This window comes from Callithrix jacchus, chromosome 7 (genome assembly GCF_049354715.1).
Source record: "Callithrix jacchus isolate 240 chromosome 7, calJac240_pri, whole genome shotgun sequence".
Classification (NCBI taxonomy): Eukaryota; Metazoa; Chordata; class Mammalia; order Primates; family Cebidae; genus Callithrix; species Callithrix jacchus.
In genome coordinates this window covers 157,902,603-158,044,887 of record NC_133508.1, presented here as the reverse complement: position 1 = coordinate 158,044,887, position 142,285 = coordinate 157,902,603, and the positions used below count along the sequence as shown (strand labels likewise).

At 46.6% G+C, this 142,285-nt stretch overlaps 3 protein-coding genes, 1 long non-coding RNA gene and 4 pseudogenes across 7 annotated transcripts; 4 read left to right on the top strand and 4 right to left on the bottom strand.

The window, feature by feature from the left end:
- The first annotated feature begins 3,921 nt into the window (after window positions 1-3,921).
- On the top strand, window positions 3,922-6,720 carry LOC100393131 (procollagen C-endopeptidase enhancer 1-like; annotated as a pseudogene).
- A 2,078-nt stretch (window positions 6,721-8,798) lies between these two features.
- NBPF7P (Putative neuroblastoma breakpoint family member 7) lies at window positions 8,799-26,739 on the top strand. Its single transcript, XM_035252641.3, has 6 exons — window positions 8,799-8,912; window positions 12,864-13,061; window positions 16,810-16,949; window positions 17,967-18,039; window positions 18,604-18,776; window positions 23,134-26,739. The coding sequence occupies exons 2-6, from the start codon at window positions 12,946-12,948 to the stop codon at window positions 23,163-23,165; spliced, it is 534 nt and encodes a 177-aa protein (XP_035108532.3). The 5' UTR covers window positions 8,799-8,912; window positions 12,864-12,945; the 3' UTR covers window positions 23,166-26,739.
- Window positions 26,740-49,118: 22,379 nt separating this feature from the next.
- Window positions 49,119-50,202, bottom strand: LOC100392390 (BTB/POZ domain-containing protein KCTD12-like; annotated as a pseudogene).
- Window positions 50,203-66,704: 16,502 nt separating this feature from the next.
- On the top strand, window positions 66,705-96,417 carry PHGDH (phosphoglycerate dehydrogenase). Of its 2 annotated transcripts, XM_002759799.7 has the most exons (12): window positions 66,705-66,977; window positions 75,691-75,842; window positions 77,890-77,955; window positions 81,365-81,419; window positions 81,511-81,609; window positions 86,646-86,778; window positions 87,267-87,415; window positions 89,209-89,361; window positions 92,692-92,824; window positions 94,064-94,194; window positions 95,039-95,276; window positions 96,082-96,417. In XM_002759799.7, the coding sequence occupies exons 1-12, from the start codon at window positions 66,840-66,842 to the stop codon at window positions 96,234-96,236; spliced, it is 1,602 nt and encodes a 533-aa protein (XP_002759845.1). In that variant the 5' UTR covers window positions 66,705-66,839; the 3' UTR covers window positions 96,237-96,417. The 2 variants fall into 2 exon arrangements, with proteins under 2 accessions (XP_002759845.1, XP_054092683.1); XM_054236708.2 differs by lacking the exons at window positions 75,691-75,842; window positions 77,890-77,955; window positions 81,365-81,419.
- Window positions 96,418-100,645: 4,228 nt separating this feature from the next.
- On the bottom strand, window positions 100,646-125,326 carry HMGCS2 (3-hydroxy-3-methylglutaryl-CoA synthase 2). 2 transcript variants are annotated; one of them, XM_035252638.3, is made up of 10 exons: window positions 125,173-125,326; window positions 120,571-121,025; window positions 116,830-116,955; window positions 116,090-116,254; window positions 111,543-111,708; window positions 109,492-109,662; window positions 107,470-107,576; window positions 106,477-106,602; window positions 103,982-104,093; window positions 100,646-101,111 (listed from the first exon to the last, which is right to left on the bottom strand). In XM_035252638.3, exons 1-9 carry the CDS (start codon window positions 125,274-125,276, stop codon window positions 103,987-103,989), a joined length of 1,527 nt encoding a protein of 508 aa, XP_035108529.1. In that variant the 5' UTR covers window positions 125,277-125,326; the 3' UTR covers window positions 100,646-101,111; window positions 103,982-103,986. The 2 variants fall into 2 exon arrangements, with proteins under 2 accessions (XP_035108529.1, XP_035108530.1); XM_035252639.3 differs by having other exon boundaries at window positions 100,646-101,103.
- On the bottom strand, window positions 102,211-103,962 carry LOC100388416 (programmed cell death protein 7 pseudogene; annotated as a pseudogene). The gene has a single exon (XR_013520379.1). The product of XR_013520379.1 is annotated as a programmed cell death protein 7 pseudogene (transcript).
- Window positions 112,736-114,561, bottom strand: LOC103788937 (zinc finger and SCAN domain-containing protein 18 pseudogene; annotated as a pseudogene).
- Window positions 123,707-125,321, top strand: LOC128928266 (uncharacterized). The gene is made up of 2 exons (XR_008473128.2): window positions 123,707-123,937; window positions 125,143-125,321. It is a non-coding gene; the product is annotated as an uncharacterized LOC128928266 (long non-coding RNA).
- Window positions 125,327-142,285: the final 16,959 nt, after the last annotated feature.

Below are 142,285 nucleotides of genomic sequence, written 5' to 3'. Positions count from 1 at the left end.
GGAAGGTGCCTGTGGGAAGGATCCAGAAGCTGGTGTTTAGTGCTAGCTAGTGCTCACATGCTAACAGATGCAAGAATTTATACCTATGTTTTATTCAATTTCTCCATATTGCATTACACAATTGAAGAAAAAATAGTTTTGTCAGTACATATCCCAAGAACTAATATGAGCAGAGTTTGTCCCAGGAACCATACTGTGCAGGGTGTGCATTTGGGTTATTTCAGGGAGCACGGCATACTGAGCTTGGGTACTGTTACGTCTTTATGACACACAGGAAAATGATCGGAGGTAACCCCTGGTCCCAACCAGGCCGGTGATGTCACCAGGACTAGGGAGGCCTCTCTGCAGAGATGGTGCTGGCAAGCACAGGCCACACCTAATGTCCCAGAGCAAGAGCCGTGCTTCAGAGGAGCCCAGACTCTGCAGTCTAGAGCCTTGGACTGTGGTGCTAAGTCCTTTCCATGGGGGAAAGACTTGTCCTCAAAGCAAGGAGTGTGGAAACCGTGGCACAGCGGAGCATGGCCCAGTTACCCCCAGAGATTTTGTGAGCCCAGAGGACAGAGTTCCATGACTACTGGGTTATCAGAGTGTTCCAGATGTCTTAGAGGCGTTTAAAGTGGGTGTCTAACGGCAGAAGCCAGGGTCGATGGTCTGCAACGGAGTCCAGAAAATCTGGAGAGGATGGACAGCAGAGATGAGACAGCCTACAAGACGTGAGATTCCTGCATGCACTTCTTATGTGCTCCCGAAAGATTATTCCTGACAGAAACATGGAAAAACACGCTTGCATGAACGCATGCACCCACGCACACACACACACACACAGACACACCACACACACACACACACACACACACACACACACACAGCAACAACAAAATAAAAGACAGAAGCTGACAGCAACGGTACATGACCATGCTGCAGCCTTTCACTTGAGCCTGACAGCACAGGGAAATGTGCTGATGGAAAGGGCAGAGGTTTATATGCCCCGATGCGGTGATGTTCCTAGATATGCCTGGATGCCTGGATGCTCCCTTGGGAAATGAATGCAGGCCTGAGGGTTGGATAAAGATGAAGCACTTTATTAAACTGTTTTTGGCCTCAGGCCATCTCACCAGAGAATCTGTGCTCTGGTAAATACCTACATGATGAAAAAAAGGTTGTACAGACCCCAACACTTATTGGAGCAATGTCGCTTAATGGTTTGTCTACATAGATTGTTATTTGATTTTTTTTTTTTTTGAGACGGAGTTTCACTCTTGTTACCCAGGCTGGAGTGCAATGGTGCGATCTCTGCTCACCACAACCTCCGCCTCCTGGGTTCAGGCAATTCTCCTGCCTCAGCCTCCTGAGTAGCTGGGATTACAGGCACGCGCCACCATGCCCAGCTAATTTTTTGTATTTTTAGTAGAGACGGGGTTTCACCTCGTTGACCACAATGGTATCGATCTCTTGACCTCGTGATCTACCCACCTCCACCTCCCAAAGTGCTGGAATTACAGGCATGAGCCACCGGGTCCAGCCGAGATGGAGCTTTTTGATTGAGCGAGGAAACTACTTAATTACCTGGGACTGGAAAAGTATTATCATTTATATTCTGCATGGAGGAATGGGAAAATACGTCTCATATTTCAGTTTCTCTGCTGTCAGCCTGATTGTGAGGACTCTATATATAATAAGCCTGTTCTCTGACTTCTACCTCCTCACCCCAATTTTAGTTTCCTATCAGTTGGGCAGATCGCCAGAGTGCTAACCTGAAGCACCCTTGCCCCAGATGTCCCAGAGTTGATTAGTGGCGCTGTTGGTGGAAACAAGAATGAGTGGATAGTCTAGCCCTACACGCAGGAGGTCAGGCTGCAGGATCTTTCGTGCCCTGCATTCCAGGACTCAGGGTGTAGCCTTGGTTATGTTACAGGCACGATCCAGTTTAACTTCATGGCTCCCTAAGCCCCCATGGAATGGTTGTAGATGTTTACAGATATTTTTTGAACAACTACTGCACAGAGTATATTATGCTCAATACTGTAAGAGACACAAAGAAAAAAATTTCCATTTTAAGAGTGGTAGAATTGACTAGGAAGAAGTAAGAAAGTCCTCACATAACCACACTAGAATCTGGAAGAACAAGGGTAGGAATTAGGAAGCATCTAAGTACTTGGTGGGGTAAGGAAGGAGCTGACTGAGAAGAGTGAACTTCTGTTTTGAGTCTGAGTCCTGGGAGAATGTGGGAGCTCTTGACAGAGATGGAGAAATAGGGTGGAGACGATGGTAAGTTAGAGATGAGTTTTCCAATGAAAAACAGGAGCTCAGAATACAGATAGGGGTGAGAGACTCAGATTTGTAGTCTCTTACTGGTTACCATGGAATGTGTCAAGTCTGTGAGGGAAAATGGATGGAGTGATAAGAACAGAGGATTTGGACTTGAAGTATGAGAATGTAGCTGAGCACTAGCCTTTGGACCAGCACTACATTGGACCTGAAGTATGAGGCGGAGGTTGCGGTGAGCCGAGATAGCGCCATTGCACTCCAGCCTGGGTAACAAGAGCGAAACACCACTTCAGAAAAAAAAAAAAGAACTAAATTAGTAGAGGAGATAAACCTTGTCATGGATAAGAAGAGTTGTTATAGTTAAAAAGTCAGTTCTTCCCAAATTCGTGTCCAGGTTCAATGTAATTCTAATAAAAATTCCAACTGGCATTTTGGTAGAAATTTACAAGCTGACTCTACCATTTATAGGGAAATGTCGATAATCAAGAATAATAAAAGAACAATATTATAAAAGAAATATGGTGAACGAATTCACTACCTATTTCCAGAATTACTGTACAGCTATGAAAATCAGGATCATGAGTTTTGTTGAAAAAAATAAAAGAACATATATCAGTGAAAGAGAAGACAGAATCCAAAAATAGATCCTCACATATATGTCTAATTAATTAGGATATATATATATATATATATATATATATTTAACTTTTTGAAGGCTTGTATCATTATCTCCAATAGGGAACACAAAAAGAAGCCACAACATAGGAGATATTATCCTTATTGCCAACAAAGGATTTTTTAAGAGTACACATAAAATGCAGTCTGATACGACAAACAGCACAATGAAACCATTTCTCAAAAGACTTTAATAGATACTTCAGAAAAGAAAATACACCAATGGTCAATTAGCACCTAAAAAGATGTTCCGCTAGTCATCAGGGAGAGACCAATCAATACAACAATGAGCTACCAGGACATACCCTTGAGAATGGCTAAATTAAAACGGCAGAAAATACCACAGGTTGGTGCACATAAAGCACATGGACGCCTTATACTTGCGGGAATGAAAAATGGTGCGACTCTGAAAATCTAATCGTTTCTTAAAGGTGAAACATACACAGATCAGAGTGTCCTCGCCAACCGCCCCTTCAGTCCCGCCTCCCCGTCTTCTCTCCCCCCTCCCGCACCCACTCACCCCCTCTTCCAGGGCCCCTCCCAGGCGGGAGGTGGAAATGGGTCGCCCACCCGCGGGTGGAATGGGCGGCCTGGGGTTACTGGGACGGTGAGTAACTGCCCGCCCCCGTCCGCAATGGGCTCCCTCCGACGGCGCGAGGGGGGCACCCCGGGCTGGGGACTGGTTCCTCCGACCCGAGGGGCGGCCCCCTCTGCACCCAGCCCTGGGCACCCGATTGCGGTCCCGTCACCCACTCCTGGCGGCGCAAGTTTCCGTTGCAATGTTTCAGGCGGGACCTCGGCAAAGGGGGGCCTCGGGGCTGCGCCCCAAGTCGAGGACACCGTCTTCAGCCTGAAGGGGACTGTGCTGCCTGGCAGGGGAGCCGGGGTCTCCTAGGGGAAGAGGCAGGTGCGGCCCGGGTCGGGAGGGGCCAGAACGGGGCGTCCAGTCAGTTCCTCCGACGGCTTCCACCGCCCGCCATGCGCCCTGCGGCCCCAAGTTTCCCCAGCCGCCTCCCCCCGGCCCTGCTAACCTGCCTCATCTTACCCCCCTTCTCGTCCGCTCATCCTGAGCCCCAGACATTCAAGCTGCCTGCGGGGCTCCCGGTCTGGAGCTCGCCTAGAGCTGAGCGAGGGTCTCCACGCCCCCACCCCTGCTCCTCCCTCCCCCCTCCGGTCCTCCCTCCCCCCCCGCTCCTCCCTCCCCCCCCGCTCCTCCCTCCCCCCCCGCTCCTCCCTCCCCCTCCCCTCCCCACAGCACCCATTTTGCGGGGGCGGCTGGAGAAGGTGCAGGGAACCCTGACCTCGCCCCGCTGGCCCGAGTCCGATCCCCCCACCCCGGGCATCAGCTGTTCCTGGCACATCATCGCCCCGGGACCAGGTCATCGCGCTAACCTTCGAGAAGTCTGACCCGGAGCCGGACACCAACCGCCGCTGTGACTCGATGGGTCCGCGTGTTCAACGGAGCCGTGGGCGACGGCGCCCCGAGGTGGGGGAAGCTCTGCGGGGACGCGGTCCCGGGCTCCATCTCCTGCGAAGGGAATGAACTCCTGGTCCAGTTTGTCTCAGATCTCAGCTTCTCAGCCTCCTACAAGACCGTGCCTCGTGCGCTGCTAAAGAAGGGCCAGGCCCCAGCCCCAGCCGGGAACTGAGCCCAAAGTCAAGCCACCTCCCAAGCCCCAGCCCCCAGAGAAAACTCCCATTGCCCCGATGCACCCGCTGTCAACTGTCCAAAGCAGTGTCAGCAGTGCCCGCACAGACACGCTGTACAGCAACTTCCAGCAGCGCCCGGTGGTGACCGCAACAGTGAAGTCCATGGTTCGGGCCCAGGAGAGGGCCTCACCGTCACTGTTAGTCTTATTGGTGCTTATAAATCTGGAGGACTGGACCTACCTTCTCCACCCACTGGTGCCTCCCTGAAGTGTTACGTGCCTTGCAAGCAGTGCCCCCTGCTCCGTGAAGAAAGGAGCCAGTTATCTGCTGATGGGCCACGTGGAACAGAACAGAGGTCCCGTCCTTCCTCCAGAGACCTTCGGAATTCCCCACCGGCCCAACCAGGACCAGATCCTCACCAAGCTCAGCAAGAGGAAATGCCTCTCCCAACCTGTGCAGGCTGCGGAGCCCCCAGCCTGAGGTGCAGGCTGCCGAGCCCCCGGCCTGAGACGAAGGCTGGCCCTGGCCCCCAGCCCTCAGGCCTTCTTTCTTTCTTTCTTTTTTTTTTTTTGAGACGGAGTTTCGCTCTTGCTACCCAGGCTGGAGTGCAATGGCATGATCTCGGCTCACCGCAACCTCCGCCTCCTGGGTTCAGGCAAGTCTCCTGCCTCAGCCTCCCGAGCAGCTGGGATTACAGGCAGGCACCACCATGCCCAGCTAATTTTTTTTGTATTTTTAGTAGAGACGGGGTTTCACCATGTTGACCAAGATGGTCTCGATCTGTTGACCTCGTGATCCACCCGCCTCGGCCTCCCAAAGTGCTGGGATTACAGGCTTGAGCCACCGCGCCGGGCTGCCTTCTTTCTTATCCAAATAAATGTTTCTTAACTGAAAAAGAAAAAAAAAAACACATACAGATCAGATGGACAGCCATTCCATTTATATAAATTTACACACTATGTCTGCACAATGATCTGTATGTGTGTTTCTGGACCAAACTAAAGGGCAGGCCACTATTTCTTGTGGCCCAGTATTGAGATGCAGGTGAACTGGGAAGAGAGTTTTTATTTCTGCAACTGGTTACAGGGAGAAGTCCTGGAAATTATCAACAGACCAACTCAAAATTACAAAGTGTTCTAGAGCTTATGTGCCTTCTAGGCTATATGTGCATGTGTACGTGTGCATTCATCTAGACATATAAGCGACGAACTTCTCATTATAACTAAGGTCTGAGTCCTGAAGACCTTCCTCTGGAGTCTCAGTAAAGTTACTTAATCTAAATGGGTCCAGGTGCTGTTGTGATTACCCTTGTCTTGTCTCCTGCTAAATCATGGAGGTTTGGGGAGCTCCTTCAGACCTCTAATAAACTTGTTAGTGGAGGCCTGAGAAGTTTCTCCAGACCCCAATATAATTTGTTTAATCCTAAATGACTCCTGTTAAGAATTCCTTTGTTATTTTGTCATGCTTTAAGGCCGGGAAAAGCCTAGGCAAAACTTGTGGTGGGCATTTCTCACATGCCAGCCTTTGTATAAAGCCACTGTCTTTTTTTTTTTCTTTTTTCTTTTAATATTGAGCTTACTCACTCAGCTGGTGCTCAAACAGTCGTTACGGAAGCCTGCGTTAGTGAGACCTGGCCTGCCACGTGTGGTTGCTCATGATGGTTTCTTCATCATAGCCCAAACCTGGAATGATAGAAATGTCCCATAACAAGTGAACGTCTGCACAAACACGGTATAGCCACACCAAGAAATACTACTCAGCAACGACACGGCATTAACTGGTAAAGCAAATACTCACATGGATAAATTTTTAAATTAAGTCGATGCATGAAAGAAGGCAGAAACAAAATAACATAGGTATGATTTCATTTACAGAAAATGGTTACAAATACCTAAAGTGACAGAGGCTCACTGGGGCTGAGGGTTGAAAGACTGATGAACTGCAAAGGGGTACAAGAGACTTGGGGGCTTATGGAAATTCCTCTATCTTGATTGTGGCAGAAGTTCCATGAGTGTATACATTGGTAAACATGGCTTGAATTACACATTTTAAAGTGGTGTGGTCTCTTGTACCTAAATTACACCTTTATGAAGCTGATTTGAAAATCTGAATTTCTGCATCCTAACAATTAGCAGCTAGAAAATGAAATTCAATAAAACATAAAAGAGATTAATATCCAGAATCACTACATGCTTAAGAATACATAGAATGAAGCAGGTACAAGTCCCCTAAAAGCAATTGGTGAGAGAAATTCAAGAAGAGAAATCCATATCATGTTCATTGACTGGAAGACTCAATTTGGTTAGCATATTACAGCACACAATTCTGATTAATATTTCTAGTAGGAGATTTTAGAGAATTTTAAAAGCTTGTTTCAAAATGTATTTGAAAATCGAAGCACCTAGAATAGGCAAGTTGGTCTTGAAGAAGCAGTAGGTTGGAGGACTTGCTCTGCTAGATTTCAAACCTGATTTTAAAGCTACAGTAATTTCGAAACAACAGGACCGGTGTGAGTCTTCCTACATACATAAAGTCAAAGAATACAGATGCAAATGCTATGCCCACATATGTGCGGTTATTTAACTTTTTTTAGTAGAATCTTTTTTACTCAGGAAAAAATACCCGAATCCGCAAAACAAAAAAGTTGTCCAACCACACGCAGGAGGGGTATGGGTAGGGGGAGGTGTCTGTCCATCTAGCCTGTCCCACAGCCCATGGGGAGGTCAGCACTGGGAACGCTGAAGGTGGGAGGCCATTTCATGATATTTCTCATGGGTGAAATTGCTGAGGACACCTTCTTTGTCCACCAGCAGGCCTAGCGTCTTCGCAGTCATGGCCACAGTGACATTGGAAGTGGAGGCTCCACCGATGCTCTTGGTAAGAAGGTCCCAGGCCAAGTCCTGCAGCAGTGAGTCCAGACCACAGAACATTTCTGCCCCTGCAGTGTCAGCCCATTCACGAAAACCCTTGACCAATCGGAGTCTTGCTCTGTCACCCAGGCTGGAGTTCAGTGGCTCTGCGGTGTGGGCTGCTTTTGTATCTGGAATGTGTCTGACATCCTGAGACCTGGACTCATTTCAGGGAGCTTTGAGAGGAGCCCCAATCACTGACGGAATTGGACGGTGTGTGGAGATGCTTCAGCAGCACGGGGGTAAGTGGAGGAGCAAGACCAGGTCACAGTGAGAGACAATGAGCATCATCAATCACCCCGACCATGACCATGATCTTGCCAGGCTCTGCTGGGGGAAGGCCACAGTGCATCAATGGTGTTATAGCAAATATGTGTGTGTGTGTGTGTGTGTGTGTGTGTGTGTGTGTGTGTGTGATCTCCAATAATATTCCATAAAAACTGTTCGTGGCCCTGTTTATTTTCCTTTCAATACATGGGGAAACTAAATGCAAACAACAAAATAGCATCAGGTTTACAAGACTTCCCAAAGTGTATGGTCACACACATTTTCAGGGGATACACACAAATGATTTTGATCACTGGATACCTTGAAAAGAGCTCTTGTGAGACAGAATGATATTGGTATGTGACAAGTATGAAAAAAGTGTCAGTGACATCAAAGAAACAAATGAACCCACAGATGGAGGAGGAGCTTTGCGCTTAGGGATGTGAACTGGTCGGAAGTGTGATGAAAAGCCAAGATGCTGCCTCAGTGAGAGAAAAGAATCAACATAACAGTGGGATGCAGCGAGGAGAACACTGAGCCAGGGAGAAAACATCTTTAAAGATAAATTATTCATTAGCTTTTCAGTAGGTACAGAAACAAAAATGCAGAACACAGAAGCTATCATGGCAGTCTAAAAGTCTGACATCTTTCATGTGTGGAAAAGCCTTAAGATCTGTTTTAACTTAGAGAAGGTGGGTGACTTCCTGAAGACCACTAAGAAAATATAACCTCTGGGGAACTGTCTCCACCTTGATGATTTTATACACACAAGAGACAAAGAGGAATGTGCTCAGACATATTAAGAAAGAGGTGATCTGCAGCACTGTCACAAGGGTAAGCAAATCCTGAGAGGGACTGCTGAGGAAATAATCCCCATCTGTGACTCTCAGGTGACATCAGGGGGCCTTGGGTTTCAGCACAGCCTGGGCAACTGGAATGCAGGGCTCCTAAGATTCCATGACACCCCCACCTGCTAATTCTGTTATTGTGACTGCAGATGGTTACCTGGGATACCGGCTGCTAACCTCCCTCACTCTTGTAGAGTCTGAGTTACAGGCAGTGCCTTTGGCTCTGAGCTCTGGTGCACTAAACTCTGTTTTGGCGATTAAGTACTGTGGGATGCTAATCGAGGTCTTCTTAACCGTAAGTCAACCATTCCAGCTGTCGTCATCCCTCAGTGCTGACTAAACCTATTTGATTTCACTTGTTTTTGACCCATCATGTGTTTTGGTTTCTTCTCCCTAGTCCCTGTTATACCTCTTCTGCCACCAATGTCAGCATGTGGTATCTGCTGGACATTTATCCAGGGAGAGGGCAGAAATGAACATCCTGTAAATCAACCAGGAATTGTGCTTGTAAAAGTAATTCTCTTGTGAGGTTTATTGCCGAGTTTAAAATGGGGAAACTGAAGCCTGCATGGGAACAATTAGATGCCAATTTATTCAGCTCCCGGGAAAGGTTCTGTGGTCCTGGGAAAGAGGGGTAGGTTTTACAGGGACGGAAGGCGTTCTGATTGCCTGTGGACAAACAGGACATGGATGTGACAACCTGCTATTGGTAGGCAGGCAGGATTTCTGGTGAGCAGGCTAGGTGCTGGGTGCAGAGCTTAGTGCTGAGTGCAGAGGGGATTTCCAAGGTGGAGGTAGATGATGGGTGTATTCCGGTGACATAATTTTCAGGCAGGGAGAGGGATGGGCATGTCTGAGCTCCCGGCAAGTCCACCGGACTTACAGTGCTCCCAGGTGGCAGAGAGCCAACAGCAGTTCCAAGACCTCAAAGAGAAATTTCTTGTAAGTCAAGTTACTGTCTACTCTCTGGCCAAGCAACTGAAGAGATATAGTAAGTCCTATAGATTCATCATCACAAAAGTGATGACTAAGCGCCTGCTTCTCTCTGAGATACTGAACGGTCCCTTCATCTAAATTAATTCCGTCCTTTCCTTAGTTCTAGGAAAATAGAAATGGGTATTTTAAGTTCATTGTGTTAAGGATGGAAAATGGAGGCACGATGTGTTTAGCAACCCTTCCACGTTAGCAGTCCGGTGTGAGGTGGGACTAGAGTTGAAATCCTACTCACTGACTCTCACACAGGCACAGAGGCACTTACCTTCCTCAGCGAAAGGCTCTATCACATTTACGAGGATCCTCTCTGTGCCCTGTAAGATCCTGCAGACAAATAACTTGTAGTCTGTTGGTAAATGTCTGGAACCAAAGAACTGCCATTCAGTTTAAGCTTCTTTGAGGCCCAGTAGGCAAATCTCCGTTCTGGGGACCCTGGGGAAACATGGTGACAGGACAGTGTACCTGCTCTAAAGAGCTTCAAGAGGAGACTGCTCCTAACAGGAAGTGTGGCATCTATACGTGAGGGCATCAAGAGCAGGAAGTACCCTGGTGAGACGGAAGTCCTGCTTCCTGGGGCACAGACTCTTATTCTAAAGAGGAAGAAAGACAGCATATTAGACATTGTGGAGGTCACACTGTTGTGTGTGGAGCAATGGAAATATCATAGAAATAAAGTGCACAAAATATGTAATATGTGTGAATCATCCGGAAACCATCCCCGTTACCCTAAACCCAGAAAAATTGTCTTCCATGAAACCGGATGCTGGGGCCAAAAATGTTGGGGACTGCGGCTCTAACTGCTGGGAGGTGTCCTCCCTCCACTGACGCAGTCCAGCGTCCCCTCCTTTATGCAGGCCCAGGCTTGCATCCTCTGCAGAGCTCCAGTGGCTGTTTCCATGTGTGGGCTTGTTGTTTCAATTGTGATTTGGTCTCAGTGCTATATTCTCATGAAAACCATTGAGAATGAGTGTCCCTCATGGGGTACTGGCCTAACTGATGAGCAAAGCAGAGCGGTTTCTATCTCATGATGTCCAGAAAACCCTTCCTCTGAGCAAGTGCCCCTTGGTGTAGCAGCTTCACAGGATATGTAGAGAAAAATTCCGATTTTCATTTCTTCTTGCTCATTGTATTTTTTTTAACTTCCATTCTGGGAATTTCATGTGGATCATTGGGAGTTTCAACCATCAACCTATTTTCTAGTAAGAGCAGGTAACTCTGTGATGTACCCCAGCATATCTGATTATGATGTAATAAAATTAGCAACAGTGCCAGGCTTGGTGGCTCATGCCTGTAATTCCAGCCCTTTGGGAGGCTGAGACAGGTAGATGGCTTGAGTTGAGGAGATTGAGGCCAGCATGGGCAACACTACAAAAACATGTCCTTATGAAAAATTAGCAAGGCATGGTGACAGACACCTGTACATCCAGCTTTATTGGAGGCTGAGGTGAAAGAATCACCCGAGCCTGGAAAATTGAGGCTGCAGTGGGTCATCATTGTACCACTGCACTCCAGCCTGAGCAACAAGGTGAGACCTGTGTCTCTCTCACACACACACACACACATTCACACACAGACACACTCACACACAAACACACACACAAAAACAAACTAGAAATGAAAATGTTGGTCTCTAATCTGTTTCAGTCAGTGAGTGCCTTTCCTACCTGGACCATCCCCTCTCCCATTTTGCATTTCTCCCTGAGTTTGAAAAAGCAAATACCTTTCTGTGATCACAGTGATTCATTCAACAAACAAAATACTCTTTGACCTTGCATATGCGTATGCCCTGCCCCTTGCCAAACAAGCTCTGTCCTACTATAAACATTCAGAGCTGAAGGAATGCTCCCAAGGGGGCAGTGGCATCTTCATGTTAGAGCTGAGGGTGCTGAGGCTCAGAAAGTTTCCTTCACTTGCCCAGGATGGCCCGACTAGCCATGTTGAGAACAAAGGGCAATTTTCACATATAAAGTGTTCACATCTGTCTCTTTTATGAAAACCCATTTAGTTGGTCATCTCCACTCATGTCCTCGGCCATGTCCTCAGTTTCCTTCTCACAGGCATCCACTTCCGCTCAGATTTCCTTAATGCCCTGGATCCTGTTCATTCTCACTCTTCGACCCAGTGAATTTCTCATCCTGGAGCCCTCAGCTGAGGAATATGGGAACCCCTGTCCTCAGGAGGAGAAAGGGTCACATGAGATAATGAGCACCATTTGGGTCCATGGAAAGGATACCTGGAAGGCGGTCAGCGGGTGTCAGGGATGTGCCGTCCCTTACATGTGCTGTGTAACTAATTTAAACTGATTTTGTCCCACCGCATTCTCCTTTGTTTCACTATGGATTCCTACACCCCCAGCCAAGACCCAACTCACTGGCTCAGACACATGCTGTTTTGCCCACGTTCCCTGAAGTCCAGAGCCAGAACCAGGCTCAGTAACAGCACAGAGTGAATGCTGGTGCCTCACTCATAGTTTCCCTGGTCATTTCTCCCTGATGTCTAACAGGTGATTTGTTTCTTTGCACACCTTTTCTTTCTCATTCTTCTCATGTTTCTATGATTTTTTCAATTTCAATGGAAGAGAACATTAATTATACTGTCACACTAAATATCTCCCAAATCACTATATATTATTTTTTATTAGATTAGTATCTACAGATATATGCATTTACACCATTTGCTGTGTATATTATGTACACTTGGTGTGTATGCAACACAGTGTGTATATATATGTGCAATAGATCATATAATGATGCACGTTTTGTAAATTCTCCAGATTTAGTCTTCCCCGGTCCTTTTCTCATCAGCTGCTGTAACCTCTGCCTGGTCTCACCTCTGTGTCCCATGGGCTGCCACCCTGCCAGGCCCTTCCACCCCGCTGTCCTGTTTGGACTCAGCTCTGATTTAACTTTCACTCTTATAATCTCTTCCCTCCCCAAAGCACAGCCGACATACAGTGTGATTCCCTTGCTTTGGCCGTATCTACCCTGGAGCTATTTGTGTTTCTTAATCTTCAGTTTCTTGAATATTTTTGTGAATCGAGAGTGCCTTTGCCTCCTGGCACACTTGTCGTTACTGAGTAATGTCAGAAATATCAACAAAAAAGAAGTATTCAAGTCACTCTGTTGGCTTCCCCTCCCCTTTGGACTTTCTTGTCCAAGGCCACATTCGTGATTTGATGTCCTTTGGGTGGAAGAGAAAGTCACAGTGAGACCATGGATGCCAGTGGATGCCATTAACTGTATTTCATTTTCAGAGCTGGTTTTACCTTCCTCCATTGTGATGGAGAACCCTCCGCAGCTGGAAGATGATCCACTCGAAGGCTCATCAAACACCCAATGGCATCAAGTCACTGGCAACATTCATGCCTCCAGTGTTTCAAAACCAAAGAAGATGAAAATAAAAGTCCAGTTCAGCAAGTGGATTCATTGGCCTTCACGACCAGGGTGCAGAGGTAATCACTTCTATGGCTCTGAGCTGCACTCACTTCTTATTTTTCTCTGTCTATGGTGACAGCTCATTCTCCCACTGCTCTTTCTCTTCCATTTGTTTTCCCCAGCAGCTGCTGTAACCTCTGTCTGGTCTAACCCTAGTGTCCCATGGGCTCCACCCTGCCAGGCCCTTTCTGTCCCCATCTCCTCATTGCTCTCTGAACTCTGCTCTATTCCTTCTCCTGATGCCTTGAAGGTCCCTCTCATGGTCACAGGAGAGCCGGGCCTCCTTGACCTCATCCAAGTACACAGTTAAGCTGTGGAACACAGGGTTTCTTGCCTGGAATTGCACACTCTCTTCAGAAATGTCCCTTTCCTCCCTGCATCCCCAACTCCATTGTTGCTTTCTGCAGGGAGCGTGGCTTTAATACATCATTTACACATAGGTTTTCCTCTTGAGTTGGCTTTGGAGGAACCCGGCTAAGTCCATCTTTACTTCTCTCTTGTTCCTCTGAATGAGAAGTGTTAGAGCTGAGCACAGAGAGCTCCACTTTGAAAATTAAACTTGAACCTGGGTCACAAGTGGGAGTTCCCTACCGGACTGGAGTCAGGTTTGCCTTCAGCCCCACATGTGCAGCCTTGTGACAATGTAGATGGAATTGCCAGGGACTCAGCATTCTCACCACATGGACGCATTTGTGCTGACATTAACTGAATGACATTTATGACATTCAAAAGTACATGCAGAGGACAGGACTTCAAATCAGCATACATCATGAGATATATCATTCTAACCTCTCTCCATTTTATCCTCATTTCCATTTCTACATGTCCAGTTAAGGGTCTAAAAGGCAACTCAGATGAATCTTGAGGCCAGGGTATATGAGAGAGAGTTTTCTGAATTAACTTTGAGAAAAGTGACTCCAGGACCTGCTTTATGCTACACAGGATGACAGACAAGCATCTACAGGGCCATCTATCTACAGGACAATCTATGCTTTGGCCTAGCCCAGTTGATAAGAAAGAGATCTCACCAAAGTTGTCAGAGAGGAGACTAAAATCTGTGGAACCACAGGGAACAAAGCCAATCATGAGATAAACAGGGAAAGGAAAGAAAATGATGGGAAATTGGGTTGTTTCATTTTGTATCTCTACATCCCGCTGCCATGTAGTAAACACCTGGTGGGATTTCAGTTAAGATGCATGCCTTGAACTCACACCTTGAGATTCTCACTGACATGATCTGGGGTGTGGTTTGGGTGTCTGTAGTTTTAAAATGCACCCATGTGATTCTGATATGTGGCTGCAGATGAGGAAAACAACTGGTCTTCTACGACCTCAGGTTGCCAACATGGAAGTGTTCCATATGTGTGGCTACTCCAAAGAAGAGGCTGAGCATCCATCAGCATTGGATGGAATCTGTATTCCCCTCTCAATAGTACTGTTCATATAGCATAAAAAAATCAGACAGGAAGTTAAGAAAATTAAGAGATTAGATCTTAACTTCTGCTCCCAATGCTGAGTGTGGCATCTTTGCCTGAGGGCATCAAGAGCAGGGAGTACCCTGGTGAGAAGAATGTCTTGCATCCTGGGGCACAGGCTCTTATTCTAAAGAGGAAGAAAGATGGCACATTAGATACTGTGGAGGTTACAGTGTAGTGTGTGGAATAGGGATCCTGGGCTGGACTCTTGGGCTTCATTGAGGATGCCTAGCTTCTCTGTGCCTCGGTTTCCTCATCTGTTCTTTGGGTACTATAATAATACCTACCTCTGTAAATTGCTGCAATGAATTACATGACCTGTTTCTTCTAAATCTCCTAGAACAATACTTGGCACAGAGTAAACACTATTCGTTCTTTATTCTGCTCTTTCTGACTTAATTCAAACTTCATTGGTATTGGGCCATATTTCTCTTATGACTTCAGAGTCTAATACCTCATATTTTATGCAACTATATTCAGATACGATTTTTCAAATCTTTGACAAATTTGTGCTGAAAATTCCCAGTTCCAGGGAATTCGTGAGACCCACAGTCCTAAGGGCATTTCCTACTGTCCAGAATATCAGTACTTCATACCCCCATAGAGTGTTTTACAGGAGACGCTGCAGGGCTTTGGAACTTGGCCAAAAACTAAGAGTCAGACCTTGGGGGCTGTGAATTCTGACTCTGTCTCATTCCACGTGTACCTTGATGTGCCACTGAGTTTCTTTTTCTCCATCTCTAAGTTGGAGAGTGTCAGATGCCAGCAAGTTGGGAGGTTGATAATGAAAAATAAGGAAATCCCTCACTGGAGCCTGATAGTGGACATGCTTTTGTCCTTGGGATGGATGCTGCCACCTGCGATGTAGGCAGTGACCACAACAGCCTGTCCCTTCCACTGAGGCAGGCATGACTGTCTTTTCTCAGAGTGTGAAGAATACAGATGCATAGTCGACTCTCTGCGAATGGATATAATGAATTGTACAGAGGGGATGCTGGAACAGGAGCTCAGGAGAATTCAGGAGCTCAGGTTAACAGACGCTGTGAGACAGGCGGGGGGGCAGAGGTGTGAATCTCTGAAGTGCAGCACTTCAGCTGGGAGAACCAGCAGCTAAGCTGGCCAGGACCAGGACAGCCATTTATGTGGCAGGCGCATTTCACAGCAACACTCATACAACAGAACAGTCATCTTAGCACGTTACTGGTTGCAGTTGTTTCCTTGAGCTCTGTTTACTCTTTTGATAACAACAAAATGTTGAGTCAAAATTTGCACATCCAAAATTAATTAAAAGGAAGTGAACCAGCCAGCAGCGTTTAGTACACTCTATCCCATGGACTCTTAGAGTCACCTCCTGGCTGACCGCAGCAACTCATTCGTTCAGTCAATACTGCCTTCTTGACCTGTCATTCTTTTCTTCTGTCATCTTTACAATTCTCCCCATCTGCACCAGGCCACACTTCTGGGCATGGCTCTGTTTCCAGCAACTGCCCGATGCACTATGGGAGTTTTCACATAGAAATGTCCACGGCTAAAGTGAGGAGCTGAAAGGACATCCTTTTGAAACTGATTTGGGAAGACTGACTTTTGTTTACAGAAGACAAAAATGAAAGGAACATCATAGAGGATCTCACATGAGCTCTCTCTGATACAGAGGAAACCTCCAAGGTTCAAGCAATTCTCTTGTCTCAGCCTCCCGACTAGCTGGGACTACAGGTGTGCACCACCATGCCTGGCTAATTTTTGTATTTTTAGTAGACACAGGGTTTCACCATGTTGGCCAGGCTGGGTTTAAACACCTTATCTCAGGTTCTGCTCGCCTCAGCATTTCAAAGTGCTCAGATTGCAGGCGTGAGCCACCATACTCTGCTTTAAAAAATAAATGTTTATTTATTATTATATTGTATATACATAATATGGCAGCCATGCTCTGTTGCAGAGAGAGGAGGATTGCCTGTTCCCTCTTAAACAAAACCTCCCCTTTGCTTTCTGGGACCACTACCTTGTGCCTCCTGTCAAAACCAGTTGGGAATTCCTGGGGTTCAATCCCTCATGGTTTAATCTTTGTCATCTCAAAATATATAGATATAGATATAGATATGCTATAGATAAACACACACACACACACACACACACACACACACACACATTCCTGTGGACCACAGGCATATCCCCTGTGACGTTCTGCTTGGGGGGCTCCTGGAGGACATTCTCACCTAAACCTCCCTTGCAGTATTAGAACTGATCACTCATCCCTTTCCGTTATTAAACCTTCTCTGCTGTCCCACCGTAGGCAATATAAAGCCCTGGCTCAGTATCAGGCAGAGAAGCTGGCACAGTTACGAGAAGAAAGAACCCAGCCTCAGAACCTCCCAGAGCAGCTGGCTAACGGGCCCAGGCTGGCAGAGCATTATGTCAGCCAGCTCAGCCAAGGTAAGGTGGGCACAGGCCCTGATGACACACAGCCCCAGGCTTATGAAAGTCCCCAGACCACCACACCTCCACAATGACAATTTTATTTCTTGCCACTAAAAATTTGTAGCCATGACATGACCAGGACTTCCTGGGCAGAAACTGAGATGGGAAACCCATGGGTTGGAGGTCACAGGATGGCAAATGTCTCCTCATTTCTTGCTGGGACGTGGTGTTTGTAAGAAGAGACAGCATCCGTTCAGTTTTAAAGAACAGGAAGGAGGCTGTGACAGGAGGCAGCTTGTCAGAGTCAAAAGAGCCCTGGACTAAGAATGAGGGTTCCAGGCTCTATCTTCAGCAGTGTCTTTAGCAACTGTGGGTAACAGATTAATTCATCCTTCCTGAGTTCCTGTCTCTAAATCTGTAAAGGCAGAAAAATTGTCTCTTGCATTCAAATGTGGGAACACTTACGATGATATTTCATGATGAGATAAAGCCCCTTGCTGTGTGGTTTGGAGAAGGCACTTGATGTGGGACATTTGGTGGTAGGAAGCCATCTCCACGCACTCCACGTGGAGAGCATGTTCCTAGATAAGACAGCGGAGGCCTCTTGAAGGGCCCACGAAGTCCCCGATGTGTGGAGTATTGTGGGACAAGTTAGTTTGTCCTGTGGTAAGAGAAACATACAGGTTTCAATGTAAGCTGTAACAGGACACAGAGCCTGTGCCTGGGTATCAAAAGTGAGGCACGATTGGGGAGACAGCTGCTGGAGCTCAGAGAGAGGCTGGGCAAGCCTGCAGAAATATGGGGAGCAAGATGTCTTTTCACTATTTGGCCACATCTTGATGGTGACCCTCCAGATCAGAAACACATTTCCTCATGGATTAGGAAAACCTGTCACATTAAAAATAACACATGACAATGCTCAGAACAATGCAGACCCATCTATGCGTGTTCATGTCTCGGTGAACATAGGGCTGACTGCGGTTTCAGTGGGTAAAGTGGGAAATATCTGAATAGATGCTTCTGTAATTCCAGAAAATGATAAAGGCAACGATGAACATCACGCTGATGAGGAGGCTGAGAACGTAGAGAAATCAGCTGCCCCCAGGTAACACTGAATAATCAGGAGCGGGTGATGGGTGGTGAAATCTGGAAAAGGTCTCAGAAGGAACATAAGTTAGGTGACAGGTCAGGTGAGCTGACCACACTCAGGGATTTCTGATCTCACCTGTTGTCTGCCTCTTCGGCATTTCCATGTTTGCAAGTATTTGCCAGCAGGAGATTGAATGAAAACCATTCATATCATGCTCACAGTCTCAGAACAAGAGAGGTTGAGGATACAGGAACTCTTTCTGTGAAGATTCAAGAGCCTGTATTCATTTGGCCTCTGATGCGAATTTCAACAAATTGTGTGTAAAAGTGCTGAATGCACTGTGTCCCGGCAGTCTCCCACAGGGGTCCCTCAAGCTCTTTCTTTCCAGCTCATTGTCTGCCAGTGCACTGAGCAGCTGCCACTCTGCCTCCTGCTCCACACAGGGAAGGATGGTGTTGTCTCTCTGAGAGGATCGTACTTGGCTTCCTCTGGCCTCTCCTGTGGTCCTTCCCATAGAACCATCTGGGTGCAGTGGTATGGGTCCTGTCCAGTGTTTATCTTCTGTCTTCTTCACCCCAGGCTGAGCCAGGAGTTACTGGAGGCAAAGGAGCAGGAAGCCCCAGAAGACTCCCTGGATGAAATGTACTCAACTCCTTCAGTTCAGGGTGACCTGTCTGATTGCCACCAGCCTTATAGCAGTGCCTCGTCCTCACTGGAGAATCAGCTCACGTGCCCTGCTGTGGATGTAGCCGGTGAGTACTCCAGCCTGAAGGTCACAAAACTCCATGGTCCCCCAGGCAGCCTCTGTATATTATGTTTCTGCAACTTGTGTCACTGAGTCAGACACATAATGCAGGCAGGCCCCATAAACTGAGCCTGATTTGAATCTGATTCTTGGCTCCATTTTTAATCATAGACATCCAGTGGGAGGAACTTCCTCTTTTCCTTTCCCAAGTGAGTCCTTGGTCACCTGGTTTCTTCTCACAAGAACAGGCTGTGGGCATGAAAACAGGAACCAGATCAGGACTCATAGCAAGTTTTTGGCCACAGTAGCCCATCTGGATATATTTGCATAAAAACCTTCTTCTGTAAGATAGGGCATCTCTCTTTTCTCAAATGATGTTGCTAACTGCATGCCTTGAACAGTGCCCTTATCTCTTCTCTGGCCATCCACACATCCAGGCAGTTTTGCACCATTATTTCAGAGCCCATTGTAGAATTCCTGTGTCTGATGAGGATTCTCTACTCTAGGGATCTCCAGCTCAGGGGCCATGGACACTTGTGGGCCCACAACCTGTTAGGGACTGGGCCACACAGCAGGAGGTCAGCGGTGGGAGAGCATGACCGCCTGAATTTCGCCTCCTGCCAGATCAGCAATGGCATTCAGTTCTCGCAGGCTCGAACCCTACTGTGAATTGCTCATGTGAGCGGTCTAGGTTCTGCACTCCTCATGAGAATTTAATGCGTGATGATCTGTCACTGTCTCCCAGTGACTGTCACCCCCACGTAGGACCATCTAGTTTCAGGAAAACAAGCTTAGGGCTTCCACTGATTTTGTGAGTTGTATAATTATTTCATTAGATATTACAATGTAATAATCATAGAAAAAAGTGCACAAAAAATGTAATGTGCATGAATCATCAGAAAACAATCTCCCCTACCCTGGACCCAGAAAAATTGTCTTCCATGAAACCAGATGCTGGGGCCAAAAAAGTTGGGGACTGCGGCTCTACCTGCTGGGAGGTGTCCTCCCGCCACTGACGCAGTCCAGCGTCCCTTCCTTTATGCAGGCCCAGGCTTGCATCCTCTGCAGAGCTCCAGTGGCTGTTTCCATGTGTGGGCTTGTTGTTTCAATCGTGATTTGGTCTCAGTGCTATATTCTCATGAAAACCATTGAGAATGAGTGTCCCTCATGAGGTACTGGCCTAACTGATGAGCAAAGCAGAGCAGTTTCTATCTCATGATGTCCAGAAAACCCTTCCTCTGAGCAAGTGCCCCTTGGTGTAGCAGCTTCACAGGATATGTAGAGAAAAATTCTGATTTTCGTTTCTTCTTGCTCATTGTATTTTTTTTAATTTCCATTTTGGGAGTTTCATGTGCATTGTTGGGAGTTTCAACCATCAACCTATTTTCTAGTAAGAGCAGGTAACTCTGTGATGTACCCTAGCTTATCTGATTCCGATGTAATAAAATTAGCAACAGTGTCAGGCTCGGTGGCTCATGCCTGTAATTCCACCACTTTGGGAGGCTGAGGCAGGTAGATGGCTTGAGCTGAGCAGTTTGAGACCAAAGTGGGCAACACTACAAAAACATGTTCCTATTAAAAATTAGCAAGGTATGGTGACACACACCTGTACTTCCAGCTTTTTGGGAGGCTGAGGTGGAAGAAGCACCTGACCCTGGGAAATTGAGGCTGCAGTGCATCATCATTGTACCACTGCACTCCAGCCTAAGCAACAAGCTGAGACCTGTTTCACACACACACACACACACACACAGACACTTACACACACAAATGCACACACAGAGAGAGAAAGAAACTAGCAACAAAAATGTTGGTCTCTAATCTGTTACATTGAGTGCCTTTCCTACTAGAACCATCCCCTCTCCCATTTTGCATTTCCTCCTGAGTTTGAAAAAGCAAATAGTTTTCTGTGATCACAGTGATTCATTCAACAAACAAAATACTCTTTGACCTTGCATATGCGTATGCCCTGCCCCTTGCCAAACAAGCTCTGTCCTGCTATAAACATTCAGAGCTGAAGGAATGCTCCCAAGGGGGCAGTGGCATCTCCATGTTAGAGCTGAGGTAGCTGAGGCTCAGAAAGTTTCCTTCACTTGCCCAGGATGGCCCTACTAGTCATGGTGAGAACAAAGGGCAATTTTCACTTATAAAGTGTTCACATCTGTCTCTTTTATGAAAACCTATTTAGTTGGTCATCTCCACTCATGTCCTCGGCCATGTCCTCAGTTTCCTTCTCACAGGCATCCACTTCCGCTCAGATTTCCTTAATGCCCTGGATCCTGTTCATTCTCACTCTTAGTCCCAGTGAATTTTTCATCCTGGAGCTGTGGAACACAGGGTTCTTTGCCTGGAATTGCACACTCTCTTCAGAAATGTCCCTTTCCTCCCTGCATCCCCAACTCCATTGTTGCTTTCTGCAGGGAGCATGGCTTTAATACATCATTACACATGGGTTTTCCTCTTGAGTTGGCTTTGGAGGAACCCGGCTAAGTCCACCCTCTTATTCCTCTGAATGAGAAGTGTTAGAGCTGAGCACAGAGAGCCCCACATTGAAAATTAAACTTGAACCTGGGTCACAAGTGGGAGTTCCCTACTGGACTGGAGCCAGGTTTGCCTTCAGCACCAGATGTGCAGCCTTGTGACAATGTGAGGAACAGTCATTACATAGACGCATAATGTACAGAAATAGTACGTCCCGTATTACATCTAGTAAAGTTTAGTGTTTTCTTTGGCAGTTCACAGTAAATCTTGCAGGTCACATTTAACCACACAGATTTTATAGCCCACTGATTGACTCAGCGCTGCAGTGTGAACATTTTACTTTTGGTCAATTGTTGTTCTTCTTCAAAGCCCCCAAAGAGAACTTATTCATCTCACGCTCCTGAAGAGAACAAATAACACATCAAGACTGAAATTCTTCAGGAGATTTCCTGTGAATACTTCCTTATGCCACTCTTAAAGTTGACGTTAAATATTAAAAGGGAACTTGTCAGCCTGCTGCAGTGGCTCACAGCTGTAATCCCAGCACTTTGGGAGGCCGAGGTGGGTGGATCATGAGGTCGAGAGATCGAGATCATCCTGGCAAACATGGTGAAACCCCTTCCCTACTAAAAATACAAAAATTCGCTGGGCCTGGTTGCACGCATCTCTGGTCCCAGTTACTCAGGAGGCTGAGGCGGAAGAATCTCTAGAACCAAGGAGGTGGAGGTTGCAGTGAGCAAATATTGTGCCACTGCACGTCAGCCTGGTGACAGAGCAAGCCATCTCAAAAAAAAAAAAAAAAAAAAAAAAAAGGAAACCTTTCCCAAAATGTACTTGGGGAAAACAAAAGTGGGAGGAGAGAATGTAGTAAAACAAAAACTATTCCTTTTCACCTCGTACTTCAGAGTTTTGTTGGTCTAGATAGTGAAAATATTCCTAGAAATACCTTAACGTGTAACCAGATATGCAATCACCTTCTGGGCATTAGGGAAAATAAGTAAGTCCATAGTTACACTCCCCACTCTTTGCTCATTTCATTTCAAATTTTCTTTCTTTCCTGATCCCCTTTCAAAGAATACTTACAATTACGTTTGATTTTTCTTCTTTTTAATTTTTTAACCGACCAAATAAATACCACAGACACCATATTTCTTTGTAAAACGTTGTATTCCTGTCCTAGCCAAGGTAACCCAACAGCCTCTCATGACTGCCGAGACCGCCAGATTGGACCCTTTCCTCTCACTTCCTCCAATCTCTATTGAAAGGGCCTTAGTGCCTGGTTCTAGTTCCGTGTTGTCAATAGCAAGTCATGTGGCCTTCGTTCAATCTTACCCCTGTGGCATCACTACTACTCTGTTTTAAAGGGTGGAACTGAACGTGGATATTATCTGAGGTTCCTGCTGATTTTTAGATCCAGAGTGTTGCCCATGGCCCTTCTGCTCCTCCCCAGAAGCCTGGGAATTGGAGTTGTAAGGGGGTGGGTTTCTCTGCAGAGGATCCTTTTTCTGCAGTCCTCTGTGTCTGAGCATGCATGATTGATGCTGAGCACATCCTCACTGGAAGGAAATGCCATCACTCTGCTCCAGACAGAGGGGATCAGGAGGAAATGGGCTGATGTTCCTGGCTGCTGCTTGGGCATAGTTGGAATCCCTATATCCTGCACCCCAGGCTGACAGGAAGTTCATGGAAATTCAGGGGTGTTTTCTTCTCCCTTGTGGATGGTGCTTCCCCCTTCAGCCAGTCCAATTCTCACCCTCAGCTCAAGCTGCCAGCAGGAGGTCTGTCTGCCACTGGGATATGATCACCTAGCAGTCCCTCCAGACAGCCTTCAGGAGGACCTGACAAAAATGCTCATTTGATTATTTTTTCTCTCTCCCCTACAGGCACCAAAGAGTTTCAGAAAAATGCAAAGTAAGAAAAAAATGTCAGAAAAAGAGAGATTCAAGATGGCACAGTAAGAACAACTCAGGATCGCAGCTCTCAGTGAATGCTCAGAGGGTGAGTCAAAGTCGCATTTCCAGATGGATCTTTGTTGCCCACAGAATGGGGAAAGTCCCAGGTGTAAGAAAGACATGGGATGCAAGAGCAGCCAGTTCGGCTGTTGCGGCCGCTTCGGCCGGTGCTGTAGCGCAGGCACTCCCCAACAATCCACACAAAACACACGGGCCCAGGGGCCCTGCTAAACTGGCAATCTGAGATTTGGGAGGGCAGATTGGCATATCCATCTGGTTAAACAGGACGTGGACAGTGAGCCAGACCAGGAGATTCCTGGGAAGTGGCGTTTGAGCCAGCGCAGTGGCTAGCTGCACGGGAAATCACACAGATCCCGGTGCACTAACAGTGGGCAACCGAAACACCTGGGAGAAAGCCATCCGTTCAACTTAAAAAAAAAAAAAAGAAAGGTGCTCTGAGGCAGGGAGACAGGTAAGCAGACTCAGCGGGTTTCGCCCTCACAGGGACAAACAAAACTGAGAGCACAGCTGAACCCAGGACGGTGCAGCTTGGTGGGGGAGGGGCGTTCGCCATTACCGAGGATATCCACCCCTATGGAGGTACACTCCCATTGCTGATGCAGCCTGCCATTGCCAAGGTAACCCGCCATAACAGAGAGACTCTGCTGCAGGGCAGAGCTGGTGGCAGCAGGGCAGAGCCTGCCACAGAGCCCGAGGCTGCAGGGCAAAGCTCGCAGCAACAGGGCTGACACCACATCAGCAGTGTGGAGCCTTGGCAGGCAAATAGTGACTAGACTGCCTCCTAGCTGGGCAGGATAGTGCCACAGACACTCATAAAGAAAGCCCCAAACACCGAGACAGAGCATCTGAGGAAAAAAAGGGGTTTTAAGAGTTGTGCTGCAGCAGACTTGAATGCCCCTGTCTAACAGCCCTGAATGAACAATGGAGCTCACAGCTCAGCACTTGAGCTCCTATAAAGTACAGACTGTCTCCTCAAGCAGCTCCCTGACCCCTGTAAATTCAGAGTCACCTCAAAAAGGACTGATCAGATTGACATTAGGCAGGCACCATTCTGGGACAAAGATAGCAGAAGAAGAAACTGGTAGCATCCCTCACCATTCTGCAGCTGCTACAGGTGTACCCCAGACAAGCAGGGCCTGGAGTGGACCTCAGCAGTCATACAGCAGAGGGGCTAGACTGGTAGAAGGAAAACCAAGTAACGGAAAGACATCATCAACAATCTGGGTGTCCACTCAGAGACCCAATCGAAAAGTCAGCAACTACTCAGATGACAGGTGGATAAATCCACAAAGATGGGAAGAAACATGCACAAAAAGGAGAAAAACACCCAAAACCAGAACACCTCGCCTCCTACAAAGGACCAAAACTCCTCACCAGCAAGGGAACAAAGCTGGACGGAGAATGACTGTGACGAAATGACAGAATTCAACTTCAGAAGGTGGGTAATGAGAAACTTCTGTGAGCTAAAACAACATGTTCTAAATCAATGCAAAGAAATTAAGAACCTTGAAAAATTTGAAAAAAGATTCCAGGAAATGATAACAAGAATGGATAACTTAGAGAGGAATATGAATGAATTGAAGGAGCTGAAAAACACAATACGAGAACTTCATGAAGCATGCACATGTTTCAACAGCTGAATTGACCAAGCAGAAGAAAGAATATCAGAAGTCAAAGATCAACTCAATGAAATAAAATGAGAAACCAAGATCTGAGAAAAAAGCGCAAAAGGGAATGAACAAAGTCTTTAAGAAATGTGGGACTATGTGAAGAGACCTAACCTACGTTTGATAGGTGTACCAGAAGGGGATGAAGAGAATGAATCCAAGCTGGAAAATACTCTTCAGGATATCATCCAGGAAAATTTCCCCCACCTAGCAAGGCAGGCCAACTCTCAAATGCAGGAAATACAGAGAACATGACAAAGATATTCCGCAGTAAGAACAACCCCAAGGCACATAATCATCAGATTCAACAGGGTTGAAATAAAAAAGAAAATACTGAGGGCAGCCAGAGAAAAAGGTCGGGTCACCCACAAAGAGAAGCCCATCAGACTCACAGCAGATCTCTCGGCAGAAACACCACAAGTCAGAAGAGAGTGGGGGCCAATATTCAACATCCTTAAAGAAAAGAACTTTTAACCCAGAATTTCATATCTAGCCAAACTGAGCTTCATAAGTGAAGGAAAAATAAAATCCTTTGCAAACAAGTAAGTACTCAGAGATTTTGTCACCACCAGGCCTACTTTACAAGAGCTCCTAAAAGAGGCACTACACATAGAAAGGAACAACCAGTACCAGCCATTTCAAAATTGCACTAAATGCTAAAGAGCGTCAACATAATGAAGAATCTACATCAACTAACAGGCAAAACAGCCAGCTAGCATCAAAATGGCAGTATCCAATTCACACATAACAATATTAACCCTAAATATAAATGGGCTAAATGCACCAATCAAAAGGCACAGACTGGAAAACTGGATAAAAAAACAAAACCCATCAGTGTGCTGTATCCAGGAAACCCATCTCACATGCAAGGATACACAAAGGCTCAAAATAAAGGGATGGAGGAAGATTTACCAAGCAAATGGAGAGCAAAAAAAAAAAAGCAGGAGTTGCAATTCTCGTCTCTGATAAAATAGACTTTAAAGCAACAAAGATCAAAAGAGACAAAGAAGGTCATTACATAATGGGAAAAGGATCGATGCAACAAGAAGAGCTAACGATCCTAAATATATATGGACCCAATACAGGAGCACCCAGATACATAAGGCAAGTTCTTAACGACTTACAAAGAGACTTAGACTCCCACACAATAATAGTGTGAGACTTTAACACTCCACTGTCAATATTAGACAGATCAACCAGACAGAAAATCAACAAGGATATCCAGGGCTTGAACTCAGACCTGGAACAAGCAAACCTGGTAGACATTTACAGAACTCTCCACCCCAAATCCACAGAATATACATTCTTCTCAGCACCAGATCATGCCTACTCTAAAATTGACCACATAATTGGAAGTAAAGCACTCCTCAGCAAATGCAAAACAACTGACATAATAACAGCCTCTCAGACCATAGTGCAATCAAGCTAGAACTCAGAATTCAGAAACTAAGAACTACACAGCTTCATGGAAACTGAAAAACTGGCTCTTGAATGTTGACTGGGTAAACAATAAAATGAAAACAGAAATAAAGAAGTTCTTTGAAACCAACGAGAATGAAGACAAAACATACCAGAATCTCTGGGACACATTTAAAGTGGTCTCCAGAGGAAAATATATAGCAATAAGTGCCCATATGAGAAGAGTGAAGAGATCCAAAATTGACACCCTATCATCAAAATTGAAAGAGCTAGAGGAGCAAGAACAAAAAAACTCAAAACCTAGCAGAAGACAAGAAATAACTAAGATCAGAGCAGAACTGAAGGAGATAGAGACACAAAGAACCCTTCAAAAAAAAAATCAATAAATCCAAGAGCTGGTTTTTTGAAAAGATCAACAAAATAAACAGACCACTAGCCAGACTGATAGAAAAGAGAGAACAACCAAATAGATGCAATAAAAAACGATAAAGGGGAAATCACCACAGATTCCACAGAAATTCAAACCATCACCAGAGAATATTACAAACAACTCAATGGACATAAACTAGTAAACCTGGAAAAAATGGAGAAATTCCTGGACACTTGTGTCCTCCCAAGCCTAAACCAGGAGGAAGCCGAAACTATGAATAGACCAATAAAAAGGTCTGAAGTCGAGGCAGCAATTAAGAGCCTACCACACAAAAAAAGCCCAGGTCCAGACGGGTTCACAGCCGAATTCTACCAGACACACAAAGAGGAGCCTGTACCTTTCCTTCTGAAACTATTCCAAATAATCTAAAAAGAGGGAATCCTTCCCAAATTATTTTATGAGACCAACATCATCCTGATACCAAAACCCAGCAAAGACTCAACAAGAAAAAAAAACTTCAGGCCAATATCCATGATGCACATAGACGCAAAAATCTTCCACAGAATACTGGCAAGCCGATTGCAACAGCAAATCAAAAACTTATCCATCATAATCAAGTAGGATTCATCCCGGGGATGCAAGGCTGGTTCAACATATGCAAGTCCATAAACGTAATTCACCACATAAACAGAACCAAAAACAAAAAGTAAATGGTTATCTCAATTGACAGAGAAGGCATTTGACAAAATTCAACAGCCCTTTATGCTAAAAACCCTCAATAAACTCGGTATCGATGGAACGTATCTCAAAGTAATAAAAGCTATTTATGACAAACCAACAGCCAATATCATACTGAATGGGCAAAAACTGGAAGCATTCCCTTTGAAATCTGGCACTAGACAAGGATGCCCTCTCTCACCACTCCTATTCAATATAGTACTGGAAGTTCTAGCCAGAGCAATCAGGCAAGAAAAAGAAATAAAGGGTATTCAAATAGGAAAGGTGGAAGCCAAATTGTCTCTATTTGCAGACGACATGATAGTATACCTAGAAGACCCCATCACATCAGCCCAAAAACTCCTGACACTGATAAACAACTTCAGCAAAGTCTCAGGATATAAAATCAATGTGCAAAAATCACAAGCATTCCTATACACCAATAACAGACTTAAAGAGAGCCAAATCAAGAATGAACTGCCATTCACAATTGCTACAAAAAGAATAAAATACCTAGGAATACAACTTACAAGGAACACTCTTCAAGGAAAACTACAAACCACTGCTCAACAAAATCAGAGAGGACACAAACAGATGGAGAAACATTCCATGTTCATGGTTAGGGAGAATTAATATCGTAAAACTGGCTATACTGCCCAAAGTAATTTACAGAATCAATGCTATCCCCATCAAGGTACCATTGACTTTCTTCACAGAACTGGAAAAAGCCACCATGAACTTCATATGGAACCAAAAGAGAGCCCGCATAGCCAAGTCAATTCTAAGCGAAAGAAAAAAAAAAAAACCACAGTGGGAGGCATCACACTATTGGACTTGAAACTATACTACAAGGCTACAGTAATCAAAACAGCATGGTACTGGTACCAAAACAGAGATATAGACCAATGGAACAGAACAGAGGCATCAGAGGCAACACAGCATATCTACAACCATACAATCTTTGATAAACCTGACAAAAACAAGCAATGGGGAAAGGACTCCCTGTTTAATAAATGGTGTTGAAAAAAACTGGCTAGCCATGTGCAGAAAGCAGAAACTGGACCCCTTCCTGACACCTTACACTAAAATTAACTCCAGATGGATTAAAGACTTAAACATAAGACTTGGCACCATAAAAACCCTAGAAGAAAATCTAGGCAAAACCATTCCGGACATAGGAGTAGGCAAGGACTTCATGACCAAAACACCAAAGCATTAACAACAAAAGACAAAATAGACAAATGGGACCTAATCAAACTCCACAGCTTCTGCACAGCAAAAGAAACAGTCACTAGAGTGAATCGACAACCAACAGAATGGGAAAAAATTTTTGCAGTTTACCCATCTGACAAAGGGCTGATATCCAAAATTTACAGAGAACTAAAACAGATTTACAAGAAAAAAAACAAACAAGCCCATTCGAAAATGGGCAAAGGTTATGAACAGACACTTTACGAAAGAAGACATATATGAGGCCAACAAACTTATGAAAAAATGCTCATCATCACTGGTCATTAGAGAGATGCAAATCAAAACCACATTGAGATACCATCTCATGCCAGTTAGGATGGCGATCATTAAAAAATCTGGAGACAACAGATGCTGGAGAGGATGTGGAGAAATAGGAACACTTTTACACTGCTGGTGGGAGTGTAAATTAGTTCAACCATTCTGGAAGACAGTGTGGCGATTCCTCAAGGCCTTAGAAATAGAAATTCCATTTGACCCAGCAATCCCATTACTGGGTATATATCCAAATGACTATAAATCATTCTACTGTAAGGACACATGCACATGAATGTTCATTGCAGCACTGTTTACAATAGCAAAGACCTGGAACCAACCCAAATGCCCACCGATGATAGACTGGACTGGGAAAATGTGGCACATATACACCATGGAATATTATGCAGCAATCAAAAATGATGAGTTCGTGTCCTTTGTAGGGACATGGATGAATCTGGAGAACATCATTCTCAGCAAACTGACACAAGAACAGAAAATGAAATACCGCATATTCTCACTCATAGGTGGGTGATGAAAAATGAGCACACGGACACCGGGAGGGGAGCACTAAACACTGGGGTCTATTGGGGGGTATAGGGGAGGGACAGTGGGGGGTGGAGCTGGGGAGGGATAGTCTGGGGAGAAATGCCAAATGTGGGTGAAGGGGAGGAAGGCAGCAAAACACACTGCCATGTGTGTACCTATGCAACTTTCTTGCATGTTCTGCACATGTACCCCAAAACCTAAAATGCAATTTTAAAAAAAGAGATAAATAAATAAATTCAGCTTAAACATTTTGCCAGGAGCACTGCAGAGTCAATGCTATGAGCTTCCTACCTCAGTCCATCTGTGGGCAGAAAAGTGTCCATCCCCATTATGGTGATAGTAGCTAGAATGGTCACTTGGTTAAGGAGGAGTCTAGGAGCTCTGTCCCTTGTAAAGACACCTTATTTGTAATTAATTTGAAAAGTGGTTTGAAAAACTCTAAACATCTGTATTCTAATCATCTTCCTCTGACCATTTTATCATCAATTAATCACCCCATCTGTGTTAGTTATTATATTTATATTTGTAATTGGGAAGATTCTTTCTCGAAATTTTACTATGTACTTGATTTTACTGCCATTCTTCACAAAAAAGAATATTCCCCACCCAAATTTTTACTTTCATCCAAAATTAATTTTAATTTGTTTTGCTGGCATTCTGTTGTGGAAAAGAATATTCTCTGCCCCAGTTTTAACTTTCACCCAAAATTAATTTAAGTCTATTAGTTATAATGTTTAAACTTTAAATTTGTTTAATTAAAATTTTTTTTGCCCATTACTCTGGACTAGTGGATTTTTTATAAATAATGTTTTAAGTTTTTATTATTATGATTGGTTTGGCAGATAAACCTATATTTTAATAAAAACATTCTTATTTTTCTGTTTATATTCTAAACTCTTCCATATTTTAGTCTATATTTATTATATGAGGTAGATTGTGTTTCCTGTATTTCTTTGTCGGTGATGCTTGTTTTGTGCGTGTGTGTGTGTGTGTGTGTCTGTAGGTGCACGCACACACCTTTTGTTGTTATTTAAGAAGAGTTGTATAGCTCTTGTTTAACCTTGCACTAAGGTTTTGACATCACTAATCCCCTTTTAACTTGAGACACTTCCGCTATTTGGTTTACACATTTTAAATTATATCTTTAAACTTCAGATTTTTACCACTAGAAGAATCAAAGCATTGTTTTCCTCTTCTCTATCCTCTGTACCTGCCATTTCTTATTTGTCATTTCAGCCCAAACATACAGTAACAGCCTGTGTGTCCCACCTGTTCCCACCTTGGGTTTTGGTATAGATCTACAATTAAATATGCTGACACACATGTGCTATTCAAACGTGTGTCCTAAGTGTCCCTTGTTGGGTGGAATTTATCCGTAACAGAGTCCTCCTGAGGGAATCAGCTCTCGCTGACTTTTCTTAGGGAACTTTTCCCAGTCTTCATGCATGGGTCACATCACCGGATATACAGTACTTGCTAAAAGGGATTTTTCTTATGATTTTAGGACATACTGTTTGGCGTTGGGAGACAGCACATTTGCTTTCTCTGGGATTCTATCTTGTTCTACCAGGACCTTTAATTTCTGCCAGTCACTTCATTCATTCTCATCACTGCAAGTCTCCATAGGATGCTTCCTTTGGTGTCCAAGTTCCTGGTCTCCCAGCAATGCTGCCCTTGGAAGATTGGTCCCTCTGGTCCTCTGTACCATGAAGCCCCTGCCCATCAATTTCCCAGTAGCAGGGTTCTGATCCACCAGGTCTCAGGCATGCTCTGTGTTTCTCCGCACTGGTTGTCTGAGGATGGTTATTCTGGGTGTTCTGTCCTGAACAGGCCCTCCCTGCTGTGCTGGTTTCTATTTGCATAGTATTTCCTGCTCCTTCTGCTGTTGTGTAGCTCCCAGATCCAGCTAAATCAAATCACCTGAGGGCCACAGTGTTCCCTAGCCCTGGTTGGGGGCAGGATTATGGGTGGCATTTTTGACTCTGTGTTAATCTTTAGGGCTTCGAAGTGTATGTGGAGAAATTCAGCTTTTATCTCTCATACTTCTTCAAACGCAGAACTTCAGTAGTGTAAAAAAGGAGACAGAATCATACAGTAGAACATCCCCATGATCACTGGCCAGCTCCAGCAATAGTCATTGAATAGCTGAACTTTTAAAAATAAAGTCCTTCCTACTTACTTACAAAATGTGTGTGCGTATATATGTACACAGCATGTGTATGTGTGTGTGCGTATATATGTACACAGCATGTGTATGTGTGTGTATATATGTACACAGCATGTGTGTGTATATATGTACACAGCATGCGTGTGTGTATATATGTACACAGCATGTGTGTATATGTACACAGCATGTGTGTGTATATATGTACACAGCATGTGTATGCGTGTGTATATATGTACACAGCATGTGTGTATATATGTACACAGCATGTGTGTGTATATATGTACACAGCATGTGTGCATATGTATACAGCATGTGTGTGTGTATATATGTACACAGCATGTGTGTGTGTGTGTGTGTATATATGTCTGGACATATGATTATGGAGGCTGCAATTCCCAAGATGGGAAGCTGGACACTCAGGAAAGCATTTTCTTCTCATTGACCTTTTCCTTCTCCTCTGGCCTTTGGCTGATTGGATGAGGCCCGCCCACCACAGAGAGGGCATCTGCTTCACTTAGTTTGTCTAGTTTAGTGTCAATGCCATCCAGAAACAGCCTCCAGCACACACCCAGAAAAATGCTGGAACAAATGTCCTGGCACACCGGGGCTCGGTAAAAGTTATACACACAATTACCCAGTATACAGGACCTTTGACCTATGTGGGGTTTTCATATTTTTCTCCCAATTCATAGTTTTTAGTCTATTAACAGTGTCTTGTGCTGAACAGGAATTTTTAATTTGTGTCAAGTTGAACTTATGAATGTTTTCTTTAGTACTTTCTGTTGATATGATAACTAAGTCTATTTTGTGTCTAACTCTACATCGTGGAAATTTCTCTTAGGTTTGCTACTGTAAGTTTTCTGGATTTGCAGTTTACGTTTAGTTCCATAATCAATTTTCAGTTACTTTTGGTGCAAGTATAGATGTTAAAGTGGATTTTTTCCTTTCTTTGTTTATTGCTTTTTACTTCAAGTTGACCTGAAGTTCAGGAGTACATGTGCAGGACGTGCAGATTTGCTACACACGTGGGTGTGTGCCATGGCGGTCTGCCGCACAGAGAATCCGGATCCTCGCATTGCCTAGGGATTAAGCCCAGCGTCCATTACCTTCTCTTCCTGAGGCTCTCCCTTCCCCAGCTCCCCACCCCCTGACAGGGCCAAGTGTGTGTTGTCCCCACCCCCACCCTATCTGTCCATGTGTTCTCATCATCCGGCTCCCACTTATAAGTGAGAATATGCAGTGTTTTGTTTTCTGTTCCTGTGTTAGTTTGTTGAGGATAATGGCTTTCGACGCCAACCATGTCCCTGAAAATGACATGATCTCATTTCTTCATATGGGTGCATAGTATTCCATGGTGTATATATGCCACCTTTTCTCTATATAGTCTATTATCATGTTTTCTTGGTGTCTCCATCAAAGATCAACGGATCATAGATGGTGGGTTTATTTCTCGGCTGGGTCAGCTTCCAAAGACTTTCTCACCTCCTCACACAGGCGTCTTTCCAGGCCTCAGAATCTCTGACGGTTTCCCAGATGTTGTGTCTGTTATCTTGAGTGCTGGATGCCTTTGTGTTCCTGCGTATCTTCAGCTTTCTTCAGGGATGCAGTTAAATCACTTGGAAACAGTCTAATCATTTTCAGTCTGGTTTTTATGATTTGTGAGGTGGTTCAGAGCAGGGCTCATGGCCTGCTACTGAGCAAAAACCTTTTTGAAACTCCTATCCTTTGTCCTGTGGATGATGTTAATTTTAGTTTTAATTATCATTCAGGCACCATTCCAAGCCTTGTGTGTGAACCAGGCACCAGAGTCTCTATTCTTTTCAAATGATTTTCCTTTGACTTTGGAATATTTTCACCAAATGTAGGCTCTGATCTGTACTTTCTTAATCAGCACTGTGCTGACACGGTAGGGACACCCTCTGTGATTCACTGATATTTATTTTCTGCAGCTCTCTCCTGGCTGGGTCCTAATATACAGGTTTTATGCTACTTTGGGTCTACACTACCCTGGACACTCTGCTTAGTGTCCTTAACTCAAAGGTGTACACTGGGGTCCTTTTCACTTTCTCCTCCCTGTCCTTAGCTTGGAAGCTCTCTCATGGCAGTTAGTGGAAGGAATTGAGCAGCTCGGCTGCCAGGGTAACATCTCTCAATGATGGCTATCCTTTTTTGCTTAATGTTCAGTATCTTGAACCCATCTTTTTGTGTATTTTATGTTCATGGAGAGTCTTCTCTCTCTCTGCAAGGAGTGGAAAGACATACCTTTGTCTTTCATATACATTCTTTATTTCAATAGGTTTTGGAAAACAAAGAAGTGGTTTTTGATTACATGAATGAATTATGTAGGGGTAAAGTCTGCGATTTCAGTGCTCCATCACCCTAGGAGTGTACAGTGCACCCCATATGCAGTAAAAATCCACCTCTAAGTGTGAGGTGTGTTTCTCATGGATTGGGCTTAAGGGCAATGGCACCAGCTTTCCAGGAATCAGTAACCGTAAAACCCAACCTTAGGAAGAAAGCTTAATATTATTTATGTGAGAACTAGGCTCTGGATCTTCAGAACTTGTTTCATTCTGGAAAAGATGTATATATCAGATGTGGTAAAATCCTGCTTGAAGGTTCATGTGACTAAGCATATTAATGTATGTTAATACTTAACATATAATTATTAAGGAACTCCACATCAAAAAAAAAACCTCATTTCAGCTGATGAAATAAAGGCATCACTTCTATTTTGAGGCTTTTTTCTGCATGGGGCAAAGGAGAGTCTTGCAACTTTGCTGCTAATAGATTCTCTGATTATTCTGCAGATGCCTAGTGGCCTCTACAAAACACCTAATGGGCTTCAAGCACGTTTTGACCACATCTGATTTAACGTAGAGGGATTGACAATAAGGTTAGGAGAGAGGCTAGCTAAGAGAAAACCTATCATAAGCTTATCTTCAATGAACTGAGATCATGTAAAACTCAGAGTGCCTAACTGGGCTTGAGCCACCAACCTTTTAGTTGGCAGACAGAAGAACTCACGATCAGGCAGCAGAAACACACATTCTGTGCAGCCTTCACATTGCAGCACCCTGGGCTCCTCCGCCTCGTGCAACTGCACCAGCTCCAGGAAACATTCAGCCCAGCTGCAGCTTCCATTAGGCGTCTGCAGAATAATCAGAGAATCCAGTAGCAACAAAGTTGCAAGACTCTCCTTTGCTGGCCTGCAGGAGAAAAGACTCAAAATAGAAGTGACGCCTTTATTTCATCCAGCTTAAATGAGTTTTTGTTTTGTTTTGAGATGGTTTTTCGCTCTTGTTACCCAGGCTGGAGTGCAATGGCGCGATCTAGGCTCACCACAACCTCCACCTCCTGGGTTCAGGCAATTCTCCTGCCTCAGCCTCCTGAGTAGCTGGGATTGCAGGTACGCACCGTCATGCACAGCTAATTTTTTGTATTTTTTTTTTTTTTAGTAGAGACGGGGTTTCACCATGTTGACCAGGATGGTCTCGATCTCTTGACCTCGTGATCCACCTGCCTCAGCCTCCCAAAGTGCTGGGATTACAGGCTTGAGCCACTGCTCCTGGCCTTGGCCTTTTTTTTTTTTTTGAGACAGAGTTTTACTCTTGATACCCAGGCTGGAGTGCAATGACGTGATCTCGGCTCACCGCAACCTCCACCTCCTGGGTTCAGGCAACTCTCCTGCCTCAGCCTCCCGAGTAGCTGGGATTACAGGCAAGTGCCACCATGTCCAGCTAATTACTGTATTTTTAGTAGAGACGGGGTTTCACCATGTTGACTGGGATGGCCTTGATGATCTCTAGACCTCATGATCCACCCGCCTTGGCCTACCAAAGTTCTGGGATTAGAGGCATGAGGACACAAGTGATGTTTTACAACCCATTTGTCTAGATCTCTTAAGCAAAGCCTGGTCTTCCTGGTGTTTGCCTCGTATCACCAAAGGCCAAAATCATCAAGGACATGGCAGGCTCTGTCCTTCCCCCAGAGGGCGCACAGCCCTTCCCTTCCATTTTCTTCTCACTAAACTGCTGGACACTGCTCCTAACCAACTCCTTCCTCCTGACAAGCTGGAATTCTGCAACTGTAAAAACAGCTTTTTATTTTATTTTTTTCCCCTGGAATATCTGTTTTTCATATTTGGGTTCCCAGTCATGCCCTTTTGAGTTGATCTTTCTTCTCTTATACTTTTGAAAGTCTTGTCTGATTTCTAAAATACATCCTTAGTATATTCCTACAAATCTCAGTCTCTCTCTTTCCTTATCCCTGATACTGCGGTTCTCATTTTCACGAGGTCTGTTTTTAAGTTGATCTCTGGATGAAGGAAAATTAATATGAACCAGGCCACTAATTCCCCACACTGCCTAAATAGGGAGGGAAAGGGATTTCGCTGCCTCAGTCCCCAGGCCAGCCTTCGGCCAGGTAGGCTAATCTGGAAAATGAGGAAGAAGGCGGCGATGCTTTGGTTGAAGAAAGGAAACTGCCAATCACTCACGTGTGGTTCCCAGTATACTAGGTACTGGCAGGAAACCTTATGTTTTCTTTAACTGTGTGAGTCGTTATGCATAATGGTACAGAAAATATAAATGTGCAGGCTAATGAGTTGCTACAAATGAACATATCCCCCACCTACATTAACACCCAGAACCTGCGTAGGTTCCAGAAGCTTCCACCTATCTCCTCCTGATCACACCACCCTCCTTGCTCTGAGCAGTTACCGCACACAACTGCGATGTTCCTTTTCTTGTTTACGTTAAAAGCTCTGCTTATGGTGACTCCTATCAGGTCTCAGTTTATCTGCAATCATACACTGTGTGTTCTCTTGTGGTTGGCTTTTTTCACTAAAGATGATGGATTTAATAGTCATCACTGATTCTCATCTAGAATGACCTGGAACAGCTGGATGCTAATTCAGCAGAGAGACTCCGCCCTCCACAAGCCTGGCCTGGCATGTACTTCCATTTCATTTGGGAGGTTGTTGTGCCTTAGACGCTGCAGAACCGCAGGAAAAACATTTTGTAAATGAGGCCTGAGGGGGTGGGCAGTGGAGGGCTAGTTCTGCTCCTGAGGTAGAACTTGGGGAGACTTAGTGGAAATGAAGAGAGTCCCAAGAATCAGAAAAGGGAAGGAGAGATGGGAAGATTTTTTTTAATAGAAAAAGTTTGGGGGGATGAGAGGCCAGAATGAGGTGTGTGTGAGGAACAGGGTCAGGGGATGCTCCCTGCTGGGAGAGGTAGCCACTCTGGGGCCAGGAAAGAGAACCAACTTGTTACTCAGCTTACTCTCCTCTTCTTCCTCCTCCTCATCCTTCTCTCTCCTCCTGTATCTCCTTTATCATGTCTGCTAGTTCCAATCTCTGCCATTCTCCATCTCATCAGGGAACACACGGTGTGCTGTGGACTGAACGTTTCTGGCTCCCTCAAATTCCTACATTGAAATCTTAACCCCCAAGGTGCTAGTATTAGGAGGTGGGAGCTTTTGGGAGTTTACAGGGCATAAGAATAGAGCCCTTGTAAGTGGAATGAGTGCCCTCATGAACAGGCCAGAGAGCTGCCTTGCTCTTCTATGATGGGGGGACACAGAGAGAGGGGCATCTGTGATTGTGGACAGGAGCACTCCCTGGACACCAAATCTGTGTGTGCCTGTATTGTGTACTTCCCAGCCTTTGCCTCTAGAACTGAGGAAAAAATGAATTTCTGTTGTTTATAAGCTACTCAGTTTATGGTGCTTGGCTATATCAGCCTGAATCAGGTAAGACCAGGGGCTGCACAGAAGGTGGGTACCTATGGACCACATCAAAACATTTTCATTTATTCTAAAACCAGAAGAAAAACAATGTTTTTTCAGGTCAAAGAAAATATTTCACCATATAATAATAATACATTATCTTTATATCAACACAATGGTAAACATATCTTAATATTTGATAGATGCACTGGTCATTAGAGAAATGCAAATCAAAACCACATTGAGAAACCATCTCACACCAGTGAGAATGGCCATCATTAAAAATCTGGAGACAACCGATGCTGGAGAGGATGTGGAGAAATAGGAACACTTTTACACTGCTGGTGGGAGTGTAAATTAGTTCAACCATTCTGGAAGACAGTGTGGCGATTCCTCAAGGATCTAGAAATAGAAATTCCATTTGACCCAGCAATCCCATTACTGCGTATATACCCTAGAATTATAAATTGTTCTATTATAGACACATGCACATGTATGTTCACTGCAGCACTGTTTACAATAGCAAAGACCTGGAAGCAACTCAAATGCTCATCAAATATAGACTAAAGAAATTGTGGAACATATACATGATGGAACACTATACAACCATAAAAAAGGATGCATTCATGTCCTTTGCAGGTTCATGGATGAATCTGGAAATGTCATTCTCCGCAAACTGACACATGAGCAGAAAAGTCAACACTCATGTTCTCACTCATCAGTAGGTGTTGAAAAATGAGAACACATGGGCACAGGGAGGGGAACATCACACACTGGGATCTGTTGGGGGTTTGGGGGCTAGTGGAAGGATAGCAGGGGCTGGGGAGATTGGGGAGAGATAGCATTAGGAGAAATACCTAACGTGGGTGATGGGGGGAATGGAGGCAGCAAACCACCATGGCATGTGTGTACCTATGTAACAATCCCGCATGATCTGCACATGTACCCCAGAACTTAAAGTACATATGTATATATATGACAGATGAAGGGCCCAGGAAAGCAAAGGTACCAAGGATTTGGGAAAGGCATATTGTGAACTAGATACTTTAGATGTCTCATTTGTGAATTTTACCTGCAAGCCAATGTCGGAATAGCAACCCAAACACAAGAGAATGGGTCAGCCTTCATCACGTGAGTCCTCTGCTCTTGGTGGCCCGGGCAGGAAGCTTCCTTCCTCCAGGGAAGAGGTCCGACCTGGAGGGCCCAGAGTAGAGTTTCTTCAGCTATTACCATTCCGCCTGTTTCCCTCTTCTAATTTTATGCTGGAGGATCTCAGGGCTCGGGGGAAGGGTGTTTTCCTGAAGACCAAAGTTACTGCCTTTTGTGTCAGGAGAAATGAGGAAGAATTGCATTGTACATCTTATCAAAACCCAGTTTTCCTCCAGTCCACATGGGTGAGCTGAATGGTTTAAGGAGGTCAGCTCACCACAGAGGTCTCAGTGGGACACGGCAGTACCAGGGCAGCTTCCAAGTGAAAAGACCCAGCCCCACACCACACAACTACTTCCTGAGCCCCGTGGGCCCTGGAGACTGTCAGAGTTGAGGAGAAGGAGAGATATAGCCATGAGGGGGAGGTGCAGGATCCCAAGAGTGTGAGAAGCAAAAGAAACAAACAATGAATCAATGTCTTGAGAACAAAGGTGTTTTAAGCTATGCCATGAATGAGGAAGCTGTGAAGACCTCCCCATTGAAACAGAGTCCCTTGAGATGCCTCTCACCTGTCAGGAAGCCTCACAAGACCCCACATCACCATAGAGCTGTTGACCACGAACACAAGTTTCAGTAGGCCAGAGCTCCAAGCCATGTGGCTTTCCCCTGAAAATCACATTGCGATGATTTATGAGGAGTGCTAATGAAATTAAGCTTATCACATACCATATATTGAGCAATTATGTACCAAGCTTATCAATATTCATCACAGTTGGCCGGGTGCAGTGGCTCATGCCTATAATCCCAGCACTTTGGGGGGCTGAGGTCAGTGGATCATGAGGTCAAGAGATAGAGACCATCCTGGTCAACAAGGTGAAACCCCATCTCTGCTAAAAATACAAAAATTAGCTGGGCATGGTGGCATGCACCTGTAGTCCCAGCTACTTGGGAGGCTGAGGCAGGAGAATTGCTTGAACCCAGGAGGTGGAGATTGCAGTGAGCTGAGATCTTGCCACTGCACTCCAGCCTGGGTAACAACAGTGAAACTCCATCTAAAATAAATAAATAAAATAAAATTCATCACAGTCCTAGCCTGTAATTGCTCAGTGGGGAAAAGCAAATTTTCAGAGTGATAAATTATTTTTGAGTTACTGGTAAACAAACAAATGAGACACTGAATCCATTTCGCAATGGGATAAATAGAGGCCATATAAGTAACTCTGTATAAAACTTTGAATAACAAATATAAAAATCACTCACTTTCCAGAAAAATATAAAAGATAATTCATTAAGAATAAGGAGGACTGCCCAACTCCACTGCTCTTTATGCACTTCAATAAGCTGACTTATCTTGACCCCTAACTCCATGTAATAAAACAGAGACCTTCCATTTATAACTCACGCTGGAGTTCCAAACAGAGACCACAAGACAGCAGGAAAACTGCAGTTCTGCTTCCGTAGTTACAAGTGGGCACGTGCAAGAGAACATATGGTTTGGGAAGGTGCTTCAGCAATACTGAGTTTAATCGGGAGCTGAAGGCCACTGAGTGTTTAACCCATAAGCTAACCATGACCTACACACGGGTTATTCTGCTTTGACCTTGGCCAACACTCATCATGTTTATACATTTTATTTTAGGTTCAGGAATGTGCGTAGAGGCGAGTTATATAAACTCAGGCTGGATGCACTATTTCATCCTGCAGGTACTACACCTCGTACCCAATAGTTATTTTTTCTGCTCCTCTCCCTCCTCCCACCCTCCCCCTCAGGTAAGCCCCGGTGTCTGTTGTTCCCCTCTTCATGTCAGTGTGTTCTTATTATTTAGCTGCCACCTATAAGTGAGAAGCTGCAGTATTCGGTTTTCTGTTCCTGAGCTGGTTTGCTAAGAATACTGGCCTCCAACTCCATCCATGTTCCTGTACAGGACATGAGCTCTGTTTTATGGAAGGTCGGGGAATTGCATAAGAGAATATTCACCTGAAATGGAGACAACACAGAAGAATGGGCTGCAAATAAACCTGATGAGAATCATAAATCATACCTGGTATCAAATTTTTTTAATTTATATTATTGTACTCCAGAATAAAATTAGTTGTGAGGCACACATAAAGCCACAACATGGCTGAGACCACCACCATCAGTCCCCAAAGAGCCTTCCTCTCATACTAGGAAATGATCTAGCCCAGATGTGACATACGAGCTCTGTAAGTGACATGTGAGATTGTAATTTACATAATAAGGAGCCATTTTCGGTCATCTCCATTTGAAAACTGACAGTAGCATAGACTATGTGAGGGTTTCCAAGGAACAAGGACATGTGAATCTGCAGGTTCCAGGTTAGACCATCATGAAGAGTCCTACAAAGATCAGACACATCTTGGTAAATGCATTCCACATGTAAGAAGGTTTTCCAGAGTAAGGACTATTGATGCATTTACCTGCAGTCGGTCACCCTCTGTTTACAATGAAAGTTGATGGGGCTGCCTTTTCTCCTTGTCCATGCCATCCATCAGTGAAGGGAGATCATAGTAACTGAAAGAAACAGTGCTTGGCATCTTTTCTCCAAATCGTTTTGTGGAGATTTTAGCCAAATCAAGAGGAGTTCAATTTTCCTTGTCTAAGAAAAGGAACAATGATTCCTTCCAGAATTGGCCATCAGTCAGTGGCAGAGCTCAGAGAGCTAGTTCAGGGTACTGTTCTTAGAAGTAGCATGACAGCCGTCCTATCTGGAAGCATCACAACCTAAGAACACCCCTGCGGTGTGCTGTCATCTCTCTGTAACGCTTTTCATTATCTCCTGGACACGCATCCTTTTCCCAGTGGTGAAACCAATTTAAAGGTGCTGTTGAACCTGGGATGGGGCCAGGGAGAAGGCTAACCAAGCCAGTAACTGAGTTGTATATAAAGTTTTCTTCCATAAGGCTACATGCTATGATGTTATATTCCACCCTAGAATACTGTTAGGAATATGCACACCAAATTTAAATGTATAGATAATGCCATTTTGTGACAGGTATCAAAGTTCTTGGTACAGCATGTGCTCTCGGAAGTTATATTCCTGGACTCTGTTAAATGTGACTACCCCCGCACCTGCACACTTGCCCATATCCTGTCCAAAGCCCTCTCAGACACCTAGAGGACTCCAGGAACCCTACCTTTGAGGAGCTCTATGCTTTATAGGCCCCAAAATATGTGAAGGTACCTGGAAAGTCGATTCTTCTCTGCCACGGTTAGGCATTGGTGCTAGACTTGGGCCTGGAACCCTGAGATCAGGGAACATTTTTTAAAAATGTGAGGCAGGAAAGATATATATATATTTTTTTACATTAGGGTTCACTTTTATTATTGTATATTCCATGGGTTTGTACAGTAACATAGAGAATAGTTTCACTGCCCTAAAAATCCTTGTGTCTTATCTTTACATCCTTCCCTTCCTTCAACTGTTGGCAACTCTTGGTTTTTTCACTGTCTCCATTTGCCTTTTCTAGAATATCATATAGTTAGAATCATACACTATGTAGTCAGCCTTTTCAGGTTGGTTTCTTTCACTTAGTAATATGCATTTAAGTTTTCTCAGCTGGGCACCTTGTATAATTCAGCATTTTGTGAGGTCAAGGCAGGAGGATGACTTGAACGCAGGACTTTGAGACCAGCCTGGGCAGCATAGCACATCATCTCTATGAAGAATAAAAACAGAAACATTAGCTAGACATGGTGGCACGTACTTGTAGTCCTAGCTACTTGGAAGGCTGAAGCAGGAAGATTGCTCGAGCCCAGGAGTTGAAGACTGCAGTGAGCTATGATTGTGCCACTGCACTCAAGTCTGGGCAACAGAGTGAGATCCTGTCTCAAAGAAAAAAAAATGTTTTCTCCATGTCTTTTCATGGCTTGATAGCTCATATCTTTTTAGCAGTGAATAATATTCCATTGTCTGGTTATAATACAGTTTATTTCTCTACTCACCTACTGAAGGACATCTTGGTTGTTTCTACGTATTTTCAATTATAAATAAAGCTGCTACAAATATCTATGTGCAGAGTTTTGTTTGGGGATAGGTTTTCTTTTTTTTTTTTAATTTATTTTTTTATTGCATTTTAGGTTTTGGGGTACATGTGCAGAACGTGCAAGACAGTTGCATAGGTACACACATGGCAGTGTGTTTTGCTTCCTTTCTCCCCTTCACCCACATTTGTCATTTTTCCCCAGGCTATCCCTCCCCAGCTCCCCCCCCACTGGCCCTCCCCTTTTCCCCCCAATAGACCCCAGTGTTTAGTACTCCCCTCCCTGTGTCCATGTATTCTCATTTTTCATCACCCTCCTATGAGTGAGAATATGCAGTATTTCATTTTCTGTTCTTGTGTCAGTTTGCTGAGAATGATGTTCTCCAGATTCATCCATGTCCCTACAAACGACATGAACTCATCATTTCTGATTGCTGCATAATATTCCATGGTGTATATGTGCCACATTTTCCCAATCCAGTCTATCATCAATGGGCATTTGGGTTGGTTCCAGGTCTTTGCTATTGTAAACAGTGCTGTTATACTAAGCTTTATACTGCATTCTTTCTTCACTGCTCATTCCACTTCACAAATCTTAGAAGGCATTCCAGTGGGGTCTGCACTTCACTCACCCTCATTCAAGCTGAGGACACAATAATTTAAATCACAGATTCAACCTTTCAACTTTTGTCCATCACCTGTTCTGATTTCCATGTGTTTCAGTTGAATATCAGGGGTTTCATTTTCAGAAAGGCAGCGCAGTGAGAGTGGTAAGTAATGCGGTCTGACTATGCAACATCACAGTCCCTGAATCGTCCCTTCACTCAGACGATCAAATTCCTTGTGCTAGTGTTCTTCTGACCACACATTGGAAACCCAACAGATCTTACAAGTGTGGCGTCTGTGAGTTGAGATAGGGCAGTATCAGCTAACCCTTAGGATTCTCTCAGAGCTCACTGGTTCTTAAATGAACGGGACCTTTGCTTGTCAGATTTCTCTATCTTTTCTTTGGGAGATTGTAAGTCTAGATGCCTGCTATTTTCATGTTGACAAAATATTTACAAACTGTGAAATGCCTTTTATCTGCTCCTAACTCCCAAGACACATGTTTACTGAGTCCTTGATATGTGGAAGTTCCCCTTTGCATCCAACTCAGGAGTCTTCCTAGGAGACTAAGTTAGATCACCTGAGATCCCTGTTAGCCCCTCTGTACAATCCTTCCCTGCTTTTGGTGCATTTTGCTCCTAAGGGTTCTTCTGAAAGACTACCCTCCGGCTACTGTAACCATTTTGCACCCAGGTCCTGAAAATGGGACTTATATGGAAATGTATAATCCATATTTCCCATTTATCTGTCTTCCCTCAAGGCATTAGCCAGTCACTGACAGATGCAGGAGGAAATCTCAGTTTCATGGGCTGGGGAAGGAAAACTCTTAAACATGACTTATCTCCAAGCTCCCCTGCTGCTATTTAGACAAAGCCGCCTCATGGCACTTTGCCTGACATAACACATGCACAGCAATGAACTCAAAATGGGTGTAGACCTAGTTGTCAGAGCTAGAATAGAAAGCTTCAGGAGGAATTCACGGGAGAAAATCTTTGTGAATCTGGGTCAAAGAGTTCTAACATAATAATGTACCAAAAGCACAAGCCAAAGAGAAACCATTAATAAAACGGACTTTACTAAAATTTAAAAACTTTCTGCTTCAAAAGAGATCATTAAGAAGAAAATAGTCATTGGTTAGAGGAAAATATTTGCTAAACATTACATCCTACAAAGGACTTGAATTCACAACATATAAAGAACACTCTTTTTAATTCCATCAGAAGCAACCTAGGCCAGGCAGGGTGTCTCAAGTCTGCAATTCCGGCACTTTGGGAGGCCGAGGCTGCTAAATGATCTGAGGTTGGGAGATCGAGACCAGCCTGACCAACATGGGAAAACCCCGTCTCTACTAAAAACACAAAATTAGCCGGGTGTGGTGGCACATGCTTGTAATCCCAGCTACTCGGGAGGGTGAGGCAGGAGAATCACTTGAACCCGGGATGGGGAGGTTGCAGTGAGCTGACTTTGCCTGCCTCATTGTACTCCAGCCTGGGCAACTCTGTCTCAAAAAAAAAAATAAATAAATAAAAAAAAGAAGCAGAATCAGCAAAGAACATGGATGCCCATGTTACCACAGAAGAAATATAGATGGCTAGAAAGCATATAACAGGGTACTCAACGTCATTAGTCTTCAGGTAAGTGTAAATTAAAACCACACTAATATACCACATTATACCCGTGAATATGAGTAATGTTTAAAAGGCAGAGCATACCAAGCCTTGCTGGTTATGTGGGAAAGCTGGAATCCTCAGATATTTCCGTTGGGAATGTAAAATAATAGTCACTTTGGAAACCAGCTTGACAGTTTCTTAAGAAGTTAAACACTGTTACCATATGATTCAACCAGTCCACCCCTAGAAATCTATGCAAAATAAATGAAAACATATGTCTATTCAAGAATGATTCTGGCATGTTCCCAGCACTATTATTCACAATAGTCAAAAACCGGAAATAATTCAGTGTCCATCAGCTGCTGAATGAATAAAGAAAATGTGTGCACCTGCGCAATGGAATTCTATTCAGCAATGAAATCTTATATATGCGATAACATGGATGAACCCCAGTAACATTGGGTTAGGTGCAAAACACCACATATTGTCTTATTCTATTTCTGTGAAAGGTTCAGAAAGGACACATTTAGAGAGGCCCAGGGCAGATTAGTGATTGCTTGGGGCTGTCATGGCGGTAGCGGGTGAGGGAGCAGGGACTGACTGCAAAGGAGCTGGAGGGAAATTGAAGAGGTGAAGAAAATGTTCCAAAACTGGTGTTGGTGACGGCTGCACAACTCTATGAATCTACTACAATTGTACGAATTTGTCAAAATGCATTAAACCATAAACTTAGGAGATGCATTGTTTTTGAAACAGGCTGGAGTGCCATGGTGCGATCCCAGCTCACTGCAGCCTCCAACTCCTGGCTCAAGCCATCCTCCTGCCTCAGCCTCCACAAGTTGATTGGGAACAATAATATGGTATCAGTATATAAACCAACAAATAAATAGATAAGTGAAAGAGTCTAGATAAGTCATTATGGATCATTGTCTGTAAAAATTTAACACATCATAATGACACATCAAATCAGTGGAGGAAATATATTTTTAAAAAGAGTCTATGCTGGCAAAATTTCGTGTCTATCTGGAAGGAAATAATGTTGAACCTCATCTTACTCAAAAAACGGATTTGAGCCTAAAATGTAAAATAAAATTTCAATTTAATTTAAAATCTTTCAAGACAACTTAAGAAAATATATACATGATATTGGCAATGGGAATACATTTTTCAACCAATACTGGAAACCCAGGAGCGGAAAGTATAAATGACATCCATGGTAACATTAAAATCTTCTCATTCTTTTTTTTCTTAATCTTCCCATTCTTCTACAAGTTACATCTCTTCATTTGTTGAGGCTTTCTGGTTTTTGTTCATTGAAGCTTGTGACCCTGCAAAATTCACAGTTTAATACAAGTAACTTTAAGCACATTTCTTAGGATCGTCTACATACATGTTAGTCGTGAATATGGATTGTTTCATGTCTTGATTTTCACACTTTATTACTTTTTATTTGTCTTTCTTTTCAATGTTGCTTTGACTAAGACCTCCAGAATGATAGTGAATAAACGTAGCAAAAGCTGACATTCTTCCCCTATTCTCTGTCTTAGATGAAAAGCATTTAGCTTTTCACTATTAACCACGATATAAGCTGGATGTTCTTCACAGATGCATTTCTCAAGTTACAGAAAGTTCCTTCTATTCCTAGTGTGCTACATGCTTTCTTTCTTTTTAAAATCATGAATGAGTTTCAATCTTGACAAATACTTTGTCTGCATTAATTTAAATGTAGGTATAATTTTTTCCTTCTGTCAATGGGCCGAATTACATTAATTGATTTACAAATGTTGAACAAACTTTATATCCCTGGAATAAGCTAGACTTGGTCAAGACTTATTATACCTGCTCTATGTTTGGCTTTAATTTGTTAATATTTTGTAGGATTCCTTGCATCTCTGCTTACAAGAAGTAGTGATTTTTTTTCTTTTAAAATCTTTTGGTATCAGGGTTATATTTGCTTTGGTTTTCCTATCAGGGTTATGCTTGCCTGAAAAACGTTGAAAGGTTTCCTCTTCTATGTTCTGAAAAAATTAATTTAATATTTTTATGATGTCATCTGTAGATAAAGGAAAGAATTCAACCTCTGGGCTTAGATTTTGCTTAGCATCAGATTTTTAAATCATTAATCCAATTTCTTTTATAGGTAGAGGAATATTCTTCTATTTCCTCTTGTGAGTTTAGGTGAATTGTCCTTTTCAAGAAACTTGCCCATTTTAGCTACATTATTGCTTTCATGAACATAAAGTTGCTTATCATAATTTTTAAATATCCTTTTAATATCGGAATCTATGCATATCACCTTTTTAGTTCCTGATAAAGATAATTTGCATTTTCTCTCTTTTTTCTTGATTAGTCTTGCTAGGTGTTTATCAGTTTTATTAATTTTTTTTAAAAACCCAGTTTTTAGCTTTAACTTTTAGGTGTTTATCTGTTTTATATTTAACTTCTGCTTTTTATGATTTATTTTGTTCCACTTACTTTGGGTTTAATTTGTCTTTTTCTGTAATCTTAAATATAATTTAAAACAGTGATTTAAGAATATTTGTATCCTCCAGTATACACAAGGAAAGTTATACATTTTTCCTACGTCTCACTTTAGCTGCATCTCACAATTTTAATATCTTGTGTTTTCATTTTCATTATATTTCAAGTATTTTCCAGTTTTCTCTTCTTTTGGAGTCATGTTGTTTAGCAGCATATTATCTAAATTCCAAATGCTTCATGATTTAATAGATTTCTTACTGTTATTGATTCTAATATAATTTTGTGGTCAACAAACATAATCTAACTTTTTTTTTTTTTTGAGACGTTGTTTCACTCTTGTTACGCAGACTGGAGTGCCATGGCGCGATCTCGGCTCTCCCAGCTTCCGAAAGGGGTCACTTCTATTTTGAGTCTCTTCTTCGGCATGGCAAAGGAGTCTTGCAACTTTGTTGCTAATAGATTCTCTGATTGTTTTGCACACGCCGAATGGTAGCTGGGCCGAGCCGAGATCGCGCCATTCACTCCAGCCTGGGAAACGAGCGAACCTCGGTCTCAAAAAAAGTGACGCCTTTATTTCATCCAGCTGAAACGAGGTTTTTTGTTTTTTGTTTTTTTTGTTTGTTTCTTTGTTTGTTTTTGAGACGGAGTTTCCCAGGCTGGAGTGCAATGACACGATCCCGGCTCACCGCAACCTCCGCCTCCCAAGTTCAAGTGACCTGCCTCAGCCTCTTGAGTAGCTGGAATTACAGGCACCCGATACCAGGCCCGGCTAATTTTTTGTATTTTTAGTAGAGATGTGGTTTCACTATGTTGGTCAGGCTAGTCTCGAACTCCTGACCTCAGGCGATCCACCCGCCTCGGCCTCCCAAAGTGCTGGGATTATAGGCGTGAGCCACCGCGCCCGGCCACTATATGACATTTTTAAATGTGCATGTACTCAAACAGATGGTACCAACTTCCAACTTTCAAACCATAAATGAGTATGCCTGCTTCTCCCTTTCCACCCTTCCTACCCTTTCCTCCCTCCCCACCTCACCAAATCTTACAGCTAAAGGAAGGTCCTACTGGCATTCACTGCAAGAATACAGGCTTTCCTAATACCCACGACCGGCGTGCACTTACTGCCCAGCTCCCTACACTGGGCACTTGTCAACTGACCTCCTACAGCGCTTGGAGACCCGAGCAGCCTTGCACCCTTATCAGCGGTATCCTTTCTCCCTCCTGCCATTAGCTGCTGCCACGTCAGCCAGTGGAATCAAGGGCTTCTGGCGAGCAGCAGCTTGAAAAGGGCGCCTCTGCAGGCAGGAGGATCACTTTCTGCAAATTAAAGCCACAGGCGGAGACCTTTTATTCTGTACGAGAAAGGACCCTTTACTGTGCCAGCTCTAGATTCTTCTACTTTACGTGTAACTTTTCAAAACTTCATTCACAGTTACTGAACTGCCTCCATGGGGTCCTAATTTCAGGTTCACAATCTTCCATCCAGCCTTGTAAAACTCTACCTTCAAAAAAGGCCAGAAAGACTGTGTAATGACCTCGTAAAACACTAACCTCGGTGTAATCCTGATCTCTTAAACCCCCAATGAGTCATAAGGGCTTGAGAAGATTTCAAGGAATCTTCCACACACTGGACACGGTCCAATCAGGTTCTGAACAATTCAGTCATTCCCAGGTACTTGGTGACTCTGTGGCCACACTGCCCCACCAGATCCAGACTGAGGTGCCATCTGGGGGAGGGGTGGTTTGAGGCAGGGAGTAGAAGGCAGCAAGGAGTGGGAGGTGAGGGTGGGGTGGGGCTTTCTCTGGGTTCTCCCGGTTCAGGACGTCCAAAGAAAACGAAGAAGCCGAGAGGATTTGCGGCTGCAGGTTCTGAAGTGGAGGGAGGGCGGGCGGTCAGGTCTCGCCCAGCTACTACTGGAGGGGGAGATTGCGAGGGGGGGCAACCAGGGGGCAGAAGCGGGGGACAAGAGGATCTGTGATCATCTCTCGGGCAGGAAGGGGAGTGGGCGCTGGAGTCGCGAGGGGGTCTGGGGCGCTCACTCCCTGCAGAAGACGTGCTGGGTGTAGCTGGTCCAGCTCTTGTCCTCGCTCTGGTCGGTGCTGCTGGCGAAGGCGCAGGTGTCCGTGGAGCTGCACGCCACCCTGTGGAAACCCGACTCGGACAGCTCGTCGAAGGCTGCTCCAGGAAGCTGAACTTGAGGTGGTAGCGCTCCGGGGGAGGTCAGGGTCCCGGCTTTCATTCAGGGCGTCCCCAAACACCTCCTTGGCCAGCGACGTCTCGCGGCACACGGTGATGCGCGCCACTCGCCGGAACTTGGCGTCCGCCCGCGCGTCCCGCCCGATGGTGTGGGAGCCGCGGTAGCCGATGGTGATGTAGCCCGAGCGCCGGCTGCCGTCCAGCGACAGGGACACCGTGAGCGGCCGCCCCGCCGCGCCCCAGGACGGACTGCGGCCAGCCAGCTCCAGCGTGGGCGACGGCGCCCGGGCAGAGGCGCCCTCCGGCCGCCCGGGTTTAGCCGAAGTAGTCGGGGAAGCAGTCGGGCAGCACCAGCTGCCAGTCCCGCAGGTAATCCGGGATGTAGCGGAAGACGAAGCCGTCTCGGTCCGGAAAGGAGCGGCCTCTGCTGTCCCGGGCCAGCTCCTGCGGCGGCTGCTGCGTGAACACGCGCCAGAGCGGCGAGTCGGGCACCAACACCGCCGTGCCGCGCCGCGTCCCGCACACCTGGACCCCCACGTTCAGCTGCACGATGTCGGGGAAGAGCGGCGGCTCCGCGGAGGACGACGAGGAGCCGCCGCCGCCCCAGTTGGGTAATCCGCGTGTGCTGCCCGCCAGAGCCATGACACAGATGGCCGGGCCGCGACAGTGGCCGGGGGCCGCGCCGCACTCAGGAGCTGCAGCCACCTGGCCCGGAGCCCCGGAGTCCGGACGCTCGCTCAGCCCTGCGCCCCGCCGCCACCTCCGAGAGCCGCGCGGAGCCGAGCAGTGCTAGCCTCCCGCTGTGCGCCCCCGGAGCTCCCAAGTGCTCCGCCCGCCGTGCCCGCGCGCTCCGGGTGAGTCTTGATTTGCTTTTTAGCTACTTTATTATGTGATAGTTGGTATCTTTTTTCACATATTTTATTCTTGGGGTTTATTGAGATTCTGGATTTGTTGATTTACAATTTTCAACACACTTGAAAGATTTTGGCTACTGTTACTTCCATTTTTTTCTCCTATTTTGTCCCCTGATCTCCTTGGGGACTCTTCATTGCACTGGTGTTAGGCCACTTGACATTTTCCAGGAACCCACTGATCCTCTGTTTATTTTTTCTCATCACTTTTTCTATGTGTTTCATTTTGGGTCATTTATATTGATATGTCTTCGAATTCACCAGCCTTTTCTTCTATAATGTCTAATCTGCTGTTATTCCCATCCAGTGACATTCCATCGCAGACATTGCAGCTTTCATCTCTAGAAGTTTGATTTGAGTCTTTTATGTATCTTTCATGTCTGTACTTAACATGTAGAATATTTCTTTTGGTATTTTAAATATATGAAATATGGTTTTCATAATAGTTTTTATGTTCTTGCCTAGAATTCTGTCATCTGTGTCAAGTTCTGGGTTGATTTCCATCTATCGATTTTTTTCCTCTTTTCCTCATCATGGATCACATGTTCCTGCTTCTTTGCATGTTTGGTAATTTTTAAAATTGAATTCTGTATATTGAGAATTTTACCTTGTTGCATGCTGGCTTTCATTGTATTTATTTATATGTATTTCTCGTCTCAAGTTGTTCTGGGACATGGTCAAATTAATTGGGAACAGTTTGATTGTTTCAGGAATTTCCTTTAAGCTTTGTTAGACAGGAGGTAGCCATGCTTAGCTTGGAGCTAATTTTTCCCTTTTACTGAGGCAAGGCCCAGCGGCCCGTCAATAGTGAGGGTTTTCAGTCTGGCTGGTGAGAACAGGATGATTCCTGGCCCGTGTGACCTTTAGAGATTGCTCCCTCTGATCCTTGCAGGTTTTTCCTTGGTCTCCAGTAGTGTCAACACACACATGCCATGATCAGTCTTAGCTGAAAACTCTAAGGGGCTCTTCTGCTGATCTCCAGAATTATTTCTGTTTTCACCTTTCTTCCCTCCGGCATTCTCTGCCACACAACTTGATTTCCTTAAGTCACGGAGACCACTGGACTCCACCAGGTTTCCTCATCCCTGCCCTGTAGCCTGGAAACTCTCTCTAGACAGTAAGCTGGGGCAATCATAGGATTTACCCTGTGTATTTGTCGTGTCTCAGTGATCACTACCTTTTGTCACCCAATGACCAGCATCTCCAAAAACCATTGCTTCATGCATTTGTCCATTGTTTTAGTTGTTTTGTGTAGGAGGGTAAACCTGGACCCTGTGACTCTTTTGGCTGGAAGCAGAAGTCCTTTGCAGCTTCTTGGTGCCCTAATTTTCTCATTTTTGAAATGGTGTTGATAATATCAGTCTGTTTTGGGTGACCAAGTTAGTGAAATATATAATTCCTACATAAATATAAGATCTTACTTGAATAGATGAAATGTGCATACAAATAACTGTGAGAGAAGTTACATTAAAATTACATCAGTCATTCGTACTTTAGTGAGAAGGTGTTTTTCAGAGCTTTTACTGAAACATATTCAAAGTTGACAGTACAATTGCAGGTAACTACTCATTTTTAGGGATCCTGTACAAAAGAGTGAGCCTAGATCATAGTAGGTTAGTCAAAGAATTATTCTAGATTGCTCTAAAATGTAATGTTAAGTGTGTGTGTGAGTGTGTGTGTGTGTGTGTGCACATGCGTGTTTTTCAAAGTCTAACTCTGTCACCAGGCTGGCGTGCAGTGGCACGATATTGGCTCACTGCAACCTCTGACTCCCTGGTTCACGCAATTCTCTTGCCTCAGCCTCCTGAGTGGCTGGGATCACAGGCACACAGCACTAGGCTCAGCTAATTTTTGTGTTTTTAGTACAGATGGGGTTTCACCATGTTGGCCAGGATAGTCTCAATCTCCTGACTTGGTGATCCACCCGCCTCATCTTCCCAAAGTGTGGGATTACAGGCCTTTAAATGTTTTATTAAAACTCACTGAACGGGAATTGGAGCCTGGATAGAAAAGGAGGTTGCCTCGGCTGGGCACAGTGGCTCATGCCTGTAATCCCAGCACATTGGGAGGCCAAGGCGGGTGGATCACGAGCTCAAGAGATCGAGACCACCCTGGTCAACATGGTGAAACCCTGTGTCTATTAAAAATACAAAAAATTAGCTGGGCATGCGACGCGTGCCTGTAATCCCAGCTACTCAGGAGGCTGAGGCAGGAGAATTGCCTGAACCCAGGAGGCGGAAGTTGCAGTGAGCCGAGATCGTGCCATTGCACTCCAGCCTGGGTAACGAGCGAAACTCCGTCTCAAAAAAAAAAAGAAAAGGAAAGGATGTTGCCTCTTTGAGGACATGAAGGCTTGGAGAGAGGGCAAATATGGCCTGAAAGTATGAGACGGCAACCTGAAAAGAGAGAAGGGTAATTCCGGCTGGACGGTGGCTCATGCCTGTAATCCCAGCACTTTGGGAGGCTAAGGTGGGTGGATCACGAGGTCAAGAGATCGAGACCATCCTGGTCAACATGGTGAAACTCCATCTCTACTAAAAATACAAAAAATTAGCTGGGCACGGTGGCGCGTGCCTGTAATCCCAGCTACTCAGGAGGCTGAGGCAGGAGAATTGCCTGAACCCAGGAGGCGGAGGTTGCGGTGAGCCGAGATCGCGCCATTGCACTCCAGCCTGGGTAACAAGAGCGAAACTCCGTCTCAAAAAAAAAAAAAAAAGGAGGTAATTCCAAGATCAAGGTAAGGAATGGAGAGGAGAGTTTGCAGTCTGGAAAAGCAACAAATCTAGACGAACTTGAAAAAAAGAAAGATGAATCCTTCCAGATCAACCAAAGCAAACAGTAAATGGGGACTTAGCCTTTATAACTAATTTCATCCATTATATATAATATTTGTATCTATCTATCTGTATTCTGAAATCTCATGTGCACTGCGCTATAGCAGTATCTTGGACTTGATACCTGTTGAGGAAGCCTGACTTTAGGGCCTGGAATTTGTTGCAGTGGGGGTGTGGGATGCTGGAGGTTTTGCAGGAGAGCTCCTTTTGCAGTACCTCTGTCCTCCACAGGTCTTTCTGATTCATTTTGAGGAATGACAGGAATGACCTGGGAAGAAACTTTCTGCCTGGTGTCTTCTTAGAGATACTCATTTTGTCTTGAATTCCATTTTCTACGTGAATGGCAATTATCGAAAGTGACTGTGCCAGGGCCCTCTTGTAACCCAGTCCTGCCTAAGATGCTAAGGGCATTGAGGGATCAAACTGCACCTTCTCTAGGCATTGGTGACAATGGTTGAATGTTCAGTGCTGTGGCAGACAACTGCACCTCAAACTACAGAAGATCCTTTCATCTGGATGTAACTTCTTGCATTATATTAACAGTGAAAATCTGAATTTCCTGGTTCTTGCCCCACTTGCCTACACAGCTGAGTTTGCCTCCTTTCTGTTTCTGTGCTGATGGTCACTGTGAGGACACAAGGATCCCTGCCAGTGACACAGTCACCAGTCCTGGAGGCATTAGAATGACAGTCTGTGCACACTTGTGCATACCCTGCTCTCTAGATTCTGGCCCCACTGGCCTTTCAGTTTCATGAACATTCCATGATGGCTTCCCATTCTCCCAACCCCAAAGGCTCTTCACTCACACTGTTTCCTCTGCCTGGAGGACTCTTTCTCCCTTTGCGTCTCTTCAGAGGGCTACTTAATATCTCTGCTTTCCTCAGATTTCATCTGGATCTTCATTCCCTCAATGAAACCTTGATTCTCTTCTTCCTCCTTCTCCCACAAGTCTTGATTAAGTTCCTTTGTTAAAAACTCTCGAAGTCCAATTCTACAGTACACTTATCATAGTGTATATATATATATTCCCATTTGTGTGATTATTTGATTAATTTCACTTTAGTCTGTCTCTCAGGCACATTCACATTCTACAAGTCAATTTCTGTCTCCTGGGTCTGTTCATTCTCTCTAATAATCACTTACTATACCTCAAAAGAATGGCCTACATTCTCCATCTCTTCCCATTAGGTTATTGGGTAGTAATTTTCCTGCTATTTCCCTGTGCTTCTGCGTGTTAATAAGATCGTATGCCTTTTTCCCCTGTTACTCTGTCTATCGTCAGTTAACTTCAACAGACTTCGACTTGAACCTTCAGAGGGAAAATCTGAACTTCCCTTCAGCGGAAATAATGAATGGAGAAATAGAGACAGTGCATCCCCTCCCCTCTCTTCTCTCTGCTACCTAGGTGCACCTAAGCAGCATTCCCTGTGTCTCAGGGACACCTCTTTAAATAGCCCTTTCAGATTTTTTGCCTATAATGCCAAACTCCAAAGACTAAATATCCAGCCCTTTGAGCTGGTTGGGGGATAGGAAACATTTCCTGTCCCACTCAACCTGGCCTCAGACATCCTTAATCAGTTAATCATTTCAGGAAATAGATACTTGACGATATGGTTTGGCTCTGTGTCCCTACCCAAATGCAATGTCAAATTGTAATCCTCATGTGTTGGAGGAGAGGCCGGGTGGGAGGTTATTCAGTCATGGGGCTGGACTTACCCCTTTGCTGTTCTCATGATGGTGAATGAGTTCTCCTGAGATCTAGTTGTTTAGAAATGTATAGTGCTTTCCCCCTCATTTTCTCTCTCCTGCCATCTTGTCAAGAAGGTGTTTGCCTCCGTTTCCCCTTCCACCATAATTCTAAGTTTCTTGAGGCCTCACAGCCATGCTTCCTGTTAAGCATGTACAACTGTGAGTCAATTAAACCTCTTTTCTTCATAAATCATCCAGTCTCAGGTAGTTCTTTATAGTAGCGTGAAAGTGGACTGATACAGTGAATTGGTACCAGAAGTGGAACACTGCTACAAAGATACCTGAAAATGTGGAAGAGACTTTGGAACTTGGCAAAAGGCAGAGTTTGGAACAGTTTGGAGAGCTCAGAAGATGAGAAGATGTGGGAAAGTTTGGAGCTTCCTAGAGACTTGTTGAATAGTTTTGACCAAAATGGGGATATTGAAATGGATAATGAAGTCCAGGCTGAGGTGGTCTCGGATGGAGATGAGGAACATGTTGGGAACTGTAATGAAGATGCCTCTTGGCATGTTTTAGCAAAAAGACCAGACTCATTTTTCCCCTGCCCTAAAGATCTGTGGAACCTTGAACTTGAGATAAATGATTTAGGGTATCTGGTAGAATAAATGTCTGAGCACCAAAACATTCAAGAGGTGATTGACTGCTGCTAAAATCATTCAGTTTTTCTGTACTCACAAAGATATGGTTTGGAATTGGAACTTATATTTAAAAGGGAAGCAGAGCATAAATGTTCCAAAAATCTGCAGCCCAACAATGTGATAGAAAAGAAAAATCAATTTTCTGAGGAGAAATTCAAGCTGGCTGCAGAAATTCCCTAAGTAACAAGAAACCAAATGTTAATTGCTAAAGACAATGGGAAAAATGTCTCCAGGGCATGTCAGAGGTTTTCACAGCAGCTCCTCCCATCACAGAACCGAAGGCCTAGGACACAGGGCACCAGGGCCTTGCTGCTTTGTGCAGTCTTGGGATTTGGTGCCATGTGTCCTAACCATGGCTAAAAGGGACCGAGATACAGCTAAGACCATGACTTCAGAGGGTACAAGCCCCAAACTGGCAGCTTCCACAGGGTGTTATACCTGAGGCTGTGCAGAAGCGAAGAGTTGAGATTTAGGAATCTCTGCCTAGATTTCAGAGGATGTATGGAAATGTGTGGATGTCTAGGCAGAAGTTTGCTGCAGACGCAGAGCCCTCATGGAGAGCCTCTGCTAGGGCAATGCAGAACAGAAATGTGGGGTTGGACCTTCCACATAGAGTCCTCACTAGGCAGTGCCTAGTGGAGCTTCGAGAAGAGGGTCACTGCCCTCAAAACCCCAGAATGTTAGATCCACCAACAGCTTGCACCATGCGCCTGGAAAAGCCAGACACTCAATGACAGCTTGTGCAAGGAGCTGCCAGGGCTGTACCCTGCAGAGCCACAGGCATGGAGCTGCCCAAAACCTTGGGAGCCCACCCCTTGTGTCACTGCGGCCTGGATGGGAGACATCAAGTCCAAGGAGATCATTTGGGAGCTTTAAGAGTTAATGACTGTCCTACTGGATTTTGGACTGCCAGGAGGCCTGCAGCCCCTGTTTTGGCCAGTTTCTCCCATTTGGATTGGGAGCATTTATACAATGCCTGTCCCCCTGCTGTACCTTGAAAATAACTAACTTGTTTTTGATTTTACGGGCTCATAGGCAGAAGGGACTTGCCTTGTCTCAGATGAGACTTTGGACTTGGATTTTGAGTTAATGCTGGAATGAGTTAAGACTTTGGGGGGACTGTTGGGAAGGCATGGTTGTGTTTTGAAATGTGAGAATGATGTGAGATTTAGAAGGGACCAGAGGCACAATGATATGGTTTGGTTCTGTGCCCCCACCAACATGTCATGTTGAATTGTAATCCCCACATGTTGGAGAAGAGGCCTGGTGAGAGGTGATTGAATCATGGGGGTGCTCTTCCCTCTTGCTGTTCTTATGATAGTGAATGAGTTCTCACAAGAGCTGGTTGTTTAAAAGTGTGTAGCACTTTCCCTTTCACTCTCTCTCTTCCTTGCCACAGTGTTAAGAAGGTGCTTGCTTCCCCTTTGCCTTCTGCCATGATTGAAAGTTTCCTGAGGCCTGCGGTCCATGCTTCCTGTTAAGCCTGTGAAACTGTGTCAATTTAGCCTCTTTTCTTCATAAGTCACCGAGTCTCAGCTAGTTCTTTATGGCAGTATGGGAAGGTAGGGAGAGTTCTCTGTTCCCATCCATGCTGTCTCACTTTAGGCTTAGCCAGGACTACTAGTATTTTTTTAATTTTTGTTTGCTTGTTTGTTTTTGGACATAGAGTCTAACTCTGTCACCCAGGCTGGAGTGCAATGGTATGATCTCAGCTCACTGCAACTTCTGCCTCTTGCCTCAGACTCACAAGTAGCTGGGACTGCAGGCATGTGACACCATGCCTGGCTAAATTTTTTTGCAATTTTAGTAGAGACGGGTTTTTACCATGTTGGCCAGGCTGTTCTCGAGCTCCTGACCTCAAGTGGTCTGGGCATCTCGGCCTCCCAAAGTGTTAGGATTACAGGCATGAAACACCACACCCAGCCTGACTACCAAGTTTTTGTCATTATTTTTAATGCAAACTCTCTGGTTAATCACAGGTAATAGAAGAGGGCTGTTCATTAATGACTTCCCAAAATTTCTGTTTATTTCACTGCTATTTAATCTTTCTGTCCTTGATGATATTTGTTCTTTTCATTTTACCTGGCTTCCAAGTACGTTAGTTTCTTATTGGTGCTATGATGAATCATCACAAATTTCGTGAGTTACAACAACACATATATTGTCTTATAGTTCCAGAGTCCAGACGTCTGAAATAAGTGTTACTGGGATAAAGTCAAGATGTCAGCAGGGCTGTTTCCTTCAGGAGGCTCAGACAATTCGTGTCCTTACCTTTTTCAGTTTCAAGGGGCTGCCTGCATTCCTTGGCTGTGGCTTCTTCCACTACGTTCAAAGAACATGACTGCAGTCTCTCCTTCCATCATCATATGGACGTCTCTCTCACTCTAATTCCTCCTGTGTCCTCCTTATTAGGGTCCTTGTGATTATATCAGCACCACCTCCCTAGATAATTGTCCGCTCTCAAATTCCTTAACATAATCATATCTGCATAGTCCAATTTGCCGTAGATGATAACCTTCACAGATTCCATGTGTTAGGACATGGGAGTCATCATTCTTCCTACTATACCAAGACTCATGAGTAAATTTCAATGCCTTGGATGACTTCCCAGGCAACACAAATACTTGATTTCTGCCGGCCATTAATATGACATTTAGGCCTTTTGTGTTGCCGTTTCTAAACTTAATATAATACTTTAGAGATCGAAGGATTTTAGATAGCATTTTGAAAGATTCAAAGAACACCACAATTAGAAGTTTAACCAGAGAGTTAAAAAATGTTATGATCTCAACTTTAGTAGTTACAGTTGTGCAACTTCCATTACACCATTTTACTTCTTTAAATTGTAAAATTGGGATAAATACAACAATGCATCTCAGATGTGCAAAAATTACAAAAGGGAGAAAATTACGCCAGAGAAAGAGATCTGATCTAACGAATTCCATCTTGCCTTTAACTTCCAAACTGCCCTTGGTCATTCCTGTGTGTGGGCCAAGCTAACTTTGGGAGAAATTTAGTTTATTGTTTCCTTCCCCAAAGTAAACCATGTTTATAAAACTAATAAAAAACCATAAAGTTAGGATTATAGAGGGACTCAGCTCACAAAGGCCATTTTCCATATACCTGGGATCGCATCCCCCACCAATTAGCAGCACCCATTCCCTAGCCCCTTGTCTGCCAAACTATCTTTTAAACAGTCTCTGATTAGGAAACTGGAGGCTGTGGAAAATAAATACATAAATAACCCTAGCCTTCAAATCTTCAGAGAGACTGTTTTGAGTAATATTAAAACTCTGGTCTCCTATTTAGCCTGCTCTCTGTGAATTAAATTCTTTCCCTATTGCGATTCCTCTGTCTTGATAAATTGTCTCTATCCGAGCAGTGGGCAAGATGAATTCACTGGGCGGTTACAACAGAGCTGTTTTTTATTTTTTTATTTTTTGAGACAAAGTCTTGCTCCATCGCCAGGCGCCAGGCTGGAATGCAGTAGTGTGATCTTGGCTCACTGCAACCTCCGCCTCCTGGGTTTAAGCAATTCTCCTACCTCAGCCTCCTGAATAGCTGGGACTACAGGCATGCGTCACCATGCCCAGCTAATTTTTGTATTTTTTTTTTTTTTGAGACGGAGTTTTGCTCTTGTTACCCAGGCTGGAGTGCAATGGCGCGATCTCGGCTCACCACAACCTCCACCTCCTGGGTTCAGGCAATTCTCCTGCCTCAGCCTCCCGAGTAGCTGGGACTACAGGCATGCGCCACCATGCCCAGCTAATTTTTTTTGTATTTTTAGTAGAGACGGGGTTTCACCATGTTGACCAGGATGGTCTCGATCTCTTGACCTCATGATCCACCCGCCTCAGCCTCCCAAAGTGCTGGGATTACAGGCGTGAACCACCATGCCCAGGAGTTGTTTTATTTACTGATTTATACTTATCTTGCACTTAAAAAAAGATCAGTAAATATCTGTATTATATGTGAAAGGAAAATAAAAACTCATGACCCCGATTCACTATGCCAAAAGGGAAAAATTAAGCTGAAAGCTGAGTCGTGCCAACTAAATTCAGGCATTAAAGAGACTGCCTTTCTCTTTGCTCCTAGGCAGACAAGTACAGGTGAAAGGTTAAATATCTCCACAAGTAGCTCTTCTATGTTTACTTTCTCTTTCGCGAAGTGCCCATGCACTGGGAGCCAGATGTAAACAGAATTGACTCTTCCCCTCCCTGCTCCTTTTCTCTTGCAGCATGTGGATGACCATACTGGCCCTTTTTCCCTCCAGTCCACTTTTCCCCACTAAACATCAAAGCCCTCAGAATCATCTTGGGAGGAAGGCACAAGCTGCAGGCTGTTTCTGGGATTCCATGTTTCTTTCTCTTCCAGGCATGTTCAAGGCCTTGGCAAAATAAGCTTCCAAATTGATTGAGAACTTTCTCAGATACTTTTTGGTTTACCTATTATTAGGCCTAATTTGAATTTGTTAAACCATGTAACATATGGAATTTCAGTAAAGGTTCATGGGATCCCGGGAGGCCCATGGACAGGTCTCAGGAGGTGTATGTGTCCTCGAAACTGAGTGCACAGCCTTGAAGGTGGGAGGGCTTGTAACTTTCATTAGATTCTTGTTGGATTCAGTGACCATGACAGGTTTTGACGCCTAGTGGCTGAAGGGAAAAACTTCAACCTGAGATATCAGAGGAAAGCTCTCTGTTTATGAGACTTCTGAGACAGCGGCTCAGTCTCCATCCTCAGATCAATAAATTTAAACATGTGATTCTATCAGAGCCCCTCATGTAGAGCAGAGTTTCAGACTAACTCCCATGAGATTAGTATACAAACCAAAAAGCCACCATGTTCGGTGGTGTGAGGGTGGAGCTAGCTGCCCATCCAGCGACCACACATCAGTTCCCCTCCCTGTACTGCCTGGCCGGGGTGCCTGAGCCGCATTTCCTTGCAGTCAGGGAGACCGTAAACCATCTTGTAGCACTGCCTGGTTTTTCCTTTTGCCACAAGACTTAAAGACAATGGGAACTGGTGGGAAACATCACCCAGCAGCTCTTTACTGACATCAGGGTAACTGAAAAACAAAGTAACCGCTCAGAAGCGTGGCAAAGAAGGGACTTGTAGAATCAGAAGGCATGTTTTTCCACAGATTACGATAAAATCTGATGAATTCCCTCTGTAGCACATCAAAGTACAACTCACTAATGACCAGAGGACCCCTGTCTGCCGCACACACGGTCTTCCTCTCTCCTGGAACGGGGCTCAGTAAAAGCCAAGGCTTTCCTTGTTTCATTTTTGCTGAATATGCGAACAAGCCCTTTCTATTAATATGTTTTTTCCACAGAAACAATTGTAACTCATTATGTTACAGGTTTTTTTTTTTTTAATGTTCAATGGTGTTTTGTTGAAACAGTTCTTTTGATCTGGTGTCTCCTCAAACCCCTCGGAGGCATTTGCCTTCTCTCAGGATAGGTTACTTTCTCAGTTGGTTAACTCCACTCACGATTCATTAATTCTTAGTTTTCACCATCAGAGAGTTGCCTTTTCAGGTTACAGATGTGCCTTATCCTGTCGCTTCATGTGCCCCACAAAGGAACCACCTCCCTCCTCACCATCTTCATCCCTGTCATTGTGATAATGAAAACACTGTGAAACGTAGCTTCTTCTGTGTTAATGTAGAGTACTCTTTAAAAAAAATTAGTGTTAGTCTCCTTCTTGTAATTAATCCATAAATTGTTTCTCATCTACTTAGAATTAAATCTAAACTTCTTAACCATGGTGGAGTGGTCAGTGTCGGTGTTCTTAGCCTGTCTTTCAATCCCCATTTCCCTTCTTTCAGCTCAGCACCTTCAATTCTCCTCTGGGGACACACTCTTATTGCAATTTTAGTATCTACTTCAGATGGAATGAATTCTTTCCTCAGATCTGAAGCGGGTGCTTTACTCAGCACGGACAACCCTGCATATCCATCCTCCTGGGCACCGTGACTATTCCAAGGACAGATACGTGGTCCATGGGGATCCGATGAGGTTGAGGTCTGGACATGTTGTGGCAATTATTAGCGAACCAGTGCAGTCTTTTAGGATCCCTAAACTGCTAGACTATATGGCTGAATTTTTTAAAAATTTTATTTAACTTTAGGTGCATACTATATCTGGTATTTCTCCCCATGTTATCCCTCCCCATCCTCTCCTCCCTCCCCACCCCCTGCTGTCCCTCCCCTACCCCCCCAACTGCCCCCAGTGTGTGATGCTCCTCTTCCTGAGTCCAAGTGTTCTCATTGTTCAACGCCCGCCTGTGAGTGAGAACATGCGGTGTTTGGTTTTCTGTTCTTGTGTCAGTTTGCTGAGAATGATGCTTTCCAGATTCATCTGAGTCCCTATAAAGGACACAAACTCATCGATTTTTTATGGCTGCATAGTATTCCATGGTGTATATGTACCACATTTTCTTTGTCCAGTCTGTCATTGATGGGCATTTGGGTTGGTTCCATGGCTGAATTTTACATTCTTCACCAACTTGCAACATTCTTGCCACATTTTGTCTTTCTGGAAATAAGACAGAGGAAAACAGAGACAGTGAGAGAGACATGGACTGCCAGAGACACTATCTAAGCACGTTTTTGTTTTTGCTCACACTTGATCTTTCTGGACACCTGAGCCAACACCTTCCCTTTTTTCCTTGAACCAGTTTACACGGGGTGTCTGATACTTGCATCCCCCAAAGTGCAGACTATTCCCTCAATGGTGTGGCTCCTGCTGATGTCTCCCACCTCGTCTTCCGCCATGTTCCCCCACCTTCTGTCAGTTCCTAGAAAAATCTATGCACTTTCCTACCCAAGGGACTTTGCCTTTTTTGTTCTCTTTCCTCTAAATGTTCGTCACTGGCCATCTTCACCTTCAGATCTCCGCCTAAGTGCGACCTTCTCTGAGACTTTTCTGACACAGATCACACACATAGCACATACTCGCTCACACACCGGACTGGACTGCAAGTTTCCTGTGGGCAGGGACTACCTGTGACCCGTTCAGGATTGTCACTCCAGTGCCTGGCATTGTGCCTGGCACATAGTAAGTACTATGGAAATATCTGGGCAGGTTTTTGGAATGTGCCACATTGTTCTGCTTTTCTTTCTACCTAGAATTCTCTTTTTCTTTAATTCTTTGCATAGCTAGTTTTTTCTTATTTCAGACTCAACCCAGTTTCCACCTTCTCAGGATTATGAACTTTTGGATCAGGAAGGTGTTTCCTGAAGTCCGTAATTCCTCTCCCCCATCCTGTCTCTCACATCATCTGGTTTTACGTTAACGGTTCTACATGCCCTAAGATTATCCAGTTCAGTTTTTCACTTATTTATTTATTTTCTATCCTCAAACACAGTATAAGCTCCATGAGAGCAGAGACGGTCTTAATCAAAGCTTCATTGCCAACCCCCTCAGCAGTGCCTGGCATATTACAGTTTCAATAAATGTACACCGACTGACTGAATGGATGAAGGAAGGAAAGTCGAGAACTAGAGATGACACTCACTTGTATGCTTTGCCTTATTTAATCCCTTCACCAACCTTCGGAACTAAGCACTATCATACGATTAGTTTCACATTACAGAGGAGAAAACTGAGTCTTAGAGGAGCAATGGAATTTGCCCAAAGTCACATTGTTCATAATTTGAGAAGCTGGAATTCAAGATATGCCTGTTTTGTGGATGACAGTTCATTTTCTACATCTTAAAATATCTGTTTTGTTTCTTATGATTCGAGTTTGGATATCACAGCTGGTCTCCAAGTAGAAAAATAGAGTTCCCACTCTCCTTCCCTTAACCCCATTAGCGTTATTCTCAGAGCTACAGGCAGAGCAGCTGGACAGTTTGCAACCTCAGGTAGGGGTAGGTCCTTTCACTGCACACAAGAAAGCAGGAGCGTGCATATTATTTGTAGGTTGGAAAGAGAGCCAATAGGGGCTGGCCCAGGCATGCACTAGGACCTTTCCCCAAACTTCACTAATCAGAATGGTTTTCTCTTCCCGAGGGACTGGGGCCAGAGGAAGGGAGAGAAGGAGGGAGTTTGAGGAGAAGGGCAGAACTGTTTTTCCAATACTTCCCAGAGGGCCAAAGTTCCTGTTTTACGGAGGGATGCAATACACAGGGAGAGGGAGAAATTTCCCCTACTCCAACCTTCAATTATCAAAGAAAAACCCTTAGTCTGCAATTGATGTTGCAGATTCTGGGGTGTAGTGGTGAGGATGTATCTATATTAGCTGTATCAGGTCTCAGCCCGGCCAACAACACATTTAATCTTATGCTTCTAAATCACTTGGCATAGCCTCGGTGCTAACTTTGGAGTCAAGTTGAAACTCCTCCTCAGGGCAATGCCCTTCAGGAGCAGCCCCTGCCCCCTCTGCAGTCTCACCTCCTGGTATCCTCCTGACATCCTCACATTCATGGTAGACAAGCTGTGAACATGTTGCCACTCCTCACAACTCTGAGCCTTTGGAAATGTCATTTCTTCTCCGCCTGGCTGATTCTTATTCAGCTCTTAAGATTAGGCAGTTAACCATGAGCAGCTTCAAGCCAGGTTATGTTTTACCTATCTCTGTATCCCTGGGCTTCTCAAAGTAGCTGCCTTGAATGAGTTTCAAAAGACTAGCTGAAAGGCAACCTTGCTTGGAAGTCTTCCTGGCACCTTAGGAGGTGGTTCTCCTTGCTCCCAAAGCATTCCAGCACACCTCTATTCATAATTCTTAAACTATACCTTTTAATTTTTAATTTTTTTGTTTTTTAGAGACAGGGTTTCACTCTGTTGCCCAGGTTGCGGTGCCATGTGGTACAATCATGGCTCACTGCAGCCTCAAACTCCAGGGCCCAAGTGATCCTCCTGCCTCAGCCTCCGAAGTAGCTAGGACTATAGCAGTGTGCCACCATGCTGGGCTACTCTTCTTAAAATACTGTTTTGCTTTCTTTTTGAGGAAAGGCTGAGTCTTATGCATCACCATATCCCTAGGGTTAAGCCACAGTACCGGCACATGGGAGGTACTAGATAAATTCATTTTTGAATCAAACCTTTTCTGAGCCTCTGTGATGTGGAAAGCATGTGCTAGGCACTGCTGGGGGGATACAAAGTTGTATCTCTGATCTTAATGAAATGAGAGTCCAGGGAGAAGGAGACATGAAGTTCACGAATATGTTCCATAAGGCACTGTGAGATAACCTGACAAAAGTCAATTCTACAGGAATGTAAAGGGAGGGAACGTTTCTGACTTCTGTAACAATTATCACATGCCCTCCTTGTCACTTGGAAATGGACTCTTACCTGTTAATTATTTTCTTTTTTTTTTTTTTGTACGTAAACTTTTTTTTTTTTTAATTCTTATTTTTTTAATGCATTTTAGGTTTTGGGGTACATGTGCAGAGCATGCAATACAGTTGCATAGGTACACACATGGTAGTGTGTTTTGTTTGCTTTCACCCCTTCACCCACATTTGGCATTTCTCCCAATTATTTTCTTAATGGGCTTAGCAGTGTCTTTCTTTATTTCTTTTCTTTTTTTTTTTTTTTTTTTTTTGAGATAGAGTCTTGCTCTGTCACCAGGCGCCAGGCTGGAGCGCAGTGGTGCAATCTCGGCTCACTGCAATCTCCGCCTCCCGGATTCAAGCAATACTCCTGCCTCAGCCTCCCGAGTAGCTGGGATTACAGGCACGCGCCACCATGCCCAGCTAATTTTTGTATTTTTTAGTACAGACGGGGTTTCACCACGTTGGCCAGGATGGTCTCGATCTCTTGACCTCGTGATCTGCCCACCCCAGCCTTCCAAAGTGCTGGGATTACAGGCGTCAGCCTCCGCGCCCGACCTAGAAGTGTCTTTTATTGTGTGGCTTGGACCTGTTTTAAAAGTAAGTGGCTCAAAATAATAAAGAAAACAGGTGATCAGGCTTAGGAGGCCTCTGGTTGTGTGTTCAGACGGTACCCAGCAAGTTTGACTTGGTGTAACTTTAGGGCAAGATTACATGTTGAAGACGGCAGAGTTTAGATTTTACACTGAAAGGAAGCAGGCAGTGAGCCCTGGGAAGAGTTTATGGAAAGCGGTTACAAAAATGGAAGCCTCCTGGGATAGGTCTCCTGTCTGTTCCTAGACCCCAGGGTACTGCTGGACACCTCAAGAGAGGGAGAGAAATTGAATACTCATGAGTCTTGCAGTGTAGGAATAACAATTCATCTGAACAAGTGAAAAGAATAGACTATTTTGTCCCCCATTGGGATCATTGGTTCTGAAAATCTAATTTGTGTCTAGGAATTATCAGTAGAATTTTCATTACTTTATAGAATTGATATTGCATAGTTCTGAAGGATAAGGATTTAGCACTTGAGTTACGAAGCTCAGGACAACACAACACACAATGCTTAACTGGACTGGATAAGCCCATAAAGCTGAATTCTAATTCAACTATGAGCATCTCTGAGTCAGCTTCTGATTCCAGGTGACTTTAATCCCAGATTGAATTTTCTGACATTTCTGTAAAACGAGGCAGAAAAGGGCATGACGGTTATGGGGTTTAAACATAAAAGAGTTAAGAGCTGAGAAGTGCCTCCTTGGTCAATATATAAATCAGACCGCACTGACATCCCGTTTTCCTTTCCTTCTTTTTCATAATTAGAGAGGAAGTGGAAGGAAAAGGAATAAAGAATTTTAACAAAGTATGCCTAAACACATAATTCTCATCGCATCACTAATTTAGAATTAACCACAGCTCCGTGGTGTCTCAGAAAGCTCCCTATGGCTTTTCACTACGTCACTTTCCACGTCTGTGTGCTTGGTACTGTCGGATGTACCAAGACGAGGTCGAATTTCCCTCCCACGCCCAGCACAGTGTCTTGCACATTTACCTACTCGAAAAAAAATTGCTCCTTAAGGGATCAATGAACGAATCCTTAGGAGGAAAAGTGAACATGAAGTTTTTCTCTCCCGATGGGGTGTAGCTCTCCGTTCGTTTCAGATATGCATCAGGCAGTCAGCGTAAAATGTGCTTTTTATATGCTCACCAGGTGTAGGCAAGACCTTTTTTGGCTGAGACTGAGACGTTCATTGCGGGAGGATGACAAAGTGGGCGGGGATCTGGCCGACTGAGAGCCGCGAGGAGGGGGCGGAGTCGCGGAGAGTTTGAGTATTTGCGTCCAATCAGAAGGGGACTGTCAGAGCAGGAGGGGAGATGAAGGGGGAGCGGGAGCTGCAGAAAACTGCCCAGTTACTCCGGCGCGCCAGGCCCGACCGCGGCTTCTCGGCTTAACACCTCCACTTGCAGCGGCCGACTCCGAGGCCACCTCCAGCAATGGCCTTCGCAAACCTGCGGAAAGTGCTCATCAGCGACAGCCTGGACCCTTGCTGCCGGAGGATCTTGCAAGATGGAGGGCTGCAGGTGGTGGAGAAGCAGAACCTTAGCAAAGAGGAGCTGATAGCCGAGCTGCAGGTCAGGGGAGCCGCAGGAAACCGAGGTGTCCGGGGCAACCTCCGCGGGGGAAGGCTGGCTGCGCCTAGGCCCGCACGCCCCCCCTCACGTGCCCCCCCAGATCAGTCAGTTCCGGGGGTGCCTCCTGAGGCCGGGAGGTCGTGGGGAACCGGGCCGGGGAGGCAGAAAGAGGGAAGAGCAAACCGCGGCGAGATGCGAACTCTGCTGCTGCTTTGCAGCCGCGTCTTTGTCGCCGGCATGCCACCGCTAGCCTTGCGCGGCGAGGCTGCTCCGACTGGTCCTGCAGGCTGCGCGCGGATGCCAGCGCGGCGCCCCGGAGCTTCGGCCCGCAGCTGTTCTGGCAGCCTGGCGTCGCCCTCCCCCAACCAACCTCCATCCGCCTCCGCGCGGGGGGACAGGGGGAGGGGCGCCAAAGTGGCTTCCTCGCGGGGAACCCGGGAACCAGCGACCCTTCCCAGCCAAGTTCTGGGCCGCCCGGCCGATTCCAGCTTTCCTTGGGCGGGGGGTGGGGAGGCTGGCTGGGGCTGGGTGGGGGGGTGGAGGGGGTGGGAGGGTGGGGGAGGCTGGCTGGGGCTGGGTGGGGGGCGGAGGGGGTGGGAGGGTGGGGGAGGGTGGCTCGGGGGCAGGGCAACGCTGGCGGAGTCCCAGCCAGTCTCGTGGCTGCTGGGGCCGCTGCTGGGAAAGGCGGCCCTCGTAGGGCTGCAGGCGCGTACCCGCCCCGCGTCTGATGCAAGACTGCTCCGTGCTTTCGCAGCCCCTCTGCCTCCTGGGAGCCTTCGGAGGAAACGGGGGCCGGCGGGAGGCGCTGGGGTCCAGGTTTAGCCTCCTCCCCACCTTTGGTTTATTGTTGGTCGGGAGTGACCGGACTGGACTAGAATCCGATCCCAAACGCTCCCAGATGACTTATAGTCTTAGCAAATTTTAGGAACCTTATCTCCTTTTGTTGTGATCTATAATTAATCTACCTTAAATCTTTGTCTACCGTGTTTGAAAACGCCCGCAGGGCTTGGTACACTGATTGTGTGAACTGTTCACTCCGGGGCCTGCACTTTCGTCCTCTGTAGTCCACCCAGCTGCCCAGTCCCTACCTCCCCTGATCCGGCTTATTCTCCACGACTCTCCACGTGGCACAGCCGCCTTCCGCCGGCCTCAGCCGTGTCCTCCTCAGAGGATCGCTTAGCCCGCAGAGGCTGCTGCTGCTGCTTTAGCTGTGCCACAACCACGTGGCCCTGGAAACGGCCTGCGCTCTCTTTGTCTGCCTTTGTATATGCTGCCATGGACCCTGTCCCCATGGCATGGCACTACATCCAACTGTCGAGCCCTACCCTCTACTCGGAAAAGTTTGGTCCCTGCCTTCAGGAAGTTTGTAAGCTGGTTAGGGAGCATGGCCAACACACAGGAGACAGCTGAGCAGATGGCACAGGGCTTAAGCCCTGAATTAGACCATCCAGCTCCCTACCCTCTGCCTGCTCCCCTGCTGGAAGAGGAAGAGAAGGGGCAGATCATCATGCATCTAATTGGTGGGCAATGGCTCAGGACTTGAGCGGCATTGGATGGGTGGCAGGCTCCTCACGTCTGTCACCTCTTTTCTTGTGTGAAATGGTATCAATGGCTCTGGGCAACCACCTGGAAAAGCACTGGGGTGCCCTGCAGACAATCAGGGGCTTTCAGCTCTCTAAAGGAAATTAGAAACCTTGAGGGGTTGGGGATAGGGAGGGATGAGGGCAGAAATGAGAGGAAGGGGAGGCCTATCCATAATGTTGTTCCATGAAGTCAGGAATCAGCTGGGTGGACGCTGGGAGTCTGGTGCTGAAACTTGGGGAACATTTTAAAGGCGCTGAGAACTCTTGGCAGAAGAGGAGAGGGTGTTGGCTAAGTTGACTGCGGGGCATTGTGGGCTGTTTGGGAGGGCTCAGCTTTTGTGTCTCTTTGCAACAAGTTTGGTTCAGAATGCCAGTTAATCTCCTTGGTCAGCCAACTGAAGGGTTCTCATTGCTACACGATGCCCTTTTATTCTGCATGAAGTCTGCTGCCCTCCCCCACTTGAAATCTCTTTGATGCTGAAGGAAGCTTAGGCACCACTGCTAGAACCCGGCCTGGCCTTGGTTCCCACTGCACTGTATTCTGGGCAGGCACCTCTCACTCACCCTCTGGTCAGGAAGCATAATCATTCCGCCCTGCCCCTTTTCAGACTTGAAGCATGTCGAGCTCAGTTTAACGGGTCATGACTAGTATTTCAAAAAACGAAGTAGGAAACAGCAATGTAGATAGTAAGGCTCTCAGTATTGTTTCGTGAATGTTGTTTCAATTGTGTATGTAGTTGTTATGTGTGTGATGTGTGAGTGTGAAATGACAACTTAAAGACGTGTTTCTTGGCCGGGCGTGGTGGTTCATGCCTGTAATCCCAACACTCTGGGGGCACAGAGGAGGCAGATCACTACTTGAAGGGAGGAGACTGAGACCAGCCTGGGCAACATGATGAAACCCTTTCTCTACAAAAAATACAAATATTGGCTACGCATCCTGGCACAAGCCTGTAGTCTCAGCTCCTCGGGGGCAGGGTGGAGGGCTAAGGCCCTGGTTGCTATCACTCTTCCCAGCCTGGTGCTCTGGGGGGAGAATTGCTTGAGCCTAGGAGGTTGAGGCTGCAATGAGCCATGATCTCACCACTGCAATCCACCCTGGGCAAAGAGCTGAACCCTGTCCCTCCACCAAAAAAGATGTGTTTCTTACAGTGAGTCTTGGTCAAAAACAAGTTTGGAAAACATAGGCTTAAAATAATAAAGCATCTCATTTGAAACTCACATCTTAAATATACCTAATATGCAGGAAAATATTTAAATAGCATTATCATTTATCAGTGGCTTTTAAACTTTGTGATCCACAATAAGAAATTTGTTTTATGTCCTAACTTACACACACATACATACGTGCACACACAGACACACACAGTTTTTATGAAATAATACTTACTCTTTCTACATATGATGCGTTCTGGTATTTTCTTCCGTTTTGTTAAGTGGCATTGACAGCACCGCTGAACTGAACACTGGTAATAGTATTTGATTTTACTGAAGCACGTCTATATCTTTATAACAGAATTTAAGAAGGGAATAAATCTTTCCATCTAAGAGTTCTTTTCAAAGGCTCCTTAAAATATAGCATGTCCCGAGCCTCTACACAAGGATTCAGTTTGCAAAAGTTAAATAACCATCAGATCAATCAGGATCACACATCTTGTGCAAAACAGGGTAGACCTGCCTTCCCCGTAGCTGAGGAAGATGACCTGGCCAGTTTCACTGTCTTGCCCTGTGATTTAAGTTAGAGACATGGCAATGCTAGAATTACCTCCTAGACCAAACGTGCCCTCTTGGGAAAGGAAGCATGTGTGAACTTGAGGAATGGGAATGGGTTCCCACTGCTGAGTTAGCAGTTTGTCTGGAACAGCCAGAAATCAAGCAGTTTTCCAGCTGAACAGTAGCTAAGAACAGGGGAGCGAGAAGACTGTAGGAAGTGTGGGAAGTGCCTGTTCCAACCAGCATGGACACAGAAACCACACACAGGGCAGTGAACATCAGAATCGTGCTGTGTAGACAGGCTTCCTCACCCAGGGAGTGACAGGAGGGAGGAACTGTGGGCACTGGAGGAGTGCTGATGGCAAACAGCAGAGGCCGTGAGCGGGTGTGAGCATTTGGCCAGGGCTGTAGTTTGCATAAGTAGAGGACAGGAGGAGGCATCTTGAAGAAGTCTTTGAAGGGGGTGAGTTGTGGTGTGAGCAGGGAAGGAGGCTTGGGGTACAGGCGATTTGAGGGCTTGGCAGGAGGTAGGTTGGACTCAGGGCTCTCTGTGAGTATGTGTTGATTGAGTGAATGGAGACAGTGGGGAGTTGAGGTTATAAGAGGCCTCGGAAGCTCAGTAACGCTGACTGGTGTGGGATGTCTAATGTGGGACCAAGGTCTCCTAAGTGGGAGTTTTGCGCTTGGGACAGGTGAGACCTGATGCTCATCTGTAGGAATCTAACTGGGGACTCTTAGACTCCCGGGCACCAAAGAAGGCTGGTTTGAGGGAAAAGCCGAGAGAGTACAGTGTAAATTTTCACAAGGGAGATCCATCCAAGGAGACCGTGCTGTTTCTGTGCTTGTTTCTTTGACTGCGATGAGGAGGCATGAGATCTACTTCTAAGAGTGCTCAGGGATTTTCAAAATCTTATGAAAAAAAGTTTTTAAAAAGCAGGAAAAGCAGGACTCTGGGGAGTCTGCATGCTCTCCAGCTAGTGTTGCCCATGGGGAGCAGGTTTGCAAGGTTTGGGGAGCATGGCGGCAGCTTGGGGGAGAGCATTGAAGAAGGCTGGACCTTTAAGGCCTAAGGGAATGATTGACTGGGGGCCTCTGGAACTCGATGCTACAGAGACAAGATGATAAGATGATAACTCGAAGTGGCCCCTTCTCTTGCTCCGTGCCCGCTTCTGGTCAGGTGAACTTTTTTTTTTTTTTTTGAGACGGAGTTTCGCTCTTGTTACCCAGGCTGGAGTGCAATGGTGAGATCTGGGCTCACCGCAACCTCTGCCCCCTGGGTTCAGGCAATTCTCCTGCCTCAGCCTCCTGAGTAGCTGGGATTACAGGCACGTGCCACCATGCCCAGCTAATTTTTTGTATTTTTAGTAGAGACGGGGTTTCACCATGTTGACCAGGATGGTCTCGATCTCTTGACCTCGTGATCCACCTGCCTCGGCCTCCCAAAGTGCTGGGATTATAGGCGTGAGCCACCGCTCGGGGCCCGGTCAGGTGAACTTTGAGTTTTGGTGCCACTTGAAAGGAGATTGTGTTTCCTCAGGGTGTTACCAATTACCTAAGGTGTCATTGCTGGCTGCAAAGAAATGCACACTAAAATACCCACTCACTGCCCAGTTGCCCGCCGAAGACTGTGCAGTGAACACTGCTGTTCCCCCACGCTAAACAATGTTGAATATCGTCTATTTCCTTTTTGCCGAAATAATGCCTGAAAATATCACATTTTAAAATTTGTATTTCCTTGATATCTAGTGTCGAAGTGTCTGTAAATTAGTGACCACTTTGTAGTTCTTCCGTGTGTTGACTACTTACCTATTTACCTATTTTTTATCATCTAAAAAAAGTTGATTTGTGGCGCGTGCCTGTAGTCCCAGCTTCTTGGGAGGCTGAGACAGGAGAATCACTTGAACCCGGGAGGCGGAGGTTGTGGGGAGCCCAGATCGCACCATTGTACTCCAGCCTGGGCAACAAGAGCAAAACTCCGTCTCAAAAAAAAAAAAAAAAGCTGATTTGAAGGAACTCCGTCGCTTTTGGCGATGAATCCTTGTTCTGTGACGTGGTAAAAGGAGTTTTCTCTCCCCATATCAGGAACACAACTTGCCTTTGTTTACGAGATCTTTTTCCATGCAGAAGTTTAACATTTGAATGTAACTGAATTTGTTAATATTTTCTTCCAGGGTTTCTGGGATTTGTGCCTTGCTTATGAAAGGTTTTCCCAATCCCAGTCATAAAAATATCTCCTGACATTTTCTTCTAATGCTTACACCTTAAAAATTCTTTAATTTATCTGGATTTTTAACTATCTGAAGTGAGGCGGAAAGCTATTATTGTTTATCCTGAATTGCTTTTACCACTATTTGTTTAGTTCTTCCTTTCATCCTCAATTTGAACCTATTTTTATTTTCTAAATTCTCACATATACTGTTTGTCTAGTGTCTGTTTAGTTCTGTTGGCTGATTTATCAATTTCTGAACATATTTTTCCTCCTGCTTTTCAACTTCTTTTTTAAAATAAATATTTCATTGTGTTTTAGGTTGTGGGGTACATGTGAAGAACACACAACATAGTTGCATAGGTACATACATGGCAGTGTGATTTGCTGCCTTCCTCCCCCTCACCTGTATCTGACATTTCTCCCCATGTTATCCTTCCCCAACTCCCCACCCCCCGCTGTCCCTCCCCTAGTTACCCCCACAGACCGAAGTGTGTAATGCTCCCCTCCCTGTGTCCATGTGTTCTCATTTTTCAACACCCACCTATGAGTGAGAACATGAGGTGTTTGATTTTCTGTTCTTGTGTCAGTTTGCTGAGAATAGGGGTTTCCAGGTTCATCCATGTCCCTACAAAGGACACAGACTCATAGTTTTTTATGGCTGCATAGTATTCCATGGTGTATATGTGCCACATTTTCTCTGTCCAGTCTATCATCAATGGGTATTTGGGTTGATTCCAGGTCTTTGCTGTTGTAAACAGTGCTGTAGTGAATATTCGTGTGCATGTGTTTATAGTAGAACGACTTATAATCCTTTGGATATATACCCAGTAATGAGATTGCTGGGTCAAATGGAATTTCTACAAGAAAAAAAGCAAACAAGCCCATTCAAAAGTGGGCAAAGGATATGAACAGACACTTTACGAAAGAAGACATATATGAGGCCAACAAACATATGAAAAAATGCTCATCATCACTGGTCATTAGAGAAATGCAAATCAAAACCACATTGAGATACCATCTCACGCCAGTTAGAATGGCGATCATTAAAAGATCTGGAGACAACAGATGCTGGAGAGGATGTGGAGAAATAGGAACACTTTTACACTGTTGGTGGGAGTGTAAATTAGTTCAACCATTGTGATTCCTCAAGGCCTTAGAAATAGAAATTCCATTTGACCCAGCAATCCCATTACTGGGTATATATCCAGAGGACTATAAATCGTTCTACTATAAGGACACATGCACACGTATGTTCACAGCAGCAAAGACCTGGAACCAGCCCAAATGCCCATTGATGATAGAGTGGACAAGGAAAATGTGGCACATATACACTGTGGAATACTATGCAGCCATAAAAAACGATGAGTTCGTGTCCTTTGTTTGGACGTGGATGAATCTGGAAACCATCATTCTCAGCAAACTGACACAAGAACAGAGAATCAAGCACAGCATGTTCTCACTCATAGGCGAGTGTTGAACAATGAGAACACATGGACACAGGGAGGGGAGCATCACACTCTGGGGTCTGTTGGGGAGGGCAAGGGAGGGACATCGGGGAGGGGGGTGAGGAGGTTGGGGAGGGATAACATGGGGAGAAATGCCAGATGTGGGTGACAGGGGAATGGAGGCAGCAAACCACACTGCCATGTGTGTACCTACACAGCAATCCTGCATGATCTGCACATGTACCCCAGAACCTAAAGTACAATAATAAATAAAAATAAAAATAAATTACCCACTGCTTTCCTTAAATTTACTTTGTCCAGATAGGCTCCTGTGCTCTAGGCTTGTGTCCGGCAAACACAGTGTGGGCCTTTACCCTAGGGGCCAGCTTCTCCTGGCCTTTGTCTAACTCCAGAATCCACACCGTGGGAGGATAAAGAAGGTTCTCATGGGATTCAGCTGAGAGCTCTACTGGGGAAAATGGATCTGAGGAGCTGTGTGCTCCACCTCTTTTATCTTACAGATGAAGACTAGAAGTACAGAGCGAGGTGAATTACCGTAGTGACCCACTCATTGCTGGCAGGTTTAGGATTCCATCTCTGTCTTCCTGATTCCAGCTTGGTGCTTTTGCAGATACGCTTACTGCCTTCTCACTGGCGGGCCTGGTGTCTGCCACTTTGGGACAAAGTGGGGACTTGTTCACCTACCTCATTTCTTAGGGATTCTCGTTCTGTGTTTGAGCAAGGATATTCTTATCTTGGAAAGAACCACATAGCACAGGATTCTGGGCGAGCATAAGGAAGATGGTCTTGGGGATCTGGCTTAGTTCACGTATAGTGTCTGTGATGAATTCAGTCTTATTTTTCACATGGGCGTATTTTTAGTCTCATGTTGCCTAGGTGTCTGAGCAAGCCTAGATTTTAATTGCTCATTCTTCCCCCGCCCCCGCCCCTTATTTAGCTCTCTGTTTTAGGAAATGTTTTTCTTTCACCTCTTGTTTGATTCCTTGTTTGCTCATTCAGCCAACCAGCACTGATTGAGTGCCTCCCCAGCGTTACAAAGTAGAATTCCATCCCACCTCTGCCCTTCAGTAGCTCAGTGTCTGATGGAGGAAGTGTCTGATGGAGGAAGTGAGGTTCGTTAAGCTCGGCCAGGAAGTGACATTCCTCAAGCTTGGTACTGTGCTAGGCTCTGTCTCCCTTTCTGTTCACACTCTTGAGAAAGCCGAAGCTGATTCGTAGCTGGGAAGGCAGGGGGCTTGGATTTTTGAGCCCAGGCCTGCCCAGTGGCAGAACCTGTCAGATGTGTGCCTTTCTTTCTTTGAATATGTCAAAATCAGCCAGCATGTAGGAAGTCCCATTTTGAGTAAGCAGCATGCAGGAATGATAGGGTTTACAGAGAGTAACAGGAAATGGCCCCTGACTTCTGGCATGTGCCTGACGGACCTCCAGGCTGCAGGCATCACGGTGCTGTCTAGAGGGATGAGCCAGGTGCCCAGAGCCCGTGAACCAATGCTGCCCTTTCTTCGGCATGTTGAACAAAGCACTTGGTGTGTTAGAGCTGCAGTCTCCTCGACTCTGAGTAAAAATCAGCATGAATCCCAGTGCCCATTTCCCTAGTGAGATGTCTCTGAGCTGGCAGTCATCAGTGACGTCCTGAGGTTCTGGGGCTGCATCTCTTGCTCAGGAGTAAGCAGTGATGTGCCGGAGGCTGTACAATTTCTAGCACAATGACTCTGTGGACCCAAATGTTTCTTCTGCTTCAGGACTGTGAAGGCCTCATCGTCCGCTCTGCCACCAAGGTGACCGCTGATGTTATCAGTGCAGCTGAGAAGCTCCAGGTGGTGGGCAGGGCTGGCACAGGCGTGGACAACGTGGACCTGGAAGCCGCCACAAGGAAGGGCGTCTTGGTCATGAAGTGAGTTGTGGAGGGATGGAGGGGTGAAGGGGTGAGTGCAGAGACTGACCACACCAGGGCAGAAAAACCTCACTTGAGAGAAAGCTGAGTCCATTGGAAGGGCTTCCAGGAGGATGCCTGGTCTAGGGCCTGCACGGTCAAAATACAGCTTAGTGGTTCCAAGGTTGTTGGAAGGCAGCTGTGCTCACTGCTGTATCACCAGTGCCATCGGGAGGTTCCAGGGTGTTTGAAATGGAGAGTCCCTGCAGAATCTCAAAATGGTTCACGAGCCCACACCCCACATGCAGCCTGTGCAGCCTGGTTCAGAAATCGGAAGGTTAGTGGGTGCATCTGCACCTCCCGCTCCTGCTCAGCCCCTCTGCCTCTATTAATGCGTCCTTGGCAGCTTCGTGTCAGCTCTTCTTTACCGTGCTTGTACAGAGGCACAACCTTTGCTAGGAGACTAGTGACTGGAATCCTTGACCTCCCCACTTCCCTGTGCCTTCTGCAGTGACGACACCAGTTCCTCTTGTAGTGCTCCAGGGCAAGAGGAGAAGGGTCCCCTTTAGAGCTGTTTCTGCAGGAGCACAGGGCATAGGTCGTCAGCATGCCAGGGCTGGACTCTACCTGTTCTGGCACTTAGATGGTATGGCAAGGCCACCCCTAGGCCTCTTTGTCCTTAGGCCTTTTCTCTTCCCTTGGGGACTTCATCGTCCTTAAGACCTTTCCCTTCCCTTGCACTGCACTTCCCTGCTTAAGGTAGAGGTTAATTGTTCAGCTGACTGAGGTCAGTGGTCAACAGGAGAACTGTTAAACGTAGCCCATCCCGCGTTCTTGCCTTGGACCCAGAGGCAGCCAGGCCCTAACGTGTGCACTCTGCTGGCTCCCCCATGCAGCCTGTTTGCTGCCTGAGGGTGAGAAGCCAGGTGGTTTTGTGGACAGACAGCCTCCGAGAGTCCCGTTATCTCATGCAGGATCTCTTGACCTTTTCTTCTTGTAACCTCATTAACCTTCGTTCCAGATATAAAAAAGACAGACCCAGTAGGGGAATGAAAAGGATGAACACGTATATGAAATTCTTTCAAAAACCTAAAAAGCCGTTGAGAAAAGAAAAAATAGTTTTGTGGGTTACGATCTCTATTCTCCCGTCTATAAAATGGGCATAGTCTGCATTGCCCTTTGACTTAGGGTATGAGGAGCCTTTCTCAGTTCAGAGCTTGTTGAGAGATAGAAAGAGTAGTCAGACAAGTGGAGATTACTAATAAAAGCTAGGTTGGGGCTGGGTGTGGGAGCTCCACGCCTGTAATCCCAGCACTTTGGAAGGCCAAGGTGGGAGGATCACTTGGGTCCAGGAGATCGAGACCAGCCTGGGCAACAAAGTGAGCCTCCCCATCTCTACAGAAATATAAAAAACAGTAGCCAGGTATCACGGCACCAGCCTGTAGTCTCAGCTACTCAGAAGGCTGAGCTGGTAGGATCGCTTGAGCCCTGGGAAGTCGAGGCTACAGTGAGCTGTGATCATGGCAGTGCACTCCAGCCTGCGTGACAGAGCAAAGAGCTGTTTCAAAAAAAAACAAAAAAAAAGGCAGATTGGGTAACTTGATGAAAATCTGCAGGCGGTGGGCTGAGTGAGCCCTGAACTTGAGAGACTCAGCTTTGGTAAGATCAGTGGTAGGAGCAGCAGGAAATTCGTGCTTTCTGGAGGCAGGCAGGTCCTGGAATAGGAGAAAGAAGAGGGCTGAGCCATACATGAACCTCCATGTGAGACACGTCTCTGCCTTGGGAGAAGTGAGCGTTTGGGTAGAGAGACCAGGTGTGTTTCTCTAATAGAGGGGTCCCTCTGCAGGGAATCAAAGAGCCAGGGGAAGGGGATTTCTTTCCAGCCCTTGGCTTAGGGCAAGAGTACATCAGAGAACCCTGGACAGTGGCGTGGGTCTGGGGGTGAATGCCAAGAACTGGGCAGCTTACGGAGCAGGAAAGCACAGCCTGTACTCAAGGCTTTCTCCTGGGGCAGGAGTGAGAATCTGGGGTCTGTGCCCACTGATGTCCCCGTTTTCTTTGGTCCTAGCACCCCCAATGGGAACAGCCTCAGTGCTGCAGAACTCACCTGCGGGATGATCCTGAGCCTGGCCAGGTAAGCTCCTGACTTCTCAGCAAAGCCCGTCTCTCCAGCACGCCAAGTATGAGCACTCGCCGAGCAAATGAACCCAGAAAAACTTAGAAGCATTTCATCTTGGTGACATGCAGACTGCTAAGAGGGTGACGTGCAGACTGCTAAGAGGGTGACGTGCAGACTGCTAAGAGGGTGACGTGCAGACTGCTAAGAGGGTGACGTGCAGACTGCTAAGAGGGTGACGTGCAGACTGCTAAGAGCCTTGAAGGGCCTCAGGTCCTCTATTCAGCACTCATTACGCAGGTTCCCTGGTGCACAGAGGTGCACCTCCCTTTACCCATGTTCTGTTCTTCATGCTACAGACACTGTGCTGTAGCCTCCAGTTGTTACAAATGTTCGCCATACCCTGCTACCTAGAATAACAAAGAAGGATGCTCCAGGCAGCAGAGTATGGACAGCTTCTAGGTACCCTCTGCTTACTTTTCAAGACCAAGTTTCAGTATTAATTTATCCAAGAAGGTCTCTGGCTTCCCCAGCTGGGCTGTGTCCCTCACTGATTCCCCTCGCCCTCATCTCTGTCACTGCGCTTACAAATCTGCATTGTAATAGAATGGAATAAGAACCTGCTTCAGGGTCCCCGTGTGTTCCTGTGGGTTCATAACTCGATGAAACTCAAATGGGCAAGACTCTTGCTCTTCCAGCAGGAATTCCAGACCTCTTGAGTGGAGGGGACGGCCTAGAAATCAGATGGATATGGCACGGAATGTGCTTGAGGCTCAGTGTGTGTTGGTTAGTAATTTGGCAAAACTGACGGCATGGAGCACTTCTGTTGGACAGGCAGTTCAAGCGTTTCTGTGGTCAAGGGCAAGAGCAGGGCTCCCAGTAAAAACGGGGCAGGAAGCTGTTGTCAGGCTCTTTGAAGCTCCATGGATTCCCTAAATGAGGGGACTTAAGCATCAAGGACTCCCTGTTTCTATACTCAGGCCTGAAACCTGGGACCCAGAAATTACTTTTCCCATGCAAGACCTGCTTTCCCTCCTGCTGGAGGAGGATGTTGGGGAGTTAACCTCTGCTCTAACTCTTCCGCACAATTTCCACCTGAGGTCTCTGCTATTCACTGATACTCACTGAGAGGTGAAGGGAGGCCGTTGTGGGAAAGGAGAAACAGGACAGCTCACACAGCAGCAGGGTCTGAGCCTAGAAGGGGCCCCCAAGCTGGCACCCTGGCTCTCCTGGCTCTCACAGGACATCTAGGCCGAGTGTCTTTCTCTCCCCCTGGAGGGGTATAGAAGCCTGGTGCCTTGGTTTCACTGTAGCTATTACCTTCAGTGATATTTTTTTTTTTTTTTGAGTAAGGGGAAAAGATTTCGGTGTGGCTTTCTATGTAATTAATTACCTCACTCTTTTCTGGAGGTGGAAGGAAAGGATTAGGAACCAGGGATACTTTCCCTCCTTTCCCAGCTTTCTTAAAAGGAATCGGTGAACTGCTGTTGTTTAAAAGAAGCTTTCCACTGTCATTACTCACCATGACCTCACTCATCAAAGGGGCATCAAAACTAGAAAATACGCACCCTACTGGGAAGGAATGTGTTAGTTTCATCAGCCCCTTCCTAGCAGGGAGGGCAGCAGGAAAGAACAGTGCTGTGTGTAGACTCTGCAGGGTTGGCCAGTGTGGGTGGAGAGCGGGTGTGGCTGCACCTCACGGCGGGGACTTAGAGCAGAAGGGGCTCCTGAGGTGCAGAAGAGCACACAGAACGGGAGGAAGGCGAGAACGAGCAAATGTAGGTTTTACCGTTTTGCTTTACCATCTCCTCCTCCAGTAGGTCAGGCCAGCAGCCCTGTAATTCTTGAGAGCCCCTCACCCGCGGTAGGGGCCGGCCTGATGAGGATTCCAAAGCGTTGAGACCTGGTCCAGCTCCGTGATCAGCCAGAGAAAGGGTTTAGGGATTTCTTATGTTCTGTGGTGTCGCGTGCATACATCTTGATAGCACTGTGGAGTCCGGTGGGAAGAAAACAGGATGTGAGGGAGAGAGGGGCCAGGTGGGGGGCTCGAACTCACTAGGTCAAAGGCATTTTATCAGGCAAGCTTTCCCGAGAAGTGAACAGCTCCTCAGGCAAGTCCCTGTCCTTACTACCTGTCTGATGGGTCGGAGCAGAGAGGTGAATGCCGCTTGTCCCCCATGTGGCTTGGCATTGAAGTTCTCCTGAGTTTACCCGTAAGATGGTGGGGCTCTGTGATAGAGAGGACAGACTGCACCTTCAGCCTTACCCTCAGGTGGAAATCAATGTCCCGGTAACGTGTAGAGATGAGAGAATGTTTGTGTGTTAGAAGCTAGTGAATTGAAAGCAGAGAAGTAGCGTCCTGAGCTCTCTCTTTGCATGCCCACTCACTCTCAGGTTTTTGGCGGCAGGTTAAAAGCCTGCATTTAAATACTCAGGAGGTTGGCTCTGCTGGGGTGGACTTTGCTGGCTTTGAATCTGGTCAGGTGTCTCCAGTTGGGTGATCCGGGGTGAGCTGTTTAACCCCCAGTGCCTCCCTCCGTGCAGCTGTGAACGTGTGAACGTTAGAGGAGTTAATGTGTGCCTGAACATTTATTTTAGGATGTATAAAATAGAGAAAGTGCTCCTCAAACATTGTTTCTCATTTCTGCCTCCAGAGATGCCTTGATGACCTGTGGCCCACAGGACACACATTGCCCTTTGATCTCTAATGTTGCCCTAATTGCTGTTTCCTCTGTCTCCTCCAAAAAACACAGATGTAGAGTCAGACTTCCATCCGAAACACACGAGGAGACAGGCTGTGAAGTGCGTGTGTGTGTGTGCATATGTGTGTGCGTGTGCACGTGTGTGTGCGCCTCGTGGGACAGGAAGGTGCTGTGACTTTAAAAGTCTTGGGACCACACATTCAGGACAGAATGGAAGCTTCTGGGCTTTGACATCCACCCACCCACTCCAGACTAGTCTAAGACCCTCGGGGTTAAGAAACTCTCAAGGAAGCATAAGTAATCAGTGTCCCCTTCATCATAGTAGAAAATATCCGAGGTTTTGATGGGAAGATGAAAATAATTCCTCGAGCTCCTGGAGCACCTCGATCGGAGTTGCCCAGTACTCCACTCAGCTGTCCCTACAGACCCTGGAGGACCGGTGATCACTTAACGTAAAAAGCTCCCTCTGACTGCTGCCTCAGTGGCTGAGCTGGAGTCCGGACCTCCTCCCAGATGCCTGGCTGGTCACAGGAATCCCGGGTTTCTAAGTCACATCTTGCCAGGGCTTTGTCTCTTCTGTCTTCCCCTTACCGCCATCAGTGTTCCTAAACCTGAACCCCAGCCCCAGTCCCCGGGGCAGTGACTGTGCAGGCCTGATGTTGCGTCTCCTTCCTGGGCTGGCGGGAGTCCGAGTGGGCCCTCTGAACCTGTGTCTGTCCTTGCAGGCAGATCCCCCAGGCGACGGCTTCGATGAAGGATGGCAAATGGGAGCGGAAGAAGGTGAGCAGCGGCCTCGACTCACCCCACCTGGGCCCCGGGCCCACCCGCGTTGCTCACTTCAGCTTCTTTCCTTTTGCCTGTTTGGTTGCAGTTCATGGGAACAGAGCTGAATGGAAAGACCCTGGGAATTCTTGGCCTGGGCAGGATTGGGAGAGAGGTGGCTACCCGGATGCAGTCCTTTGGGATGAAGGTAAGATGTTGCTGGAACCCTCTGCTGTGAGACTTCTGCAGCAATTTTGGAAAGGGCATGGCTGGGCAGAAGCCAGAAGCTTTGTTCTAGGAGGGTCTAACCCTCCTTCGGAGCTCTTATTTAAATAAGCATTAAAGCCAAGGAGAGAGAGAGAACATTGACCTACTGAGCTGGACTCAAAAGCTGGGAATACTTGGAAGCGGTCCTTCAGCTCCCAGATGAGTGGAGAGCCCTGACTGCCAGTGAACCGGGGGTTGATGCTGTTTGGAGCCCTTGGTTCTTGTCTTCATAGTTTAAAAGAATTTGAAAAAGAGACACGAGGGCTGGGCGTGGTGGCTCAAGCCTGTAATCCCAGCACTTTGGGAGGCTGAGGTGGGTGGATCATGAGGTCAAGAGATCGAGACCATCCTGGTCAACATGGTGAAACCCCGTCTCTACTAAAAATACAAAAAAATTAGCCGGGCATGGTGGCGCGTGCCTGTAATCCCAGCCACTCAGGGGGCTGAGGCAGGAGAATTGCCTGAACCCAGGAGGCGGAGGTTGAGGTGAGCCGAGATCACGCCATTGCACTCCAGGCTGGGTAACAAGAGCGAAACTCCGTCTCAAAAAAAAAAAAAGAAAGAAAGAAAAGAGACACGATACAGTACTGAGGAATTTATTGCAAAGAAAGAAGAATATTTTGAAAGTCAAGTGCACAGTAGACAGTGCCCCTTGAGAGAGAGAAGTCAGGCGGCTGAATTCCCCTAAGGATGAGGCAGTATTGATCACTGCTGGAGAAACTCCCTTTATGGAGTTGTGTGTGATTATCCGTAAGGAGGTGGGAAGAGGTGTTACGACTAAGCTTGTTTCGGGTGGTGCTCCGGGTGCACCTGAGTGGCAGCTGTACATGCTTGTTCACTCGCCACACCTTCAGTCTCCACCCAGGAGTGTGTTTTCTATTATAATGAGCAGGGGCCCAGGGAGGGGCCACTTTGAGGACAGGAAAAATCAGTGCACAGGCTCTCTAGATGGGGGGTTCCCTACTGAAGATCGCTTTGCTTGAATGAGCTCAATTCTGATACGAATGCTGAGGTTTATTGTGTTGACCTCGGCCGCTGCGTCCGTCTGAGAACATGGTCACTTCCTTGTCACTTCCTTGACTACCTATCTTGCTTCACACGGAGGACACTTGTGTCCTGCCCATTTCTTTGTTTCCTTCCTGGTTTTGTGGTGTCTGTTTTCCTGTGATAATTTAGAAAATAGGAACAGGTTTCTGCCTCACAGTGGAGCCTTACATCCGTTGGTCCATTCGTCCTTCTAGTTTCCTTCCATATTCCAGAAGAGATTTAAGGTGCTTGTATGTACACTGCGATCTGATCGTAGCCCCTCTGGTAGCCGGAAGACCTCACCCTTGTCTCAGAAATCACACCTGCCTCCTGCCTTCCCCAGGTCTCTGTGTTTTCCTACTCTGGGAGCTCAGCGGGCTTCTGGCTAAGGGAAGGTTTCAGACAATAGCAGTGCTGCCCACTTGAGCTAATCCAGGAGACCCTGCAAATGAGAGAGGCAATTCAACTGCGAGAGGCGACCTGCAGGGATTCCCAGACAGGCCAAAGAGATGAAGCCACTAAGGCTGCTATCAGACGTCTCTCTGTTCACCGTCGGTTTCAGGGAATTACAGGGATTGTGGGTTCACACTGCAGCCAGGAAGTCTTCATCAAACGTTAGGAAAACAGTTTTGACAGCCAGATCATGTTGGATCTAGAGAAGTTTACATAGAACTACTGTGGAACTCTCCCTTTTTCTATATCCCTCCTGCCTTCACAAAGGCAACTTTAAGCCCAGAGGGATGGATGTTGAACCTGAGGGACCAGTTATCAATGATTCTTTCAGATCCAGCTAATGTTTGCTGAGGTCTATGTGGGTTCCTGTGCTTGAAATGACTCTGTGGGGTCAGAATTATTATCCCAGGTTTATAAATAAGGAAACTGACACCCGGGAAGGTTCTGTGATATGCTGAAGGTAATGTGGCTATGAACTGGTGGAATCCAGCTCAGCCTTCCAGGCTGCCACTCTTTGCCCAATACCACCCGACTCTATTCACAATCCACTGTAGTTAAACAGTCCCTGTGTCAGACCACTATGCTGCTTAGCTATTCCAAAGACAGACACTCTCCAGAATAGGCAGCTCCTATTCTGTGGTACCTGGAATGTTTATTGCCCAGAGCAGTGATTTTCAAACTCAGAGCCTCAGGTTCTGGCAAGGTGCCTTAGAGACACAGGTGGGAGCAAGGAGGGGCCCCAGGGAGACAGCAGGTGGTGGCAATTTGAGCCTTCACCTCTGCAGCTTTGAACTGATCTGTCTTCATATGTGGGTAGGGAGAGTTCCAGTGCTAAATTAAAAATTCAGCTATGGGGCAGAGAGAGGGCGTGACCTTCAAGGTTCTCTCTCGTTCGGAGCCTCTCTAACTGGGAGGCCTCCTTGCTCTCCTCTTTGCTCCGATGAGCCAGCATACCAACCAGCCTCTCAGGGCTGCTTTCCGTGACCTCAGGCAGCTAGGAGTCACCAGCTGCCCTGGAGTCCTGCTTAGAAAGTGAGGCTTCCTCTGTTGTATCAACATCAGGAGTCTGTCCTGGGGCTGCGATTGAGGTGAGGGAACCCCTTCAGGCTTCTCCCCAAGGCTTCTCTCTGGGAGTAGTCTTTGAATGGTGAGTACTCAGAGCTGCTCCAATTTCTGTGTATTAGGATATCTGACCCTTTCCAGGACACATCAGGACCCTGGCAGGCACGTGTGTCCTGGGCCTGATGTCACCCTTTCCATCCCCTCAACACTGTCTCCTAGTGTCGGAACCCCAACCCTTAGCTGAGTTCACCTCTTTTCTGCCCTGGTTATCTCAAATGGAAAATGAGAACAGAGGTTTGCTCAGCGAGATTCCTTCCCTGCAGTCATCTGCAGATAAATGAGATACTCTCTGTGAAAGAAGGAAGCTGAGTCAGTGCTTTGCTGACCACTGAGGAAGATGCTCACCTGCCCCTCTCCCCAGCCCTCTCCCTGCAGCCCCAGGCACCTGCCTATGGAGGGGACCAGGCTCAGCCTGCAGGGTCCCTCCTCCTGCCAGCCCCCAGGCTGTTCTTGGCTCCTGAGCTGGAAACAGATGTCAGCCAGTCTGGATCTTGCAATCTCTATTGGTATTCCTTTCCTCTCCCCACTCCATGTGAGAAAAAAAATACATTTGGATTAGAGATGAACAGGGCCATTGTTGCTGCCAGCCTCAGAGCCAGCAGACAAAGAGGACTTGTGACTACGATGGCAGGGACCCCGCCTCCTCCCCTGGACACTTTCTTCTCCCCACCAGGAATGAGTAGGTTACCCGGGCGCGGTGGCTCATGTCTATAATCCCGGCACTTTGGGAGGCCGAGGCGGGTGGATCACAAGGTCAAGAGATTGATACCATCCTGGCCAACATGGTGAAATCCGTCTCTACTAAAAAAATTCAAGAATTAGCTGGGCTTGGTGGTGTGTGCCTGTAATCCCAGCCACTCAGGAGGCTGAGGCAGGAGAATTGCTTGAACCCTGGAGGCGGAGGTTGCAATGAGCTGAGATTGTGCCACCGCACTCCAGCAAGACTCTGTCTCAAAAAAAAAAAAAAAAAAGAAAAGAAATGAATAGCTTAGAGCCAAGGGGAGCAGCAGTGTCTGAAAAAGACCACGTGCATTCTGAGCTGGCAGTTCTTACAGGGCATGGGGGTGGCAGTATCTTTCCCCAAAACCTGCCTGATCATTAGTGTGGGACCACTTGGCTTTCCTTGTTCCACAAGGCTAAAGATGAAAAACGCGATCCAGAGGCTTCACCTTACTCGTAACTATGTTCAGCTTCTGCCCTAGAAGTACTGAATTTGAAGTCCTCTTCCCTACTATGTTCTTTTCTATTTTTTCTGAGACAGGGTCTTGGTCTGTCACCCAGGCTACAGCCTCAACCTCCGAGGTCCAAGTGACTCTCCTGGCTCAGCCTCCTGAGTGACACAGGTGCGTGCCACCACACTCAGCTAATTACTTAATACTTTGTAGAGGAAGGGTCTTACTATATTGCCCCAGCTAGTCTCCAACTACTGGGGTCAAGTGATTCTCCTGCCTCAGCCTCCCAAAGTGCTGGGATTATAGGCGTGAGCCATGGCACCCAGCTTTGCCATTATGTCCTAAAGTATCTATTCTGTATCCCTAATTTCAAAAGTAATTTATGAATATGTAGTGGAGAACTTGGAAGCACAGAAAGTAAAGGAGAAAAATAATTCCACCACCCAGGGACAGCGGCTGTGAAAGTACTGTGCTGTGTCTTCTGTTTTTAATCAAGTCCTTATATTCTCCCTCTGGATTAAGGGGAATTTCTCTTCAAATAATTCCCAGTGATTGAATGTGACAGTGACAGATGACTGCAGTTACCTGCCTTCCTCCTTTATTTAGGGTTCAGGACCCAGGTTCAGGGGGACGCAGTGGGCAGTGACTGCGGGAGGCTGCGGGTCAGGCCTCCTGGTTGAGAGGGCACGTGCTGTTGCTCCTGCTCCGGGTCCTGCCTTGCACCCCTGTTGCCCTCCTCCTTCGCTTCTGCTCACTCTGTTTTAGTACCTGGTGCACCTGTCTGTTTTCTGGACTGGACCTTCCAGCTGTAGCTCCCATTTCTCCTCCCTTTCCCAGCTGTCTGCTCCCCATGTGACTGCCCGCCCTGGCTGCTTTCTGAGGGCTCCCAAGCTCCACCTGGTCCAGACACACGTGAGCTACTGTGGCATCTGTGTGGGGTCAGAGCACGGAGGCACACACACGTTCCTCTGAGCTCTGGCCGTGCCCCTCCTCATTTTAGAAGCCCTGCTTCCCTCAGCTCTCAAGCAGACAGGCCACCATCCCAGCACCTTTGTGCTATCATCAGAATCAAACCGGAGAATTAATTAAGCTGAGCATGGTACCGAGTATATGGAAAATGCTCACAAAATGTTTGCTATTCTTAAAAATAACAATACTCATAATTAAGAATGACACTTCCTCCCTCTCTCTGTCTTCTGACCAGACGATCGGGTATGACCCCATCATTTCCCCAGAGATCTCGGCCTCCTTTGGTGTTCAACAGCTGCCCCTGGAGGAGATCTGGCCTCTCTGTGATTTCATCACTGTGCACACTCCTCTCCTGCCCTCCACCACAGGTAGGTGCATCCTTACATCGTGGGTTGGCACAGAAGCCACAGACCAGTTAACAAATGGGCCCTCCACCTGGGCCTTCTGCAGGCGCTGGTAACCGGCTGTGGGGAGGGGCACCCTGGTCCTGCAGAGCCTGGTGCTTTGTTAGATGCCCCTGCATTGGATGCAGGGGGGTAAGCCAGCTGGAAGTGCTTGGGGCCTAGGTGAACTGGCCACAGGGACAACCATGACTCCATGGATGCTTCCTGCAGCCCCTGCAGGGCTTTCTGATTCCCAGACCCACTTGAAACAGTAAGATCTCAAGAATTTCTAAGGCGTTTCTAAGCTGAGTCTGGCCCAGACGCATAACAGGGACTGCTGCCCCAGTGCGTCCGCGGAGGAAGAGATGAGATCGAGGAGGCTGCCGTCTAGCAGGAGAGGGGCTCTGGGAGCCAGGGATGAGCGTGGGGATCCCAGTGCTGCCCCAGCAGGAAGATGCTTCGTTTTCTTCCAGGCTTATTGAACGACGGCACCTTTGCCCAGTGCAAGAAGGGGGTACGTGTGGTGAACTGCGCCCGTGGAGGGATCGTGGATGAAGGCGCCCTGCTCCGGGCGCTGCAGTCTGGCCAGTGTGCCGGGGCTGCGCTGGACGTGTTTACGGAAGTAAGTGCCTGCAGCCTCAGTATCAGGAGGTGGGGAGCGTCAGGGTGCAGAGAGGCCTGTGGCTGGGAAAGCCTGGCGTTTTACAGAAGGCCCCTAGTTTATTGTCTCTTTCATCTGTGGTAAGCAGGGGAAAATTGGGTTGCCAAAAACACACCCGTGTGGTTTGAGGAGCCTTTGCGGAGCCTGGTATGGAGGCAACTATGTGGTTTTCTGCAAAATTCAGGCTTCAAAGGGGACCCAGTTCCTGGTTCCAGGCTCCTCAGACTGCTAACGTATTGACAAAGATAGAGCCACAAATCAGTTCTGTGGCTGAGGGTGTGGGGCAGGGAGAGGGGTTTGGTGTGTTAGAAGACCCTGATTGAAATGCAGCCCCACTGCCAAGCAGATGGCCTTTCCAGTGTCCATCGGCATTCCTTTTCCCTTCTTCTCTTCCTGGGTAGACAGAAGGGAGGAGATACTGGCAGGATTCTCTCAGGGTCCTCAGGGCGGACTGCTCTCCCAGCGGGAGCAGAGGCTCAGCCGCACAGCCGCGCACCAGATCCAGTAGGGAAGAGTGCATTTGCCCTTCAATCTTGCTGGCTCCTCTCCTGAGAGATCCTGCCCCCAACATTGGGGCTTCTCCCCGTGAGGAAGGGAAAGGGCGTGGACTTTGGATTGCGTGGTTGTGGTTCACGGGTTACTAGCTGTGTGTCCTGGGAAGGTCCCTGGCCCTCTCTGAGCCCCTGTAGCACTCAGTGCCTGCTCCCAGCCCAGTGTGTACAGTGCCTTTTGGTTTGTAACCCTGCTCGTCGTTCTCAACTCTGAGATTATAAACTCCCTGAAGGCAGGGCAAGCCTTGTCCATCTTTGTATCACTATCCTCCCTAACACAGCACCTTCTCCTGCTCTCTTGTGCCACTTGCTGGTGGTAAGGGACTCTTGGGGTTACATGATTATGATCTGGCCGGGATTACAGGGTTACACGGTTACACGTGGCCGGGACTCCCGGGGTTACTCGGTTAGCCTGGCCGGGACTCCCGGGGTTACATGATCAAAATTCAGTGGGACCAACAGAGCCCCCAGGAGAATGTGCAGAAGATGTCTAAATAACATTCCCAAGGGCTATCTTCTCAGTGAGCAGAGGGTGGGAAACACTGCAGGGCGGGGCGGAGGAGCCACAGACGGGCAGCCTGTGCCGAGGAGAGCCGGGATGCGGTTACCTGCGTGGAGTGTCTGTGAAGAGCAGCACACTGCTGAGTCCAGCAAGGCACATCGACAGCAAGTGCTGCGTGGATGCAGGGGCTGAGGTTCAGGAAGAAAACCCAGGAACAGCAGCAGTTTTTTTTAACCTTCCATGTTAAAGGTGCACAATCCCCACAGTGATGTTGTAAGGGAGATAGGATCAACCCATTTGACAGATAAAGAAACCGAGGGTTAGATCAAGGTTCACCCCAAAGTATCTAGGTGGTAAGTGGTGAAGGTGAGATCTGAATCTGGCTCACACTTTCTGCTCTGTCCCCTCTGCTCTGTCCACTCTGCTCTGTCCCCTCTGCTCTGTCCACTGTGCTCTGTCCACTCTGCTCTGTCCACTCTGCTCTGTCCCCTCTGCTCTGTCCACTGTGCTCTGTCCACTCTGCTGAAATGGAACATTCATGAGGAAGCCCCTTATTGAGTCCAGTGACCGCCCTGACAAAACAGAAGTGGAAGGCAGCAGCACCCCTGACTGCCTTCCCTCCAACTGTCCTTTTCCCTGGGGTGGCCCAAGTGGGTGTGAACAGTCCATGGCAGCCAACCTGTAGTTATCTTTCTGGGCAGGAGCCGCCACGGGACCGAACCTTGGTGGATCATGAGAATGTCATCAGCTGTCCCCACCTGGGAGCCAGCACCAAGGAGGCGCAGAGCCGTTGTGGGGAGGAAATTGCTGTTCAGTTCGTGGACATGGTGAAGGGGAAATCTCTCACTGGGGTTGTAAGTATCACCACCTGGGGCTGGGGCCAGGGGTCAGAGGGAGGAAAGGAAGGAAGGCATCTTGTAGGGGCTGGTGACAGCCTGGGTGAACAGATTCAGCTCTGGGAGCAGAAGATAAGGGAATCTGCTTAAGTCAACACTCTCCGGAGATGGTGGGCGGGAGCCTCCCATCTCCAGCCTTGATAACAGAAGCCTTGTCAGCCGAGAGCCTGGCTCAGTTCTGTTACAATGTAGTCTTGCTGCAGAGATTGTGGCCCTTCCCAGGCCCAGCCTCTGGAGAAAGGCTCCTTTGTTCTCCACAGGCCTTGGAAAGGAAGGAGTGCTGTGGGTGCCAGCTAAGCGCAGCAGGTGGGGACATGGTGGGGGATGGCCTGTGTAGGAAGTTTGCACTCTGTAAGCTCCCCCTTCCTTAACAGGCTGCCCAACCCACTCGAAAGCGAGCCCTCCATGCCGCCTGGCCCCCTTACATTCCCCGAATCATGCCATAAGACCCGGCTTCTTGTCTTTGCTTCCATCAAGCCCTTCCTGGCATGTGCGTCTCCTTCGAGCTTAACCTGACTTACAAGTCCTATGTCATTCATTCAGTCTGTGGGTATTTCTTAAGTTCCGCTGGGTTCCAGACCTTGTCGTAGCCCTTGGGAGACACAGGTGTGTGAGGGAGGCATAACTCTGCTTCCAGGGGCTGGCCACCTCCTTAGGAAGTCTGGCTTGGCCTTTCTTTCTTTCTTTTTTTTTTTTTTTATTGAGACGGAGTTTCGCTCTTGTTACCCAGGCTGGAGTGCAATGGCACGATCTCGGCTCACCGCAACCTCCGCCTCCTGGGTTCAGGCAATTCTCCTGCCTCAGCCTCCTGAGTAGCTGGGATTACAGGCACGCGCCACCAGGCCCAGCTAATTTTTTGTATTTTTTTTAGTAGAGACGGGGTTTCACCGTGTTGACCAGGATGGTCTCGATCTCTCGACCTCGTGATCCACCCGCCTCAGCCTCCCAAAGTGCTGGGATTACAGGCTGAGCCACCGCGCCCGGCTCTGGCTTGGCCTTTCTAGCCCCTTCGCAACTTTTGTGGTTTATCAACCACATTCTTGTTATTAAGGTTCAGTTCCATGAGGTTTTGTTTTTTTTTTTAATCTTTCTACTTAATCTAAATTCTAAGTTCCCTAAGGATAAAAAAACATGACTTAAGCCTCTCTGCAGCTTGTGGGGGTGGGCCCAGCCATGGAATTAGTACCCTCAGTCAGGGAAATGGGCTGGGGGTTCCCGACTGTCCTGGCTGACCCTCAGTTGGGGGATTTTCACTCGTGAGGGCAGCAGTGTGGCAGGAGAGACTGGGAGGTTGGTTCCGCCCTCCCACCTCTGGATTGAGAGCCCAGCCCTCCAGGCCTCTCTGTTCCCTCCATCCTGAGGAAGGAAGGGTGCCTACTGCCGCCCAGCAGCCCCACACAGTCCACGGAAGTCATCAGGGCTAGGACCGGCCCCACGGGAGTGGGTCAGCAGAGACCCTCACCTGCCTACCTCCTCCTCTGTCCTCTCCGCTGTGGGGCTCCTCAGGGCAGAGCGCACTTCATTCATCTTGCACGGTCGGCCTCTCAGCAGGTTCATTCCTCCCAGGGGATGCGGCTTATATTCCAGGCTGAGGTTTGGGCTCGTGACCATTGCCAGTCAATCCGGGCTTCAAGGTTTCACCCTTTCAGCCTGCTCAGAAGGCAGGTGTCCGCCCTCCCCATCGCAGCTTTGCGATTTATTGCCATTACCATTAGGTAGTGAAGGCAGGTGTCCGCCCTCCCCATCGCAGCTTTGCGATTTATTGCCATTACCATTAGGTAGTGTTGACATTCCAGGGCTTCTCCTGAAAGGGACTCCCTAATGTAGGTTCCATCGAATGAACCACAGAATGTCGCTGTCTTAGGAGGTGAAACCTCTCGGTCAGAATAACTACCCTTAGGCAGACTGAACTGTCCACCCACACCAGCAAATGGTCTCAGAGTAGCCATTTGGAAAGAGACAGTTGTGTGACGTAGGAAATACTGTTTCCTGATTCTTTCCCGCATTCTCTCCAGTTCAGTTTTCTTCCAGCCTCAGACACAGAATAATAACATTAGGGTCAGATTAGGGACCAGAAATGCCTGACTCCTCCCTGGAGCTCTGCCACCTGTAATCCAGGGAAGACTGCCAATCCTCCTTTTGCTCAGAAGCCCTGTGATGGGCACCTCCCCAGGCACGGACTCTGCAGGCCCACACAGAGCACAGAGATGCTGTGAGGTGCCTGCCTACGGGGCTGCTTACCTGGACTTGGCTCTGCTGCTGTGGCGTGGTGCTGCAGGTCTCCCAGCAGCTGGCTGCTCCACCCCACCACCCTTCCCCTCTGCATCCCCTTGGAGAGAATTCAGGGCCCCTGCAGCAAGAAGTCTGCGGACCTGCCGCCTCCGCACTGGAGGGGCCCCCGTGAAGCCCGCCTCTGCGGTCATTTCCGATACTGTGATTCTCTTTCTGTTTAAAAAAAAATATTCTGGCAGTGATATCTTTATAAAAACAGTAAGAGAAGCATCTGTGTTTCCTTCTAATTACGTCTTGTGGCTGCCTGTTTGAGTCACATCTTTCTTAGATGGCTGACTTTATAAGTTATCTCAATAAAAGCGGCCAGATGCCTAACTCAGAACCAGAGTATTTTAAACCACAAAATGGAACTGACATTTTGGCCCACAACAAGCTGGTTCCGTTATCAGGCCCCGGTGGGGAGGGGGTGCGCAGCCAGACAGATCCTAGACTCACAGCTTTTGGGGGGGTATGTGGCTTCTGTCCCCTCAGTGTCACTGCATGCCTCACGGTGGACTTCACGTGGGTTGATACTTGAAGCGTGATCGTCAAAACTTTGTGATAATTGATCATAGTGTTCAGTGACAATGTAAACACTCACTTTAAAAAAGCCAATGTAGAGAATAAAAATGAAGGCAAATTGGCTGCCCGAGAAGACCCGTCACTCTTCATCCGTGTTATCTTTGATTTCCGGGTGCTTTGTGTCAAAGACTCACCTTTATTGTGCTGTCCAACCCCTTCCCCAGTGCAGACAAAACGAGTCTCCCATGGAGGGGGCCGGGTAGGACACAGTTCCACGAAAGGAATCATTTGGAGAGGTTGTGGTCTTCTGTATCCGTTTCTGGCTCTCCTCATCTGTAGGAACAAGTCATTGTCCTCTTGTTGGGGCTGATGGAAGCTGCCATCAGACAGCAAGGCATGAGTGACCTTGTGGAGCTGGGTCTTGGCAGCCAGACTTCGATTCAGGCTCTGCCATGCCTCTTCCTGACCACAGTCCCACTCCTCCATCCTCTGCAGGTAAATGCCCAGGCCCTTACCAGCGCCTTCTCTCCACACACCAAGCCTTGGATTGGTCTGGCAGAAGCTCTGGGGACACTGATGCGAGCTTGGGCTGGGTCTCCCAAAGGGACCATCCAGGTGATAACACAAGGTGAGCTGGGGAGCTTGCAGAGGGAGGGGGAGGAGGGATGAGGGGGGCGTGGGCTCTGTCCTGCTGGGTGTATCTGCGGCAGCACGCAGGGTCAGTGAGACGCGATGGGGGTGGCTTGGACCCAGCCCTGAGTATCACTCCCTTACTACTGGTGGGAGGGTGGTAAAGGGAGGGGCAGAAAAAGCCACTGGAAAGATATACTGAATTTTCATAAATGATTTTTATGTAGTATTTTTAAGACATACATGTTCTGGGTGCAAGGGAGGCCTCTACAAGATAAGAGTTTCATGCGAGAAGCTGTAGGATGGCTGGAGGGAGGACCTAATTAAGCAACGGGACGCTGGATTCTGGTTTATGGCCCTGCCGTTTGCCTGCTATATGATGCTCCCTTCTGAGACTCTCCCCTGGATTCTTCACTTGTAAAGTTAGGGTTAGGGGCAGATGAGTCAGGAGGCGGTGAGGACACTTTGTGCCCTGTGACTTACTAAGGTGGTCCCTTGGGCCGTCCGACAGCCCTCGAGGGTGCTTGCTCAGCCATGGAGTGGGAATGAGCACGGTGCCCTCTGTCCACCCCTCAGGCTGCCAAGCAGTCTGTGGCCACCTTTGAAGTGGATCCAGTACTGTGCAGATACGGTGGAGTGACCAAGGAGGGCTCGTTTCCTTAACTCTGTAGAGGCGTGTCTTTCCCCACGGACTGTTGAGCGCCCCACACTTGGGGAGAGATTGCAGGGTGAGGGCAGCTAAACCCCAGGTGTTGGCAATACCGGGGAAGGGCAGAGCCAGGCAGTCCCCAGTGGCCTGGGTGTCCAGGACCCGAAGGAAACAAGGCGGGGAGCTGGGCAGGACTTGCTTCGGTTGCTTCTTTCTGGTTTCATTTCCTGAGGCTGGCAAGGCTGAGTGCCAAGGAGGGGTAAGTGTAGGGAATTTTCCAGTGTCCGGTGGGAGAATGACAAGCCAGGGGCTGGGTTGGGGGAGGGGAGCGGAGTTAGGCTGAGTTTCAGAGCTGAGTTTCTCAAGGTGGTTAAAGCATCCTGGGTTTCCCAGCTTGGGCCCAGATTATGCCTCCTCTGAGCCCACTGAAGGGCAAGTGGACCTGCCTGGGGCAGACTACCCTTGGGGTCCCCAGGGCAGCGAGGAGTCCATAGTCCAGAGCCAGGTGCCAGCGGCTTCCTGCCCCCTCCTGTGGTGCTCGACAAGCAGTGACCTCATGTGACCTCACGGTAGCTTCTCTGTCCGCAGGAGCGCCCCTGAAGAACGCCGGGACCTGCCTAAGCCCTGCAGTCATCGTCGGCCTCTTGAAGGAGGCTTCCAAGCAGGCGGATGTGAACTTGGTGAACGCCAAGCTGCTGGTGGAAGAGGCTGGCCTCAATGTGCGCCCCCTCCCTTGCGCTGCCTCCCATCCCTGTCAGCACCGCCCTCCTCCCCCACGTTTCCAGAGCCCGTTCACTGAGCGGAGGCCTAGGTGCCAGTCTTGCACCACCCTGTCCACCTGTGAGGGGTAGCCAGTTTCTTCATCTGCAAAACGGAGACACTGCCTGGCCCCGAGTGTGGCTGGTGACAGTGCTCGCAGTAGCAGCGTCCCCATCTCACGGCTGAAGAAGTGAGGAGCCAGGGTGTTTCACTCTGCCCGACTCCCCTCGGGGCTCCTCATGCCGGAGGACCCGGGTTCCCGGTGCGCTTGCAATCTGTGAGAAACCAGCACGTCCTGCTGCCTCTCACGGCTTCCCGTCGGTGCCTTTCCCTCTGGTTCTCTGTTTACATCAAAGTCTGTTTCAAAGTCTTGCTCAGCCAGCGGGAGCTGGCAGAAGGGATAAGCATCAGAGCTGCCATGTCCACACCCCTCTGCTCCCTCCACTCCTGCCTCCCGGTCTTGCCACAGATATGTGCAGGAAGCTGTGTCAGAGCAGGAGGGGCCAGGGCGGAGTCTCTTCACAGCCCTACCTCCCTCCTGTTCTTTCCTCCCTGCTCCCCTCCAAGCCTTTGCCTGCGTCTGGCCGATTCCTTTGCCCTCCCTTTACAGAGATCATTGGTTTTCCAGGAAGCTGATGCCCAGGGGCACACAGCTGGGCCCATTTGCCCTCTCCCTTCTGGTCCTGAATTACTGAGCACGTTTTCCAGGCTGGAGCCCTACGTCCCACCAGTGGGTGATTTGGCTAAGAGGAGGGTGGACGCGGTGCAGCCAGGAGGGGTAACTGTCGCCTTGCCTTCTCGCAGGTCACCACCTCCCACAGCCTGGCAGCACCAGGGGAGCAGGGTTTCGGTGAATGTCTCCTGGCCGTGGCCCTGGCAGGCGCCCCTTACCAGGCTGTGGGCTTGGTCCAGGGCACCACACCTGTGCTGCAGGGGCTCAACGGAGCTGTCTTCAGGCCAGAAGTGCCTCTCCGCAGGGGCCTGCCCCTGCTCCTATTCCGGACTCAGACCTCCGACCCTGCAATGCTGCCTACCATGATTGGTGAGAGGTCCCTGGAGGGCTGGCTGGTACCCTTGAGGCTGGGGTGGGGTCTGCCCTGGGATTTAGCTCTACCCACCTTCCTTCAGCCCCTCTTCATGCCCTAGGGTGTGTCTGTATCTGCACCATGCAGAGGGTCTGTCCTGCCAGTTTTCAGAACACTCAGGGAGTGGGTATTGAGTTTGAAGAGAGAAAGTGCCTTATCCAGGGTCGCAGAGCAGCATGGCAGGGTGGGCCCAGGGCCTCTCTTCCTGCCCAGCTGTGGGTCCCCAGCTCGCCATGTTAAATACACTGGACCTGCCTGTGGAGCCATAGCCCAGCAGCTCAGGGACATTGAGTGCAGGTTTTTTACTACTCCTGCCTGTGGCCGGCCCTGGTGGCCAGCCCAGCTGCAGCAACGTCTGCAATGCCTCCAGCCATGGTGGGCATCTTGGACCTGCCCAGTTCCCTGGGGCTTGGGCTGCTGTTTGGCAGAGGGTGTGCTTTCAAACGCTGAGGGGCCTGATTTCATCATCCTTGCTGGCTGCCCAAGGGACCTTTCCTGCTTTTCTCCCTTGCTGTCGGTGGGATAAAACTAGTGATCAGCAAGTCGACAGCTGCAGCCGATGGTCATGGCGTTCCCAGAGAGTTGGGAATATCAGCGGAAGCTGGACAGATGCCCTGTTGCGCTCCCACGTCAGCTCTTCGACTCTGAGACCATCGTCCCCTCATTGTACCTTTGATGACATGCCTAGGACGTCTAACTCTGCTACCAGTCCCTCGCTCCTTCCCCCCATGCCCTGTGCCAACCAGGTGTTTCTATTTCCAGGCCTCCTGGCAGAGGCAGGCGTGCGGCTGCTGTCCTACCAGACTTCACTGGTGTCAGACGGGGAGACCTGGCACGTCATGGGCATCTCCTCCTTGCTGCCCAGCCTGGAAGCGTGGAAGCAGCATGTGACCGAGGCCTTCCAGTTCCACTTCTAACCTTGGGGCTCACGGGTCCCCGCCTCTGGGGCTTTTCTGAAGAAACCTACCCACTGTGATCAACAGGGAGAGAAGATCCACATTCTTGGGCTGAACACAGGCCTCTGACACTGCTTACCCGGCGCTCGTCTGACCCTGTGGTACAGCAGTAACCATCTTCTAATAAAGACCCTACCCGCAACTCCTGCGTCTTTGTGTGGTCATGACCCTAAAGCACCACGAGAGGGCGTTCCCAGGCAGACATCGGGCTTGGTTTAGACTGCGGGAGGGTAGCGTGGGGGTCGGGGAGATTGGGAAGAGCAAATGGCTTGGGTGTGGGGTCTTTGAAGATGATCCCTCTTGTCTGTCTAATGTTACTCAGAGGCACTTTTACAGGAACAAAGCTCTGTGCCACGGTGTTTCAGATCCCTTCCATCTGGGAATATACATGCACATTAATAAGTAAGATGGAACAAACAAGCCCAGCATTATGTACGAGGCACTGGGCTAGGTGCTTTAAGAGGAGAATTCAAACCTGACCATTTCTGCATAGAAACCTGTAGGAGAGATGAGCACACAGAGGTCACTGGCAGCAGCGAGTGACGCTACAGCAGTTGTATAGGGAATTCTCAAGTCCAGAGGAGGCAGTAATTTGAGCTAAGGATGTTGATGTGTCAGGAGGTGTGTAGAAGGATTTCATAAGGGAAAGAAAGTGTCAAATCACGGGGGCATGAGAATATTTGGCAGGTTCATCCAGCAAGTTCAGTGTAGGTCGGGGTGAACGTGTCACTTTCCTTTGAAAGTTGGTTTTCATGAAAAATACGGCTGAATGATGCTCTACCCAAAGTGTCCACTTCAGGGAGCGTTTTCCCTATTAATAGGGGATGATCCGGTTTTACTGTGTGCCCAGTAGTGTCTGTTTCTGAGATGCCTGGCCTGGCTAAGAAGGCCGGACACGGGGCAGCTGCTTGGCACTGGCGGAGGCGGGTCCAGCACTCAGGCCTCCTTAGGTCTGTGATGGAGCCAGGCATCGACAGGAACTCCAGCAGTAAAGGCCATGCTGGCGTCTGCAGCGAGCTCAGGGGTTGGCCTTGCTGCAGCTCACTGAAGGGAGTGGGCCTGGGAGTGAGTGCCACGGTCAACTTTGGACACCTGTCTGACTGCGAAGGCAGTGTTGAATTGTAAGCCTTTGTTTCCTCATCTGTGGGAGGGCTAATGGTGCTTCTCACAACTGCAGTGAGAACTTAACCGGATTAAGTGACTGTCGGGACGTGCCAGTAGCACTTGGCGAACAGTGGTTTCCTCATCCTATGCACTCCTGAGAGCAGACAAGCAGGTCGCTATTCCTTACATGGAGCCAACCCCATGAACCAAGGAGCTGTCTGTGAGACTTCACTGCAGTTAGTTTCAGCCAGATCTACACACCGGGCGTCCCGACAGCAGACAGCCCATCCTCTTCCATTGGAAAAATATCAGCCGGGCGTCGTGGCTCACGCCTGTGATCCAAGCACTTTGGAGGCCAAGGTGGGCAGATCACCTGAGGTCGGGAGTTCAAGACCAGCCTGGCCAACGTGGTGAAACCCCGTCTTTAAATAAATAAATAAATAAAAGGGAAAGTATCTGTGCCTCGCACGGCATCTGCTGAGGTCACTTGAGTGCACTGGTAGCCAGAAAAACAGGTTGAAACTGACAAAGTTAAAAATTCAGTTAAAAATTGAGCTCAGTTTTTAGCCTCTCAGCCTCCGTCCTCATAAACCCCTAGACAAAACATGCTCTCTGCACTGCGGTGGTCAGCACAGTACCAGAAACCCAGATTACCTGAGCATCTCTACGTATCTTCTTAGACCGGGCCGTGGAAGATGGCATGGGATGATCTCATTGTGTCACGTGTCCCACGGCCGTTCACATGACCTGTCCCAAACTTAAGTGGCAGGATTCGTTGTAAAATTCAGCTGGTTTCCTTAGGAGCCTCCGTAACATTTTTCATAATAACTGCACCAATCTGCATTCCCATCAACAGTCTAGAAGGTTCCCTTTTCTCAACATCTTCACCAGCACGTGCTATCTCTGTCTTCTTTGGTAACGGTCGTCCCAAGACGTGTGAAGTGGCGTCGCACCGCGCTTTGGATTTGCATTTCCCTGACGGCTCAGTAAACAGGGAAGACGCAGAAGGAAAACTCCTGCGTGTGCTCACCTACGTGTGGCGTCCCAAAACAGAAAGGGGCCACATATACCAAGATAAGGACTAGAAAAGTGCAGTTGAGGGGTTGTCCAGGGAGATCATGTCAAGTGGAAAATACATAGAACGAATAAGTCAACAGATCTAACGTACAACATGAGGACTATAGTTAATAATGTGTATTGTACTGAGGATTTTTCCTAAATGAGTAGATTGCAGCTGCCTTGCCACGGCAGAGGGGATCGGCAACTTTGTGAAATAATGAGTATGTTAATTCATTCCATTATAGTAACCACTTTACTACATATATGTATCTTACAACACCATGTTCTATCCCTCAAATATACACATAAGCTTTTTGAAAAATCCAGCTGGTGCTAGAGGGAGGGTGCCATTGACTCCCTCGTGTTCTCTGTGGCATGCGGCTTCTCTTCACTGACCCTTTAGAGAAGAGGTTCATTCTTGTGCACGTTGGCTGGGAAGCAGAGGCTGGCTGTGAGCTCAGGGCAGAGTCCGGGCAGAAGCTGGCCCACGCAGAAGCCGCCTCAGCGTGCTGACTCCTGAAGTGTAATCAGTGTGTCCCCTTAGAGCCTGCGCATCTTTGGCGTCAGTTTTAAGATCATACGTTGAGTATTCCTGTTTGAATGAGTAGAACATAGCCCAACATTTGCCTAATCTGCCATCCTCTCTCCTGCCGTAGGTCACCCTGCGTGAATTGTTGCCCACAGGAAGTCTTTATTTGCATGGTATCTGCAGACTTTAGGGTGAATCGTTGACAGAGCCACAGGCAGCTCATTACCTCGTGTGCTGACCTTCCATGGGGGAGAGGGCTTTGCTCAGAGCCAGCAGGCATCAGCGTCCCAGAGCTGCCAGAGAAAAGCCTCGGGTTCAGGAAAAAAGTGGGTGAATAAGGGAAGTTGGAGGGAGCCAGGGACCCCTGCGTGTGCAATGGTGGCAATGACTAATGCCATCCTGAGGGCCCTGCGGGTGGACCAGCGCTGATGCCCAGCTGCTGCACAGGGTGTGGGCAGAGTCCATTCAATTTGTCGGCTTCTGACAACTGAGGGTTGAATACATCCAACAGCATCCCACTTGTGTTCAAATGCCTCGCTAGTGGAGGCAGGCCTGGCCTCTGATGCAGGAAGTATGGGAGGTTCTGGTTGCTGAGGCCGATGGAGGCCGTTTCAGCACCAACACTGCACAGTGAGCTCCTGCGTGAATAGAAGGCCAGGCCCCACGCCTCCTGTCTCCAGAGCTGAGATTACTGCTGGTTTTTCTCCCCTGCACACAGACACCACTCCAGAGATCGAACGAAGGGCATGTGTTGTCCTGATAGGGTTGCCAATCAGGTCGAGTGCCCCTAAACATCCTGCTGAGGAGGTTCAGGCAGCAGGAGGGTAGCAGAGAGGGGCGGCTGCAGCTGGTGTGATGAGTAGCGTTTGGCAGGCACCTTCAGAGAGGCCTGGGAAGGCAGTCAGCTGATTCTAGATTCCCTGCACAAATCAGGGCTGATCTGGGATTTGCTGGTATTGGTCGTAACGTGAACAGCCTTGAGCAAAACCGTGACGGGAACAGGCCCATCTCCTCACTCCTGTGGGACCCCCTCCCCAGCCCCCACCACCTCTGTTCCCCGTCCATGGAAAGGATCCCCTCTCTTTTCCAAGGTGCCCTTTCCTCATGGGGTGGCTGACGAAACTTTCTAAAAGGAAATGAATGACAACACCCGGATACTTTCCCTCTCCTCCTCCTCCCCTCCTCAGCTCAATGTCCATCCCTGGGAACCATTGCTATGTTATGAGGACCCTAGAAGAAGGAGTGCCCTCACCCAAGGGGGAAAGACCCTCTCATGGAATAATTTCCTGCCATTAAAATTTATTTCTAATTTTTGGCTGCAGGAGGCAAAAACTTGTTAACCTTCGCCCGGTGTTTATTTGTTCAAATGGCAGTGGCAAGGAGTGACCAAAAGATCTGAACTACAGCTCCCACTGGCCCCTGTGTGCTGCTCTCTGCACGGTGTCTTTAGCTCAGGGAAGTGGGCTAGGGAAGCTGTGTTCTACCATTCTGATTTGCCTTGTATCTGTCACAGTACTTGGCCTGTGGCAGAAACAGAATGGAATTGCTAGAGGAGAGAGGCAGCCTGCCAGGCGAGGACCCAGCCCTCCGATCCTGGAGGTCTAGCAGGGTTGCCAAATGTTACCTGAGTTTGTATTCTGAGTTCCAAGAAACACAGGAGTCATTTCCTCTTTCTCTCTTTTTAATTGGCATATATTAGCTTAGAACAAGACACAAAATTTGGAGATTCCCAGAAAACCGTCAGAAATGAACAGAGATATAATAGCACAGAAATTTAATAATATTAGTAATAATGAAGTGATAACACGATAGGAAAGTTTATCTGGATCTTGAATACAACAGCTGATCTGCACATTTCTGGAGGCCAGTGATTCAGGAAGAAGTCTTCTCTCCGTTGCTCCATCTTGCTCTTTCACAAAGGACCCCTAGTCCACAGCACCATAAGCCCAGGACAGTGATCGCAGCAGAGAAAGGAATGAAGGGCCGCTAGGGATGGCTCCTCACTCTACAGGGCTGGTGCTTATGGGGCTACTATGTTGATTCAGATTCATTTACCAGCTAAGAGTGAGATCTTAAAAATATGATGCACGGGCAGAGCTCTGCTAGCATACGATTCCCAGGAACGTTTCCACGGATCTGCAGACCTTAAACAAACAAAAGATCTCAATCATGGGGCTCCTCGTGGGCACCCTGCTCCCAGTACCTGCCTCTTGCCCTAGGTGTGGTTGTGCAGAGGACCTTCCTAACTGTATCCTGAGGGTGCTCCCACTCTGCACCCAGTGCCAAGCCTGGACGCCTGAGGGATCCATGCCCAATGCTACTAGAGCCAAGGCTGGGGTGGGCAGGGTCTCTGTCGCACATCTTGTGATAGGAGAGCAGGAGGGGCCGGCTAGGGTGGTGCAGAGACCCGCAGAGCGACATCAGCCCTTCATTTCTGCTAAAATATCATTGTTGGAAGTTCACTGCTCATATGAATAATAAGCATGAGAAAAGTTCAAAAGTTTCAGCTTTTCTTTTCAGGTATAATGCTGCCTAAGCACTTAGAAGGTTGTCTACCATGAGAGGGAGGGAGCCCGATGTGGAAATTCTCCCTTAAAAATCCCAAATTCCTCTTTCTCTCTCGTCCTCCCTCTTTCTCCCCTCCGCTTTCTCCTCTCTCTCCCTCCCCCCCACCCCCCTCCCTATTTCCCTCACTCTTCTTCTGATGACTGAACTAAGTTGACACATTTAACAACCCCTCTTTACTACTGATCTGCCCTTAGGAACTGTATTTCCAGCATGCACAGTGGGAAGTTAGAGTATATTAAGTCACCCTGGACCGAGCCCCTCAGAACAGAGGCAAATCTGGTGAACCAAGGTCATTCACTGCCTGCGGTAATAACCTCAGTTCACCTAAGTCCTTTCCTGAAGAACCACATTAATCTCCTGATCCACGAGGCACCTCTGGCCAGCACAGAGCACAGGAGGAAAGCCTAACTTCAGGGTAGAGGAACGCCACGTGGAATGGCAGCATCACTAATATTTAGAGCTGGAAAGAGCGCTGGCTGGACCACATTCCTGGAGCATCTTCTTTTTTTTTTTTTTGAGACGGAGTTTCGCTCTTGTTACCCAGGCTGGAGTGCAATGGCGCGATCTCGGCTCACCGCAACCTCCGCCTCCTGGGTTCAGGCAATTCTCCTGCCTCAGCCTCCTGAGTAGCTGGGATTACAGGCACGCGCCACCATGCCCAGCTAATTTCTTGTATTTTTAGTAGAGACGGGGTTTCACCATGTTGACCAGGATGGTCTCGATCTCTTGCCCTCATGATCCACCCGCCTCGGCCTCCCAAAGTGCTGGGATGACAGGCTTGAGCCACCGCGCCCGGCCTGGAGCATCTTCTCTAATGCAGCTGAACAGCAATTGCCCAGATGGCGTTGCTGGGGAGCGGGGGAAGGACCCGTCCTTGGGGAACGAAGTTGCCTTTGGGATGCTCAGATGGCACCAGGTACTGATCGCAATCGTGCCTGATCTGGATGAGCGCTGGCAGGGAGTGCTCGGCTTGGAGGTAAAACTGTCGGAGACGAGCAAGTGGGAACTCGTCTGGATCCCCAAGCAACTTGGACCCAATTTCACGTTTCTAAAGTAAAATTTTCTTTTCTTTCTTTTCTAATTCTCTTTCCCTCTCTTCCTCGCGTTCTCCTTCCAGCATAACCCTGAGGGCTCTCTCTGCCGCTTCACACAGTTCAGAGCGCTTTGTAATGAGTTTTCCCAGTCGCTGAAGATGATGCTCAGACGTCTCATGTGCTGAGGATGGAGGGCAGACCCCTTTCCCTGCTGCAGCCTCTTTCCTCAGTTTCCTCAGCTTCTCCAAAGCCCGAACAATGTCCACCGCTCTTTGAGTGTCTGCTTGTTTTTTCCTCGCTCAGATAGTAGCCGCCAGCGGCTCCCGCTTCTTCTCTCTGCCTCCTGCGCACACTCGACCCTCCAGCGCTCAATCTCCTGCTCGCGTTCCCAGGCGGCTCGCGAAGCCGCAGCCGGCGGCGCCGGACCCTCTGCAGCCTCCCCCGCGCCTCGCCCACATAGGCGGCCTGGGTCAACGGCTGTAGCTGGTCCGCCAGTTCCGAGCGCAGTGGTGCGGCCTGGGCACATGGCAGGGCCTGGCTGAGGCCGCACCAGCAACCGCGCGCGCACGTCGTCAAGGCTGGGCCCGGCAGGCGCGCGCTGGGGAACCGGACAGTCCGCCCGGCGCGGGGCCCGGAACACCGGAACGCTGGGACGCCGGGACACCTGGACACCTGGACACCTGGACACCGGGACACCGGGACACCGGGACACCGGGACGCCGGGACACCTGGACACCTGGACACCGGGACACCGGGACACCGGGACACCTGGACGCCGGGACACCTGGACACCGGGACGCCGGGACACCACCCCCAGCCACTGCCGGGCGCGCAGGCGATGGAGGGCCGCATCCCCGAGCACGTCGGCCGCCGGTGGCGTCTCAGGCCAGCGCGGGCTCCAGGGCGGCCCTGGGCCGGGAGGGTCCCCGGGAAGGGCCGGCACTGGGGCGGCGGCGGCGGTGGTGGCACCGGGTAGAAGGCGCTGCCGCCGCCACGGGAGGCTTCCGCGGAGGCTCGGGGCTGCAGAGCCAGCGGAGGCTGAAGGAAGGCGGCGGAGGCCCCCGAAAAAGGACCGGGCCGGGCCGCTGCGGGGGAGGCGGCGGGAAAGCCGGGAGGGCACGGCGGTGGCGGACAGCCGAAGGGAGCGGGAGGCGGCGGCTGCGGGGGCAGTGGGCCTGGGCGACCCTGGCCGGAAAAGGGTGGCAGAGCCATGTTCGCGACGGAGATGCTTTGAGAAGTGGCTGCTTTTCCTTTTAAAAATGCCACACAGGATTCTCCCATTTCTCCACTCACCCCAATCCTCTTCCACTGAGCTCACCTCCCCGCGCCTGTGCCCACCCTCCCTCTCTGTGTTGTGACCCCGAGGAAGACATCAGGGTTCGATGCCACCAACTCTGCAAACCCTCACTCACCGTCTTTAAACGGGACGCCGGGCGTAGGTCCTGCGATGCAGCTCGTCCACCCGCTCCAGGTACCAGGTCCCGGGGAAAAGGCTGCTCGTGTCACCAGGTGGGGAGAAGTTCACTGTGGAATGAGGAGAAGAGGCAGCACTCACAGTTACATGGGATTTTGGAGGAGAAGGTGGTCCCGAAGATGTCTGCAGCTCACAGTGAGCCCCCCTGGCTGTGCTGCAGGGAGCTGCGAGGTCACCCTTAGTCTACCAAATAAAACACTGGACCTGCAGAACCGGAGGGACAGCCATCTTCAGTCTAGCACTTAAGGCCTTAATAAAACGCTCTAAGACTTTGATTATAAGAGTCTTATAATAAAAAAAAAAGAATGCAATTTAGTTTCTAGTCGTGGCTCTTAAAGCCAAAGCCAGGCTTCGCTCATTTCTCACTGGCCTTCATCACATCTTTACGTTCCCCTCTTGGCGTGTAATGCGCATCTTCTTATGAGTGACCTTCACCACACACAAAAATAAGAAGTAACTTGCTTCACACCTCACAGCATTTTCATTTTTCTTGCCTACCACTCACTGTGGAAAACAGGAGCAAGTATTTACTGCTCAATTATTGTGGGCCAGGCATTTTGCATGCAATTTCCTATTTTTTTCAATAATTGTAGATGATATTTCTATGCCAAGTTTCCAATGCAGCCTACAATAGTTAGGTTACAAGATGAGGACCCAAGGTGTATTGGCATACAAGGTTGTAAACTTTTGGCATTGCAAAAAGTAGCACACTTTGTATCTTGAAAAAACTTATTTTTAAATAAATGAAATAATTACCACGCCCATCAGCCCTTGACGCAGCCCCTTCCCTCCTCATGAGTCTACTATATGCAGTCGATGTCCAAGTGTTAAAATAGTTGTTGTTTTCATTCTTTTGGGCAGGAGAGCTTACATACACACAAATCAGACATTCCTCTTTTAGTTGCTTAACGTACGTAGCCCAGTGAAATGTTCCTTTGCTTCAGTTTGTGCCCCGTACCACACCCACTGCTGTTTTCCTTAGATTCAATTTGCAGTCTAGGCCAACTTTTTTTTATACGAGCAAATAAAGGCCTTGCCTTGTAATCAAGGATTTCCACCACATGTAACCCTACCTTGCTTAAAAAAAAAAAAAAGGCTACGACATTTCCCTACGGTAAACATAGCTTTCTGCCACTGCGTCTCATCCTTTTGCCAGCAGTTCCTTCTATGAGATGTACCACCCAGCTTCCTGTTTCAGACACTTCCTTCTAAATTCTAAATTCTCTGGTTCTGATCCATTGCAGTATCTCAGTGCTTTATCCATTAATGTTTGTCTCAGAGGTCCTATTTTTCTTTTCTTTTTTTGTTTTTTGTTTCAAGCTGTCTTGAACGTCTGTCACCCAGGCTGGCTGGAGTGTGGTGGCACCATCTCGGCTTCCTGCAACCTCTACCTCCTGGGTTCAAGCAGTTCTCCTGCCTCAGCCTCCCAAGTAACTGAAATTACAGGTGCACACCACCATGCCTGGCTAACTTTTATATTTTTAGTAGAGATGGTGTATCACCATATTGGCCAGGCTGGTCTTCAGCTCCTAGCCTCAAGCAATCCACCTGCCTTGGCCTCCCAAAGGGCTAACGTTACAGGCATGAGACACTGAACCTGGCTCTATTTTCATTTTCTTTTTTTTTTGCTATAACATATCCACTGGTCCAGAAGAGATCAGTGACCACTAGGTATAGGTTTTCTGGACCATTTCCAATCCCATCTACTCTGTCTCCTTTTGAGACCATGCTGCAAAACATACATCCCAAGTTTTGCTTGAGAATATACAGAAAACCGATATAAACCATGGTAAAACTATCGATCACCACGGTTTTAAAACCACCAATCTCTCTAGGATTACCTTTGGGTTTCGTTTCCCTTCCATTTGTTGCTTTTGGGGCAATATTTTGTTTCTACGTTTGGTGGTGAAAGAGGGCAATTTGGAGGAGACAGTAATATTCGTCGATAACATATTTACGTAGAGTAATTCATTTAATTGTTTGGAAATCCTGCAAAATCGGTATGATTTTAAAAATAAGACAACAAAGAAAAGTTCAGTTTTCACAAAGAAAAACAGCTAGTAAGTGGCACAGCTCAGGGTTAGTTTTGGATATCTAGCTCTAAAGTCTCCACTCTTTCAACTGTTGCAGACAGCATTTTCAAAAATGGTATTTTCAGTTCCCACGGTACTACATATTTGGAGAGTTTGGCTGTATCTATACCGGGAAGCTGCATCCCGCCTGGCTCTTCCCAACTCCACCTTCTGCTTCCCCACCCACTTCTTGCCACTTTGAACAACAGATCTTCTAGGAAACCTTCTCCCAACCATATCTCATAAAGTCTTGAGACTGGACTACTATATTCTAGATTTCTGAAGAATTCCTGGCTCCCAGCTACTGGAATGAGCTGAGATGAGTTGCCTTCTCTTTCTCTCTTCCCGCCTCTTTTCTTACCCTTATGGTAGAATTGCTCTCTTTGGTTCATTATTTCTGTGAACTCCTCAGGAGACACACACTTTCGGGACGCCAGGCGTTTCGGCAGGTCTGATGTGCTGGACACCAGCTTGTCCAAGGGAGAGCCTGGGAAGCAAAAGCAAGACTGTTACACCTTCTTCATTGTCACTATCACTATCGCCAATCACGAGTCCAACAGAGAGCCAGGTTCTGTGGGACGCTGCACCCTGGAGGGAAGTGCTGTCTGTGTGGCTTAGAATACCCAGAAATGATAAGTAAGCATCATTGTCAGCAAAACATACAGGCAAGACACACTGATTTGGCCAAGGTGTATGCCACCTAGTACGTAGATGCATGTCCGTGATAACACGAATCTCAAAATAATCAACAGATTTTTTTTTTTTTGAGACGGAGTTTCACTCTTGTTACCCAGGCTGGAGTGCAATGGCGTGATCTCAGCTCACCACAACCTCCGCCTCCTGGGTTTAGGCAATTCTCCTGCCTCAGCCTCCTGAGTAGCCGGGATTACAGGCACGCGCCACCATGCCCAGCTAATTTTTTGTATTTTTAGTAGAGACGGGGTTTCACCATGTTGACCAGGATGGTCTCGATCTCTTGACCTCGTGATCCACCCGCCTTGGCCTCCCAATAATCAACAGATTCTTATTAGGCATCTCAGATCCATCAACTTCTCTTTTAATCAGTTGCAACCAAACCACCATTACCTCTTGCCTGAACTATTTATTGGAACAATCTAAGCGGTTCCCCATACCCACCTTTGTTCCCTTTCAATCTAGTCTCTAAGTAGCAGCCAAAGAAATGCTTTAAGTACATAAATAAAATAAACTCACTGCATACTTAAATCCCTTCAGTTGTCCACTTTGCTCTTACATAACTCCGTCAAGATGGCAGCCTCAGGAATGGTGGGGAAAAGAAGGTTTATTCTACCAGATGAATGTTGTCAGGAATGCCTGTGAGAAAGATGGAACTCACCTGGAGAAGCATCTTGGGACACGCGAAATGAAAAGAAGCTTGCTGCTAAACCAGAGCCGTAAGAGAAGGCACCAATCCTGGAGCCAGCCAGCTCTTGGGCAGAGTGGCTGCAGGGGAAGAAATCACATGAAAAACACGTTGGCATTGTATTCTGCACTGAAATAGGACATCACCCTATCACCCCAGTCTCCTTCCTGTCTACCTCATGCGACTACATACAGAGGGACTTCTGGTAGACCCCAGGGACAGGCCCAGGAATAGGAAAGCTTGCCAAAAGGAAAGCAGCTAAGATCCGAGATAAACAAGACACAGAAACACAGGAGAATTTTTGGTGTACATAGAGCTTCTCCGCTCTCCTGGGGACAAGATAAATTCAGTGCATTCTGAAAGTGCCTCTAAATAAGGATCAAGACCACCGGCCTCACCCTCCAGGCTCCCATGCTGACAGGGACCTGATCATCCCCTATGAGTAATATGATCAAGTCCACCCATAAGTACTTTTTCCTGCCTTGTTTGGGGCGGGGGGCAGAGTCTTGCTCTGCTGCCCAGCCTGGAGTGCAGTGGTGTGATCCTGGCTCACTGCAGCCTTGACCTCCCGGGTTCAAGTGATTCTCCCACCTCAGGATTCAGGATCCTTGGTAGCTGGGACCACAGGTACAAGTCACCACACCCAACTAATTTTTATTTTTATTCTTATTATTCTTTTGAGACAGAGTCTCACTCTGTCACCCAGGCTGAAGGGTAGTAGCATAATCTCAGCTCACTGCGACCTCCACCTCCCGGGTTCGAGCTACTCTCATGCCTCAGCCTCTCGAGTTGCTGGGACTACAGGCGCACACCACCACACTAAGGTTTGTGTTTTTAGTAGAGATGGGGTTTTGCCACATTGGCCAGGCTGGTCTCAAACGCCTGATCTCAGGTGATCCTCCCGCCTTGGCCTCCCAAAGTGTTGGTATTATAGGCGTGAGCCACCTCCATGGCTCACACACATCCATGGCTAATTGTTCTAAAAAACATTGTAGAGATGTAGTCTCCCCATGTTCCCCAGGCTGTTCTCAAACTCCTGAGCTCAAGAGATCCTCCCGCCTCGGCCTTCCAAAGTGCTGGGATTACAGGCACGAACCACCTCCCCTAGCCCTTTGCTATTTATATGCAGTGTTTCCTTACAAAGCCCACAAAACAGAAAACGAATAGAATTAACATCCAACATTTGAGCACCTGCTGAGCACTGCTATTTTAAATACTGTATCCTCATGAAAACGGTAGAACACAGATGTCGTGATTGCACGTGTTCTACAGATGGGGAAAGTGAGGGGCATTGAGGTTCAGTATTGTCCAAGGTCAACACTCATAAGTGATTTAAAAAATTTGAACCCAGGTTGTGGGCTCTGAGGTCAGACCCATTTAACCACCATGCTCTACTAAGGATAGAGATTTTACATAAATGAGACCAAAATATGCATGCAAATGCTACTGTTTTTTTTTGCTGCACTGAAACAGAACTGGCCCGTGCCTTCACACCATGGACTTCACTTTGGAGACCACTGTCTGACGCAGATTGGAAACCCGCCTCTACATACACCTTTGACATGAGTTTCTTTCATCTTCCTTCCTTCTTTTCCTGCCTTCTCCCTCCTTTCCTTTATTTATTTATTATTTATTTATGACAGGGTCTCGTTCTGTCATCCAGGTTGGAGTCCAGTGGCACAATCATAGCTCACTGCAACCTTCCACTCCTGGGCTCAAGCCATCCTGCTACTTTGGTCTCCTGGGTAGCCGGGACCGCTCATGCATACCACCATGCTTTGCAGAGATGACGGTTCAAGGGTCTGGAACCCCTAGGCTGAGGTCATCTGCCCACTTGAGCCTCCCCAAATGCTGAGATTACAGGCATGAGCCACCACACTACGCCCCTTCCTTTCTTTTAAATTTCTGAGCCAGAAGAGAAACTTGACTTGGTTGACCCCTCAGACCATGGGGTTTAGGCTGCATGCAGGACACGGAGCCAGACACAGTACTCACCTGGACAGAAGCGAGGCCAGGCACCCGTACAGGGATGAGGTGTACATATTCCCATTGTGCGTGGAGAGGTACAGAGAGGCCTTGGTTTTCTTGTTGAACGTGTCCTGAGAGGCCTTCAGAAGTGCTTTATCCAGGTCCTTGTTGTTGTAGGTGTCTTCCAGCTTTAGGCCCCTGTGAGGCAGCCACAGGTATCCAGGTGAAAGACCACAGGAAGGTAGGGAGGGAGAGAGGGGGAAAAGTAACAGCTTCTGGGGAGAAGACTTTCAGCGTATGTTTTTTCTACAATATTTGGAAATACAGAAGAGCACAAAGGCGAGCATACCACGAAGAGTCTTACCATTCAGAGAGAGCACTTAGGGCATAGTTTCCTTGTGAAATCCATCCCTATTTTTATACTGTTTACTAAAAAATTAAAAAAAAATCATGCTATGCGTTGTGGTCAGCATACTTTCTTAACTTAGCGTGCGTGTAAATATGTGTATATAATTTTCCACGACTTTCCCTAACATTATTTGTAAAGGCTGAAGAATGGCCCATGAGAGGAGGTTCTTTAACCGTGACTTTAAGCTATCTATCTCCCTACTCCTCTTCCTCATTAGTTAAAACACTACAGTGTGGGAAGAAATGCCAGATATGAGTGATGGGCAGGAAGGCAGCAAATCACGCTGCCACGTGTGTACCTATTGCAACAATCTTGCATGTTCTTCACATGTACCCCAAAACCTAAAATGCAATTAAAAAAAACACTACAGTGGATAGATAGGTGTTCTTTTCAACGTGGGATTACTGAGCTCAAATGTTGCACATTGTTAAGGCTTTTTCTTCAAGTCCTCCTATTACTTCTTAAAACATGAGATGCATTTACACAGTCACCACTGCCCATTTTCCCACAGCCTTGACAATTCTGGGGATTCCCATTTTAAAAAAGACCATGTGGAGAAAATGGTAACTCGAGTAAACTTTTTATTAACGATCTTCACATTTAAAGTGTGATTACACACATTTCTTCTTTTTCTGTTTGTATCCGTTGCTCATTTTTCTACTAGGGTATTTATTTTATTATTGATAATATCTTTATATATGAAAGACATTAAGCTATTAACTTTGGTGTATGTTACACTTTTTGTTTCGATAGGGCCAGTCCTATAAACAGTGTTTGTGCTAATTTCGATGTTTTAGTTAGTGGCAGGTTAGTTAGTAGCAGGGGCTACAATTGTAGCCTATTATACTGTTGATAAAATTGACCGAAGTTTGAAATAGAAAGATACCGAGAAGAAAGGGAAAGATTCCTTTCCTAGTGTAAACTGTATTGAAGACACTTCTTTTTAAATGTTAGTGTATTCGTGTGAATTAATAAACAGCATTCTTCCTACTTTTTCACGTCCAAGCGGGTGAGCTGGACTATCTCCACTTTATAGATGGGAGAAGCTGAAGCAGAAGCAGCACATGAATGCAGACAAGTGAGAATGAGACCTGACGCTTCTCAAACTGCTGCTCTCTAGTGTGGTCATTTGCTTCTCTGTGTTTGTGTCTGTATAGACTGTGAGATCCTCTAGGGCAGGGACCATGGAGTCACATTCATTCTAGTATCCTGAGAGGTTAGTACGATGTCTGGCACATAACATGCTCAGAAAATGAAAATGTTGATTGACTGAATGATTTAGCTACCCTCCTTTCCTTCCTTCCTTCCTTCCTTCCTCCACTCCTTCCTTCCTTTCTTCCTTCCTCCCCTCCTTCTTTTCTTCCTTCCTCCATCCTCCTTTCCCTTCCCTCCCTCTCCTTTCCTTCCTTCTTTTTTCTCTGTAGTTTCTTACAGTCCCTTGATCCTGCACTGCTGGCCCATCCCCCTTGTTTCCCTGCAATAACACATGGAGAGCCCTGCCAGGCAATCACCTACTACCCTGCAGACGGACTTGGGATTATTCCTGCTGTGGTGGAGGATTGCTGTCTGTCCCCCAGAGGGGTGCTGGTGGTCCAGACTCAAGACATGAGGGAGCCTCCTTCTTGCTCACCCCTTACTAGCCTCTAGGCTCCCTGAGAAGAAGACTCACCTGAAAGCTTCCAGCCCCTTATATAAGCTGCTCGGTGTGTCCCTGCTGGCTGACAGGAAGTCACTGAACATCAGGCGAGCCAGAGACTTCTGGACCATCTTGCAAAAGGGTGTATGAAAGATCATGTACTGTAAATCGTCAAGGGTGAAGGGTCGATCATTGCCAGCTGGAAAAGGAGTAAAATTTAAATGCCGCAAGAGTTCAGAGGAGTTAAGAGCAAATTACAAATTACAGTAGACAGACAGAGGCAGAGAGGCCCAAGGCAACTTCTTACCCATGAGGTTCACATCTGGCAGGTGGCGCCCCACGCAGTGCAGTGGAAAGGACAAGGGGCAGCTCTTTATGCCATCCCCAAGGCACCCATGCCCTCTCCCACACTGCACTCTGTCTTTTGCAGATGCCCATTTGGGCATGCCTGAGCAGTAAGGATACTACTTATTTCTTTAAAGTGGGTCTGACTGTATTTTATTTTTACTTATTTATATGTTTTTAGAGACAGGGTTTGTTTCACCCTGTAGCCCAGGCTGGAAGGCAGTCACTTCATCACACCTCCTGGCATGGGCTCCTGGTCTCCAACCATTACCCTCACCTCAGCCTCCTGAGGAGCTGGGCCTACAGGCTCATGCCTGGCTCACTTTTGTATTTGTTTGTTTGTTTTTTGCTCAGACAGACGATCTTTATTGGTGTTTTCAACCATTTTGATTACAACTTCCAGCAAGAAGTGCGTCTTACATTGCAAGCAGTTCTCTTATTTAGATGCATGGCTGAAAAGTTTCACAAAACTGTACTTGCCTTTACTACACGATGCATTCTAGCCTATTTTATTCTGCCTCATTGCTGCGTAATGCTGGTGGCCACCTGATAATTGATTTCGCAATTTATTAATGGGCTGGGACCCACGGTCTGAAAACCCTGCCTTAGGCTGCGAGCGTTTCTATGATCTCTGAGAGCTACTCCACACAGGTAAAGACACGTGAGGTAAACTAGGAAACAGCTTCTGCTTTTGCAGATTAGAAGTGAACTTTGACATCACGCAGGGAAAAGGCTAAACATGACAAAATTTCCACTTGAGCAACCCTGGGGAGCGCAAACAGGAGGAATGAGGGCAAGGGTGACTTCAAGAAAGCACTGGCAGATCACGCACTTTAAGGCAACTCTACACTGCACAGTGTCAAATAACCTAGCACGGGGCGGCACTAAATGGCTGCAGGAAAGCGGAGTCTTCTTCCACATCCGGCGGCTCCCCTCGGGTGTGAGCGCTGGCCCAGGGTGTGTTTACAGAGAGGTGAGGGCTTCCCATGGATCCTTCTGGTTGGGAGCGCTTAGCCTCAGGAGCTGATTCAGGGCACAGGCAGATGACATCCACAGACACCACAGGGAGCCGCCACCCAGGGGCGTGGAAGGGCCTGATGACTCTTTGGGATTCTCGGCTGGCAGGGTGGTCCCTCGGGGACAGCACAGCGGCTCACCTCTGTGCCTCTGGGGGTGCGGGGAGAGCCTCTCCCTCCCTGCTCTCTGGGCTTCACGGGTGGGCTGTAGGGGCCCAGGGTGCCACCCAGCACGTAGCCTTTCTCCTTCTCGTGGGTCTTCTGGTGCTCGGCCAACGCCAGGCTGAAGTGGCAGGTCTTCCAGCAGCCCTGATGGGCATGGCGCTTCCGGCCGCTGTGGCTGCTGTGGTGCTCCGAGGGCCACGCAAAGGCCTCCCCACACTCGCCGCAGGCCAAGGGCTTCCCGCGGGACACGCCCGGCTCATCAGCCCCTGGGCCCTGCCCTGCCATGAGCCCCGTGCTGTGGCTGGCACTGGAGACACCCTCAAGGCTCTGCCCATCTCCATCCTCAGGGTGTGGCCTCTTGGTTCCCAGCCTCGCCGCACCCCTGTCCAGGGCTGGCTGCCGGATGCGCTCCGGAGGCAGAGCCAGACTCTGTCCTGGGGGTCCTGAGGGTCTGGGGCCTTCCCAGGCTGCTCTTCCTCTTCCTCAGCGGTGCTGGACAGGGGCTCCGCAAGGGCATCCCTTGGGGGCACCTCCGTAGGCAGCTCCTGCGTGGGGGCACCCAGCACTCTCCTGAAGCCTCCCGTCTTCTGGGAGGCTGCTGCCTTGTGGATCTCTTTCCACCAACCGGAGCTCCTCAGTGTCCAGCCTGGAGGCAGCGTCAGGCTGGGAAGGCTGATACCCCCAACAAGCTTCCGGTAGCTCTTCAGGTTCTCCTCAGCAGGGTCCAGGCGGCCCCACTCCCCCAGGTTCTGAGGATCCTCTGGAAAGGACTTCAGCTTCCGCTCAGCGTTGGCAGGGCTGGCCTCTTCGGTCCTTGCTTACCCAACCCTCCTCTGTTCCAGAAACAGGGGGTCCAGAGAAAGCCAGGGTGTCTCAGAAGGTGGTGGGATCTCCCCAGCTCCAGGTTCCTGGCTGGGGCTTGCGAGCTCGCCTGGTAGCAGCAGGGGTCCATGTGCCTCTTATACACTCCATCGCTAAAAACCGAGGATCAGCCCGCAGGGGAGCCCAGCAGCATCACTGGCTCATGCAGAACATCAGCCAGGCCCTCTACCAGGAGGCTGCCCTCTTGCAGCTCTCAGGGTACTGTGCCACCACCCAGGGCCGGACCCTATCAGGCAGGATGCCCAGGAACTGCTCCAGCACCAGCAGCTCCAGCACCTGCTCCATGGAGCGTGCCTCAGGCATCAGCCACCGGCGGCACAGCTCATGCAGGCGGGCCAGGGTCTGGTGGGGCCCGGCAGCCTCCTGGTAGACAAATTCCCGGAAGCGCAGGCGGGAGAACTCCAGGTCAGCAGGGGTCCTCTCATGGATGGTCTCAGGTTCCTCCTGCTGGACTCCAGCTGCTAACCCCGGCGCCGGCAGATCCGGTGGGGTTGGGGAGCTCCGAGGGGAAGCAAACGTCTTCTCCAAAGGCAGCATCCTTCCAAAACTGCACTGGAAAGTGCGACTGTGTCTAGCCAGGGACAAGGTGGCTCAAAGGAGAGGTGTCAGCAATGACCAGATGCCCGGGGGGCTTAGGTGGTGCCAGAACCCACAGACCTTTGAGACGCACTGAAGTAGTATCTATCAACAATTCCTTCCTTTACTGATAAGTAGTATTCAGTGGTATACAGCAGGTTAAACATTCTCCCACTTGTCTCCAACGAATAAAGCGAAGTTACAGAGAGGCAAGGGAGGGAGAACTTCTGAGGTTTCCAGCTGCAGTCTGAGTGAGTGAATTAATCTCCATTTCCATGTAGACAGAACCTCCCGCCGCCGTTGTGTCTACCATTGTTTTGTTTTTTTTTAGAGAGAGGGTCTTGCTTTGTTGCCCACATTGGTCTCAAATTCCTGGGCTCAAGCAAGCCTCCTGCCTCAGTTTCCCAAAGTGCTGAGATTACAGGCGTGAGCTACCACTCCCTGCTTCTCTGTATTTTAAAACGAAGATTCATTTGCTTATTGTCTGCTTGTAGAAGCAGTACATATTTCTCAGCGGGGAAATTCCAAAACTAAAGGTGAAAATAGAAATTGAACAATCCAAGATAAAGAGACTTAGACTCAACGAGACAGAAAATTAATAAGGATATCAAGGACTTGAACTCAGATCCGGAACAAGAAAACTTTTTTTTTTCTTTTTTTGCAGAGCTCTATAAATATTTATTAAGTTCTCTTAAGTATTTCTTAATAAATATTTATAGAGCTCTCCACTTTAAATACACAAAATATACATTCTTGTCAATACCACATCACACCTACTCATAGGTTTAAATGAAACATTGATTGGCCATTATTAATACCCATTTTTTTTTAGAATAAAGCAACATTTCCCTTCTCTCTCCCTCTTTTTTTTCCTCTTTCTTCCTCTCCTTCATTCCTTTTTTTTTCTTTCCTTCTCTCAAAAAAAAAAAAAAAAAAGAAATTAACTTGTAGACCTCTAGATCCAGGTGGGCAATGTCTCTCTCATTGCTCGATTTCCTTCCTTCCCTTCTCTCCCTCCCTCCCTCCCTCCCTCTCTCCCTCCCTCCTTCCCTTCCTCCTTTCCTCCCTTCCTGCCTTCCTCCCTAAAAAAAAATAAAAAATAAAAATAAAGGTGAAAATAAAATCAACCTGTAATACGATCACTAAGAAAAATCCCTGATAACACTTTAGCATATAGAAAATATAAGTATGATTTCTTAACCTCAGACTTTAGAAAATAGCCAACTATAAACCCAGAGCCAAACCATGCCTGACTTAACCAGAAACAAACGCCAACCCTGTAGAATGTGGTTGCCTGGCCTCTTACCACCGTCTCCCCAGGTGGCGGACACCCCTTGGTTTCATAGTGGGGGCCTTGCCCTGGATTGTTTACTTTCTTTTATTTAGCTCAAGTTAGAAGCAATTTTACACCTGAACTTAAATGATGTCCAAATGGATTTTAGCGTAGACCCAGGGAAAAGTGTAAGAAAGAGGACAGGAAACAATTCTCTTGACATTATCTTCAGGGAAGGAAAGAAGAGACCTTGTCATAGCATTTGGCTACAAACCCTTGGCCTATAAGTAGAGCCCCCGCTTTCTGCCCTCTGAACCCCATACCTTGCTTCCACTGATTCTGGATTTTTTGACGGTATGATGTGTAACATCGATCCAACGCTCGGAAGTAGCACTGGATGGAAAGCTTTCCATCCACCATGGGGTACTCCGAGGCCAAATTCGGTTTGTAGAAGTCATACACATTCTCCATGTGGGTTCCCCTCAGCCCTGGAAAGGCACACAGAAGGCTTTCAGAGACTACACAATGCAAACTACCTTGAGCACAAAGGATGAGAGAACCACGTAAAAAGAGCTTTCTGGTCATTATCTGTGTCCCATGCGCAAGTGCAAGCCCACTCAACATCCCTCGCATATTCAAAAGGAGTTGGACAGGTTGCTAACATTACACAAATCAGTTGTCTATTTCCCTTTCCTCACCCACATGGGCTTAACAAAACCTGGAATAGAAACCAATAGTCTCAAAGGAAAGACTGCCACTTTACACCCAGTTATCTTCCTTTGCCTTCAACTGCCAGAGGGTCCCTAAGGTCCGTCACCAGCATCTGCACCACGCATTCCATCATTGTCCCAATGCCTGGTGATGCAGGACAGAAAACCTCGTGGATTTCCCTGCCCCATTTCTCCTTTCCTCCCTCTGCTCCTTAGACCAGCCTTTTGGAGGCAAGCAATACCATCTTCGAACCCGCACCTCAGCCCTGAGTAGTAGATGTGCCAATGTGGGATGAGGGTGTATGTTCCTGGCTATGCCATGCACAGCCTTTTGGTAATGGTTCACTACAAACCTTGCTCCAGGGCCAGAGGGGCCTTGGGCCCAATCAGCATGGCCACGGCTCCGGCCCCACCTGTGGGACGAGCATTACCATTGGGATAGACGGCGATGTCTCCACAGACCACCATCGCATAGCGACCTGTAAAGAGAAACAAGAAATAATTAGCATCACTAGCACATCTAGAGTAGACTGAGTCCCTTCTGTGTACCAGGCACAATTCTAGGTGCTGGATATACAGTAATAAGCAAAATAAAAAACCCCAGTCGTGTGGAGCTTAGCTTCCAGTGCATTTCATGATACATTTGAAATGCAAAGTCAGAATTTAGTGTCCTGACACTCCAGCTGTAAAATGCTCATTTATTCCGAATTCTGTCTCTGGCTTCAGTGAAAAATGTGTTAGTTGGCACTTTTGGAGACAATTCGGGTCTCCTTCTAGTGCTCCATGATCCTGAAATTCTTTCCCAAATCATAGAAGGTGAAGGACAGGGAGGGAAACTGAATTTAAAACACTGCATTTGAAACACTAATAGGACACTAGTTATCCTTAAACAACTCTGAACAATGCAATGAGGCAGGTAACATTCATGGGTGAAGACACTGCCTTCCTGAGAGACGGAGTGACTAGTGTAAGGTCACATTCCGGGTGAACATGGACTTTGATATTCAAACCCAGTCCTGCCTGGGTCCTGAGCCATGTTCCTTGCATTGCTTGGTACTACATTTATTGTGAAAAGAGTTTATGTTCAGTAAATGATCCATAGTCAACAACTTTATGATACTCAGACAAGTATTTGAGAAATAATTGTGGTCTTGACTATTATTTGTTCTGCTTTTATCTGTCAGAAGTTCTGTCCCCAAAACTAAAGTTTGTGGCTAAGATTTGGCAGGAATTTTAGTATTCTGACCTGTGAGGAAGCTCCCAGTACTCACCCACAGCACTACACTGGGAGTCATATTTCCATTTAATTTAATCCTCATGATGAATCAATATAGTAGATATAGTTATCCCCATCCTACAGATGAAGAAACTGAGGCCTACAGATTTTAAGCCACTTGCCCAAAAACAACATAGCTAATAAATGGTAGGATAAGGATTCAGAGTCAGGACTCCAACCCAAATTCACTGAAATCCAGGGACCTTCTCTTAAGAATTATAACAATCCTAACTCCAACATCAACAAAAAAGTATTGTTTTCTTCCCCAATGTCATCTGCACGTGTGTATGTATGTATATGTAATATATGAAAAATTTAAATCTATATAAAATATAGACATGCAAGTAAATATTTAATTATACAAATATATTAGTATAAGCAAATTGGTATATTTAATACCTATAAATATATATTTAAGTATATATAATTTTTATATGCATAAAATTAAGGGAAAACAATACTTGTTTCTACATGTATACATACACAGACACACATGCACACACATTTTGAAAACTTTAGAAACTATAGAAAAGTATTTAGAATCCATTTAGAAAAAGGCCAGTAAGTTTAAGTACCTAAATATCAAAGCCTTCCGTCAGAAACAAAGTCAAAAGACAAATTGGGGAAGTATTTGCAATACTTACAATCAACAAAAAGCAATTAAAAGTTTCATTAAAAAGGCAAGCTATATAATAGAAAAATGGCCAATAAATAACATAAAATATTCAATATTCTTTATAATAATTTCTTAAAATAAGGCAAATCAAAAACATTATAATTTTACTTGTTAAATGGACAAAGATTAGAAAGCTTGGTAATATACACATCGTAGGATGTAAGTTAGTACAACATTTTGGAGAAGAATTTTGCTCATTTTATCAAACTGCTAAATCAACCTATTCTGATATTCCACCTCTAGGAATATATTCTTATAATACAATGCCACAAGTGTACAAAGCTATTGTACGATGTTGATTAAAACCTTATTTATCATTGCAAAAAATCTAAGTATCCATAAATATGGGACTAATTAAATAAAATGTGGCATATTCATCAGTAGAATACTGTGGTTTTTAAAAAGAATCAGATGGACCTTCTATATGTTGATACAGAATTGTCTCTAAGTCATAAGAGACGGGGAATATTTTGCACAATGTTTAAAACAGAGTAGATATGTGTATACTTGCAGGAACCTAGAAAAAATATTGGAAGAATCCATAGAAGCCATTAGTGTTGAATTCTGGGAAGTGGTAATGGGGTGTCAAATGAGAAGTTTTCTTCGCTTTCTATACTTTTGTGTATGTGTATGATTTTTTAAAATATAAATTTTAATTACTTTCATTTTTTTTAAGAAAATGACAAGAAAACATGGGGACTCCCAGCCAATCTGTGCCAGAACTACTCTTCTCTTTCGCCATCCCCTCCTCTTGTATTCCCTAAGTCTCCGAGCCACCCCCTCCCACCTGAGGGTCCCCAGGTGAATGACTGGCTAAGTCAGAAGCAGAGTTTTCACTCACGCTGGCATCGTCTGGTCCTGGTGGTTGCCGCCCAGGGTATGTAGTCCAAGTGTTCAGGCTCAAGCTTAAGTGTTTTTGTTTTAAATACCAACTAAAAATTCACATTTTAACAACTTTTTAAAAAATTTTTCCTTTTATACCAAGATACCATATTTTTAAAAAATGTATCTGCAGTTCCCATCTGTGGAATACCCAGCTTCTCAGAAGAATCTACTCATTTGAAATGACATGCTTAAGATTGACAATGCTCCCAAGGACAGGCTCTTTGATTTTTGGTTAAAGGCTGGTGAATGTCCCTTATTTTTCATCTCTATTCCTCAACTAAATAATTGGTTGGACATATCAGTGGTGATCATGGCAGGAGGGGCTACTAGAGAGTAGTAATACAAGTATCAAGTAGGAGGGGCACTTTAAGAACGGATTTGATGAGTAGACTGGACCATCCTATGTCGGTGGAACTGTTAATGATGGAGCCAGGTCGGCAGTTGGAAAAGCACGGAATGGACTTCCGGAATTGCACTGTCTTGTTGCATGAACAGAGAGAAACTGTTCAACTCCTCTTGACATCTCCAATCTATTGAATATGGTTTGGTGTTTTTGCTTCTGCCATTCACTATGTGTGAGATCAGATTTCCATGCTCTCATCTATAAATCTGGAATAATACCTACTTCCGAGGCTGTTGTAAGAATTAAATGAATGGCTGTGTGGACATGCTACTAACTGTGTAAAGCTACATACGTCGAAGTGCTTATTGTTGGATGGTCAACATGGTGAAGCTCTGTCTCTACTAAAAATACAAAAATTCGCTGGGCATGGTGGTGCGCGCCTGTAGTCCCAGCTACTCGGGAGGCTGAGGCAGGAGAATTGCTTGAACCCAGGAGGCGGAGGTTGCGGTGAGCTGAGATCATACCTTTGCACTCCAGCCTGGGTAACAAGAGCAAAACTCCGTCTCAAAAAAAAAAAAAAAAAAGGTAGGAAAGCAGTGGGTATGTTCTTGCGTAGAAAAAAGAAAAAAGAAGGAGGAAGGCATGTACTTAGACGTACACTTTAAAAATGAGTAGAGATTGTACAATTATGCTCTATAAGGGCTTATAACATGTAAAAGTAAAGTATATGACAATAACAGCTCAAAAGGCTGGAGAGAGCAAATAAAGCCAACCTAAAGTCACACAGCAGCTGTGTGAATGTATTGTCCTTCCTTCACTGGATGAAGCCACCCGGGGAACTGAAAAGCGAAACTGGTAATATGCAGCCTGCGATCCCAGCAGCTTTCTTACGTAAGGCTCGTGGCAGTACATACCGTCCCAGGAGCTGGATTCCATCCAGTTGGCAGCATTGAAGAGGGAGGCAGTGCCACCGTAGCAGGCATTGGTGGTATCTATTCCCTCAATATCAGTATTGCCTGAATCCTGGAAGAGTTCCATGAGCACTGTTTTGACAGCTTTGGACTTGTCAATGATGGTCTCAGTGCCCACCTCCAGCCTGCCCACGGAGTCCCATGGGAGCTGTGTGCGTTCCATCAGCCGTTGCACCACTGTCAGGCACAGGGAGTTGATGTCCTCTTGGACTGAGCAGAAGCCCATATGGGTCTGGCCCAAGCCCACTGTATACTTTCCTGCTTCCACGTTGTTATACTTCTCCAGGTCAGTTTGGTCCACATATTGGGCTGGGAAGTAGACCTCCAGGGCCAGGATGCCCACGTCCTTTGGCCAAGTATCTGTTTTGGCCAGGGGGACAGCAGAGACTGTAGAAAACCTGTGATGGAGATAAACATCAAACTCCCACTAATGGTCTTTAGACAGTTTTCTCAAAGGACAGTAACGCAGCAATCATTTAATTAATTTTTTATATATTTTCAAGCTATGTTATCAGATGACTCCATTTAGTATTGTTAGAGCTTTTCATTGAATCGACCCCTTTATCCTTACTGAATATCCCTTTTTATCTTTCAGATATTCTTGGCATAAAGTTTCCTTTCCTGATGTCAATATAGCTACATTAGCTTTTGCCTTACTGTTTGCATCGTATATCTTTTTTGTCACTTTTTACTTACAACTTCTCAGAGTCTTTATCTTTAGCATGTGTCTCTTGGAATGGATGCATATTTTTAGTCCTTAAAAAATTTTAGTAAGTCTTACAATAGTGGTGTTTTAATTGGAGTATTTAATCCATTTATGTTTGTTGTAATTACAAATATAGTTGAAACTAAGTCTATGTTCTTTTGCTTTTATTTGTCTCCTTTGTTCTTTGTCATTTATTCCTCCTTTTTCATATTCTTGTTGATTAAACAAGTATTTATTATTCATTTTATACCCTCTTTTCCTTTTACTGGTGACCTTAAAGATTATAACATGCATAACTGGCTTGTTGTAATCTCACCTAAATTAATACTTCTTTTACTTTTTGAACCCTGCAAAACCTTAGGTTGACTTAATTTGCTCTCTCCATCCTTTTGAGCTGTTATTGTCGTATACTTTACTTTTACATGTTATAAGCCCTTATAGAGCATAATTGTACAATCTCTACTCATTTTTAAAGTGTACCTCTAAGTATATGCCTTTCTCCTTCTTTTTTCTTTTTTCTACACAAGAACATACCCACTGCTTTCCTACCTTTTTTTTTTTTGAGACGGAGTTTCGCTCTTGTTACCCTGGCTGGAGTGCAATGGCACCATCTCGGCTCTTGTTACCCAGGCTGGAGTGCAAAGGCGTGATCTCGGCTCACTGCAACCTCCGCCTCCTGGGTTCAGGCAATTCTCCTGCCTCAGCCTCCCGAGTAGCTGGGACTACAGGCACGCATCACCGTGCCCAGCGAATTTTTGTATTTTTAGTAGAGACAGGGCTTCACCATGTTGACCAGGATGGTCTCAATCTCTTGACCTCATGATCCACCTGTCTTGAACTCCCAAAGTGCTGGGATTATAGGTGTGAACCACCGCGCCTGGCCTCACTTTCCTACCTTTTAAGTAAATTTTCTGCTAGCCGATTTTTCTTATTGGGCCTTCCAATGTTTATTGAGTACACCCAACGCAGTTCAAATCCAGCTACACAATAGTGAATAAGGCATGTATTATGCCCATAAAGAGAGCACAGCCCAATGGTGGCGCGTGCCTGTAATCCCAGCTACTCAGGAGGCTGAGGCAGGGGAATTGCCTGAACCCAGGAGGCGGAGGTTGTGGTGAGCTGAGATCACGCCACGGCACTCCAGCCTGGGTAACAAGAGCGAAACTCCATCTCAAAAAAAGAAAAGAGAGCACAGCCCAATGGAAGAGGGAGATGTTTTAACGGCTAAAAACGCAGGAAACACAGAGAGCATAAATAGCAATACTATGTGAGAGCAGAGAAAGAAAGAAAGGAGCAACGGTCAGTAGAATAGGAAAGAGATGATTTATTTTTTTCTGAACCATCTGCATCTGTTCACCCCAGACTCAGTACCCCTGGTGAAAATCTGGAGTTTCTTCTCCCAGCTGCAAGGACAGAGATCAGCAAGTTCATCTCCCGTGTGAAAGTACTTTATACCTTCTGTTCACTTTAGCAACATCTGTCATTTTATAGATAGTGAAACCAGGTACACGCTGGAAAAGTGACACACTCAGAGTAACATCATCATTTCTCACGTGTTAGAAATATTCTGCCCCTTCACTGCCCTGGGTGCCAGGTTTATAAATTTAGCCCCATTCTGCAGGAGCTGGAACTCAGATTGAACGCGTCTATCAGTCATCTTCGGGATTGTGAGCCTCTCTTAGCCCCAGTTCTCCCATCAGGAAGGTCACTTTTAAGGTCTGCTGTGAGGCAAAAGTGCATCATATGATCACGAGAGAGTGAAGCAGAGTGATAAATACGCATTATATGTGACGGGACAGGTTTGGAGTTTATCTGCCCTATTTGATACCCTCCAAATAACAAGTTTAACTGGAGTTTGTACCCTCAAATATTTATGGAGGAGCTCCCCCAGTACGGAGGAGCTAATGATTAGCCCGAGCTTGTCCTGCCAGCGAGGCTGCCATTCTCTCAACCTCGTTCTTCCTGTGCCTTCTCTGGGCTGACTCCCTCCCTTTCTTCCCAGTTAGAAATCTAAGCTTGCAAGGAGAGGCTTACAACCGGTCAGTTGGTAACTTTTGTAGCTGTCTTGGTGGAGAGCTATTTTTAGAAATGGATCCTAAAGCCTTGAAGAAAGTTAGCATGCAGAGGCTTCCCCAAACATCATTGTTAACAGTATCCTTCTCTTCCGGTGATCTCTCTGAAAAATGATCACTTTATGTAATTTGAAATCATTTTTCTCCTGGTGTTGCCTACTTCAAGAACATTTGCCATGCCTTTACTTCTGTATTCGATCTTGACTCCTGCCCTCGTGTTTCAAAAGTAATTGCTACATTTCAGGCACCATGCTGGGGAGGGATTGTGAGGGTTGAACAAAGAAAAGAGGGCAAGGTTCTTGAGACCTCCTTCACCAGTGTGAGGGATGATAGGCACGCATGGTTGGGGCCAGCAGAGAGATATGGGCAAAATCCATGCGAGTTCAGAGGAAGCAGAGATTCCCGTGTGTTGGAGGATCGGGGAAGCTTCGTGAAAGAGGCTGCATTTGAGGGTAACCTTGATGGACGAAATGTCAGCAAAGAACTGGAGGGAATGAAGGGGCGATGGCTGCAGCCGGGGGTGACTGAACAGGTAAGGAACCCTGGAGATACAGGTGTGTACGTGAGAAATAAACGAAGTGGCGGGCACGAGCCTTACTTAGTTTTGAAGGCAGCAAAGCGGATGCTGAGACGGAAGTCACTTTTAGGTTGGAGTTAGAGCCCGTGTGGGTTGGATTAAAGGCGATTAGACATATGGAGAAAAGATGACTCATTTGAAGCAATATTAGTTCAGGCCATGCATAACGGGATTAACTGAATACCCCAGAAAGGAAATGTGAATGAGGATTCCAAGAGTTTCAATACAGTAAGTCAGGCTGTTGGGGGGGATCGCTGTGCGTCTTTTGGCTGATGGCCACCTGTTGCTATTGAAACAAGCAAACCCACTCCATCTCTTCCTCACAAATATAGAAACACTAAATTTGGAGCTGGGACATTTAACCCACATGCAGTGGTTTGGCAGTGTTGGGGGGAGAGTGAGCTGAGAAAGCTACGCGCATCAGCCCTTACCGTGCACATGTATGTACCAGGCTCCCTGGGTATTGGGCAAGGGATCAAAATCACTTTTCTAAATATTTAGTAGTCATAGAATATACAGTAAAAATGTAAGGAAATAAGGACTCGTTCCAATGTCTAGCAGATGGTTTGGGGACTAGACAGCAACACAGGTGTGGGGAGCCTGAGGCACTAACGATCGCTGATGATGGAACACATGAGAATTTGTACCACATTCAGGGAGTATTTACAAAGGAAAGGAATGTGTGTGTTCTTGCAAAGAACATGTGCATATACACACATAAACACACACTTCCCCTTTTCATAAAATTGGAACACAAGGCAAACACAGCTTCTTATCCCTAGTCCATTTCTGATCTTCCTGCAGTGATTTAAAGGTTTCGCTAATACTGTAGTTGGCACAGAATCCTGAGGGTCTTGGCAGAGGCTAGCGGTAAAGGTGGGAATGGTGGTGGAGAGAGAAGAGCTGTGGCCCTCGTACTGATATTTCTGCTGCTCTGTGCAGCTGGCAGAGTAAAAGACGCCATTGCTCACAAACAGCATGTGTCAGAGGTTTGGCTCTTCTCATTCTCTAAAGGGACCGTTTGTTTAGACATGAGGTAACCAAGATCCTGTAAAGTAAACCTGCTTGTCTAAGGCTGCCGTGCTCAAGCCTTGCCATGTTTTGAGTGGGATTCTAGTGAGTTTTCCCCAGTAGCAGGCCCTCTGTCTGTCTTTTACTAGTTACAAGATGCTTCTCAAAAACGGACTCACCTTTGGTGGACCGCTGGGAGCAGGCGAGCAGGTGTGACGGAGGCTTCCTGCATCACTGCTGTCAGCTGCAGGATGCGCTTCACTGGGGTCAGCAGACGCTGCATCTCCAGAAGATCAAGCAGAAAGCGAGGCGTTCACAGACCTTGAAAGAGATGCCCAGCAGTGCCCAGCAGGGCTTTATAATGGCCCAAGACTCCTGCCTCCCTAAGCCCCGCCTCTGCTCACTGTGGCTTGATCTGCTTCTGAAACTGGGCCAAAAGGCTCACTCAGAACATGGGTGAGTCAAAGACAAATAGCATTTCTCCAACATGTATCTAGTTGCCCTGCTCCTGAGCCTGTGTGGGAATGGCTGGGCGTGGTTCCTCGTCCTGCATCAGGCTCTTGTTTATGCTAGCCATCTAAGCAGGAAGGTTGTGATGTTTCTTGTACCCGTCCCAAGGTAACCCTGTGTGGCCAGCGCTAGACCTTGGCTCCTTATCTGTGCTGTCAGTTGTTATTATTCTAATGTGCTGTGCATGATAAGAAACATCTTTCAAAACCAAGGGGAAACTCTTTAATAGTAGCTCTTTAAGGAGTTGGGAGGGGTGCTGGCACACAGGCCACGGGCTGGGCATTAGAGTATGTGGACCCCACTCTACTTCTCCTTGTTTATTGCCCACTCTTTTGTTTGTACAGCTCTACACAGTTTCCAAGTGGGATGCAATCAGGGTTGTAGTAAAGCGACAGAAGCCTCAGAGGCGACAATTTGAAGTTCAGTCTCCTAAGGAGGAAAGGTTTACTTTACAGATGAGGTCAGAGATATGTAGTCATTTTCCCAAAGACCTACAGTTAGAAAGTTGCTCAGAATGAGAGCTCAACCATGTCTTTGGATTCCAGATTATGGTCTTTCTGCTTTGCTCTTCTACTACTCAATGAAAAGGCACCTGCCATCTGATCTTCCAAATGAATGTCTCCCTCCGCTCCTCCCACAGCACTAATCTTTTACCTTTTATGAGTATCATGCATTCACTCAGTTCATTCCGTTATCCCCACCCCCACTCTGACTAATATGAGTCTGTAGAGGACACACAGAAGAGCTAGAGTGGTTCCTGCTTCAGAAGGGAAATAGCTGACTTCCTGTTCCTACAGACAGAGAACATCTGGGGACCCTCAGAGGTCCTGGATATCTAGGTCTTCCACCTCATCTTTAGATTCTCATCTCCATATATCTTGGTGCATTAGTGTTCTAACTCAATCGCCTACCTTGCTCTGTCACCTCCTGCTCTCTTTTTTTTTTTTTTTTTTTAGACAGAGTCTCACTCTGTTGCCAGGAGCCAGCCTGGAGTGCAGTGGCACAATCTCCGCCTCCCAGGTTCAAACAATTCTCCTGCCTCAGCCTCCCAAGTAGCTGGGACTACAGGAACACACCACCATGCCCAGCTAATTTTTTGTATTTTTAGTAGAGATGGGGTTTCACCATGTTGGCCAGGATGGTCTCGATCTCTTGACCTTGTGATCCGCCTGCCTCGGCTTCCCAAAGTGCCGGAATTACAGGCTTGAGCCACCGTACCCGGCCACCTCCTGCTCTTAACACTGAGCCTTTTGCAAAGTTCTGTCATCAATGAAATTCATTTCCAATCTCTTCTCTGAAATACCTGCTGCTTCTTGTCAATCTGATGCACTTTAAGTGCTTCCAATAAGGCCTGTATCCTCTTTGCTTCTCACTGATACTTCCGGAGCATTTCTCCCCTTTCTCCTCTCAGAAACCCTGCTGTCTGAAAGCACATGCAGCAGTCTGTACCGCCCAGTGCCTTTTATTCATGCAGTCAACTCCCTGTCGTGTTCCACTGTCCCCCATTCATAAAATGCAAGCACACAGATCACTGCTTTCCTCTCCACCATCAATCCTCTCCATGGATTTGAGATGTCAACCCGTGTGTAAGGTAATTCCCTACCCTAGCCTCTCACTGAAGCTCCCACGTCCACGTACACGTCCACGGACATGACTTAGCCTCCCAGTCCACAGCCACAACCTGGACTTTGTTATTGCAGTGTCGACGACACCTCCAACATTTTAATTTCATGCATCCCCATTTTCAACCACCTCTATCTTCCCAGCTCCTGTTTAAAGAAAGTACCCCCCACAGCTTTGTCTCCCAGAGACCATCACTGACTCCTCTACGTTTTACCACTTATTATGCCTCATCACCTCTTTTCTCTTTCCACCCTGCTCAGATTACCCGTGGTGTCTCACCCTAAGCAATCCTTTGCACACACGTTGCCATTTGTGCTCCCTGTTGGACTGGCCTAGCAAACCTTCACCTTTGGTTGAACCCAACTCTTAATCTACTCTATGCCTGCATCTGAGCAGCTAAACGTAGACGAAGAAAATCACATTATTCTAACTTGATAGCTTTAACTGTACAAACACACGGTGACTCTCACCGTGGCCCGGTAACCCCGGTACCTTTTCCCAGTCCATTGGCTTGCCCAGTCCCAAAAGGCCTGGTCACAGCTCTTCTGCCTTAACTTCTTTCTACTAATTTTCAGCTAATCACTTTGACTCTGAATTCACTGAGAAAATAGAAACAATCAGAAAAGAACAACTTGATTTTCCCTTAGCAAATTTGGCAGATTGCCCGCCTTTATACCCCACACACTACTGCCTTCTCATGATGGGGAGCAGCAGCCCCTGCCCTGGCCTCAGGCCAGCACCAGCAGGTATGCACTGGCTGTGCTGCTTGTTTTTCGCACAGGGCTGTGCTCCTGCAGTGTTCCCCTCTCTTCCTCATGATCGATGTCCCCTTCCTACTACATCCTCCTTATCTTACTGTTTTTATGCAATCCCATCTTTAGATTCCTCCTCTTGACCCTGTATGTCTTACTGAGCGCCACCAAATCTGTGCTCCCATCTACAGCAAAATGTATTTAAAATCTCTGCTCCCCGTGTTTTACATGCTTACCCCTCATTCTCTCTTTAATTATCCACTTAGACTTTTGCCCCCGTGCCCCAAGGAAATTCATCAGGGTCACCAGTGTCTCCCTTATCGCCAGCTTCAGTGTTTGGTCTTGAATCTTCAGCCTGCTGGACCCTCAGCAGCAAGCGGCAAGGCTGCCTCTCCCTTTTTCTCAAAGCACCTTTTTTATTTTACCTGGGACCTGACAACCCCATCGTCCAGATCCCGGGCCGCTCCCCACAGGTGCTCTCCTCTTTCTGATCCCTAAATTTCGCAGCACTCCCGGTGGTCTCCACATGTTCCTTATTCCACTGAGACAATGGATAAAACTCATTGTCTCAGTGGAATAAGGAGTATGTGTTAATGTAAATTTAATGTGGCCTAAAACTTCCTACGAGGTAGGGTACTTAACCTACCATATAAACAAACCGCAACATGAGAGTATATTCAGGTAACGGGCAGCTGAATCTCGACCAATCATAGCAGCCACACTTTCAGCCAATCACAGGCTGCAAACTGCCAAAATATGTTCACGTAAGGCAAATGCCAGCTGTAACCAATCAAGCCTTTTTTGTCTCTAAATACTGACATCCAGAATTTATATAGGAGCTCTCTGGATCTTACTAATTCAGGGTGCTGACTTACTCATGAATAGTTTCTTTGCTCAAATAAAGTTAGCTAGATTTAATTTGTTTAAAGTTTTTCTTTTAACATTAAACTCCTACGCGAACATCACACGGGATTATGGATACCTAATGGCTCAGTTTGATAGAATTGAAGACCAAAACCATCCTATCCAGTGCAAACTTTATTTAGTGTATTTAACAAAGTAGGCATAGTAATAAGCACTGGGATACAGATAGATGGATCAACTTTATTCCCTTCTCTCTTTTAAGCTGACATGTACTGAGCAATAACTGTGTGCTAGGCACTGTGCTTAGTACTTTCTGTGCATTATCTCATTTCATTTTTACAACTGTCTGAGGTTGGTACTATTGTTAAGCTCATTTTACAGATGAGGAAACTGAGGTTCAGAAAAATTACATAACCATTTGTGGTTTTAGACCTAGTAAATGGCTTGAATGGGCTTTGAATCCAGGTATCTGGCTCTACACATAACCTGAGTCAATCATGAACCATTTTTGACCTGGAAAGGTAGCAATGTTATATGGCCAATTTAACATTAAGTTGTTCCTTTGGGATAAGGGAACTTGTAGATTGAGGAAGCAGCAAGAATGCATTATGTAAAATATAAATGGAGGGAAATAATAAATTTAGGGTAAAACACCATTAGGTGTTAGTTTTTCATAATGAAGGAAGTTTGACTGGTCAACTAATTGTATTCAAGTATAGTCAAGTAATTGGTTTGTCTATTAATTGCTCAAAGTGTTGAAGAAAATGGAGCACGACATGTTTCTGAAGAAAAGACTGCCTCCCAAATACTTAAAGAAACCCACATTTTGATACTTCTTAAATGAAAATAAATGCATATTTTTGCTTTGAGACTTTGGGGTGCTTCAATTGCTAGACTTTAGCTTTTCAGCCGAAGTGTCGCTAAAAGGATGAATTTAAAATGCATGTTACCTGCTAGATAAGCATTAAGAGTCAGAAAAAATGATTATTAGAGATGTTAGAAGTTTGGATATCTAGGGTGAGGTCTTACAAAAACAATGTTTGTGTTTAAGCAATTCTGACAAAAGAGCTGGTGTAGAAGAGCAAACCTGGAAACAAGGTTCCCAGGCACCTGGATTTGCCTCTTTTAGCCCACATTAAGATTGCAGCTCTTCTGCCTCAGAAGCCCACTGTTCTCCTTTCAATACATGCTCTGAAAATGCGTTTACCCAGGTTCCCATGACTGATACATTGAAGCGATCTTTTCCCAGGCAGATCTGCCCTTTACATTGCAACCTAAAAGAAAGAGCTTTCAAAACCCCTGGCATCGGAAAGGGGGTAGGAAAGCCCTTTTTATGGCAAGTCTAGACCAAGGCGAAGTCTTCTTACTTGCAGAGTCTTTGTACCTTTGGAGATGAGCCCTGTTTATTTCGTGATACGGATGCAGTCCCAGCATACCTGGTGCATCAGCACTTTTCAGTTCCTTTCACATACAGTCTTTTCTCGTGCAAATGCTGTGGCGTTAACCTGAATTATTAGCCCCATGTGGACAATAGGGACATGGAAGCTTTGAGAGATTAAAGTACTTCGCTTCTGGATATGTGATTAGTGACAATGGCTGGGAGGGCATTCGACGGCCTTGGCTCCAAATCTAGGGCTTTCTCATTGCACTTACATGCGGATTCTGCTGTGGAAGGCGAAGAGCAAACATTGTGATTTTGTTAGCACAGTCTCTTATTTGCCGTGTCTTGCCTTTTCTGATTCCCTGGGGAGATAGTCAGACCTTTGATTCAAAGCCGGCAGAGTTTGGTGAGGGAGGAGTCCTGAACCCGGTGACTAGTATATATAAATTCCTAGCTAATTAGGTGAAAGGTCCAGAGGAAAGTAGGGGAAAGGGCATGGAGTCTGATGAGGTCTCTTGAACAAAAACAATGAGCACTGGTGTTTTGAGCTTCTCAAGTTTCAGGATTCCAGGTGTTTCCCTCGGCATGCTCATCTTCTAGGGAGCAAACCTAACAAACCCCAGTCTCAAGTGGAAATTAAGTATTTCCACGGGGAGACCTGGTGTGCAGTTGCCCATGGCTCTCAGGGAGCTGACCCCGCCATCGCCACGTGTCAATCCTTCTGGGTGTGGACGGTCAAGCTCTCATCTTCACAGACACTTAAACAGTTAAAAAAAATTCTGCGGCCGGGCGCGGTGGCTCAAGCCTATAATCCCAGCACTTTGGGAGGCCGAGGCGGGTGGATCACAAGGTCAAGAGATCGAGACCATCCTGGTCAACATGGTGAAACCCCGTCTCTACTAAAAATACAAAAAATTAGCTGGGCATGGTGGCACGTGCCTGTAATCCCAGCTACTAGGGAGGCTGAGGCAGGAGAATTGCCTGAACCCAGGAGGCGGAGGTTGCGGTGAGCCGAGATGGCGCCATTGCACTCCAGCCTGGGTAACAAGAGCAAAACTCCGTCTCAAAAAAAAAAAAAAAAAAAAGGCAATGCTAAAATAATGCAAAGTAATATTTATATAAGTTTAAACTAAAGAGCCACAAAGCAACAATATGCATTCCACAAAAACAGATACAAATAAGAATAGTTGCCACAATGGGCTCGGGGAGACAACCGGGAATGGAAAAATAAACCATCATAAAAACATGAATTTTTTATCCATGGCTATTGATTTGGTAGTCCAGTGATAAAGAATAAATTTTTATGCATTTATTGGTGTTTCTTTTCCTTTCCCTTTTGAACTCAGGATGTGTTTGGTTATGGGGAGATGGGACCTGGAGGAAAAGTCAGATATTAAAGCCTTTGGACGGCTCACATGGCCTCACAAAATAAAACGCCTTCTTTGTTTAAGTGCACATAGCTGGTTACGCGGTGGTGCCGGGGACTCTGGACTCCTCCGCTTGTGAGAACTCTTGTACCTGCAAATTATTGTAAAATATCTGAAATTCTTAGTAAAAGCATCTGGACAGCAAATGTGAATTTTTTCTCACAGAGCAAGTTTCCTTGATTCTTTGCTTCTCAATATAAAGACAAAACCCATTTCAGAAAAATGTAGATAAGAAAACAGAAAACACACCATGACTCTACCACAACCCTCCCCTGCTCCTTTTAAATTTTAAAGTGGGAAACTGACGCTAAGTCTCAGGAGAAATTTCCTGACCACGAGTCTTGGAACCTTCTCTTTTGGAGGAGACAATTCCAGAAAAGTGGTTGTTCATCTGGAGGTAAAGACTTCAACCCCAGTTTTGCTTTGCTTTAGATTACTATTGTTTTTAGATTACTGAGTTAAACAATGACTGGAAAATCAAGAGAACATCAGAGCTGTGTGAAGCAGGCAAAAGGTCATCAAGTTTAATGGTGGAAACTAAAGGACCGCAGAGAGCTCACAGCTAAGGAGAAGTACCCTCTATAAAAATTTAACAGGCCGGGTGCGGTGGCTCAAGCCTGTAATCCCAGCACTTTGGGAGGCTGAGGCAGGTGGATCACAAGATCAAGAGATCAAGACCATCCTGGTCAACATGGTGAAACCCCGTCTCTAATAAAAATACAAAAAATTAGCTGGGCACGGTGGCGCGTGCCTGTAGTCCCAGCTACTCAGGAGGGTAGGAGAATTGCCTGAACCTGGGGGCGGAGGTTGAGGTTGCAGTGAGCCGAGATCACGCCATTGCACTCCAGCCTGGGTAACAAGAGTGAAACTCCGTCTCAAAAAAAAAAAAAAAAAAATTTAACAGAAGGCCTTTTCTATGAAAGATCAGTAGTATTCCAGCCCCGACCCCCAGGAGACTTCCAGAGGCTCATGAGAGGCCAGCTATAGTTCTAAGTGCAACTCACTGTTTCACAAAAGAGTTTTCAGAGATTTGAACCTAGACAATTTCAGAACTGGAACAAACCTTAGAACAAATCTCTAAGTCATCCATCTTAGAAATTCTGGGAAGGTGGTGGTGGCATAGTTTTTGCATCTCTAAATCCCCACATAAAAACAGAAGAAAACCAAAATTTGCAAATCAGTATCTACAATAAAACTAAGTGACAGTGTGTCTCGTTAGCAGAAGCCTCACAAACACAAGTGGATAAGGAAAAACGGCAGTTATGAAACCTGCAGAGCACCTGAGGGGGAGGAAGTAGAGGGCAGCAATATGTCTGAAGAATCTGAATCTCTGAATAGCCCAAGAACTCACTGGAGAGCAGGCAGACCCGTTCAGCAGCAATAGCTCACATCAGAAGCGGTTTTGCCCACCCCAGTGCTGATGAGTTTAAGCCCCACTCCCTAACCCCAGATAAGATCTCAAGGGCTGGCACAGCGTAAACAGTGGCTTAACTATCTGATTAGTTGACAACGTTTATCGATATAAAGACAAAACCCATTTCAGAAAAATGTAGATAAGCAAACAGTTTTGTCTTCATGTTGATAAACGCTGATAACGTTTAACTATCTGATTTGTAGTGTTTGCTCATTTTTGTGATGTAAACACTCCTGTCAAGGTCGATTGCAGGCTGCCGATGTGGACATGAAGCTGGGAAGTGTACGCACTTGACTCTTGCAAGGTGGGAGCCAGCTGTGAACTCTGGGGAGAGGAAGAGCCAGGGCTCTTTTCCAGGACTGGCGAGTGAACGAAAAACTGAGCAGGAATAAGGATAACAGCAATGAATGGAAAAGAAGGTTCGGATAAAAAGTGAGGATGGAACAGAGCCGAAGCATTTCAGAGAGCAAGTGGCCGTGCTTCAGAACACTATCCGAAAACCCAAGAACAGCAAGTTCTGCAAAGTCAGATGAGTTGCCTCTAGACACCCCTTCTAGAAGTTCAGGAAAATAACGTTACATAAAACTGTACCGAGGTAAAATCCCAAGCGAACTTATTGTAAAGCATTTAACTCCATGGTTCCCAGACTTGGAGTACGTGAGAGTCACTGGAAACAAAAATGAAAACAGAATATTCTTTCTGTGTCATTTATTGTGGATAGGAGGCCACACTCCTCACTCCCTACAATAAGTTAAACTGACCTAACCAAAGCCGACATTGACTGCTGTTTCCACAGCCTCCCTCCACCCAGTGGACTCCCTGTGTCCTCCTAACTCTCCTAGTTTTCTAGAGATGTTCAGCTGGAGGGGTGTCATGACAAACATTCCGGGGATTCACTGTAGCTGAGCAGTTTCCTTCCCTCGCACTTTCATAGCATAGCTGTAGTATTGTATGTTTTCGTTGTGTGACCCTCAACGAATCACTAATATGGGGATTTCAAAAAAGTTTAGGCTGAGTAATGGGGGAGAAATTTTGCGTCAGAAGAGCTGCAGCGGTTCCAGTCCTTTGGCAGACTAGAAAGAAGGGCTGTCCATGTTCTTAGGAGGGGCAGGAACCAGGGACCTTTTGGGAGTTGCCGTAGCAAACCATCTGCTTTGGGTGTGCACTCGGCAACTCAGGTTCAGAAACATTTGGTTCTTAAGGTTCAAATTCCTGGGTGTGGAATCCCAACTACACCAGAGGCTGACGTGAGGATAGCCCCTAAGCCCAGGAGTTCAAGACCAGTCCTACTATCTCATTAAACAAACAGAACAACCAAGAAAGTCACAAACACACAAATTAGTGCTCCTGAGAATGAAATTTAATTGGTCTATTTTGGGTCGCACGTCCATTCTCTTGGTAAGTAAGTGGGATTTTATAATGAACCACTCTGGTCTACTCCACTTGGCATTTCTCAGGAAAGGAAGCAAAAAAAGCAAAATTATAAGAGATGTCCTCTGGAGGCCTTTGTCTAAATTTGCCTGGTTCCAGTCAGCCTGATGAGGTGACTTGATGCACTTTTATTGAATGAAATCTAATGAGTAACTCAAGAAATTAAAAAAAAAAAATTGAACTGAAGTGGTCAGTTCACACGTGGCTTCTGTTCCATGCCACGTTATCCCCAACACCGGACTTGGCACTTCTTTGCATCGACTTTACAAAATCCTGCCACGCCACACATCACTGATTAAAGATTTTGTGCTGAGACAGAGAAAATGATTAAATTGTATGCCACGGAGCAAACAAACTCAACCAATCTCAAATCGCATTAAGAAACTACCAGCCGGGGCCGCTAACTCACGCCTGTAATCCTAGCATTTTGGGAGGCCAAGGTGGGTGGATCACCTGAAGTTAGGAGTTCAAGACCAACCTGGCCATCAGGGTGAAATCACATCTTAATTTGAAAAAAAAGAAAAAGAAAAAGAAAATACCAGCCGGGCGCAGTGGCTCAGGCCTGTAATCCCAGTACATTAAGAGGCCAAGGCGGGTGGATCACAAGGTCAAGAGATCAAAACCATCCTGGCCAACATGGTGAAACCCCTAAAAATACAAAAGGTAGCTGAGCATGGAGGCACACGCCTGTAGTCACAGCTACTCAGGAGGCTGAGGCAAGAGAATTGCTTGAACTTGGGAGGCAGAGGTTGCAGTGAGCCGAGATCGCACCACTGCACTCCAGCCTGGTGCCTGGCAACAGAGCAAAGACTCTGTCTCAAAACAAAAAAAAGAAGAAGAAGAAGAAGAAGAAACTACCCATCAACAACAGAAGAAACAATTAAAATTTGTTATTTGCATAATGAAGTATTATATGGCATGAGAATTAATGTTCTACAACTATACAATGACATGGATGATTCACAAACAATATTGCCAAACAAAAATGAGTATATGCCACCTGATTTCATGTATGAAAACACGTATTGTTCACGTTGGGCTGAGTCAGGCTAGTGGTTGCCTCTTGGGGGGAAGGATCAAGGCAGCCTCTGGGGTGCTGCTCAGATTCTGCTTCTCGATCTGGGTCTGGTTCCATGGGTGTGTCCTGTCTGTGAAAATTCATTCAGGCGTGTACTTACCACATGTGCACATTTCTGTTTGTATATTATATACTCAATAAAACGTTAAAGCAACTTTGGCAGTCCTGCTCTTTCTACAGTGCCTCCTTGTCTATCAGGCAATCAGGGTTGCTTTGCTGCATCTGTCAGCTGCTTCCCCCCTGCACCCCTCATGCCCGGGGTTGCTCCAAACATGTGCCCATCTCTGCTCTGCACGGCTTCCTGGAAAGTGCAGTCTTCTGCTATAACTGCTTCTCTCTGGGAGGGCAGCCCTACCTAACATTCTGGCTTCCCTGGTTCTTCCACGGTTTTGTAAGTGAAATGTCCTTCATCTCACGGTGTTTTCAACCTGAGGAAAATATTGGAAAATATTTGCAATTTTGGAATCCCAAATTCTCTCCCTATGGGACAGACTAGAAGAGACCAAGTAGTCCACGGACTTAGAATCCAAACCTATTTCTTCTCCTTTCTCTCAAGGAAGTTACATGCTAAGTACAGTAGGTGCTCGTCTAGTCATTGCCCTTGTGATATTTGTGCTCATGAGTTGCTCTCAGGTCTTTGCCTCTATGCTCTCAGTTCCTGCAGTTTTCAGCGCCTGAGGCTGGTGGGTAAACACTGCAGCCCCCAGTCCTCAGGTTATTATGTGTATTGTGGGGGCTTCTTGAATTCCCAGAGGGATGAAAGCTCAAGCAGTCTGCACTTTATAATTTATTAGCACATTTTTTCTTAGCTGCCTCTCTTCCCTATCTCAATTCCCCATTCCCCTGCAGCCCTGCAGGCATTTCCTAGGATCAGCTCCCAAAAAGACCAGTTCCACTTGAATCCCTGCCTTAGAGGCTGAACCAGGGAAGCCCAACCGAGGCAGTGATCTGCCTTTCCCATAAACATACACATGTGCCCCTGTGCCCATGTACAGGTGCACACACAATGAATTTTACTGGTGTTGAGTGGCAGACACACCCTAACATTACCCCCAGTGAGTAATTACCCCCCTTTGTGTAATTCCCTCCCCCTAGAGTGGATGGAACCTGTGATATGACACCATTTTCTATAAGGGACTCAGGTATCTGAGGATTTTGACATGTGATGAGGACACTGGAACCAATTACCCACAGATACTGAGGGATCACTCTACTAGCCTCAAGGAGATTTGCCCTTTGAGAAGTTCAGACAAAGTGAGGGTCTTTAAAAATCACTTTATAGTGATTTTCCTTCTCTATGACCACACTGGAAGTCAGAAAAATTAACATCCTATGAAAGCTGCAGTTACTTTGTCGTCTCCTGTGAATAATTTTCAAACCATGTTATATTTGCCCTCATTTTTAAAAAGTCTGCAAGTAGGATCCTTTCAAACTGGGGCTCATCACAGTCCACAGGTATTTCTAATATCTCAGGGTCCACACCAACCACAGACCCTTCACAAGGGCAGGCTGTCCCTCTTGATTCTCATGACGAGTCTGATCAGTTGCATTGGCTTGATGCCTTTGTTCACTGACACAGGAGGGGCGCGTCTGGTCAAGGTATTGGCCCATGCTTGGGCTCTAAGCTCATCGCCTCTTCGGGTCCCCCTTTCATGCTCAGCCAGTATTCCCTGAAGCCCGGCCACTGTGCTGGGAGAGCTTGTTCCTGGTAGTTTGCAGAATCAGCCACGGGCTGGGCTGACGGCACATCACCCTCCCATTCTCCAGAGCGTGGGTGCTCCTCCTGCCCTCCCATTCTCCAGAGCGTGGGTGCTCCTCCTGCTCTGCCATTCTCCAGAGCGTGGGTGCTCCTCCTGCCCTCCCATTCTCCAGAGCGTGGGTGCTCCTCCTGCCCTCCCATTCTCCAGAGCGTGGGTGCTCCTCCTGCTCTGCCATTCTCCAGAGCGTGGGTGCTCCTCCTGCTCTGGAGCTCCTTCGGCACACAACCCATCTCTCCCTGTGACAACTTTGCTCACCGTGACTCTCAGGCATTCTTATCAAGCCTCAAAACTTTCTGTTAAATCCTTATCCCAAAACAATGACTGCCTGGGACAATACATAGTTGTCATAGATTGAGAGCAGCCATTCAATTGTTCTTTCTTTTTAATTGCATTTTAGATTTTGGGGTACATGTGAAGAACATGCAAGATTGTTGCATAGGTACACACATACACACATGGCAGTGTGGTTTGCTGCCTTCCTCCCCATCACCTATATCTGGCATTTCTCCCTATTATCCCTCCCCAACTCCCCATCCCCAGCTGTCCCTCCCCTAGTTTCCCTGCTACAGACCCCAGTGTGTGATGCTCCCCTCCCTGTGTCCACGTGTTCTCATTGTTCAGTACTCACCTATGAGTGAAAACATGTGGGGTTTGATTTTCTGTTCTTTCTTGAAAGGGCAGACTCACTACAGGGGTCTAGGGACACATGTTACTGTGCTCCTAATTTAATGCCTGTGTTGACACACGATTCTTCCACATTCATAAAAAAGTCATTCTGCTCACCCTCCATTTTCTTAGGTGGGAAAACAGCCTTGGAGAGGTTAGTGAGCTGTTAAAAGTCACAGAGCTATTAGTTGCCAGGCCTGGGATTGCATTTGACAACAAATCCCCTGCTTTTTCCCTGTTTAGAATATAAAGACTTGCCACATGAACCTAAACATCTCAAACTGGAGCCCGCACACCCCTGTGCTCTGTAGAAACTGCTGGGGAGTTTGCTTTGCTCCTGGTTCTCTGAAAAAATAATTAAAAATTAAAAAAAAAACTTTTGTGGGCACATAGTTAGGTATATATATTTATGGAGTGTGTGAGATACTTTGGTACAGGCATACAACCCGTAATAATTACATCATGGAAAATCGGATATCCATCCCCCTCGAGCATTTATGCTTTGTGTTACAAACAAATCAGTTGCACTCTCTTGTTTTAAACTGTACAATTAAATCATTATTGACTGTAGTCTTCCCACTATGCTATGGGATACTAAGTCTTATTTATTCTTGCTAACTGAAAAAAATCTTAAAATGTATTTTCTTTCTTTTGTTCTTTCTCTTTCTTTCTTTTTCTCTCTCTCCCTCCCTCCATCCCTCCTTTCTTTCCTTCCCTTCCTCTTTTCCTTTCTTTCTTTCCCTCCGTTCCTCCCTTCCTTTCTCCTTCCTTCTTTCCTTTCTTTCTTTCCCTCCGTCCCTCCCTTCCTTTCTCCTTCCTTCCCTTTCTCTCTCTCTCTCTCTCCCTCCCTCCTTTCCTTCCTTCCCTCCTTCCTTCCTTTCTTTCTTCTGGCAGGGTCTGGCCTGTTGCCCACGCTGGTGCAGCGTTGTGATCATAGCTCACTGCAACCTCCAGCTCCTGTGCTCTAGTGATCCTCCCACCCGAGCCTCCCAAAATGCTAGGATTACATGCACACACCTCCACGCCGGGCCTGTATTTTTGTAAACCACTTTATTGAGGTATTACTGATATTAAAAAGCTATATATATTTAATGTATACAACTTAATGTGTTTGGAGAAAAGTATACACCTGTGAAAACATTATCACATAAATTCAATAAACTCAGGCATCACCTCCTGCCCCCTTTGTTTTTTTAAAAGTGTATTTTCATTTTGATGATAAAATGTATTTCAAAACAGAGTTTTCTAGGTAACATGCTTGATTACCTTCTGAGAAATGCCGTGGGATTTTCATGCTTCATTTTGCAATTTTGTTAAAGGTCACTGCCATCAAGTATTACAGTGAGTGAGATAATGGGAGATAACACAGGCTGAGGTCCTTGGGAACAGGCGTGGAGCAGAGGCCAAGTGTTACAGCATTCTCAGAGAACAAAGACCTTGCATTAACTCATCTTCACATAAAGATAAGTAAAGTAATATTTCAGCCACAAAGAGACTGTTAAACCCCTAAGAACCTGACCCATGGCAAGGCTTGTTCTGTTCACCAAGGGTGGTTGCAACAAAGCCACATCATCGGTTAAATCAAACTTACATGAATTTGAAGTTTAGTAGATAGAGAGTTTATTTCCATTTAAGATGTCAGTTTCTTGGTTTTATAAGAGCTGCAAGCACAAAGGACACATACTTACTTTAAGATTTGTATGAATTTAACATAAGAAGATAATTTTCTTAAACAGTGGGGAGCCACAAGAATTTTTCTCCATAAAAAATATGATCATTACTCATGTTTGAAAGCAATATTTTTATTAAACTATAATAGCCTTTTTTTTTAGAAAGAAAAAATGCATGTTATAAAAGTTAACTGTAAAAAAATGCAAAGAGTAGGCTGGGGGCGGTGGCTCATGCCTGTAATCCCAGCACTTTGGGAGGTCAAGGTGGGCAGATCATGAGGTCAGGAGTTCAAGACCAGTCTGGCCAACATGGCGCAACTCTGTTTCTGCTAAAAACACAAAAATCAGTTGGACGTGGTGGCATGCACCTGTAATTCCAGTTATTCAGGAGCCTGAGGCCGGAGAATTGCTTGAATCCGGGAGATGGAAGTTGTGGTGAGTAGAGATCCCGCCACTGCACTCCAGCCTGGGCAACAGAGCAAGGCTCCATATCAAAAAAAAAAAAAAAATGCAAAGAATAAATTTAAAAGAGGTGATCTCAATTCACCACTGCAAAAATAAACGTCATTAACAACCGTGCGTAGCTGTCTACAGGTACGCAAATGGAAGAAGAGAGAAACATAATTTCAGATAGAGGGATATACCAGATGTAGCATTTTAAGATAAAAGTATCCGCTTTGCTTTTTATTTAAAATAGGTACCTGTAGTGAAATGAGAGGAATTGCCTATCTTCAGATAAATGTTGTTTGCAGCAGAAAATATTAGCATCTGAAGAAGCATTTTTTAATCTTAAAAATGACAGCTATTTTTATTATTATAAGTAATACTTGTTTCAACTTTAGAGAGTATCTATTACTACCTTACTTCAAAATTAGAAAATTCATGTATTTATACTTTATTCTATCTTCTCCCCCTTTATATTTCCAATATTATAATAATTTTTTTATATTGTCAAAATTTAGAACATTTACATTCCATTACCATAAGCCCCTTTCAGTTACTCAGCCTTGGCTCTATAATTAATTAGCCACCAATAATTTTAATTTTAATTCCTATTATAATTGTAAATTATGTTTTTTCCATGTCACACAATTTTCTTACTAATATTATTTCTCCATTTAATTATTTCTACTGGCTCATCTCAATGCCAATTTCTTTCTTTCTTTTTCTTTCTGCAGTTCTGCCAGATCCCCTTATTATTTCTTCTCTGAGCTCTTTTTGGGAGTGGGGGATGGAGTAGATATCGTGTTACCTGTAATTTACTTGAATGAATGAAGAACGATTTTTCTGATCTCACCCCCTTGTTCCTGGAGCTTTTCCTACTGAGCTGTCGATCTGCTTTTCCTTTTTCTGTGTTAATCCATGTTTATTCATAGCTTTTGTGATGATTCCATTTTAATTTATAATAGAAAAAAAATCTGTTTCATGAACATTGATGGAATGTTTCCTCTTACTTTATCTTGCTCTTTCTTTCTTTTTCTCTCTCCCTCTCTCCCTTTCTTCCTTTCTCTGTCTCTCTCTCTCTCTTTCTCTCTTTCTTTCAACAGAGTCTCTGTCACCCAGACTGAACTTGGAGTCTGTTCGTGCTGTCTCTGCTCACTGCAGCCTCTGCCTCTCAGGTTTGAGCAATTCCCGTTTCTCAGCCTCCTGAGTTATTGGGATTACAAGGCACCCACCACCACACCTGGCTAACTTTTGCATTTTTAGTAAACACGAGGTTTCACCATGTTGGTGAGGTTGGTCTCGAACTCCTGCCATCAGGTGATCTGCCTGCCTCAGCCTCCCAAAGTGCTGGGATTGCAGACATGAGCCACCATGCCCAGCCACATGCTTCTAGGTTGTCAGATTCTAGACCTGTTCATTGTCTTAATTTCTGTCGTCTTAATTTTTTGGAAGTAATAATACTTTTAAATAAGAAATGATCAATCAATCAGGTACAAATTTATTGTGACATAATACTATATTCTAGAGCCTTAAAAATATTTAAAGTCAAAGTCATTACTCCCAAATCCAAGCTTCCACCAGCAGATTCCTGTTTACTCCTCTTTGTCCCTAAAATTTCCAGCCATCTTCCTGGGGTCCTTGGGCTGCAGGGCAGAGCCTTTAGGTTGGTCACAAACTTTGACTTTTATAACCTGCTTATATGTCTCTACTGTCTGTTCCTTGGTTCGGACATAGCCCGAAATGACTGTCCTCACGCAGGACACATATCTAATCCATGATTACTGTGCATATTCTTTTGTTTCGCATTCACTTACTTTTGTCAAAGTTCTCACTGACTTTGGAGACTAATTCCTGACTGAGGGGGGTATATGATCCAGATATAAACAGAACAAGATAATGCAGGAGCTGGAAGGGATTTTTGTTCCACGGCTGTCAACCAGCCCCACGGGCAAAGGTCAACAGACCTGCTTTGCTTGGCTCTCACATGTTTGAAAGAAATTGATATCATGCTCATTTCCCAGTTCAAATTGCCCTACAGGAGACCACTTCACTTGTTCACATCTAACTGAACCCTATAAGCACTGGAATCTAAGGCCCTCGTTTTATAGATAAATAAACTGGTTAGGAAGAGAGACATGTATTTGAGATCACGAAGCTGTGAAATGGCAACACTAACATGTGCTAAGCACTTATGGCAGGCCCCATTCCAAATGCCTCACATATCTTAACGGATTTAATCCTCAAATCCTGGAGAAAAGAAAACAAAGGCGCA

Excerpts from the sequence above, each read along its gene's own strand:
- PHGDH (XM_002759799.7), top strand. The coding sequence starts at position 66,840 with ATGGCCTTCGCAAACCTGCGGAAAGTGCTCATCAGCGACAGCCTGGAC. Across the intron at positions 89,362-92,691 it reads GGAAATCTCTCACTGGGGTT|GTAAATGCCCAGGCCCTTAC; the intron begins GTAAGTATCACC and ends CATCCTCTGCAG. Across the intron at positions 94,195-95,038 it reads TGGAAGAGGCTGGCCTCAAT|GTCACCACCTCCCACAGCCT; the intron begins GTGCGCCCCCTC and ends GCCTTCTCGCAG.
- HMGCS2 (XM_035252638.3), bottom strand. The coding sequence starts at position 125,276 with ATGCAGCGTCTGCTGACCCCAGTGAAGCGCATCCTGCAGCTGACAGCA. Across the intron at positions 111,709-116,089 it reads CCAGAATCAGTGGAAGCAAG|CTGGCAATGATCGACCCTTC; the intron begins GTATGGGGTTCA and ends CTCCTTTTCCAG. Across the intron at positions 104,094-106,476 it reads AGAGCAATTCTACCATAAGG|TGAACTTCTCCCCACCTGGT; the intron begins GTAAGAAAAGAG and ends CTCATTCCACAG.
- NBPF7P (XM_035252641.3), top strand. The coding sequence starts at position 12,946 with ATGGCATCAAGTCACTGGCAACATTCATGCCTCCAGTGTTTCAAAACC. Across the intron at positions 13,062-16,809 it reads TTCACGACCAGGGTGCAGAG|GCAATATAAAGCCCTGGCTC; the intron begins GTAATCACTTCT and ends GTCCCACCGTAG. Across the intron at positions 16,950-17,966 it reads TGTCAGCCAGCTCAGCCAAG|AAAATGATAAAGGCAACGAT; the intron begins GTAAGGTGGGCA and ends CTGTAATTCCAG.